A 139,943-nucleotide genomic window follows, 5' to 3' on the forward strand; every position below is an offset into this window, starting at 1 on the left:
GAGCAAGGTGGGAGTCTACAATGATTATATGGGTAAAAAAAACTGCTGCGATAAGTGTGAGGAGTTATACTTCTCGGAGGAAAAGTAATTTTATTCTGTTACGAGGAGGCCTCCTGTACCGATCACTTGCCAATTTTCCAAGTAAAAGGTCTTCTTGTATTTATCGTATGATGCTGCACCTTGACAAGTCTTCACCGAGGCATTAATGGCAAGAGCAATGAAATCGTGCTACGATGTTGCCACTGTTCACGATGCAGCTGTAGTTGTTGATGCTGCAAGCAATAACAACTGCAGAAGCAGCGGCACCACCGTCGCTGAACGTGCAGCTTGCAGGTCTGTGAGAATCCTCAAATAATTATATTTTGTCTCCATATTCAATACTCTCTTCCTGGGATTAGAGGAGACATTCTAAAGGTCATGTAACTAGTTGAAATATAATTTTGGGTATTGTCAACGAGATATAGTGTGGTCAAGGTTCAGCACGTTCAAATAAAATTATATTTGATCTCATAATATAGGTAATATGTTTATCCTTGAGTCAGGTCTAGAAGAAATTAGTTTTTGATAAAGTCCCATGTTTAACCTTATTATCAAGGTTCAAGTCATAGTTACACTAAAGAGACAACTGAGGCATCTTGTATCATATATCATATGTTAAACATTTGAATAGTCTCTACAAAACATTTTATAGAATCCTTTAGTAATTTTCAGAACTGATTTTGCGAAGGATTTTATAATATTTTGAACCATAGAATAATTTACAGATCCATAATTACTTCAAATAATATTTGTAAGACAAAGATATATTTTTTTCAATGGTTGCAAACATATATAATATATTTCTAGTACTTTTGAAAAACAAAGTATTCTATACAACAATAAAAAACCATACAAGCCACAATATATGTCAGAATCTCATGCATAATATGGAGACCTGACTCAAGGATAAACATATTACCTACATTATGAGATCAAATATAATTTTGGGTATTGTCAACGAGATATAGTGTGGTCATAATCGTCTTTGTAAAAATGACATTTTATATGATATGCAACCTTAGCTATTTATATATTATTTTTAAAAATATTCAAAAATATTGCTTTAAAAATATTTAAAAGTTATGAAGTTATAAGGATATGATATATGAATGCTAGTTTTGATAAGCTTATGTTATGATTTTTAATAAATAAAAATAATTATAAATGTTCTTATGCATTTGAAACACATACTGATTCAAAAGTGATTTATAAGTTTTTTATAAGAAGATTTATTTTCCTATATCAGCTTTGTTGGTATATGAGTTGTCGATAGTAATTATTTGCTCATATTATATTGCTTAAAATTTCATATGTTAGGAGCAAGTCACATATTGATATGCTTGAAAAAGCTATTGAAGTATTTTAATTTTTTTATTTAGATTTAATACCAATAATATTGTTATATGGATTTGGATATTGTGAACACTTAAGGATGTAATTAAATTTTATCTAATATGTTATGGATATATGAGATAAGTTTGTTAATTTTACTTTTCTCCTATGCCAATTGTGGTGTTGCACCGTTCTTCACTTTTAGCTATGTTAGGGTGTTACATTCTAACCCATATGTCGGTTTAGACAATTAAACTTTTTGAGCTCAAATCATTAATTAAAAGGGAAAAGAGATATACGGTAGTGAACGCGAGAGAGCAGCGTGTGAACGCGTGCAGCTAGCGGCAACGCAAAGAGAGAAGGAGAGAGAAAGATTAGGATGTTGAGTTTTTTGTTTGACGATCAGTGGCTAAACGTTGTCAGTTTTGATCTAAATTTTATACAGAAAATCCTTGCAACAAGCTTTACAATCCTAATAGTGTTGATATATAGTTCACCCTCTCTGAGGTAATTTTTTGTTATATCCACTTTGTGAGATCTAGAATTTTTTTTTTATGAGATCCATCTATATAATGATTATATATTATTCTTGAGCCAAGATTTATGTTCTTGATGTTATTATAATTCTCTGGTTATTCTAGAAAAGATTTACTATAAACCTGTTATCATTACTATTGATAATAGAAATTTGAGATGAACTGCAGTCCCATAGTTTTTTCCACATTGGGTTTTCCACGTTAAAAATTTAATCTTATTGTATGATTGATTTATTACTATATTATTTATGCTATGTTGGTTGATATTTGTATTTTGATATCGAATTGGTATTTGTATTTCCTGAACTACACCTAGCAATAATCTTACCATTGTCATGCTATAATATTTGATTTAAAGCTTCGACATACTTCTTCCATGCTTTAAGTGACTACAAAGTCCAAGCGATTCCGTGACTACGAAGTCTATGAAATAGAAGGTTCTTTTATGTAGCTTCGAGAGAGAAATTACTGATGATCTTTCAGCTTGGGTTAGGCTCTCCGAAAGTTTGCTAATGCTCCCAAAGGTATTCTTTTCATGAATCAAGAGACAAATTAATAGACAAATCAAGAAAGTTCATAGATCAATCATTATATACCTTTTTCTTCTTTCGAGGGAAGTCTTCCATGTATTGCTTTACTGTCTATGCTGCTACTACTAGTCTTCCTCTACCCTTTTGACAGTTCATGAAGTGGCCATTCTCGTGACTTCTACATGATCATGGTTGTGATGGTTACATCGCATGGGTGTTGTACCATGAAATTGTATCGCGCAGTGACTTAATTATGGTTGAGAGAACTCCATTTTGATCCTCTCCTCTCACCACCACTGTATACCAACACAGTCTTCTCTTTCAAACTCTTTTCGCAGTATATTTCTCAGTCATGCCTTAAAATATAGCTGACATGATTTATCTTATTTCAGCTTGTCGAATCACAGAATGATTGGAACCAACTGTTGTAGATGTGATCCCAACTTTAAGAGCAGAAAGCGACTTCCATGTCTATGAAGAAGCTGCTCCATGTGAGTTGTTTGCCCACAGGTTGCCACCAATTCCCAGTGTGAGTTGAGCATGTGGATATGCTCTGGTGTGGGCATCATGGTTGATGATGATGATGTGAAGCTTGCTGAAAACACGCTACTGTGAAAGAGATAAGCTACTGAGTTGGATGGCACTCTAAACCAGACAAACAAATTATGCAGTGAGAGTTAATACAGTTTGCCAAAAGGTTAACACTAGGGTCTTAATTCAGTCATGGTAACAGCAAACATCCCTGGACCATTGATCTTGAGCACTGACCCACAGGGTATGCTGAGGAATGCAGACGACAAATTGGATCATATAGATTTGCATTTGCATCCCCAGCTCTTTTCTTTGTGTTTAGGGTTTCATTAGTCTAGTGGTGAACTGCTGCAAGGTTTTGTTTCTTCCATTGTTTGAGGCAGACTGTCCAATAATAGGCTAATGGACTGCATATACAAGAGTACAGGATTCTCAGCGGTCCATTATCCACACCTAATTAAAGATTCAGGACACTGATACTTCCACTAGATATATCATCTCAAGATTGCAGCATTCCTCATGCATTTAGTCTGCTTGAACATACACCAGAGGAAATCTCTCCACCATGAGGCCTTGAGCATGCGAGTATTTAAGAGAGATCTAATAATTGCATGTGAGCTGTGCCCAACTCACCTATCTTCATCTCTTCCAAAGAAATATGCTGCTCTAAGCCTCTGTAGATCTGCTTTATCTTTTACTTTACTTTGTTCTCTTCCTTTTGGAAAACTGGGCTTGTCCACACCCCGAGCATCTCTCTTTACCTGTCTGCTTTAGGTGTGTTAACTACTACGTGCAACGTGTGTGAAGAGAGGGTGTTAAAAGAATCTCCATGGGTCGAACACTCGAACACAGTGCAAGGTGACAGGATCTGAAATCCACTGAGCATGCTTGAAAAGAATAACAGCTCTGGAGATGTCTGTGAACTCGGTAAAACTGCACCGACTTGATCTTGAGTTCCTTGATCATGAAATGAAGCTGATACCAATCAAGCAAACAAATGCTTGACTGTACATCAATTAATCTACACATTTCCATTGATTCCAAAAGGTAGAGCTTCCGTCTTCACATGGTGATGTATCTGAGAGAGGTGGAGGTGCGATTATTGCCGCATTTAAGCAGTGGGAAAGTTGGAGCTTTCTACGAACTGTGAAGCAGAAGAATGGAAGGTAATGAGCACTTGGATCTCGAAGAATGGTGTTACTTTTTTCCTTTGTGTAGAAGGTGGACCGAGTGAGTCGATCACCATGGCTGGCCTCCATGAAAAAGGGCCGAGATGGAATGATGGCAGATGAGATGGAAGGTCGGGGAATAGGGCGTGAAATGGCAACGCGTGGGGGAGTTCACGGGCGAGGGGGAAGGTGGATAAACATGAGTAGAGCGAACAGCGAAGGGACCACGCGGAAGACCAAATCACCAGATGTGGCGACATCCACTGCAGCAACAGTAGCTGCAGCAGAACAGGAAGAACAAGAACACCTTTCCTTCGTGATCCATCTCCTTTATCTCAGTCTTTGTGCCTTCATCTCCCACTTATCACACAAAGTGGATGTTTAGATCAACCGTTCCAGTCAACAAAACAAAACCGGCATATCTTTGCAAGATTGTGTTAGTCTTGACAATTATAATAAAGAAATCTAGTAGATCCAAACACACACGAGCAATCCAACCGTGAACTCAGAACTAAATTAATCCTAATCTATTATTGATTTCTGTCAATTTCCAGATCCTATTCCTCAATCGACGATGATCTGAGTATGCAATCTAACATTTTCTTCCTGTTTCTCCTCTTTTTGCTGATTAATTTATGTAACATCTCTCGGTAAACTACGAGACATCATTTGTATTCTTATTTGCAACTACATCGAATAACATTCCAATAAATGTTCATGTTGCTTGTGGTGACTGAAAGCTTATTGTATCCTTTTCCCTACACTGAAGGCAACATCACATGCAGATCAATCGATTTCCTATTTATTTCATCTGTATTTAAATTTAGCACGCGTCATTTAAAAATTCTAAATATTAAAAGCTATAAGAATTTTTAATTAAAACTAATAAATGTTACTTAGAATATGTTTTATGGGATGATATTAAAATTTTTGATTAGTTTTTGAATAATATTAACATTTTTGGGGAAGGACATATGTGTAATATTTAATTTTTTGAGTAATTATGATATTTCCCAAATGACTAAGGGCGAATATGTAATAATACATGAAATAAATAATAATAATAAATAAACGACAACAAATTTTTCTTAGATCATCAAAAAGATTAAAAAACAAAAAAACTCAACTTTATCACTGCCGGCATTATAAACAGACCTCTGACACACTTCACACTCATCTATATGCGTGCTGTCCTTCTTCCTCCCCTCCCTCCCTCGCTCTTCCTCTTCCTCTTCCTCTTACTCTTCCCTCCTCGCTCTCTTTTTTGTCGATATTGCTTCACAAACAACAGTAAGACACCTTAATAAAGATGGAGAGGAAACTCCTCCAGTTTGCGTGCCCACCATTCATCTTCTTCCTTCTCCTTCTCATCCCCTCGATCTCCGCCGTCGAACACCTTCAGACGTACATCGTGCGGGTGGACGCCGACGCTAAGCCCTCCATCTTCCCCACCCACGCCCACTGGTACGAGACCGCCGTCCTCGCCGCCGCTGCTTCCTCCGACGGCAGCGCCGCCTGGACTCCCGGTGGCCCGCTGATCCACACCTACTCGTCCCTCTTCCATGGCTTCTCCGCCCGCCTGTCCCCATCGGCTGCCGCCTCCCTCGCTTCCTCTCCTGGCGTCCTCGCTGTCCTCCCCGAGCTCATCCGCCACCCGGATACCACGCGGTCCCCCGAGTTCCTCGGCCTCCTCTCCTCCGACCGCACCGGGCTCCTGGCCGAGTCCGACTACGGTTCCGAGCTCGTAATCGCCGTCGTCGACACCGGCATCACCCCCGCCCACCGCAGCTTCTCCGACCGTGGCCTTGGCCCCGCCCCCGCTCGCTGGCGCGGCGAGTGCGTCTCCGGGCCGGGATTCCCGGCCTCTTCCTGCAATCGCAAGCTCATCGGCGCGCGTTACTTCTCCGGCGGATACGAGGCCACCTCAGGCCGCATGAACGAGTCCGCTGAGCTCCGGTCCCCGCGGGACACTGATGGCCACGGCACCCACACCGCCTCCATCGCCGCGGGGCGCTACGTCTTTCCCGCCTCCACCCTCGGCTATGCCCGCGGCGTCGCTGCCGGCATGGCACCCAAGGCCCGCCTCGCGGCATACAAGGTCTGCTGGGCCGCTGGCTGCTTCGACTCCGACATCCTTGCCGCCTTCGATGCCGCCGTCGCCGACGGCGTCGACGTTGTCTCCCTCAGCGTCGGGGGCGTAGTCGTTCCCTACTACCTCGACGCTATCGCCGTCGGGGCCTTCGCTGCCGCCGAGGCTGGCATCTTTGTCTCGGCCTCCGCTGGCAACGGCGGTCCCGGCGGACTTACCGTCACCAACGTCGCCCCATGGGTCGCCACCGTCGGGGCTGGGTCCATGGACCGCGACTTTCCTGCTGACGTCAAGCTCGGCAACGGCCGTGTCCTTCCAGGCGTCAGCGTCTACGGCGGCCCCGCCCTCACCACCGGCCGCCTCTACCCATTGGTGTACGCGGGCGCCGCCCAGGGCGCAGGTGACGGCTATTCCTCCTCGCTCTGCCTCGAGGGTTCCCTCAACCTGGACGCCGTGAAAGACAAGATCATCCTCTGCGATCGCGGCGTCAACTCCCGCGCCGCCAAAGGCGAGGTCGTTCGCAAGGCCGGCGCCGTCGGGATGATCTTAGCCAATGGAGTGTTCGACGGGGAGGGCCTCGTTGCCGACTGCCACGTCCTGCCCGCCACCGCCGTCGGCGCCGTCGCGGGCGACGAGATCCGCAAGTACATTGCCGCCGCGACACCCAAGTCTCCAGCCACCGCCACCATCCTCTTCCGCGGCACCCGTCTCGGGGTCCGCCCCGCGCCAGTGGTCGCGTCGTTCTCCGCCCGCGGGCCAAATCCCCAAGCGCCGGAGATCCTTAAGCCAGACATCATAGCCCCGGGGCTGAACATAATCGCGGCCTGGCCTGACAACGTCGGGCCCGCTAGTATTCCATCCGATCAACGGAGGACAGAGTTCAACATCCTCTCGGGAACGTCGATGGCATGCCCTCACGTGTCCGGCCTCGCTGCACTCCTCAAGGCGGCGCATCCGGACTGGTCTCCGGCGGCCATCAAGTCGGCGCTGATGACCACAGCCTACGTCAAGGACAACAGGGGAACAACAATGCTTGACGAGTCCACCGGCAATTCCTCAGACGTGTTCGACTTCGGGTCCGGCCATGTCAACCCGCAGCGGGCGATGGACCCTGGGCTCGTCTACGATCTCACGCCGACCGAGTACGTGAATTTCCTGTGCAACCTGAACTACACGCAGCAGAACATCAAGGCGATCACCCGGCGGGCGGCGGATTGCCGGGGAGCGAGGAAGGCTGGGCACGCCGGGAACTTGAACTACCCGTCGTTCTCGGCCGTGTTCGTGGAGGACGGGACGAAGCGGAGGATGTCGACGCACTTCATTCGGACGGTGAGGAACGTAGGCAACGGTGCGGCGGTGTACAGGGCGACGGTGCGGGCGCCAGAGGGGAGCACGGTGACGGTGGAGCCGACAGAGTTGGCGTTCCGGAGGGCAGGGCAGAAGCTGAGCTTTTTGGTGAGGGTGAAGGCGGCCACGGCGGAGAAGCTGGCGCCGGGGAGCTCCAGCGTGAGGAGTGGAGCATTGACATGGAGCGACGGGAGGCATTCTGCGAACAGCCCCATAGTGGTCACAGTTCAGGCGCCATTGTCATGATGGGAACTTGCAAGCTGCAATGCTTTTGCTTCGATGGAGTGGACAACCTGAGTCCTAGCGCTGCTGGGCTTTAGAAAGCTTCAATATATGCTAAGGTTTTTCTTCTCTTGCTTTCCTTGTCGTCGCTGTTCTACAGGACCCCTTTGTCGAGGGGCTTATATGATGTTCACAGGTATGTATATGTGTTGAAGATGAGGGTATGGTTTCAGTCATGTAAGAGAGGGAAAGTCGTCTCTGGTGCGTGGGAAAGTGTATCGACACCAAAAGCAGGAAGAGAAAAAGAAAGATCAACAAGGGATGGGAGGATTGATGAGCTCGGTGTCAAGTAACGTTCTGCTGTAGCAAAACAATGCACCGTCTTCCATCTGGCTCCTGTGCATCTGACCGAGGCATGGGACTAGTTTAGCTAGGTTGTCGCCGTGCAGTGGGGAGAGAGAACCAGTGGGGGTGAAAAGTGCTGTGGTTAATGAGCTCGGCTCCAATTTTCCAACCCTTAAAGAAGACTGCAGTGAGTGCAGATATGGATGAGCGTACCAGCTGGGCCTGCCACTGCCAGTGTCAGTGCCAGTGCAGATGACTGGAAACGGATCTGACGGTACTAACACCAGCTGGTGGGAGCAGGGATGCTTTGGAATTTGTGGTGCCACGCTAACACCTTCTCTCACAGGACGGTGCCAATGCAGTGCAGCCATTTAATTAGCTGGTCTCCGTGTGGGGATGAGATCCTCTCTGCAGTGAGGCATCTCGATGAGAAAAGATTTCAAGAGAAAAAGGTGACTATAAAATAAACACCACCTAGTTTTGGAGCTAAATTTGAGTGGCGTCAGCAGCTTTCTCACCAGTGATTTGGATCGTAACATGCCAAGACTTCCTGCTCGATCATTAGACAACCGAAGAACACAATTAAATCAATCTGCTGAATGAACGGACGCCCAGGTCGCAGGAAATCGAGCTTCCTTGATCGATGGAATTGTACCGCGACGTTATTTTCTAGGCCACATCTGCTTTCTCGGGCATATGGAACTCTTGCAAATGATTTACCATCACTACGAATCGATAAATTAATATGTGCTTTGATTGCAAGGTTTATCCTGCGATTTCTGCTGTCTGCCAAATGGACTGGCCTAAAGACCGATTGCTGGATGATTCCGACGACGAATGCATCCGGTTCTTGATCAGAGCAGAGGGTTCCAAGTGGAGTCAGCGAGGCGTAAACATCGTCTATCGGCATTGAATGGTTAGGACTGGTTACAAAGCTGGGAATCTGAAACCAGCAATGAGTTGCCACTATGTCCGGAACTACGAGTTCGTCGCGATATTTGATGCAGACTTCGAACCAAACCCGGATTTCCTTAAGCTCAGCGTCCCACATTTGAAGGTAAACACGTCCGGCAGTTCTCGATCGGTGTGAAGGGCGAGTTCGAGTGATGCTAGCTGTGCATTAATTTGTTGTACTTGTTTTGGATCCTTTGATTTTTCGGGTTTTGTTTTCCGTTTTGTGATCCATCTCAATCGATAATCTATACCTTGATCTTTGATTTACTAGATTTTCATTGTGAAGTTCCTATTTTACCTCTACCAAGTGTTGTTTAATGATGATTACGTTGCTCTTGATTTCTTCTTATGTTTTGTTATTTCTATTACATGCTAGATGTGATGATGGAGGCTACTAATGTAATATATCTTTCTTTCATGTCTTTCCCCATTAAAAATTTATTTTTTTAAATATATTTAAGGTTATTATGATCTCTTACAAGTAAACGCTTTTCAAATGTATCATTAATTTCTATCTTTGGTTACATTCTTGCAATTTTTACTTATGAAGTTATATCGTAATATTCAGTTATATTTTGTTCTATTTTTAAATTGTTTTTATACCGAAAAATAAGCATCTTTATTGTTTCTTTTTTTTTTTTTTTTTTTGGGCTAAGTTTAAAATTGAGCATATCAATCTCTTCCTTTTTCTCTTTGCTTACTTTTTCAGATTTTTCATAAATTTTATCCATATCACTTTATCATTAGTTTACTAAGGAGATTGTTTTTATTTTATATTATCTGTATTGCTTTATCATCAGATAGTTTTTATTTTGTATTATTTGTATTGCTTTACCAGTTTACTAAGTAGATGATTCTTATTCTATATTGATCTTTTTTTATTTTTTTTATTTTTCCCAACAAGTGATAGGTAAAAATAAGTTTTTGTTATAGTTTATTCTCTTTCACACTATTAATGTAGTGATTTTAAAGTAGTGTGATTTTGTTACCAAGAAATCTGTGTTGTGTCTTTGAGCAAGTCCTTTTATTTACTCATATAAGATAATTCTGGAGATATGTTAGACTACAAAACCACTTCTATCCATTCCCAGATTCTCAAGCTTACTATGGAACTCTCTCTCTCTCTCTCTCACTATGTTTTCTACAAAGTATTCCAAACCTTCAATTTTCCTAGTGAAAGAGCATCAATCTTCTTCATTTGGAGAGTACATTTCAAATAATTTTATGTTTTAGGATAATGCTTAATATAATTAGAGTAGGTAATGGCAACCACATCCCCATATGTAAGTATAAGGTTGTGCATATTTATCTTTCCAAGACCCTCCTACATCAGGAGGAAGCTATTTTTCTTATTAAAAATATTTAAATATTTATTATTCTCAATGAAATAAAAATCTTATTCAAAGTAAGAAAAATATATCCAGTATATGTGAAGGTATAAATTAGATATGTGATGGATCAGCTTAGAAGCTTGAGGACTTGCATAGACCCAAAACAAAAAGTCATGAGATGACCAACAAGAAAATGTTTCTTTTCATCCTCTCATTTCTTTGTGATTACTTTTGACTAGAAAAGTGACTTCTTATGTCTTAGATATGACACATTCATGCACCAAACTGTCCTAAGTTCATTTAACTTGGGCCAAAAAGGGGTGAAATGGTCAACACAGAATCAACATTCAACTGTGTTATTGATTATCTTACACCACCTTCTCTTCTTTGGTCATAAACCACTTTCTACTAAGATGTATCCTCATCTTGTCAACAAAATCTAATCACCATCTTGCCTGTTTCATGAATGAGATTGCATTAGAAAGAAGATAATTGCATGATTGAAAACTAGTCATGTCAATTTAATTTGTATTTTATGATTAGAATTAGACAACCTGAAAAGCTTCTCTATCTCTCTCTTCCTAAACAACTCTTGATAATGTAACATAGTGAGGAAAAAAATCCTTCTACTTCACTTATGTATAGAAAGATGATCTTCAAGAGATAAGAAATTTATTATCACTCATTCACATCCATTACATCTATCATGTCAAGTTGATCCAATATCATATCAATATATATATCTCAAATCTTGCTATAGAAACACAAACAACTTTTCCTTTATTTCTCTATAAAAATTGAAAGGTAAGCACTAGAAGCAACTACAGCATTCTTAGGTAGCAAATTGTGATGTGGTCTCCATGGTGGTGGTGTGAGGAGCCAACAAGAACCTTGACGAGGCAAGGCAATGCAGGCTCATCTAAAGAGACAAGTATCAGGCTGAGGCTGATGATAGAGATGCCATGACAGTGATGCAAAACTGATCTGTGGATGTCATCTATCATGAAATCAACCTTGATCAATTTGATCTTTGGTGGGTCTGTCTCCCCCATTTAAGTTGTTGGTGATCTTTCTAATGGAAGATAATCTCCATTAGGTCACATCTCTCTCTCACTTTTTCTTTTTCTTTTTTCTTTTTGTTAAGGTAAGTAATTTAAGATTGTAATCATGATTTATGATCATTTGCAAGCTTTTTAATGCACTCAAAGCAATAAAAATAAACTACATGCTTGCATGGCCAGTGGTGAGAAGTTTCCACGATGAACTATGCTAATTTATCTAATTTTCATCATCTAAGTGAAATAGAAAAATGAATAAAAATAAGCTATAGATTAAAGGTATAATTATGTCATGAAAGATTTGTTTATATCATGATTGAGGCTAAGTAATACCTTTAGATTATGCGACTCATCTTTGGCCCATGGTTTTGAAGAAATCATGATGGACATTAGATTTGTTCTCTAGAGAAGCATAATCCTTCACCCAATCAAACCTCCAACTCTTGTTTGTCTCTTCCTCTAGATGTGGATGTTCACAATGACAGAAAGACGCATGATGAGGTGCTCATGGCACCATCAAAGTGACTCAACAAGACAATTAGTGTGAGATTAACAATTAATTCCAAGATCCTATGTTGCGACTCATGATGTCATTTCCAATGTGATCCTTAGGTTTCCTTTTCCACCCACTCTATCACTCATCTCTCAACCCAATTCAAACAAACCACTAAAATGTCCCTCACTTCCAAGATTGATTGCAAGATTGCAAATATATATATATATATATATATATATATATATATATCTAAATTTTGATTGCAAGATTGCATATATATATATATATATATATATATATATATATATATATAATATTAATCCAAATTATTGAATATGATGATTGGTTTTTACTCTTAGCACATTAAAAGAATATTTCTAAGTATTTATAAGGGGTTATATGAAAGTTTTGTATTACGAAGGGCAAATACGACAATTCCACACTTTTGGGCGTATTAATGCATTTTATTCGCACTTACTCTCGCTATAAGCGCGTCTTTCCATTCATCTCCCCCCATCGATCTCTCCTCTCTCTCTCTATAAAGGAATAAGGTTTGTATTTGATCCATTTCTCCGCCAATTGGTGCTGTTGGAGTAGTCTTGAGAGAATCAGGAAGAGTTCGAGGAGGGATTTGAGGGTCGAGGATGTGTGGAGGGGCGATCATCTCCGACTACATTCCGGCCGGGGCGGGGCCGCTGCGGGTGACCACGGATTACCTGTGGCCAGATCCGAACAATGGCTGCGGAATGAAGGCGGGGGAGAAGAAGAAGAAGAGGAGGAGCGGTCGTGGCCGTCGCCTCCCGGCGGAGGAGACGGACGATGACTTCGAGGCAGATTTCCAGGAGTTCGAGGAGGACGGCGAGGTTGATCTCTTCCATATCGAGTCCTTCGCTTTAACTTCGGAAGGTACCATTACTAGAGAGAAAAAAAAATCGTCTTTTTAGGTCACTTCTTTGTGAAAGCACGGATTAAAATTCAATGTGCAGAAAATCTAATGAAAATTTTGGATGCGTTTACTTTATCTTTTTTAGGGTAATTATCTGTATATCATTTCGTGAATTGTGGGAACTGAGGTGATTGTCTGTTTTTCTTTTATTGTCAGAAATTTGCAGAAAAGGTACCATTGTTATTCTATTTCCTTTTCTTCCTGTCTTGTTTATGGAATGCAGATACTTTGATAAAGTGTTGATAGAAGTGTAGAATTAAAAGTTCTTTCTTTCTCACTTCCTATTAATTGACAAATCCGAATTGAAATAATTTTTGGCAAATTAACATTTTTATTGGACAGATTGAGCAGGCCGCATTTTTATTTATATTAAGATATTATGTTGTTGTTGATGGGATTAAACAATATTTTGAATTTGATTTAGTGTTTGTTTTCCTAGTCCTATCTCAACTCATATCGCAGTTCTTGGGGTTCCTCTTTTATGTGATAACCACTCCTTTTAAGCTTAATTACCATCACCTATCTCGATTTGATTTGTGTCCTCGTCCTTGCAAAACATTTCTTGAATTCCTTCCAAAGAATTCTGTGACACTCTTTCTTGTCTGCTTTACACTGATGCCCACATCACCTAAAAGTCTGGTTTACACTGCTGAAGTCCCTATTGATACCTATTACCATACGCTTATGGTTCACACCAAAGTTGCAAGTATATCCAAGTTTTGCAGATCAGGTCCATAGTTGGACTTGAATCAGTGGAATCAGAGTGGGGCTTTTTTTTTTTGTTTAGAACAATTATTAATTGAGTGGGATTTTTTGAAAAACCAACAGAAATTGATTGATCCTGTGGATTCGAGTTGTTTCTACTTGAATTTGTCAGTGCTAGATCCTCATGATATTGCCTTTGGCTGCAGATAAACCAGTCCCTACGAGACCTTCAGAGGTTGATGTACCTGCATCCAGGTCTGCTAAAAGGTACAGAAAGAATCAATATAGGGGTATCCGTTGGCGTCCTTGGGGGAAGTGGGCAGCTGAAATTAGAGATCCTCGTAAGGGAGTTCGTGTCTGGCTTGGAACCTTCAACACTGCTGAAGAAGCTGCAAGAGCATATGATGCAGAAGCTCGTAAGATTCGTGGCAAAAAAGCCAAGCTCAACTTCCCTGATGGGTCACTTCCTTGTGTCCAGAAGTCCCTTCCGAAACTAGCTGCATCAAGAACATCAAAAACAGAGATGCCCAACTATAATAAGTGCTTCAATCACCTCTATGACCCATTTCAAGATTTCTGCTCATCTTTTGACTTCATCGAAGTGGATCCCATCATACAATCTGAGAAACTGAGTTCGTTCCCAGGGATAAAACCAGCTCCACCTACTGTGGTGGCTGGGATGAATTTGCAATCTGACCTACATGAGATTAAGACTCCAGAAATCACATCAGTTATTTCTCCAACAATTTCTGAAGTTGAAGAGACAGCCTGCCTAGAAAAAGGTGTTGCTCCAAAGAAACTGAAGAACAATGTAGGACGAGCTGTGCCTACTAAGGAAAGTGCTGCTGGGAAACCCTCCAAAGAGTTGTCTGCTTATGAACCATACATGAAATTTCTGCAGATAACTTATTTGCAGTCGAGCACAGATGACTCAATCGACAACCTTCTCGGTGGTGATTTGACTCAAGACTTTAGCAGTGTGGACCTCTGGAGCTTCGACAACCTGCCACAGTTGGGGAGCAGCATCTTCTGAGGATCCTCGAGTTATGGCATCCATTATCATGTAGATAACATATAAGTGTAAGCATCACTGCTTTCATTTTGTAACTACTATCCTGTTTATGGCTTGTATTTGTCATTTGGTTTGAGCTGTCTTTCCTTTTTCGGTTGCAGGGAATGAAAGTGTTGGAGGATATAAAATTGTTGCATGGACTATCATCTATGTCACTGTACTATATCTCTGTTTGAGAGTGTTTCAAGTGTTTTGGTCCTTTTGGATTCCCCAAATGTTAGTCAAATTATCAGTATAGTAGGAAATGCTGAATATGGATTTGGCTGTATGTCTGATACTGCTAATGGAGATGCTTGTAGACATCATGGCATGCTTATTTTATGGTTCAATGGCTACCTTCCATATTTATGTTATGCTTTGATATTGCTAATTGCTGGTATGTGATGCATCTTGAGCCTTCCTTTCATCTTATAACTGGAACATAATGTTATATTAGAATGTAATTGTAGGCCACACAGGACATTAGGGTAACTAGATTGAATTATCAGTCTATTTTAAGCTAATATCCACCCTACTGATTGATCATCATATTGTCCAACTCATTACAGAGGATTGTTTAGCTATTGTGTCTGAAGCAACACAAACAAAGCACAAATTTTATTGCAGGAACTTTGTCCTTGAACCTTACAAGGTAGAATTACATCTAAAAATGGAAGAAAATGCCCCACAATTGGAATGACATGAACTCTTGTCTTGATGACATGAAAGAGAATGGCCTCACATCTTATTAATGCATCTCTAAACAAACACAGCAAATCACTCTGTCCGACATCAGTTGGGTCCATCTTCGAAGCTCTCTTCAGCAGCAGCAGCTTCAAACATTCTGTCCATCGACAGTGCTCTCCGCATCGACAGCCAGAGGAACAGAAGCAGCCTGAATCAGAGATCGCAGTGGAGAAGAAACATTTAGTATTAGCTGAGGAGGATCGACAACGAAGCACAAACCGGTTGAGATGAACTCACCAATTTACGATATTTGAGAGCATAAAACATCTCGAGGTAACGACGAGTCTCGCGTCTCTCGAGGTTGGAGACATGCTTCCAGAATCCATACACACCAGCCAATGTCATCAGCCTCTCGGAGTACAGCTTCCAAGTGTACCTACGAAATGTCCATGCAGACATGAGGGTTACAAGAACAAGAAGTCGATCGAGTCATGTTCTGGATGGAAGAAGAAACAAGCCGTACTTCTCGTAGATCCTCTGCAGTCCTCCCTGCGAGATCTTATCCCAGTGGGTGGGATCCTCCTTGCACTTCTCGAAGAAGCCAACCAGGATTTCGGCGGCTTTGTCCTTCTGATAAGGATCGATGTGGAAGCCAGAAACCCCGTGAACAATGATCTCTGCAGGACCTCCATAAGCAGTCGCAAATGTGGGCAAGCCACAGGTCATGGCTTCCACCACCGTGAGCCCGAAAGCTTCGTACAAAGCAGGCTTAGAAGACAGAACACAGACCATCAGTCGAGAATTCTCAGGTCGCGGGGTAGTAGAGTACAATGATCCATTACCTGCACAAAAGCTCCTTTAGTGTCAGCAATGTATCGGTAGAGCTCCCCGTTGCGGACTCTGTCCATCTGCGCAGAGATCCACCTGATCTGGCCATTCAAGTTGTACTCCTCGATGAGACCGAACATCTTCTTCCTCTCTGCTAGTTCCTCGATATCCTTCGATTCTTTGCCATGGTCGCCTGCCACCACAACAAGGTTTGCTAGTTCCCTCAACCTCGCATTCCTGCCATATAGCTCTACGAGACCCGTCAGGTTCTTAACACGGTCCAGCCTTGCCATCGAGAAAATGATGGGTTTGTTTCGGTCATTCAGCACAAACCTGCATGAATTCCGAGTTCTTTCGTTAGCTGAGAAAGATTAGAGAGCATGACAGAAAGAAGGAACAGAAGAAGTTGCTCGTCTTTCTCACTTGTGCTCATCATTCTCAACAGAGCTGAAAAGTAGCTCCTCGATTTCAGGATGGAAGTGGGTGAGTCTTTTGTCCACCTCAACGTGAGGGAAGTAGACTGACATATCGGCTCCAGGTGAAACAATGTTGAACTTGGGATCAAATACATTGATTCCATGTACCACGCGGTAGAGTCCAGGAAGTGTGAATGCAGTGTGAGACTCGTATTGTCCCACCGTGTCCTTGCTGCAACATCAGAGATGTGCAGAAGATTAGATTCATTGCATTTTAGTTGAAGTGATTGGAGACTTGTTGATTTCCAGGCAAACATACCTTCCAGCAATCTCTTGGAAGGTACTAGTGATGATGAAATCAGTATGATTCATGGCGAACAAATCAGCTGTGAATTGGCAAGAGAAGTGGTATTGATCATCGAACTTTTTCCAGTAGATATCGGAGTTTGGATACTTCGTCTTCTCCAAGGCATGGGCGATGGTGCACTTCAAAGAGACATTATGAGAAAACAATTAGTGATAATGCACTGCTTGGTAGAGAATGATAATAAAGCATCGTGTTTCGAGATGCAAACCTGAGTGACACCCAGTTTATGTGCAAGCAAAGATGCTACTAGATTTCCATCACTATAGTTTCCAATGATCAAATCCGGAGTTGCCTGCAGCTCCTCAGCAAGTTCTTTTGCGACATCCTGTCAAGCACAAGCAAGATGACATTGAATGAGGTGAAAGCTTCAACAGGCCATTAGTTTCAGATCTGCTCTGCTAGCGAGGGACACATTTACCTCAGTGTAAGTCTCTAGATAAGGCCATACATCAAAACGCGAGATCCATTTCCGAAGGATCCCCTTTTCGTTTCGAAAAGGAACCCGAAGAATGCTCGTGTGCTGTGTCCCATCAACCTGTTCCAGGCGCTCGCCGCAGGTAGTCCCGACTGCATCAGGAAGCAATCTAGTAACCTGGAACAGGGAGAAAGATGGATTCATGAGAAGGGCCTTTTGATTAGCATAACCAACATCCAAGTTTGTCACAGAGATGATAGATAGAAGCAGTTGAAGTTTCGTGATTACAATGAGAATGCGAGGAGTGATATCAAGGCCTTGCTGCTTTATCCTAAGAAGCATCTCATTCTCCAATGCGCGAACTTGATCAAGAATATAGACAACCTGCAGAAGAATTGGCAGAAAGATCAGGTCACACTAAGAGAAGTGCAACTTAAAGTTGAATCTCCTTTTTGTTTGAGCATCGCACCTGGCCGCCAGTATCAGGGTACCCCAAAACATTAGCTTGGGCAAAGTATCCATGTGGGGAGAGGATGACAACATTGAAGACCATTGGAATTGTTCCGAGGAACTTCTCCAGGGTGCAGGGATCAGGCGCCTCAAGAAGATCAAGGAGGAGATGCATTGTTTCGAGTACACGCTGAACTGTGTCACCCCAGCCCTTCTCAAATCCAAGCTCTTGAAACCTAAAAGAAAAGATAATAAAATGGTGCATATTATTGTCTCATAGAGACGAATTCATCTCAATCCTGCTATTGAATTTAATGATCACACAATAAGTGGAGATTAACATACCTATTGTTGAACTCTGAGTATGGAGTATCAGCAGGAATGCTCAGTAGATATTGCTCTGCCTTCCTCAGTGCAGATTGGAGGGCACGAGGACTTTGTAGTTTGTCATTGAGCATCATCACCTGCATTCCAAGCATGATACCATCATATAGAACCATCAATAGATTACAAATTATACTGGCAAACAGATTTTTGACTATTGTACTGTTGTATTACAGATTACAAATGTATGCAAGTTCATAATGTTAGTTTTAGTAATGTGAGAACGAAAAGGAGATGAGATTTACCGTTCCCTTATAACTGTGTGTTCGTAGAAATTCAAGCAGTGGATACATGCTTTCTTTGTCAACAAACAACTTCGAAGAGAGGTGACGGTTCAGAAACTGCACTCCGTTGCCAATGGATTTTGACAGTGAAGGACGCGGAAAAGAGGCATTGAAGGGCTCAAAATCCAATTCCAGCGCAAAGTTACTTTCGGATCTGGAGAAGAAGAAGAAGAAGCAAAGAAACAGATTCAATTGCTGAAGGTGAATTACAATGAAAACTACAGTGCAAGTAATTGTGTAAGTTACACAAAATATGACAGATGAACATACTCTCCATTCACTAGTTTTTCCTTGAATTGCAGGTACTCAGATGCACTTAACTCCCCCACAACGAGCTCATTCACATTCACTTGGACATATTCCCAGACACCAGGCCTTGGTCGAATAGCAAGAGCGACGAGTGGAGGTACAACTATAGCTTCCTGCATAATTCAGAATCGTCGATTGTAGAAATGCAAACAGTATGATCAACAAAGTGTAAATCTGTCTGTTTGTTGTTATCGGTGTGTCACCTGTGCAGCTCTCAGAACATCTTCAAAGACTCCACCTTTCAGCTTATCCTTCTCATCTTCAGAGAATGCTGCTTCAAACTCGGCAAGCAACTGATGCCTTTGCAGCATCCCCTTTCCCTGGTTAACATACCTGAAAATTCAACAGGTAACAGTCATATTCAGATCCACAATCTAGTAAAATCATGAATTTTATCAGCTTTTAATTGTTGCATCCATGTCTAACTCTGATAAAATGCTAATGAGATATAAAATGCTATCTATGGTCCTTCTACATCATTATCTTAAGGTTATGTGCAAATTTTTGGAGAAAATTTAGAGGCTTATATGCCGCGAAGCAATAGGAAGAAAATGAATGGTTACAAGTTGGATTTCAAGAGAAAAGTAAACCAGCATCCTTGCACTATACTATCGATGCTTGTGTAGAAGAGAAAGAGGCTAGATTGTAATCATACCTTGAGAAAACAGCAAGCAATTCATTAGGACTGGCGGAGAGGGTACCACTGAGACGCTCCTTAACACTAAGAACACGAGTCAGAGTGCGCCCAGCCATGGCTTATCTCTGCACCTTATCTAAGCCTTTAGAAGTCACCAAGCTGCAAGAACCTAAAAGAGAGAACCACTGGTATAAGAAGCCACCAATGCAAGACTCCTCACAAATAGGAGTTGGAAGAATTGACTGGATAGCTGGACCAGACCATAAAGTTGAAAATCTAGAAGGGTTGCAAGTATGAACTTTTGACTTGTAACATTAATCAAACAGCTATAAATCTATCGATAACAATTGAGAAGAAACCAAAAAACATCTCCTGCTCAATCCATTTACCAAAGGCATAAATTCCACATACAAATTAATGAACAAAAAGGAAAGCAGGGAAAAGGAAAGGGATAAACCAGGAAATAAGAAAACAAGGATAGATTAATGGCAAGGACAGGAGAAAACCAAGAAACAGGACAGTTCTCAAGAGAAACAAATCTTGGTTATGCATGTGGAAAATTTCTTTCTCATTGTTATCAATCCCACCAAAGTGGCGAACATCGATCCAAGAAAGGAAGGAAGATTCGAAGGAAAGATTTCCCATTTTCCTGTCAGAAACCGAGTGGTCTTCGACCTCATAACATATTCCACAAGAGAAAAACTTGTAAACAAGAAAAGCTGGAATCTTTCCAACCGTAGTTGAGTCCCAAAGGATCTAGTCCAAAGGATGTTCTTTGACCATAAGATTCTGGCTTATGATAAGGAAAAGAGCAAGTATAGGGTTTGCCTTGGCTCTGTTCTTGGATTAAGAGTAGGGTTGACAAAGATCAGACAAGAAAAGGAAGCAATGATCTGAGCTTCTCAAGACTAGATTTGGTAAGGAAAATAAATGGTGGAGAGATTTGGGGTAGGCGCAAAGAAAAAGATGTAGAAGCTATCGTTTTCCTACTTCCATTAGGCAAGGATCAATTATTTCTCCTCGGGAAAGCGACATGTACCCTCAGAAAGACTGAAGCAGAGATCGCAGAAGCAAAAGCCAAGCGGAACTAGGAGACACGAACACGCAATGGAAGCGATACGGGGACGAAGAACCGAGGACGAATGAGGGGAGGCAGCGCGCTTCCCCCGCTTTTATACAAAGAACAAGCACGAAACAAAGATGTCTTTTCAATGGAGAAGAAAGAAGGCACTTTTCGCCACGAACACTCTCCTTCGTGGACGCTTCTCTCTTTCTCTTTCTCTGCTCGTCATTCTTCGCATGAAGACCACTTCAAAATCCATCAATGGCTTCCTGTTTCGTTCACTGTGCAGCTGCTGCAAAACCACTGCGCCATTTCTTTATTAGCAGCATCAAGTTCTTGAGACGGGAAACACTTGCACTAATTCTCTTTCTTAATTTCCGATGATTTTTTTGGGTCGTTTTGATTGTTTTTTGACTTCGGAATAGTGCGTGACGAGTTATTAGATGCAAGAAGAAAAAAAATGTCTGCTTGTTTGACCAGGCTTCATCCTCATTGAACGAAGAATAGAGAAAGGCAACCACAAGTACCGCAAAATCTAGATTAATCACGACTAGTTATAGCTTTCATTAGCTTTTGATGTTCCATAGATCAAGGGAGTTGACTTTGGTTCAAGAATTTACATGAAATTTCCGTGGAAATCGGCGCCTCCCCGTTCGCAGCGACTCAAATCAAGAACAGTAAGATTGTGACGCCATGACGTTGAGAAGCTTCAACATCGGTCGGCTGCCCGCCCGCCCGCCGACCGCAAACCAGCGGCCGAGGAAGAGGATTCAACGTTCGCCGCGTGCAGGAGGCTGGCGGTCACGGCCGGGACCCGGCCGGCGGAGGGTCAGCGGCGTAGACCATCCGTGCCGGCGTTGACCGCATCTGGCGAAGCACTTCGGCGGGTATCTCTCCTCCACCCGGCTCGCCTACTCGCGTGGCGATTGCACACGAGGCAAGTGCCCCACCGTGGGGCCTACTCAATGTCTCTCCGCGAAAACAAGTGGGCCGAATTAGTTAGAATTGAAAGAGAAGTCGTTAATAACGTTATTGCCTTCTTCGAAAGGAAAATATCCTCTTAAAGACTTACTACTTGTGATATGAATGTGAAGATTGCACCAAATTGGCCACCAAATGGTTGCCCAACTTAATTGTGGTTGACAAATCAAGATTAATAACATTTGTGCTAGAGAGATTTGGCCCATGTCAACATGATTTCCATTACATGTATCTTAAATGCCAACTAATCAAGACATTGTCAACTCTTTTGTCAACGCAAAGGCATTCATTTTGCTTGCGTAAGCTCATTACATGTACTTGCCACATTAGCATGAGCCCATTGTAAGACACTTTGCATGCCAATTATAATTGTCATCTACTTTAATGATCCATAATTGTGTAATCTTAGGAGGCAAAATATGAAACGGAACTTCCATCATATTAAATTCTATGACATCAAAGACATGATGTTGATTATGATGAGGATAAATATCCCATTGACTTGAAACTTATGTACTAGTGGTGGGGCCTAAATCTGAGTCAGATTGGGGCCATTTCATCTAATCCTTATCCTTTTGAGGATTCAATGGCATGCATATAACCCCTACAATTATAAATGATATTGACGGTCTAATAATTTGATGCATAAGACAATCACCACATTTGATTAGACCCACTTGTGGTAGCTAAAAGTCAACATAGCTAATTAATTTGAAAGGACAAGGAAGGGGAAGACATTTTGATGAATCCAAGAGCATGGATTTTGATGTAAGAACATTGTTTAAAAGATGTCATCATCACATGGAGTGGAAGATAATAATACTTTGTGTTCATAGCTATTATTGTAAGCTAGTCAAAAGACTTATTTGTTCATGGGGAAATTAATTAATGATGCAAATAATAGTATATATTTCTTAATTTTCTAATATCATCCTTAATAGAGATTTTTATATTAATGATGATAAAATATCATAAGATATTTTATGTCGGGTGTTTGTGTAATTGATTCATTTTTTTATTGAAAATTTGATTCGTCTTACTCAAATTTATTATGAAGATATTGACTATACATTCAAATTTCACAATCACTATTTATCATTTAAAAAAAAGAAATTAAATTTGTAAAAGAATATTAATAGAAACAAAATGTATTAAATTTATGGAAGAATAGAAAGCATTCCATCTCAAACTCAATTTTTTAAATGCCAATCTTATATAAATTTATGATACCTTTTATTATTCAATTTTTATGAAATGAACAAAATCAATCAAAGTTGCTTGTAATCATAACTATAGATTGCAACTCATATAATCAAAGATTATATATTAAGTAAATCAAGTACTAATAGATAAATTTGCTTCACAAAAAGGATACATATTGGTTAGGTTAAGACTGTAAGGTGAATAACTATGGATCAAACTCTACACCAATCCAACATCCAATCAACTATTTTTCAGCAACATACAAACTCATATCGAATGCAATTAATACTTGATTATAGATTGACCAAACTTAATTTAGTTGAAATGAGAATAATGGACACTTTCAATTATCATGCCCAGCATAATTGATCCAAGAATGTCAAAGCAATTTAGCTAGCACAGATAAGACTGCTAAGTCTATTTCTGCAGTGATTTAGGGTTATTTTTTTAGAAAATACTCATATGAGTATTTCTCAAATGATATTTTTTATTTTTATTTTTTAAACAGTATTTTTAATTTAAAAAAATGCAAATTATTCTTCAGAAAATTTGTTTGTTATAATGTTTTGATGACCACCACAATAAAAATGCTGTAAATCATACTTGAAAATAAGTCAAATGAAATCAAAATAAACTAAAAATCATTTGATATATTAATTCAAATATATAGTTATAGTAGTTTAGGAGAAATAACACTCAAATACAAGATGAAAGTTGGATTGTTATAGTGTTTTACTGTCTTACTTAAAAAATACTATAAATAATTTAAATAGACTCCTAACCTCAACCAAACTAATTACAAGTCTAAAAATATGATATAAAAATGACATAATATGATGTCACTTATAGTATTTTTCATTAGCATTAATAATATTATTACTATATAAATAAAATATTATTAAAAATATTATAGATGAGCCAAATGAAAACATTGTAACAGTTAACAAAAAATAAGAAATAGATGAAAAAATTTAGCAGAAAATCTTTGAGGGATATTTTAGATGTTTTTAAATTAGAGCTATTATTTTGAAAAAGGATAAAGAGAGATATCTTATGACAAAAAACCTAAAATATAGATAATGTTTACAAAAATAAGACTTGGATCTATCAAGCAAGTTGATTGGTGCTAATTGGGTCATAACCATCACCAAGCTTCTTTTGCATAATCTAACAAGTCATCAGCTTGATTTCTCTTGTTCAGGTGTTCATATGATAAAGCTCGGAAGGAAGAACCTGGGAGAAGCTTCATCTGCCTCCTATGGCCATTGTTGCCATTGAGAAACCCAGAAAATGTCATTGCTCAATCTTCCTTTACCTTCTTGCCTTGAAATGATTTAAATTCTTTTTCTCACATGTTTTATATTAAATCATCCACAATCGACTGTTCTTCCCTTGCGAGATTGGCTGTGTGGCTGTTCATGGAGATGCCTTCATCTTAGCAACTTCCTGAACAATCTTTGATTCTATGGAATGTGGATGTGGAATTGTTCAGTTACCCTTTCAGGCACACATCTCCCATCTTACAAGAACACCTTTAGCTGAGTGATTACATAGAGTTACTCTCTGTAGAAGAACCAGACATCAATCACATCAATAAACAGTAGCTGACAGCAGATTTCATTGTAGACATTGAAAAGCTTCTGATGGATTTTGCAAGACAATTGTGATAGAGAGAAAGGAGGAGTGCCGATTCATGCCTTCATTCTCCAGCATTTCTCTGTGGGTGGTGGGTGTGACTCCCTAAGCCTCGTCCACATGACCCATGGCATTGCCTTGCTTAAGGCCTCCATGGATGAAGTCGCCTTCTCCTCCCTGCGGTATATGCCAAAGGAAACACAGCCGCAAGAATCGCAGTGGAGGGAGGAGCTCCGTCGATTCAATTGACCGTTAAAAAAGGAGCCGTTACGGATAGGGAAGCCATAGCGCAGAAAGAAAAGGGCAGTACTGTCATTTTATGCTGCCCTTCTCCTCCTCATCTCCTCCACGTGCCGCCATCTCCTACTCCCTTCCACTTCCCGCCCCTTTCCAGCCTCTTCTCGGCCGTCCTCGACCACCGTCCCTATCTCGACACCTACGGTTTTCTTGGAGCTCGCAAGAAACCCTAGCTGGGAATTACGCATCCGAATGATCCTCCGATCGGTGCCCTCCCAATTCGATCTCCAAGCCGCGTTGCTCCGTCCCGAGAATCCTCACCGGTCTCGCCGGAGCCCTCGGATCCGGGAGGCGGTCCTCCCCCATAACAAGCCGCGGGGGAGGCGGCGGCGGGTGGAGGTCCGCGTCCGGTCCTCGCTCGATGGCTTCTTACAGGACCTCGTCGTTGCCTTCCCCTCCCTGACCTCCCTCGACCTCCTCTTCGCCCCTGCGATCGGATTTGCCGCTGGTGCCGCTTTTTATTTCTCTTCTTTAAGGAGGGGAAAGCCGTCTGATGTGGATGCCGTGGTTGGAGACTGGGTTCTGTTCACGAGCCCGACGCCGTTCAACCGGAGCGTCCTCCTCCGGTGCCCTTCGGTGTCATTTGAGGATGGTGGCGAGCTTTTAGAGGGAGTGAACGAGAGTCTTCTCAGGGACGAGCGGCACTACGTGAATCTCAGCAGCGGAAAGATCCCCTTTGCAAGGGACGAGGGAGAAGAGGGGCCTGAGGAGGAGATATCCTACCAGAGGGCCTGCGTGGGGACGGATGATGGAGGGGTTATCTCATTGGATTGGCCCGAAAATTTGGACTTGGGGAAGGAGCATGGGTTGGACACGACAGTGCTCATCGTGCCAGGGACTGCTGAAGGGAGCATGGATAGATACGTTAGATCTTTCGTATCTGATGCCCTCCAGCATGGTTATTTCCCCATTGTCATGAATCCAAGAGGTTGTGCTGGTTCCCCATTGACTACACCAAGGTAAAAAGAAATCAACTTCATTCCTTTTTCTCAGAATTCGTAGGCTAGGTTTAGCTTTTTGATGCCAGAGAATGAGGCACTGAGCTCGTTGCAAGGAAATTTAGTTTTATGTATCTGATCCAAGTGTCAAAGGCACTGAGCATGGATAGATACCAGGTTGCTCCTTTGTGAATTGGGAGAGGAGTTCGAGTCGCAGAAACCATCTCTTTAAATATTTAATGGTAGGACTACATATATTGACCCTCCCTAAAACCCGCATTGACGAGGGCTGGTACACCTTTTTTTTTTTTAACTAATTGTTAAATTTAAGCTAAAGTCATTGCTACTGTGGTTCATAGCAAACTCAGCACCAAGTACTAATGCAACGTAAACTAATAGAATTGTGGAGAGTAGAGATAACTAAATTGCACCCTGCTCTTTTAATTAGACATTTGTAGCTTGATCTTGACAAACCTTAGTTTTCAGACTCCAGTATTAGAATGTATATTCAACAATACTAAGTGACTAAAAGCAACAAAAGGAAGGATGATGGATAGTATGGGTGTATCCATTGTTGAGAAATCAGTTCAAAGGACAACAAAGCTGCTGCAAGTAAAAAAAATAATCAATACAATAATTCTAAAAGGTGAATCTGGATGTCTTTTTGCTTCCCAGACTGTTGCCACTGCAGTTCAGTGACCAAAAGCCCTTTTTTTTTTCTTTTAGTACAAAAGCTGGAACTTTGAATTGTTACCTCTAGATGTCGATTGCTTACTGGAAATCAACTTGCCTGTTTTGACTGGAAAACAAAGAATGCTTTAGTATATCAAAACATATGCTCAATTGTTCCAAAAGATGCTCAAGAAATAGCAGCTTTTTAAACAGCATATTTCAGATAAGAATGTGTAACATGTTTCAATAGCTAGTAAGTCCTTGTGTCAAGAAAATCAGGTGCAAACTTGTCCTGTGAACAAAATTTTAATTGAGGAACTTGCATTGATCTGGAAAGTTGTGTGAGGCATAACATTTAATTTAGAAGGTTTCACTTGGGCTATCTCATATGTTTAACCCTAGCTGCTTGAAGAAAAAACGTGACCAACTCTCTTCTTTAGATTTGCAGGATTGGAATTCTATCGGTGTTTTTATTTGTTTTAGACAGGTTCTCTATTGGTAGATTGTGCAGTTCAGCAAAAATAGTGTAAGATACAGTTTACCAAGTTTGGTTTCACCCAATTTGACATTTTTTTTTGGTAAGTCACCCAATTTGACATTGCTTAATTGTCACTTAAAATTTGGGGTTAGGCTTGTCACACGCTAGTTTTTCTCTTAACCACCCAGTCATAGATCCAGCATGTGAATAACACGAGTCTGGGTTTAATCCTTAAGAGAGCAGCAAGAACCTAATAAGTTCTGAACAGCCATCTTTGTCGATTCAGAGCCTAGTTTGTTCAATTTAAGGGTTGTTGACTGTTGTAGGGCTTTTAAAACTGGATGCGTGCTACCCTTTTAGGTCTTACATGTGCCATTCTCATGCTAGACCGAGCAGCAGGTGGGAAATCGAACAACCATGGACCAATGGACTTAAACCTCTGGTGGGTTCTCACTTTTTGAATCACAGATAGGCAATGTGAAACCAGGCCAAACCAAATGTGGTAAATGTATTTTCTAATAATCAAAACAATATCATCTTTCTTGGCTGATTATTCTAATGTAACCTAATATTCTCTTGCATCTTTTTGGAACGCCTAGTTAACAAATTCTCTGCATGTGGCTTGGTAATGAAATGGTACTTTCTATGTACTTTCTTGGCTGATTGTGTCCCACTAAATGTTGGTCAAAGGGAATTTGTTTGGTAATTGATTGTTATATGAAATGTACATTCTTCATGAAGGAGTTCTGAAACAACTGCAGGTTATTCACAGCTGCTGACAGTGATGATGTCTTCACATCTCTCCAATTCATCAGCACAGTAAGACCCTGGACAACTGTGATGGGTGTTGGTTGGGGTTATGGTGCAAATATGCTGACAAAGTATCTTGCTGAAGTAGGAGAGTCAACTGTCCTAACTGCTGCTGTTTGTGTAGATAATCCATTTGACTTGGCTGAAGCCACCAGGTCATTCCCTCATCATATTGCTTTGGACCAAAAGCTCGTGAGTGGGTTGATAGATATTCTGCAAGATAACAAGGTTACTGATTGTTCCAAACTATAATGTTCCTGGATGCATTTATTTTATTACATACCATAGTTAATGTTTGGAAACTTCTGCACATTGAGCAGAATAGCAAAAGAAACGAAACCAGTATTTAAAATTTCTGTTTTCACTAGTCCAATGTGATTACTTAGCAACGATAATCAGTACCTCCAATTTTTCAGGAACTCTTTCAAGGTAAAGCTAAAAGTTTTGATGTTGGAAAAGCTTTGTCAACAAAATCTGTTCGTGATTTTGATGGAGCTATATCAATTATTTCTCATGGGCATGATACAATTGAGGACTTCTATTCCAAGACCAGTACAAGACAGTCAATACAGAGTCTTAAGATTCCTGTTCTTTTTATACAGGCATGTGGAATACTCATGTTTAATAGCAAAGTCTAGCACTTTTGTGAAGACAATCTTTGCAACATTTAAATTGAATACTTTTCATCATGGTGAAATTAACAATAACTGAACTACATGAACTTTTATTGTATTTCCGTCATTGTTAATCTTGCATGAAGAAGAACAAGTAGTGAACAATGAGTTCTGTGTTCAAAATACCGATGGATCTCTCAGCATAATTTTCTTGTAAGCTTCTATTTTTAGTGCGGTTGATTTTGATTTCTTACATACTGTTGGATATTTATACATGCCAGCTTGTTGCAATAAGAAAGAATCATTATGTGACATTATGAACATTACCCAACCATTGACCACAATGGTAATCTCCATGAAATATTTTTGCCTGTTATTCTTTCCAACAAGCAGAAGTTTCTCTTTGCTGAGGGCAAACTAATGATTACACTCTGTGGTTGGTATTCCAGTCTGCAGTTGCATTATTTACAGCATAAACATGCCTAGTGACCTGAGATGGAAAAGTCAGGATTTCACAACACATAGGAAACATAACAGCCTCACTATATATGAATTCAGATCAGATTCAGTCAGAATATATTGGTGGGTTCTGTAAATTTCGTACTTCCATAAACTAATGATAAAGATGAACCTATTGGGTTCAACTTAGCAATCTAATTCTGTAAACCTCATATATATGAATTCAGATCAATTTATCAGTCAGAATATATTGGTGTGCTCTGAAAATTGCATACTTCCACAAACTAACTATAGAGATGAACTTTGCTGGGTTCAACTTACTACTGCTCTCATACCATCCTACAATCTACTAAGTAATACTATATTACTATGTACTAACTGCTTAATGAGTCTGGTTCTTTACTCACCACATTATAACTGTTGCTTTGAACTTCAGTTCTGTAAGGAATTCTTTTGTGTGGGAATTGACTCTGCTTAAGGAACTTTACACCTGATGAGAGGGCCAATAGCTTTTTTGAGCTAAAAAGATCAATAGTAGGTTTGAAGCACATTTTTCTATTATTTTTGTGTTTTTATGAATATATTTAATAGAATAATCAGGTCCTTATCATATGGTTTATAGAGTCTTGTTTACTTCTTCTGGTACTCACGTGTCTTCACTTTAGAATTGGTGCCTCTTTCTGATACTTTTTCATTTTGTTACATGCCAATATGTGATGTAAATTATTATTTCCTTGATTCAGAACATTATTGAGACTTTTTTTTTGTCATATTTATTGATACTTTACAGAGTGATGATGGGACTGTGCCAACTTACTCTATTCCACGCAGTTCAATAGCAGAAAATCCATTTACAAGCCTGCTTCTTTGTTCTTACTTGCCTTCATCTTTTATGGCAACAAGGCATTCTGCCATTTTTTGGTGCCAACATCTTGCTATTGAGGTAATTTTTGGCTGTAAATTTTTTTATTTCTGAATCTAAGCTCATGCTTGTTGCGAAAGGCATGCCCACAGAATGATACTTGACATAATCTGCACATTGACATTTTGGCTTCTATTAACCTACCTTTTTCTGGCTTCTATTAAACCTACTGCTAGTAAGTTGCATTTGAGCAATTTTTGCCATCATATTATTATGAGCAATTGGGCTTGTAGGTTACTCGGATCATGAAAAATATGATTTTAGATAACTAATATGCTTGTGGTGTGTGGGCCATGTTCAGACCTACAGGGGATTCTAGCAAACCTTCAGTTCGGCAAAGTGACAACGATGGACAATAGCATTTAGCATAGCAACTTTGACTTGAAATCCCATGCTGTCTTTGGGGTTTTGATGATTCGATGAGCTTGATGAATATGCCAAGAAATGAAGAATTGGGAAGATTATGATTTCCCAAATATCCCTCGAAGGATATTGATTAGAATTTGGACAATATAGTCATGCTCAACCCGAGACTTCTTCAGTACTCCTTTCTGGGAGCAGATCCCATGAAATCTGCGCCTTGGGTTATTAATTATTCTTAGTATGGAGAAAAACTGCCAATATATTAAAGAATATAGTTTCATAAAGCAAAAAATTTGATGGATCAATTGTTGCTTAGCATAATCTGTCTGGCTTAGTAGTTGGTAGTGGCTCTCTTGATTATGCAATATGTGCTTTAGCAACTAAAATAGTATCTTTTGACATGATTTTTCAATTATCCTGTGCAGTGGATATCAGCAGTGGAGTTTACACTTCTGAAGGGTCGTCCTCTTTTAAAAGATGCTGATGTTACCATCAATCCTTCAAAAGGTTTGGCATTTATTGATGAGAGAGCACCAGAGCAGAATATTTCCAATGGTGTTGAAGGGAGATACAATTCTTCCCCTTTGCATTTAAGCCATAAGATTGTAGATGGGTATATAAATAGGAAGCTTACCCAGCCAAACTCTGTAAATGGATTGCTTGATGATCCAGCTAATAGTGTGCTTAAGCAAACTGATGCTGCAGCTCAAGGTAAAGTTAATGGTAATGTGGATTCAAGAAGTGAGGTACAGCAGATAGAGAGTGAAGATGATGATAGAACAAAGCATATCAATGCCATTGATTTCCAGAATAGTAGTGCAGATACTGAGATGGATGAAGAAGAAAACAAAGTTTTACAAACTGCAGCTGTTGTCATGAATATGCTTGATGTTACAATGCCTGGCGCTCTTGATGATGAACAGAAGGAAAAGGTACATTTTTGAAGAAAAAAATCTTATTCTGATTTCATCTCCTAACTATTCAAAATATTGTCGTGTCCTCTTAATAAACCATTAGCTTGTGCCCTTATTCCAGCCTTAAGATTACCAGATGTAGAATGAATTTGTTATTTGTGTGTATCTGTTTGCACTGTAAAGAGGGATGTGCTTGAATTGACTAAGTTGTTTGCAGTAAATTTTTTTGTTGCATTATCTTGTTAAGGGTTGAACTGATTTGAAGGTTTTGCATTCATGTATTATACGTTTGAATAGGAATAATGTTGTTCTGTCATGCAGTAGTTGTAGTTCCATTTTGCGTAGATATCATATAGTTGAAGTTCATTTATATATACTTTATTACAATGAACATTGCTAATATGAGGCAAATTTATTTTACACTAAGATATTAAACCATTAGATCTTTACTTTTCACTTAGCATTCCTATAATAATATATGAAGTTATCAGCTTGGTGACCCTTCTGACATACAAACATAGATTGCTTAATTTTCTATGACACATCAGATTGGTGATGCATGGATGTAGCACCACATAGAACGTGGCTTGTTTACATAAGAGTACTGTTTACTGAAGTTCTCTTTTACCTTGGGCAAACTGCAAATCAACAAGACTGTCTTTACTGTCACAAAGTACATTGAATTTAGCATCACACACTGAGAGCCAATATTGTAAGAGTTTCAACACTCAGTCTCAATGCTTGGCTTCTTTTCATTATTTGTATTTTCTGACCTCAGTGCGTTATTCTTTTTCATCATTCAAACTTGATGATTATTAGGTATTTGACAAATGACATTACTTAAAAAGGTTTATACATTATAGTGTGGTGCATTTCTTGGCTTCTTTTCATTGTGGAGTTCAACTCTAAATCTCAATGCTTCACTTCTTTCCATTATTTGAATTCTCTGACCTCAATGCTTAATTATTTTTCATCATTCGAACTTAATGATTATGAGGTATTTGACAAATTACATTACTTAAAAATGGTTTATACATAATAGTATGATGCATTTCTTGTCCTGTTACATTCTCTATCATGCAAGAAATTTCAATATATGAGCATGACGATTTTTTGACAGATGTAGCAAGGATATATTATGTTTACAAAGCAATGTATTATATCTATTTCATTCTCTCATTTAACCAGGATCTACATGTTCTTGCTACTTGTTCCCATTATTTCTGATGGCTAACTACACATGAAAAATGATTGTCTAGAAGCTTTTGCCGTTACTAATATGGAAATATTTTCCAGTCATCTAAGTCTTTGTTCAAGTTCTGATTATACGAGACAGTTCTATCTTTGTTGTGTGTAATGTTACTAATGTGAAAACATTTTTCTCTATTGCTTTAGGTTCTTTCTGCTGTTGGGCAAGGAGAAAACCTGGTGAGAGCTCTTCAAGGAGCTGTGCCAGAAGATGTACGTGGAAAGCTCACAACTGCTGTTACTGAAATTATGCAAACTCAAGGGAAAAACTTGAATCTTGAAGGACTCAATAGGATTGGTTGGATTCCTAATGTTACGTCAAAGGTAAATTCAAGGATCCAAGATACAGTGAAGATCTCAGTGAATGAGAATGGCAATGATGAGAACAATTCAGGTGTGGGTCATGAGGGGAGGGTGCAAGGTGATCTAGAACAGTTAAATTCGGTCAATATCAGCATTTCAGAAAATGTTGAACCCTCTGAACAGAGAACTTCTCAGTCTCCTGGACTTACTGATGATGGATGTGAACCAAGCCAGGGTAATAGTATGGAGAGGGTTGATCATGTGATAGATGAAACTGGTGGTGAGAAGCACAAGTTCAGTCAAAGACTTGGAATTGCTGATAAGCACACTGAAGATGATAATTTTCTTAATGATGCAAGTTATATCCATTACAGTGAAGAAAAGAGTACAGACCATAACAAAGAACAAAATATGCCAATTTCTATATCTAATTCTGAGGAGTCACTTTCATCAAGTGTGTCAGTATCAGATCACCAGGTTGTGCAGAAAGAATGCTATGAATTTCAGAAGAACGAAGACAAAGTTAATCAGGAATTGCATCAAAATTCACATAGTTCCACAACATCAAATGAAGCTTTACAATGCTCTTCTAAGCCCCCTTCACTCAGTGTCACTCAAGCATTAGATGCCTTGACCGGATTTGATGATTCTACACAGATGGCAGTTAACAGTGTGTTTGGGGTTTTAGAAAACATGATTGACCAGTTAGAGAAAAGTAACAATGAAGGGGATGATGATGAAGTGAAGAAAAGTAAGGATGAGATATCTCAAATTCTATCGCCTGACCTTCCCACCGTCAATGGAGACGATTATAAAAGGACAGAGCAGAGAAGCAATCGATCAAGTAAAGTATCAAATATAAATCTGTCACCTAGGCATCCTGATAATTATGTAAATAAGGAAGACATTCAACCTGATAACACTGTGGAAGATAAATTGGGTTCGAATTGTATTGCTAATAGCCTTGAATCATCCACAGAAACTAGGACTGGAGGGTCCGAATTAAATACTTTAGGACTTAATCCCTCAAACAAAATTGGTAAAGTTGGCCCTTTACAAAATTATTCTCTAGACAAAGCTATTGACCCTTATTATTGGGGCTCACCATATGAAGCATATCTCCAGAGGTATATTTCTTCTTGGTTCCCAAGATCAAAATCATCTGATTTGGATTCAACTACTGATTTATTCCTTGACCCAGAAAAGGGTCAGTGGAAAATGCTAGATCAAGCAGGAAGTTTCAGTGGTAACATAGAAGAAGGCTGGCAAAATCAGATTATCAATGGAGACACCGAAAATCAGCATCAGTCATCAACGCAAAGTGACACAGATAGTATTATCGAGACATCATATGCGATTTTAGATTCAGAACTTCCAGAAATTGAACAACAATTAACTGAAACTTTTGATACTAAGGGTGGTTGGGATACAAAAGAAGAGGAAATGCTGTGCTTAATTAGGAACAATTTACTTGATTCTCTGAAGGTTGAAGTTGATCGTAGATTGAGCACTTCCAATTTGAAGGAATTGGAAGGGGATCTTGTAGATGATATGAAACAAGTTGCTGATGCAGTAACTAAAGCAATCGTTCTAGACAATCATTTAGACTTGAAGTCGCTTTCAGAGGATAGCCACCTAGAAATGGTAAATGGTACACTAGATGGAGAACACACTGTCAAAATAATATCTTCTGCAATTGAGGAAACCAGATATTTGAAGAAGGTCCTTCCACTTGGTTTAATTGTTGGTTCACTCTTGGCATCTTTGAGAAAGTACTTCAAGATTGCTGCTTTACATTATGTAGACCAAAACAAAGATATTGAGAAACCTGGAAATATTCAGGAGAAACATTCTGAGGAGGAGGTTTACACCAGGAATGAACATCTTGATGATGAGAAAATTCAAGTTTACAATGATTTAACTGGTGTGGATAAAAACTCTGCCACTACTAATTACAGTAAAGATGTAGTCATGGTTAGAGCAGTTACCGCCACCTTAGGTGCAACTGCATTATTAGCACACCATCAGGTAATGTGAAAAATGAACTTGGGACCTTAGTACTCCATTGTTGCATTCTGTGAAAAATCTTTCTTTATCACCTGTTTCTGTATGAGATTGACAGCTTGTGTCGAAGAAATTTATGTAGTTATGATACTTTTGACATAATTAAATAAATTGATCGTTGAACATAATATTTACCATCATCTGATCTCTAAGTAGGAACTGGAGAATCAAACTGGACCATACTTGCTATTTTTCATTGCCATGTCCTTTCTTTGGCCCATCTCAGGTAATCCATCTTAGCTAGGATGTTTGATCATTACAGTAGTCATTGACCTTAGTACTCCATTGTTGCATTCTGTGAAAAATCTTTCTTTATCACCTGTTTCTGTATGAGATTGACAGCTTGTGTCGAAGAAATTTATGTAGTTATGATACTTTTGACATAATTAAATAAATTGATCGTTGAACATAATATTTACCATCATCTGATCTCTAAGTAGGAACTGGAGAATCAAACTGGACCATACTTGCTATTTTTCATTGCCATGTCCTTTCTTTGGCCCATCTCAGGAAATCCATCTTAGCTAGGATGTTTGATCATTACAGTAGTCATTGATTTTTTTACAAAAATTTAGCAGAATTTTACAAGTGAAATATTGGATTTGAATTACTTCTTATTAGTTGACATCATATTCTGTTCTGTTCTTTCTGGCACATAGTTTCCCATCAGTCAGTTAACAAAATATAGTTTGCATCTTTTCTCTAACTAGATTGTTACTCAGATATTTCATCATGCAGTTCATGTATAAGAATTGCTTGTTGATTATTGTTTTTACATAGTTTGTCATCATCATGATTTCAATTCTTTTTTCATTAGAATTTATTTCAATTCTTACTACATAAATGACAATTTTGCCAAACCATTTGTTGGCTGCTTTCTTGTTTTCTTGGTTAGTTGGCTTATGCAAAGAATTAGAGGTGTTAAGGTAAAAGGTGCAAACAATAACCCATGAACACAGAATTTATATGTTTCCCTTTCCAGCCAATTTATGGAAACTGTAACTCTCCTTTTTCTTCCATTGTTATCTTTTATTTCTTATACGTGTGTTACAAAACATTCAGTGGCCAAGAATTTGGACACTTATGAGCATAAGAGCATTATAAAGAGGTTCATGTTCATTCACCACGGTTATCTTGACTAAAAACATGTGACTCTCTAGCTTGCTTCTCCACCAAACTCTTTCATATAGGCAAGGTTTTAAATATCGGTCAGATTGTAATGTACCAGTTGGTATTCGCCCATCTGACTAAGTTTTTTCTTCAATTTATACAACGATGTCATGCATTACAAGATGATATGCTGCCTGGTGTACCGGTAACCATGTCAGTCCAATTATTCTCGAAACCCATGTCAAACCTGTATCTAAAACCTCTTCTTTCCTACTCAACTCCTCAATAATCATTAATTTAGTATGGAAGTGTGGAGGGCCTCTAAGTACTCTATCTATACAGTTTTTAGGGTACTTGGCACTTTGCAACATAACCACATTTTATGAGGCACATATTTTTGACCCGTACCCACGTTTGTGGTTTGGCATTTTGAGCTACTTTATCTATGCTTTTTAAGATAGGCACGTACCCACATTTGTGGTTTGACATTTTGACCCATACCCGTACCGACGTTTGTGGTTTGGCATTTAAGATAGGCACATAACCACATTTGTTAGATTCATATGAGTATATTCTTTTTTATCTATGCTTTATTGTTGAAGATTCTTTAGAAAATGTTCTTAGATTCATGAGAATACTTAATACTTAACTGCTCATCATCAACTGGCTCTATCTTAAATCTTCAGCAAAAGGACACTTACAAAAGCAGTCAAGTAATGGAAGTTCCTTCAAGTGTAACTAACATAGAAGGGTCTCAAAATGAGGAGCAGACTAAGTCTGAAGAGGCAACCCAAGAGAAGAATCCAATTACTATTGTGAGCAGTCTAGCTGAGAAAGCAATGTCTGTTGCTGGACCTGTAGTACCGACCAAGGATGATGGGGAAGTGGATCAGGAGAGGTGGAAATCATTTAAATTCTTCTCCAGTTTTTTAATTTGTTTTTTCATGAATCCTTCACTTATGCTTGTCTTTGTAAAACATGTAAAGACTGGTCGCTGTTCTAGCAGAATTAGGACAGAAGGGTGGATTGTTGAGATTAGTTGGTAAAGTTGCTTTGCTCTGGGGTGGTTTACGTGGTGCTATGAGCTTGACTGACAGGCTCATCTCATTTTTGCATATTGCTGAGCGTCCACTGTTTCAGAGGTTAGTTTTGTTATTTTTCCTAACCAGTTTTGTCAATTCTCAATGGATATTCAACGTGAAAGACTAGTTTTTTTTTTTTGTTATTAAATTCAACATGCAATGCATCTCAGTGGAAAATGTAATTCGCTTGTTCGCTTCAGTTGTCCTGGAACAGAATACAAGCAAGCTTGTGGTTGTTGTACGTTGTAATGTTAACACACTAAGCAAGTTCTCAGTTGTCTTTTGTCATTTGTAGTATTTCATATGGACTTAATGTGTGATGAGGAAGTCCAATGTGGAATCAGATACAAAAGCAATAGGAATAAGTTTATCTACCAATTTTCTATATACTTCATAGTCACTAGTTAGATATTTTGGTTCAGAATATCTAGTGAGAGAAAACACATTTTAAACAGCTTAATTATTGTGGACACCTGTAATTTGCAAGGATGATAAGCAGAAGGAATCTGAGTAATCGAGTGTTATATATAAACAACTAATCAGAGACATTATGCAGTAGACAGATCCATAGAAAATTCTGTCACAAATAATTTTATTTTTTTCGTTTTCAATGTTCTACAGCTCAATTTGTCATGCAGAACTGCAACATCAGCAACTTAACAGATAACATATTCACAACTAAAATGATTGTGAAGTATACTTTTGTCAGTTGGAGAGTTATTCACAACTAAATCAGATCTTCAAATTGAACCATTTTTGTACCTGTTTTGGAGAATGCTTACATAACTGACAAAAATATGGTGCTCTTATCATATATATCTCTTTCTAATATTATCACCATATTTAAGATATCTCATTACCATATTGCATTGAAGCAATTGCATATCTTTGATGGATGATCTTTAACCTTGCTGCAATAGAGGGATCTGAGTATCAATGTTATCAATGTTCTGTTATCTGCATCATTGGTGAAGACCTATATATTTTCATGATTCTCATCATTTTACTTTCAAATTCTGCAAAGAAAGATGCATTTGATGAGGGATATCAATGATAACCCTTCAACTAGGTTTAGTTCATTTACATAAGGTCAGTAATCATGTTTGTTGATCACAAAGAATCCATCAACAAACTGGAAAGTGACAGAGGCATTTTCTTATAATGACCTAAACAGATAATCATATTCTTGTGATGGCAGTTGCTCAGTTTAATGCTAATGCAGGCTTGCTCATTTGTTTTTCTGGTAGCTGGATATATATATATATATATATATATATATATATATATATATATATATATATATATATATATATATATATATATATATATAACTTATGCTTCATTTTTAAGGAGCAACCTTTTGTTTGTTTGGTTTGTCGTTGATAACATTAAGAAACAATTGTTTCACTGTGCCTTGTTGAGTTTTATCTCAGCAAATACTGCTTTTTCATTACAACGACTTGGTCAAAGATATATGCGGTCTAACTCCTCATGTATCTTCTTTATGAAATTTGATGCTAAGATGAGCATATTTGTTATGTACTTTTAGCTTGTTGCTCCAGTTCTGTTCTGATTATTAGCATATTTTCAGAGCATAATATTGGTGATATCTCTTCCTGTAGGGTTATTTGGTTCGGCTGCATGGTTCTTGTCTTATGGTCTCCAGTGGTGATTCCCCTACTCCCAACACTAGTACAAAGTTGGACAACGAGGACATCAAATAAAATTGCTGAATATGCATGTGTTTTGGGACTCCATGTTTCTAGTATGATCCTTGTTGTACTTTGGGGTAAAAGAATACGAGGCTATGACAATCCCCTTGAACAATATGGACTGGATCTCACAGAACCCAGGGTATGAGCTCTTTAATCCATTCTGCAATACAGTTCAGAACAGCATCATGATTTTTTTTGACAGCAGGACAATTTGGCCTGATATCATCCTTCCCATTCCATTTTTTGGTCCCTGTATCTGCATAATAGCATATCTTAGCAAGTTTTGGCTTCATTTGGTAATGCAAATACAAATGGGATGGTAGGAAGTCTTTTCATACTTTTTTGGCTTTATATTAGTTCTATTGTGGTTTCTGATAGGCCTTAAGGGTGTTGTTATGTGGTCATGTATTAGTTAATCAGTGTCCATTTTCTTCTTTAATGACTTGAATAATTTTGTTTGAGAGCACATTCACTATGGCTGCAGAAATCCCTAAATCAGCTGCTTTTCTGCAGGTCCTTGGTTTTGTTAAAGGTTTGATTGGAGGAATGGCAATCGTCATGTCTGTACATTCTATCAATGGATTACTAGGATATGCAAGCCTCTCCTGGCCATCAGGTTCCACTTCGTTGTCTCTGAAATCATTCATCAACATGCTACTACTAGGTGTTCGAGGGATTATTACAGCAACAGGTGCTGCTCTAGCTGAGGAGTTGTTGTTTAGGTCATGGCTTCTTGAGGAAGTTGCAGTAGAACTCGGATACTACCGTGCCATTATGATATCTGGAGTTGCATTTTCTCTAATTCACAGGTATGTTTTGATTGTCTGCATTTTCTGTGCATATTAATTGGCTTTCTGTTTTCAGACACTTTGTGGAAGCTTAATGCCTTGCCATTCCTTGCAACTCGTTTTATGATCTGACTTAGTTCTTCCTTTAGATTAATGTTTACCTCACAATAAATACTTGGTTTGTTCAATTTCATGTTTGATAGTAATGTATCATGCAAGAATGGAAAAGAACTACGTGAAATTTTTTGGTGAAAAATCCTGATGGGATGATATTATTTCTTAAAACTAATATTAAATGGGACAAAAAAGGTGTACTAATTACATGTTTAGAAGTGGGAACATATAGTTTTGTTGCCACCTATCTTATAACCAACTTATGATCGAGCAAAAGATATATAAATCTTCATTACCATTTTCAGCTAATAAATATCTCAAGCATTTTTTACTTGCTATAAAGTGTGGCTGAAATGTCATTGGAAGATGTAAATTTGTTTCATGTTTAAAGAGTAGTGCAGTCCTTATTAGACATGTTTTCTTAATTTATTTTTTGTAAGTATTTATATGTTGATTACTAACTGTTGTTAGTATATTTTTTGTAAGTATTTATAATATGTAATTTGAAAAATAATTCTAGTATTTTTCCAAATTACAGGTCCCTACCTTCAATACCTGGATTTTTGCTATTATCTTTGGCACTTTTTGGAATTAAGCAGAGATCAAATGATAAAATCTATGTCCCAATTGGAGTACGTTCTGGGATAATGATCACCAATTTTACCTTGCAAACTGGTGGCTTCATCAGATATGAGTGTGGCACTCCTTCCTGGTTAATTAATACTCATCCTCTGCATCCATTTGACGGTGTTGTTGGACTAAGTGTATGTGTTCTGTTAGCCATTCTTTTCTTTCCAAGGCAACCTCAGCAAGCGAAATGTTCAAAGGATATTCAAGAACAGAATGGATGAACATGGTAGACATTTAGAGAGATTTGCTGTTGGTCACTAGTTGCATAAATGCACAAAGCATGGAAGAATACAGTAAGGGTGAAAATCTTGCTACTTTTATAGAAATGGAATATAAACAATTGTACAGCAACAAAAGGATGTTGGTAATGCTGTAAAGATGTTAAAAATGTTGCAACCTCTTCAGAAATTATTAGGGCAACAGAAGGGGAATCAAAATGATGAATGTTTTTACCTCCATTACTAACAAATAAGGTCGTGATGCACCATATTTTTTTCAGCTTAACAGTACAGTTTTGTGGAAAGCAGTTCTGTAAGAGATTGATGTTAGATCATAGACATACACGATTGGGAAAGAATTGCGAAGGTGGTAAGCCTCAGTAAATCTTGTTCTGTTCTGTCTTCATCGTTACTTTTTACATACAATAACTGCACAAACGTGCTGTACTTTTTTGAATAGTGAGTCCCTTTACTCTAGAGAAAGATATGATTCATCAGATTTGGGAAGACAAAGATATATTAAAATGGTTTTCCTTTGTGTTTTAAGCTACTAATATAAAACAATTATTGTAAAGTTGTGAAGTATATGTACAGATTTGATTACTTGATATGTTACAATAAAAGGTGGCAGAAGTTTCTTTGTGCGCTACTACTATGGAAAAAAAAGAAAAAATAGAAGTAATAGCATCCAGAAAGTTTTGTTGGTTGATATGGTACAATGATTTTTGAATAATTGATTCGCCATGTTGAGATTGCTTGGAAACAGTAGTCTAATGAGCTTAGAGATGTTTACCAGTATCTCATCATTAATATGGCATTCATACGCACACCGCCATCAAGGGAGTTAGCTGAAGCTAGAAGAAGCAGCCAATAGAGAAAGTTCATTAAGGGTGAGAACTTGCAGTCACACTATATGACTTTGTAACTTTCTGCCTTGCCATCAGTGTAGCATGGGAGATTGATAAGATGTCTTTCCTTGAATCTGAGTTGGAACTTAGACTTGTTGATGCAGGACACAGGAGATAGGTCTGCAAAACCCTATATGGCAGAGGTAAGTTCTCAAAACAAGGGAATTTTCTTTTTGTTATATTTCTAATAAGAATAGAACATTGAATTATCTGATCATGGTTTCATAAATAATCAAATTACTGTTTGTCTGGTAACAACAGGTGGAATTTCTTATTTAAATCGGTGTACAGAAAGTGCATATGCCATGAAGCAGCAGCTATTACAGGCTGAAGGAGAATAATGCATCAATCATCAGTCAGTGAAGCAGAGACGACGCTCGCTTGTAGATGCACAAGTGGGATTTATTAGTGGAAGTCAGTATATCTTACTGAAGTTTCTTAAACACTACAAGGCCGCCATTGTTGCACAATCTTTTTGAAACTGTTAACTAAAAGCTTAGTTTTAGTTTGAGCTGGATTTAATGAATCAATGAGCTTTGATGATTACAAAGATCTTGTATGGGTGTGTCAATGTCTTTAGAGACTTGGGAGGTATTGCTGAAGTTGGACATGTCATCCTTTCCGGTGTCTCAGGGAGTAGAAGAGGTGGTGAAATGGTGCACCACCAATTTGGTCCAATGAACTGTCTTCACATGCTGGCCATTTGATCCAATCAGAAGCTGGATTAGAACTCTCCTTCCTTAGTCATTGAATATGAAAAATGTTACTCAGTTCGAAATGGGCTTAAATCTATCTCATTACTCTCACCTATCTAAATTCAGAAGTTGATAGATTGAGATCTCCATTTATTTTTTTTGTATGACTGATGATATCGATGTCTCCTCATGGAGTTATCATTCATGTGAACAATGTGATATCTGCTAATTCATAGAAATAAAGCCTGTAGTTGACAAGGAAGTCTACAATGCAATGATCTTGAGGAAGCTTCTCATGCTGTAGAAGCAAAATCTTAGCAGCGGTACGGAATTCCTCGTTGCCTGTGAGAGTAATCATATCCCAGTTGCAGTTCTCGAGTTGCTTCTCACTTTGCCTTTTCTTCTTCTTCTTCTTCTTCTTCTTCCATTTGAGGTTGTGTGAAGATCACTACTGCCCATCAAGTTGTGATCTGTTGCCTCTCTTGATCTAAATCTTCATCTTGGGACACTGTATCTTCTGTCACATGGCACGCCTCCATTATGGTCCTTCCTGCACGATGGCTTGAATCCCAAATTGCCATCTCCTGAAAGCAAAGGCAAAAGCAACCAAAAGGGAGAAGGCAACTCCACCAACACAAGCAAGCAAGCAAACAAAAAGCAGCACCATCTGTTTCTATCATGTGTACCTCAAGGAAGCAATGGTGTGTCTCCCAATCAAACAACAACTTCTCTCAAGTCATATGATGCATTGAACTGTCTCTCTTCTCCAATGGATCAACCTTTTCTGAGGCTACATGATGCACTTGAGCTGTCTAAGGTCATGGAAGCAAGACTACATGCCCATCTATTATTGTTCATGCATGACTCCCTTGTTCTTCTTGCTCCTCTTCTGCAGGTATATCTTTAGACTGTATCAGAGGCCAACCTATATAATGGCCTGTCCCAATTGTGGTCCTAAAATCCCTATAGATATATAGTTCAGCACAGGGGGAAAGATTGGAGGAACACAGACATGATCTTAGTCTAATTACTAGAAGCTATATTGGTGGAGCCACTGGGGCTGATGCACCTTGATGAATTTAATATCCTAAAGATCAAGGACATTGGCAAGCTTTATGATCCATGTCCAACATTTTTGATGAATCAAATGCATGAAGCTTGCAGTTCTCTACTTACTACTGTAACCATAACCAATAGTTACTACTCACCAGTTCTTTTTTCTGCTAAGTACTACTGGTGATGAGAATGCAAGATAGGTCATGGCTAGAGGCTATAGTAGCTTATGTCCTCTGGCACATGCTTTTCATCCTACATATCTAACATATAGACTTCAATTTCTTTGTACAAGATGATAGTTAGGGGGAATAACTCTCTGTTTTACCAGCATTGGCTCCATGACAAAATGGATCTCTTCTTCAATGGCAACATGCTACTATTAGTGCAAACATGTTGGAGTTGGTGGCCTCTTCAGAGATTTAAGAGCCTGCACTGCAGGAGAACATGAATCCCAGAATATTCTGTCATTCGGCATATGACAATTCCATTTTCATTGACTAAGATGATACCAACCAGACTTCCACACAGCATATCCTTCGAGGATCCACACAAAATATTACAAGTTAGTCTTTAGACTGACTTCAGTACACTGACATGAAGACGACAGTAGAAATCACATGAACAAATGTGCAGAGTGAAATCTGAATGGCATTCGGTAAAGCAGTCAAAAGAGGAACTCATTGGACAGGAGAGAGTAAACTTGAGAACATGAGGAGTACACGCATCACTCTGAAGAGCTCAACGCAATTTCCACTGAATCCTGCCAGCTCTGCTAAATCAGACTGCTATAGAAATGAGGACCAGTAAATTATTTATGGTGTAGGTTTGTAGCTTCTCATCAATCCCAGCAGATACTTTCTGTCACACACACTGCGCTCATCCGACTCCAGAGGCTTAGACAATTGCTGTTCTCCACCAGAGGAATTCCCCACAGACAACTCAGCAAAGCTTGGCTTCTTCATGTCTTCTGGGCTACACAGAACCTTTACAACTGTAACATAGCCACAGGAAGGAGCTGCATGAAAATATATTGATCATCATACTGTATCTATTGCTCCCATTACATGCAGTCATATAATTGTGTACTAAATTATATTTTAGTAACAGCTACTGTTCTTTGGGATTTCATACCATCCTCTTCATAGTCCCCTTAAGAAGGTTATGATCCTGTTTTTTTTCCTTGTTTTCTCGAAAATCAAGTGTTGAACTAGTCATGTTATTGAGAAAAGAAAAAAGATTGTAAAAACAGATAATTATTGTGTTGTTTTGTCATGTTATTAAAACATGATATAGATTGCTATATGATCCAGTTATCTCTCATAAATTCATATGATACAGTATTGAAACAATACATTACCAAGTATGTTCATACCCCCTTCAAAATAACCATTACATCCCTCAGTAATTGTCTGTTGTAAGTTCAAATTCACCACCAAGATACCAAATTTTTTCCTTTATGAGCAGCTGTCAATCATGATGACAATAAACCTGGGAAAACCATTCTAAATAACATAACCCAGCTTCATGATTCATGCCAACAGCTCTCCACTCTAGTTTATTGTAGCCAGTTGCCTCTTGAGCTGTAAGAAATCAAGTGTCAGATATAAACCAGCTATCAACCAATGCCTCTTTATGGTTTCTTTTGCTAAAGCTATCACCTAATCACCCTTATATATACATTGAGGTCCTGAAGAAAGTTCCCCAACCACTTCCACTTTTTTACTAGAGCAAAAATTCTAACCATAGAAAAGTCTTTCATTGTCCTCAACTCTTGTTTGATTAACAGTTAGTAAGTCCTACACCTCAAGTTATTCTATTCTAATTCATAATTACTTTGAACTTAACCTATTACATGCCATTCTTTAAGGAACATATAGCCTGCCTTTCAATATCTTCATGCTTAATCAAGCATTTTGTATTCCCCAACAATTTGATACACTGGTGCATGTCCTCAAGAGAATCAAATCCAACTACCTGACAAAGAGCAACATATTTTTAATGTTGACAAACTCAGCTCCAACTCCTGTTTACCAATAGAGTAATTTGGGAGTATTCAAAAGGCAATGTTAGCTTGGAAGGTTGATGGGAATCTCAGGACTCAATCTGTGCAATAATTCAATAAGCCTAAAGCTATATAATCATTGGCATCTTTTTCTTTGTTTAAGCATACCTGTAGGCAGGACACCTTGATTCTTGCAAGGGCCTGCTAAAATTTGGAGGAAATGGTCAGATGTCAGCCACAAAACAAAGCATATGGTGGGTTTCATTTTGGACAATCAACTACATCCATTTGACATAAGAGGCCCTTCAAATGATTGTTCATGGTACCTCTTGGACAATTCTCTATCCTAAGCATACCAACCATAAGAGAAATTTGACCTCCAATACTGATATCACCGACACAATATGAGCTATCGTTTGCTTCTTGAATGGGGTCTTCGAGCTGTCTGTGATGAAGTCATCAGAACAATTCTTTGTGGAAACATACAAAGCTGAAGCAAATAACAACTGCTTCATTTGCATTAGGCAACTTTAATTGCCAGCTTTTTTTGATTATTTTTGTCCTTTAAGATCAATGTCTAATCTTTTATTTCATTAGGAATGTCCCATGAATCACAGTTGTCTTATGGATACATTTTGAGGATATAACATTTGTAATTTAGTGAATCCTTTTTATGTTGGAAATTGTTTCAAGAATTTTGCTGCAAATAGAAATATTCACCAGAATATAGTGGTAAATATTTTTTATTTTTCTCCTCACTCTTAGCATGGTTAGACATGATTTGTGAAAATTCCTTTTCCTAGGGACTACTAACATATCCTAAATATGAGAGAAGAGAACTAAACAATCACTACCACACATCCACTTTTCCTTTGAAAATTTGGTATGCTAATTATCTAACATATTGTCATTTTCTTAATTTTGTTGGCAAGAAAGAACAACTAAAATGAATCTAAGGCTGTTTAAGAGTTATGGTCATATTTATAATGATATTTCACTTCATATGTGAAGGAATTAGCACAGTTTTAAACTTAAATTAAATGTACATTTAACACAATTTTAACTGCATATATGAAGGGTTTTATATGAATGAAAAATTTTGATAGACAAGTTTGTTCCTACATCCAAACATATCAAATCCATAGAAAATCTAGTCTAAGATTTTTCTTCTTTTCTTGAATGAGGAGAACATGTAGGTTGGGACATTCTAACTTCCATGCACATGAACATCACTTTCACTTATAGGAAGGCAAAAAAAAAAAAAAAGGATAACTCTATAATATGCAATCTCTTGACTTGTTTGGTTGATAGCATCTAATATCATAAAATAATACTTGTTGGTCATGCAGTTTCATACTTTGACCAAAGTCCAACTAACACAGTTTCCAAGAAAAATTAATAAGAAAATTATTTTGGAATGCTGATTACTTAGATTAGATTAAGTTCAGTCACATCCTCAGTATTGTATGAACATCTTATCAGCTTAACAATTTGTTTCATCTAGCTAGATATAGATTAGCAGAGATTATGTGAAGAATAATAAGCTCAGTGCCTCACTCCTCTCTCTCTCTCTCTCTCTCTCTCTCTCTCTCTCTCTCTCTCTCTCTCTTTCTTCTTTGCTTGTTATCTTATCAGCTATTACTGTCTACTTCTTGGAGTTCTACATCATGATGACTGTGCATGTAGCTGCTAAGGTGCATGAATGACATATGGTTACAATTCACATCTCAGGCCAAGTTGCTGTTATTGTGTACTGTAGCAAGGTAATATATATATATATATATATATATATATATAGAGAGAGAGAGAGAGAGAGAGAGAGTAGTGAGATGGTCAAAAGAGAGATCAGTTAAAGAAGACAAGTCTGTGGTCCTTTAGTACATAACATGTATGGATCCATGCACCCATCTATGTTCCACCCACATCTATACCATCCATGCATGCATGCATTCATTCATTCATGCGTGCCTCTTTATCTTTCGTACTGTTCTGGTCCCACTTTGGTGGACCCCTGTTCCCCCATCCCTTTAAATTCCACCACCCTCCTTCCTTCCTCCCCCCAAACCTCTCTCTCTCTCTCTCTCTCTCTCTCTGGGGGTAGCGGACAGAAGCTATTGATGGCGAAGAGCGGGAACGGACTGAGCAAGCTCAAGTGCATGATAAAGAGGTGGCACTCATCGAGCCGGCTGACGCGCACGGCCCCGTCAGCCGGCGGGGCCGCATCGTCGAGGTCGCAGGACAGGGAGGCGTGGCACTCGGCGTCGTTCCACGGGGACGAGGTCCCGCCGGGGTTCCAACCGGTCTACGTCGGCAAGTCGCGCCGACGGTACCTCGTCAGCGCCGAACTCGTCGGGCACCCGCTGTTCCGCGTGCTCGTCGAGAGGTCCGGCGGGCACGACGGCGCCGCTTGCGGGACCGTGGTGGACTGCGAGGTGGTGCTCTTCGAGCACCTGCTGTGGATGCTGGAGAACGCCGACCCGCAGCCCGAGTCGCTGGACGAGTTGGTGGAGTTCTACGCCTGCTGAGGCGGAGGAGAAGAGCTACCGCGGAGGACCTGACTCTCATGCCGCAGATCACAGTAGGGACTATTAGCCATAATTATAAAGGTAAAAGCTGCAACACTATCTTTCTTAGATGGTGCTCGAAAAATAAGAACAATGTGATGATTAACCAGCTCTAATTATCTTCCAGGGCATGGCTATGTGTGCTACAATTTTCTAATATGTTGTATAATCTTGCTTTTTTCTCTCCGAGCAATCTCAAGGGAATGTATATTTCATGTACATTTCAATGGAAAAACGAAGGTGGTGTTCATCTTTCTCATGGTCTTGCTGTCTTCTTCTTTGGGTGTTTTGACTGTGACATTGGAGGGAGAGGAAGGTCACAGGTCAAGTTGGACATGCACATGCAGAAACCTAATGTCCAATCAGAACTCCATATGTTGCAATCTGCAACCCACTTGTGTTGATATCATCCTTGTCAACCAGCTAAGAGAAAGCATGGTGTCTCACATTCACAAGACCTTGTCTTCTTCTTAGTTTATTTATCCCAGTTGTTCAACAAAGACAGCCATATCCATCATGTCTGGCTTCCAGATTATTACAAGAACATTAACATAAATGAAATGGTTCTTTCTTCCAAGTCCGAAGAAGATGACATCTCTCCTGAATCAGTAGAAGATTGCATGCATGCATGCATGCAAGTGAAAACACACTGTGTAGGTGGGTGCAACCACCTGCACAAATTAAATGCCCAGCCATTCTTAAGCTACTAATGTGGTTGAACCTTCTAAGAATGAAAGCTAAACTCTCTCTCTCTCTCTCTCTCTCTCTCTATGTAATGAGGAGGAGGGATTAGTTGAACCATGTAGGGCTGCCCATGTGCTGTGAAGCGAAGAAACCGAGGGGGTGGGGGTGGATTGGCTTCATCGAGTTCTTAACTCCAATTTACTTAAGCATCGATCTTAACATAATCCACATGTAATCCATATGACGTAGTAGGAATAGAGTGAGTTTTTGGAGGATTTCTTCCCTTCAACCTACAGCCAAACGACATCATTGAATCATTACCCGGAGCTTGGAGTAAATTCTATATTGTTCCTCACAACACACAGTTGATGAACTTGGAGGTCAACATGTCTAGGTCAGATAAGTCAATCGACTTGACCCAACAGTACAAATATCACTGATAGTGTATGGTGATCAACTTAATAAGTTTCTCTTTTTGTTTTTAAGGCCATATTGAATTATCAATCCTCCTGACATTCATTACATCGATAAATTCGATTTATGTACTAAAGGAAATTTTTATGAGTCCCATTGGGTTACTTTACCACCACTTGGTCTCCTTACACTAATATAATCTTCTATGTTTTAATATGACTGTTTTTGTAAGTTTAATTGTTTGATGCATTACTTGATCACATCTCTATGATCCCTTTTTAAGCAACTTGAGGTAATGATGTAAATGTAGGATTTTGTGCAAACATATCTGAATGCAGCATCTAAAAATGGCATTGCATGATATTATAGTTGACAAGTCTACAATTGATATATATATATATAATTTGTGTTGATCAAGGAAGAAAGATTTTAGAAGTTAAATATAGTTGAATATATGCATATGGGGATTGGACACCATCACAAATTAAAAGTTTATGCCCATTGAATCTGACTATCTTTTAGTTTACTGGTCATATAATATTATTATTCTTAATATTTATCTTACACATGAAAGCTTAATTAAATTAGAAATGGGAGGATGTACTCCCAATCTTCTTGTGGTTTGCCACAGTTAAATTTGTCTTGGATCTGGGAAGAACTTGTGTTCATCTTGAAAAAGATTTTGGGTTTGATTTTTAATGAAGATGATTGTTTTTTTAATAAATTAATAAATCCATCTTTTATTCTAAAAAAAAAAAATTTTCATCAGTTCCAAATTTTTGATGGGTTTCAAATATGCATTGAGCCTTTATTTTTACCATATATTTATCCTAATATTAGATTCAACCCCTTGTGTTGTGCATGAAACATCAGATAATAATTCTATTTCCAAAAATAAAACAACTCTCTATGAATCAAAATTCCAATGGAACTGTCTTATGCAAAAGATAAATAGCAGATAAAGCCCCACAGAAATCTGAAAGGAAAAGAAAACAGAATACATGGATGAATGCCTTGGATAGCAACAAGATATGAATATGAAAACAGAAAAGAAAACACAGCCAGAGGATCTTTGTTTTATTATCAGGACATCTGTATTTCTATGAATAATGTATATATAATTTGTGATGTGTGCCTTTAATATAATCTAATAACACGTAAAAAAAACTTTGTGATGTGATGCTACAACAAGCATGTCTAGCCATCATAATCGAATTCTATGTTCTGTTTCCTTGAAATGGTAAACATGGAGATCACATGCATGGCCTATTCAAAACAGTTCTTAGCTACAGCAGCTCTCCATCTCCACAGTCCACAGAGAGAGAGAGAGAGAGAGAGAGAGAGAGAGAGAGGGAGAGACAGATCACATGGTTGGATGGTAGCAGTGGGTCAAAAAAAGAAGCACATGGCATGTTTGATGCTTCTTTATTTATTGTGTTCACCAAATGCAAGTAGACAAAATCCACTCGTGGGGGCAAAAGGATCCCTTCATCTGATATTTCTGTTCTTTTGCTTTCCTTGTTGATAAATAAGAGAGAGAGCGAAAGAGAAGCGTCATGCATGCCATCCATTTGATCTCTACAGCAGTAGAGAAGAATTCAGGGAGGAGATGGTGGTGGGCTCATGGACCGGAACTTGGTTGTAGTATGAGATGGCTGGAAGGGAAACATCTGGGACCTGTAGCTGTAGTTGGACAGAGAGAGAGAGAGAGAGAGATGTATCACTTTGTCATGCACTGGTAGTAGGTCTTTTGCAGAGGGAGAGCTCCCATCTCGGTGCAAAACTATATCATATGTCAGTAGTTTTCTGTGCATATACATTTAAAATATTGATTTGATGATATATGAGATTTATGATTTTATTTGATAAATTATTTTATCTAAAATATTTCTAAACTTTCTCATCCATTTAAGGGTTCAAAACTTTATTCGACAAAAATTATGATTGGTACATCTTCTTATATTCACTTGCTAAGGTTGATGATTCTAAACTTTATACCATACATTTTTACACCTAAAACATTAGTGATGTATTGACTTGTTAAACATTGCGAGGCGATTTACTAAAATTTTGATTACTAATAGTAAAATCTTAAGATCAAATCTCATCGAATGTTTTAGAACAAGAAGTGAGCAATCAAACAACCTTAATTTGGTGCCATCTTTACTATGAGTTAGTGCAAGTCTTTTCCTAAACTCAATATAATACCTGTTAATTCTTCTACATCTATATTCTACTAGTCCGGCATAAGTGGATCGGATAGTAGAACAGGAAAAAAATTGGAATACGTTATTGATGATGCTTCGATCCACCAACTATATCGATCTTTGCTTGATTGACAAGCCAATATGAGTGCATCGTTCGGTATGTAGTCTTTGTTTTCAATGATGGCATCGATCCCACTCTTTAAGAGATGATAATGATGGATCGATGAAATAGCTACGTGATCCAAAAAAATACAACTCAAAAGCTGAATTCATTTAACACAACTATGCGTTGATAGCCATGAAGGACAACATCATGAGAAGCAGAAAGAGCATCGAAAGTGTACTACGATTAATTGTGATTATTCCATGACATAAACAGAGGTATAAGTGACTTAAAACCATCCACAAGTTGATAATCATCGGAAGCAATCATTCTGTATAGCTAACATTCACGATGAACGACCTAATTGTCATGTCAAGGTTTTCTCTCATGGAATAACGTCGGATAGGTATATAGTAATGATAGCTTAGTGGGAAATTATCGGTTAATCTTGGAGATTAATTAATCCAAACAGGTTTTTATTGGATTGGAACGAATCAGGTCAAATCAAATTCGGGTCAACTTTATCATCATAGTCATATCAGAGAAAATATATTATTTATTCAACCAGTCAGGCTTTGAAACATGCAATTAGGGCACTAAGTAGCTAATTTTTTGTATATATATATATATATATATATATATATATATATATATATATATATATATATATATATATATATATATATATATATATATATATATATATATATATATATACAAACAGATAAGTTTGTTTCACAAAGTGATAATATTATTTGTAATCTCATTTTTAAATATTTTAATATTTCTAAATTATGTATTTATAAATAAATGAAAATATCCTGTATTTATAAATAAAGGATGGCATCAACGATAATAACGAGCGACATTAGCGACGATGACAAAGAGCACGAAAGAGAATCGATAAGAAATATCACCCGATCGATGACGATATCAACAAGAGACGTGTTGTGAGGGAAGAAAAAAAAGAATAAGATAAAATCGATAAAATGCAAGCTATCGATAGTAAAATAATATTTTATTATTTTTTCAAGAGGTGGTGTAATAAATGAGCTGCCAACAGGAAACTTATTCCCCAAGAGATTACTTTTTAACCTGCAAACTAAATCACTCCAAACATGCTTTACAAACTTCAAACTGTTCCATTAACCACAAGAACATGAATTCTTACGAAAGTTGGTGGAAGAAACAGGCAAAGACCGGTACAAACAGCTTGGCTGTTCATGATCCACAAAGAGGAACACAGAGATCAAGTGGCGTATGCCTTTCTGATCCATGGAGTTTGATGCGTGTTCTTCCGCAGCATCCATTCCTTGAACCTCTTGGCGTTGCATGGAATCTCAAGGATGCCTGTTTTGCGGAATCCCAACTCCTGAGCTGATACGTAGAGGAGCTCCACCATCTCTGCGTCTCGCTGCATGGCAGTGTGGATCATGAAGCGCTTGGACTCGTCCGACGTCCATGGCCTGGAATGCTGCAGATTCTACCTGTCTTGCTCAGCCTCGTTTCCATGATCGGCTCTGGGTTCTCTTGCTTAATCCTATCGACCGATGTCCCTTTGATGCAGATTAGTTTGGATTTATGTTGATGAGTCTATCTTGATTGTTTGCGATGTTGATTGGGGAGCATTTGATTGCTTTAAGATTAAAAAAACAAAGGCAATTTGCAGTCAGGAAGAAATCTATCGAGAAGCTCAGATCACGCCAAATGGTCCCTCGAGTGGATTCTGAAGTTGATATGCTGCCTAGTCCAGAGTATGTAAGGTAGAACAAATAATTCACATATGTAATCCACTAAGTTCTTGCAGTCAAAAGAGAATTTAGTTTACTAAGAATCAAAAGGAGTAATCTATCCATGAAGATAAGCAAGTCAGACTACAAATATATGGCATTAGATATGGCTTTAGCATTTCCTAGTTATAGCACATCAAGAGGACACAGTAAACTTGCTACCCAATATTGCTCAGCTTCTTATCTAATTTACCAGCATGCTTTCAGTTCATAGACACAATGACATAAAAGTTCTCCAATTAAGTCCCCTTTGTAAGCTACAAAGAACGATTGGCTTTTGTAAATGAAGAACATCAAATGCCCCACCACATTATCATTCAACCAATGCGATATCGATCTCTCAAGTTTTAGTGGTTGTTGTGTTCTGGTTTTTGACAGTCGGCGATGACGATTTAAGGTTTCATTAAAACGGAATAGAGTACCCACCTACTGTGACATACTCTAATGATATAAACAAGCAGACATTAGACATGTAATAACCAACAAAAGTGGATTATAGCAATGCATCGAAACCAAGGATCACAATAGTCACATGTTAACAGAATCATTTCTCAAGACTGTAAAGAACCAGTACAGCAAACCCATTGATTCATAAGGAAAAGAAGGGAAGAAGAAGGAAAACAGAAAAGGTTGAACCTCAAATCCTTACACGCAATACACTGAGTACATCGGATTCCAACAAATTTGTCTTAGCAAAAAAGAAATCACTAACTTTGATCAGACGGCAACCACTTAACTGTAAATGAATCAGGCCTTCGACACTGCAGAATGCAAACAAGTCCAAGTAGTACTATTCCTCTAAGCCTGTTGGATTTCCTTCTGCAGAAGCAAAACAGAAGAATGAATAAGTGGGATATGATGGCATCTCACTCTACCTTTTGTTTCTCTTTTCCCTTGTAATTGAGTCAGAAGTGAGTTTTCTATTTCTTCTATTATGTTTTGGACGACCATTCCTAGGTTCCATAGAATTTAACTATCATGAAAACTTGGAATATAGATTGCTAGAGCAAGTGGTATGAAAATCTGTGCAAACTATGCAGCAAAAAGGACAAGCTTGAGTTTGGATAGACAATAAAGGGAATGAAATAGGAACTCACCATCATCAATGAGGCCCCTTTTATATCTTTCCATGCAGAGGAGAATATACTTGAAAGTTTCCACCTCACAAGGGATCGTGAGCGCGCCCTGATGATCAAATCCAAACTCCTCCTCAGCCTTGTCTAGGAGCAGTTTAAACACTGGAAGGCTCAGGTAACTTGTCGGTATGACGAACCTCCGCTGCTCTGGTCCTATGTAGACCGGGCAGTGACCCTTGGGGACATCAGGTGGGGGTTGCGGGCTTTGGCAGCTCTCTTCATCTGAGTCACATTGGGACAACACATTCTTTAGGCGCTTGTCGACAGAAGGGGGAATACCAGATGAACATGGTTGCTCCTCCTTTTTACTGAGGGCAACCGATTGCCATTTATGCAGCATCTCTCTGAGTCTTACTATCTGCCAGATCCCTGTCATCTTCACACTTTCGTCGCTCATGGTGGGAGGACTTAACAAGCAATGGACACACACAGTACCAACAGTGATGAATCAGGCACACCAAGTATCAGTGATCACAAGAATTCATAATTCTTCTGACTGTACAAGACAAAACTTTGGTTAATTATTGGGAAGCAAAATAAATAACACCAAGATGGAGTCCAATGCCTGAATGCTAATAAAATCAAATGGAAAGTTTTAACAAGCACAGATTTGATCAAATTTCACCTGGCACAATGTTTAATTAAGTTTCAGCTTCTAAAAATATTATCATACTCAAATCAAAGAAATAAGGCCTTTATGTAGAACCAATGTATTCTTAACCTAATAAAACTTCGTTTTAGACTGGTGATGAATCTCTATCAATTGGTACAATGACGATGCAGATCAAGGAAATATTGAACTGCTTAATCCATGGCTTGATGGGAAGGAGCACAACATTGTAACACAATGCCTGCTGCCACAAATATACAATTCAAATTTAAACTAAAGAAGAATGTCTTTGTTGAGGCATCCAAGTTGGTTAGTATATTACTGCACAAGTGATAGGTCTCAAATTCAAGTCCACATGTGAGTATCATATATCATTTAATTGAATGAAAATGCTTTTCAAATTTAAAGAAAAAAAAAGAAGAATACTATTGTGAAGCTTCTTCTGAATCTATCAAAATGATTAGGCTTCAAATGATGGTATCCCTCAGCTTGGGACACCCATCAAACGATTAAAACAATGACACATGGTATGGCGATTGGACAAACATGAAGGCATGTGGTGATTAGCATCACTGTATCACTAATCATATTCCAAAATGGCCCAAAACATGGAATTTATGGGCCCTATAGACAGAGTACACATTGCACGAGCATAATGCAGTTGGAATTTTCTTCCTTGATTTCTTTAAATAGAAGAACGCATCAAATACAGACAATCCAGGATTATGTCTTGTAGTTTCTTGCTTCCAATTACAAAAAGGGCTTAAATATAAATAATCGAATCAGATTATGTGTATCTTGGTATGCATCAACAGCCTAACCTTTTCTCAAAATAATATAAAACATACTCAAATAAACACCCTAATATTTTCTTCAAATTGCAGCCGGAATGTTCTATCATCCACACAGGTTCCTTATTACATTGCCACATTACAAGAACGTCATGATTGCATCAAAGAAACATAAGAACAATTAATTTAAAGGGAAATGTATGTAGTGCCTGTACCAACTTGGCATTTTCGATCAATGTCATGTTGGCTCATAAGGTAAACCAAAACAAGCAGATGTTACGCCAGAAAGTCATGAAATACGACCATCAACATATCAATTTCCAACAGGAAATAAGAATCTCTATTGCGTAAAGAATTGGATTGGAATAGCACCGAATCAATGTGGAAACAAAGAGACCAAAAACATCTTTTTTAAGATCAGAGCCAGAAATTGTTTAATCATGGGATCATAAAGAGGAAAAAGATTCAAGATAGGATTGCGTGCTTGGGACGGCGATCACCTTCCGAGGCATCGCAGATGGAGAGGCGATCACGAACAGGGAGGAGATGCTGCCATTGCGGAAGGAAACGAAGGGCTGTCGAGAGAAACAGAGAAGAGCGAGGAGAGGAAAGGGAGGAGAAAAGGAAGGGCCTGTTTATAGTCGAAACTAGAATGACAGTTTTACCCCCAACAATGATGCTTACGCCCCCCTCTCTCCCCAACAGGGAATGGTCCGTCCACGTGTCAATTCATACGTGAGCGAGGCATCTTGTGCGGGATCGCCTTGCGGCGCCTTACGATTCGGGCTCCTTTTCGATTCTCTCCATCGGATGGTCAGGATCGGTTCGATTGGTAGGGGGTCACAAAAGCCTTCCTTCGTCAAGCAGAGAGAAGAAGACGATGTACCAAAAGAAGGTCTTAACATATAGCAGCATCGAAAGAAACAATGGGAGGACTACTTGCACATCCCCAGGCATGTCTTCGTCTCAACCAAGCAGGATGCAGGGGAACAGTGCCTACAAATCAACGTCTTGATCTCAAGCTATCTGCTACTCTGAGAACTGCTTTCTGGTTTAGGACCCAAGCTGAGCCATGGCTGGTTCTCCGCTGGCTTTGCCGCCGCCGGCCCTGCTGATCCACCAGGGACTTGATATGGTGCTTGGCCCATCCTAAAAGTTCAGAGCTCAGGATCAACACACAATCATGGGGAAGGAAAGGAAAATTACGAGGGAGAAGTACCGACCGGTCCTTCCTCTTCCCAAGGAATCGGTTGAGGGAGTTCCTCCTCGCTATGGGCATGTCTGTCACCAATGGAGGATCCATGAGCATGATGTGAAGAAGCATCAAGAATGTTAACGAAGGGTGATTACCGGAAGAATTAGCCTGGCCGGGCTCTGGCAGACTACTCTGCAGCGCCACCGCCGGTTCATTCGAGGTGCAGTCAGCTGCAGGATCTGCAATGCTCTCTTTGCTCGCCATGAGCAGCAGATCTTTGGCCTTGTCTGCGGGGAAATTGTCGAACACCAGAATCTGTCCGCCGTAGAAGATCGTCAACTGGTCCTTCCCAATCTCCCTGAGGTATCCATCTTAGAATTATATTCTTTAGCTGGAAACATGAAAGAAACAGATAGTTTTGGAGCTAAATCTTACTTAGCATCCGAAGGTTTGGTAGATTCCTCTGTTCTCGGAATGGCAGAAGAGTTAAGGCTAATGGAGTGCTGGGAAACCATCAGCTCCAGAGAATTTGAAGCATTTTTATCTGTACTTTTGTCAGCATGGTGATGATCCATTCCTGAGACTTCATTTCCTGGTTTGAAGCAGATGGTGTTGGGTACCCAAAAATTCCCTGAAAGATGAAGAAAAAGGCAGAACATTAAGAAATAAGAATTGGTGAACGAAAACTTGGTTGTATTATTTCTCTGACTAAGATCAAAGTACAAACACTGCAAATCTGGGAGACTCAGAAAAAGATTCAGTGTCGAGATCAAACTAGGACACCATAGATCATTAGAATCTGACCTTTAGCTTGGTGGTCAATTGGTCTTGGAGCCAGCAGAAGACCAAGGTCACCAAAGCTGCCATTCTTCTTCAAGTACTGGCTCAAGAGTCTGCATGTGAGTGAGAAGTGGGATCTTCCCACTAACCTCTCTCCTCCTTTCTCCATTGCTTCTCTTCTCTCCTCCCTCTTACCTGTCTGCCTTCTTTTAAACCCTCCTCCTGTTTCTTCTGGTAACAGAGAAGAAACTTAGAGAAGAAGGTGAGACACAGACTGATGATATGCCTCTTTGCTTCCTGCTTTTTCGAGTGGTGGAAACAAGTGGAGGAACAGCAAACCGAATAAGAATAGCCGAAGAGAAAACACATGGCCCATGAAGCAGTAGAATAATGGATGGTGTGACTGTCTCACTTTAGAGAGCACAGGAAAAAGGTACGGACCGATTCATTTCTTGCTCTTCTTCTGCTGCTGCTGCTGTTCTTTGCATGGTGTACATGCAAAAGGATCGGATACTTCACAGTAAAAGCAAGTGCTTCATCTGTTGTTGGACAAGGTGACGTAAAAGGAAGAAGAAGTGGCTCGTGAAGACAATGATAGAGGAAGACAATGGCATGATCGAGTGGAGTGAGGTGAAAGGAAGCGAGGGAGATTGCAGGTGGGTGCGTGGTGGCTTCGCCGAAGTGGTTTCGGCCGCCCATAGAGTGGCACATTTGCAACGCGTTGGATGGGGACATTTGATGTGAGATGTCACTTTAGAGTGTGGACATCTTTTGTCTATTTATTCTTTATAATTAATTTTAACATGTGTATATATTCCTTCAAAATATAAAATTTTATATTATATTATATTATATATATAGTTATATTTAATTTTTATTATACTAATACTCTTTAAAAGCTCTATTATATCAAAAATATAAGAGTATTTGTAACACTACTTATACTTCTATCCATACCGTATGTATATGATTAAAGTAAGATATTATATTTTAATTTTTATTATTGTTATTGATAAAAGTATAATATAAATTAGACAATCTTACGATTAAAACATTCTAATTTACTAGACAAAATGATGAAGTTTCGCATATGCATAATATTTTTTATATTTATTGATAATTATAATTTTTAACAAAAAAATATAAATAAAATATATCTAAAATTTACACATACAAAATGTCTATAAACTTGCACGTGCTTTCTTCCCAAACCTAATCACTTGAGGTATTAGTATTCTTGTAAAAGAGAATCCGTAGTGAATCATCACTTACTAAGAATAAACTTTTATAGTTTTATTCAAATGAACATGGCATTCAATATTTCAAAATCGTTGACATAAGATATTTAATAGTAAACTTCTCATCCTATAATTTTTTTTTTTAATAAATATAATCTTATAATATAGCATATGCAAAATAAAAAGATAAAATTCTACAACGAAATATTTTGAAATGATTATATGCATGTAGGAAGTATAATAAATTTATTAACTTCTATATCTCATATCATAACATATATATACATATTCATATCGTATGTCATCGTAATATATATGTGCACTTCCACACCGGATGTTATAATATATATATGCACTTCCACACCGCACGTTATAATATATGTGTACACTTTTACACTGCACAACATGATATACACATACACTTTCACATCACACGCCATAATATATACGTATACTCTCACACTGAATGTCATAACATGTATACAATAACATATTTATACATTCCTACACTACATGTCATCATTTATACATGCATATAAGATTTTTTATTATTCATATATTTTTATACTTATAAAATATATATATTCAGCTCATGAGAATCATATAATTCAAAAAATATTTTATAAAATATATTATAAATATGATAATTTATACGATCACTATTTTACAGTAAATTAAACTTATACTTAACTAGTCGAACTTAAAAAATGAAGATACTAATAAAATATCATATCCCTTAGTGATGTGCTAGGGAGTGATACAACTATCAAATTAGGAGTACAAGGTCATAAGATATCTTAGTTAAGAACTCTACCTCTTGAATTATTAATTTTATAATAACTTATTATAATAATTTATAGAAAATTTGATAAAATCTATCATAAAATAAACTATACTTAACCTAAAAGTTCATCTGGATTTTATTATTATTATTTTAATAATTTACTTTATAATCAAATGAACTAAGTATCAACCAAACCATCATATCATCTGCGAAGAAATTTTTCTTTACTATTTTAACTGATTAAACGATCTTGAATTATCATGAAATTTTATAGAAAATTAGGAAGCATATAAAACTAAATACGTAATAAATTTTAACTTAAAACATAATTATTCGGAGGCTAAAATAGCCTCCTAATTCAACTACCAATCCATATTCTATTGTGTTGAAACTAGGTTAGGACTATCTAAATTTATAAATCTATTTTGGTACACAAAGATAGTATTCACTCAATTCCAAATTTTAGAAGTCCATAAAGAAATCTTTTAAAATATATAAAAGGATAGAATCAAATCAAATATCTAAAAAGGTCAATTTAGCTCAAATAAAATTTTTCTAAAAGAATAAGAGATTTTGAATATCTCAAATTAGGATAATTATGAACCAATTTCAAATTAAGATGAGGCAAAACATATCCAAAATTAATAATAAATTTAAAATCTAGATTACTCAAAAGCAGTTAAAATGATTAGTTTATAATATATAAAACTAAGATCATAAGGAAAGAATTAAAATTTTTTTATCTCCATATTCCTCACAGTTGGGGTTTCTGTCCTCCATGATAAAAGTTACGAAAATAACTAAAAAAAAGAAGAGAAAGAATCATGAGTTATTAGATTAATAAACAAGATGATGTCAAAATAAGGTAGAAGTACTTAAAAGATTACCTTGAGGTCTAGGATTTAATCTCATTATACCTTATTTCAAGTTTTTTTTTTTTCGTTTACTAAAACAAAGGTCGCAGTAATATTGATTAAGTTTAATTTGGTTTGACAAAGATGATTTTTTTTTTGTCTAAACTCATCGTTCAATCTACTTATATGTATCAACATTTGTAGTATAACACTCTCTGACTTATATTTCTATTTAATTTATTTATTACTCTATTCTTATCAAAGTAGTCTATTATCCTTCAAATACATTAAATTTAAAACTTCAATTTTTATTTTAATTATATTCAAACTCATTCAAACCCTAAGATTTATTGAATGTTGATTAAAATTCAACCGGCACTTTTAATCACTATATACGTACTTATTATCATAATTTAACATCATACTCAAATCCGTTAGTACATTTTGACTTATTGTATTGTGTTTAAAGTAAATATTAATACTTATGCATGCTTAATTAATATTTAGTATAATACTAAAATTAATATTTAAAAAAATATTTTAATCTTTAAAATAAAAAAAAACATTAATATATCATTTATCGAATGATACATATCACAAATCATATCATTAAGTGATGATATAATATATATATATAGATATATATATATATATAGATATATATATATATATATATATATATATATATATATATATATATATATAATTTATGTTTTTATTGACATACTAGTTATAGATGAAAGTATGTGAAACTAGGACACTAACTATAGTATTGTACTTTTAAAATAAATGTCGAAGATATATTATTGGACATTATTCTTAATCGATCAACATTTAATATAAGAAGAAGCCTAGTCAATATGATAAAAGGTGAATTAGATACGCCATGTTTACATAATATTTAAAGGAAATATGAACTCATTAATGGTGATTATAGAATCAATAATATATAAAATAATCTTTTAAAGTATATTGTTACTCTACACTCACTAAATTAATTAGGATTTGAAAAACGAGTCAATCCAATACTTTGATCAATCCTTCTTCTTCTTTTTATTTTATTTTATTTTATTTTGCAAAAGTGATATATGTGTTAGTAGGTTCATACATGTAAAATAATATTCTAGTGACGACGTACAAAACTCACAAACGATCGAGCAAGAAGAATTTTGCAGGTTTTGAGGCAATCTCGGACTTGCCGCACTCTGTATTATGGCTTTCTTTTTGACTTTTGAGTCCTTCGCACAAAGTGTCTCTCATCTGCAAAGTTCATTTGACGTTATTGACTAACAAAACATTGTCTCAAAACATGAATTAGGTGTGTAGAATCACAAGTAGTTTTGTTTGCATTATCTACATAATAATGCTTCGATCAATGGCAGCTGAAACAATAACAGATTATAATCAGGACATGAACAAGCACAGTATAATACATCAGCCCATAAATTCGCCAAATTGTAGAAATGAAGACCTGAATTCTTGTAATACTTTCATCAAGCAACAGCAAAAGTTAGAAGAAGAGATTGCAAGTGCAGAATCCAAAGCACACTTTTGAATAATCCGGCAGTAATTCACCTCTTGAAAACCCATTTGGTACAAAAAAGAATGAATGGGGGACTAAGAAATGAAAAGATAAAAGAAGAGATTGCTATTTGCCGGTCTCTAAAACAACAGGACAACAGAACGAGTACTATTTTTCGTCAACCGATATAAAGTAAATTACTGCTAAGTCGTACAAGCTAATCAAATCCTTCGATAACAAACTAGCCACTACAAGCAGGTAGATGCTGATCGTGTTGCTACTCCCTTTTATCTTCTTCGATGTCGCCATTGTGTGAGGTGGTAGTGTCATTGCTCACAGCTGCTCTAGCATCCATCAAACCAGCAGAACCACGGGCATCCTTTGAAGAAACTGGTCCTGGCTTTATTAGAGAAAGTGAGTCCTCTCGATCAAAATCTTCAGATCCATCATCCGAGTAAGCATATCTGAAAGAAAAGATTAAATTAGTCCATCCAGCATTGCATGGATACAAATACCAGAATTTGACATGAAGATGCCTCCAAGTATATGAACTCCAATCTGGTGAGGACACAGCATGCAGATATGGGGAGACATCACGGAAGAATCATTAAAAAGAAAGCACACTTATTTTATGATTTTGTAAGAACACCAAAACCCTAGAGTTAAAATTGATGAGAAGACTTGGAATTGAAAAAATCTGCTTCTTATGCTGTTATATATTGTTCGATATTGTACTAGTCTAACTAGAGTTAATAAGTGCAGTAATTTAAACATCGTGTTCCTTAGATATTGAGAAACATATTCTCTACAGTGAATCAAACTTAGTACTCCGTAGAGAATTAGAAACAGGTTATGCCACCCTGATTTTCATTTAACTACTGATTGAATCGGTGAAACATCCTGAAGTACACATAAAAGGCCATAAAAAACAAGTTACACGATCTGCGGGATCTAGGGATTTCACCTCATTGAGTTTTGAGAGGGCGCCCAAAGAGCAGCAATTACGCAGAGAAGAGAGAACGACAGGACCTGCCAAAACGCAGGAATGATCCAGGCATTCTGCCAGTGCCCATTGTATACATCATTTGACTTGAAATAAAGCTGCAGGGAAATAACACCACCTAATTATGCATGCATCACAAAATGACTCATCAAAGAGGCTGTAAAGGTAAGGATGAGTACTTGATAAGGTACTGGGAAAATCAATTATGAAATATTATGCTAACAAGAGTGGTCCCAGAATAATCATATAGGAAGTAATATATACCAAAGAGCTAGAGTTAGTGTGATTCTAATTTTAGAGTGCTAACTTTAGGCACCATCAATAACAGGTTTAAATCTCAGGAGCATAAAACGTTAATACTGCCACTTACTATTGTATATGCACAGGACATGGTTTGTTCAACATGATGCAAAAGAGATTATTGTTACCTCATAGCAAATCCATCCAACAGATACAAGAACAGTGATGGCCAATGCATTTGTGAATTTCCTGTAAATGTCTAGCTTAGCTATCAATCGCCTTGCCTGTCAGGAATCATAATACACTTCTTAGGCTTCATTTTTAGTAAAAGTTTATTTTCATAAATAATGTTGACATCGATAACTTTAAAGAGAAACAAACATATCCCAGCAAATGCAAAGTAAGAAAGGAATAGTGTAAAAAAATTTCCTAAAATCGACAGCCATTATCAGAAATCAGAAAATTGCAATTACCTGGAGCTTGTCCAGAGTTTTGGAAAGAGAAGTAAAGATCCATATAATGAAAAATGTATCCAAAAGCGCCACGGGAAGAACCAAAAAGAGTCTTGCTTTTCCGGCAAAATCACTTACAGCACCAGCATTCTCCACCAACTCAAGTATCTCAGAAGCAAGGAAAAATGTTGCTCCAAGCATAATCACCTTCGATGTGAGACCACCCAAGGTAGGCCTGACAACACCATACCCCATAGAAACAACTAGAATAATAACCCACGACACTGTTCGTTTAACTGAACCAAACGTTACTGCCCAAAAGGTGATCCCCATTGGTCTAAGTCCAGTTTCATTGAATTCAGCATACTCGAAGTACCACAATGCCATTTCCAGCATGCCTAATGCGATGACAAGTGTTATGCAGTTCTGGAGTGGAAGAACCTCTCTCCAAAATCTCACATACTGTGAAAACCAAAATATCCCAAGTATCACAAATGCAAGAGACATGAATCCATAAAAGTTCATGAGAGGAGCCATCCTTCCTGGCAGGTAGCCAGTGGGATTTTTCCACACGGTCTTCCCGTCTATGACCAGCCCATTAAGAGCTGGGTCACAATATATAAAATACAGGTTGTACATCCCAGTTCTTGTGATGGGTATACTCTGGGATGGCAATGTTGCAACAAGATCCTTTCCATTAAAAGTGGCTGCAAGCACCTGAGGCCACTTAGGATTCTGAGCAGAGGGCCGATAGATGACTGTGCCTTGGGTGCAAGCACCCAATTTTGCCAGATCTGGTGTGCAGCAAACAGCTCGTTGACCACCATAGGCTGACCCACCAATTGTCTCCCGATCTTCTACTTCAAATATGATAGCTTGCACCAAAACAGAATCACCATCTTTACTGTTCTCAACAGATTTCTCAGGCCGTGTGAAAGTGATCTTCTCAAAGCTGAAAAAACAAACGAGATAAACTCTGAGATTTCTTGATGCGGGGTTTACTTGATATGGAACCAAGTTGGAAGCATCATATTCAGTATTTTTAGTAAATTATGGTTTTTAAGAACCATATTCTGCAAACTAATTATCTTTTCAGAGTAATAGCTTTCAGATGTAAAATTCTCAAGCTTTCTGTCAAGGCACTTCATTTCTGTGTATACATTTTCTTTCATAACTAGATATATCAGGATTTCTAATAAAAAGAACTAAATGAGCAGGATATTGTACCAAAAATCAACAGGTTAAGCAGAGAGAATCTTCTGAATTTATCACTCAATAACTACTGAAAATGCATCAGATTTTAATCAAGAGATGCAATTTTAGCACATTTTACAAACAATTTACCATTAATTTACGGTGCTGCATATAAAATAAGTAGTGCATTCCAACAAAAGAAAGAGAAGTAAAAGTCGGGGATGAGCGAAAAACATAATCCTAGGTGAAATTCAACACGATATTCATCATCACTTCTCCTTAGTACATGGAACCCTAAGCATCCATTTATCGGCCACTAAGCAACTCCAGCATAATGTTATATTTTTCTCATTCATGTCCTGCAATTACTATTTGTTTGACTTATTAGTGCATTAGCAGACAACTGGAAATACCTTAAAAAGTTAACAAGCTCCCCGTTAAGGATCGCAAACACATGTCAAATATTGAAATTTCTAAAATCAGATGAAAATTCGGACTAAATTATGATAAACCAAACCAGAGACTTCGTACCCACACGTAGCACTTGAAAACTATTTTATATAACGATAGAGCTGGAACAGATCTTTCCAGATAATGCAAATGACTGAAATTCTGAAATCTATGCAAAAAATCTACATCAATATGGAAACTTGATGGTGTATATCTATCAGATTGCATCAGAACAATCATATGGTTTGATTAATATTTAAGTTCATGTTACATCAGTTGTACATACCAGCATCACGCTAGAATTGGTGCCAAGCCTCAAACAAATTCGATGGATACCAATCAAGAAAGCATATTTACAGCACAAAAGTAAATCATTGATTGACCGAAGTAGCGCCAGATCTCCAACCTATCAACTCAATGCTCCTCCAAGAACCCAAATTACTGAGCTTGCAGGACACCGAAATCCCCACAAAAGCATAAAACCCGCAAGTCCGTATCAAGAGCGCCCCGGATCTAGCAAAAGAAATGAGGACACGGGGGATTACCGGATGAACGAGTCGCCGCGGCCGGCGGTGGCGTTGGCGTGGGGAAGCGAACCGTAAAGGCCCTCGCTGCCGCCGTGGAGGACGAACGCGTTGCCCTTTGGCGTGAACTTCTCGCCAATGTAGCTGTGGACGGAGGCATCGACGGAGGAGAAAAGGAGGAGGAGGAGGAGGAAGAAGAAGAGAAAGCCACCATGGTTGCGGAGACGAAGAGGTGGTGCAGCGGTGGCGGGATCGACGCGCGCCATTGGCCCACCGTACAGGAGATCGAGATCTAAGTCGCTCTCTCTCTCTCTCTCTCTCTCTCTCTCTCTCCTCGAAGAGGAGTGCGTGCGAGAAACGGAGTGGCTCTGGATCTGGGCGACGACTTCTCGCTGCTAATAGCAAGCTGATGTGGGAGGTTAGGACAGTAGATTAAGAAAGAAGGGCTATCCCTCTACGGACTAGGTTACTACCCTACTCCTTACACCGACATGTAGTTGGATGCAAAGATGGGGTCATCTTGTGGGACCGCGTGTTCACCTAGACATCACGAAGGCTGAAGGCGGAGTGCGATCTCACCAAGTAGAGAAAGCAGCGCTTGTTTATTTTAGTCGGTGGTGAGGTTCAGAAAGGGGTTAAAATGGCGAGGATACAAACTTTCCTACTCGGTTTGCCTAGTGCCCGCGCCCGACCTGCCTCGTGATTGAGGGCGGCAGCGATGGCCCCGCAGGAGGAGACGGGTAAACGAGGTAATTTTGAGAAACCCCGGAATTTGAGTTTTTATTGGTCTATTATTTCTTTGAAAGTTACCCAATGATAAGTTTTTATTGGCCTATTATTCCTTTGTGATGGTTAATCACAGATCCAATTAGAGGATGAATCTAATGATTAAGTCTTTATTTTGGAACGGACCGCTATACGTCTATACTTGTTAGACATAGCAACAGTCCATTAGAGGATGATGTTGCAGCAACCCATTGGGTAGGTACTCTCTTGCTACACCAGAAAAGCTCCATGAAGTCCCTTTTCCATTGATTGAAAAGTCGAACCTGAAGTCGCCAAGACCTCCCAATAAATAAAAAAGCATACCTTATGAAAGATACCTCCCAATGATTGTAAGATGAAAGATAAAAAAATATGATTCAGTTCATTTTTATGAAAGCTAAACATGTATTGACACTCTTCAGGGAAAATCTTGCTCACACTTCATCAACTTATAAATCACAACTTCTCATGCTAGTGCGAAGGGCTTCCATCCAAAGCTAGAGCTATTACTCCCTCCTCCTATTGTGGTCGCTAACACAGCTTCACGCCGCTGCTCGGCAGACCGAATATACTCCTCGATAGGAGGAAGTTTCCCACTCCCTTCAGCATCTTTTGGTGCTTGGCCTCTTATCCGCTGCCACAAACATTAATTTACACCAAGTATTGAACGACAGCAAAGACAAGTATCCTGATTAGAGATGTACCTTTGATGCCCAATGCCGTTCTGCTTGTTGACAGACATCCCTGATATCTCTTCCAGACATCCTACCCATTAAAAGGGAAACATAAAGCTTAGCTGAATAAGATTAACATTATATTGGAGGTTATAAGCAAAAGGAACACCCAGAAGAGGACAAATGTTGATCTTATTAAGAACAATTGAAGAGTGCATTTCATAAGCATGTTTGAGAATCAAAGACTTCTTGAGTTCTCACTCAGATCAAGGTTTTCACTCCTCTTCTTGTACAATTTGCAGGAGGGGGAGAGCTGTAAACTTCAAAACAATTCATCAACTCTGATAGGCTTGACCAAACCAATTCTCTCAATCTAGCTAGATCTAAGCTCGATTCAAGTGGAATGAGCCAGTGAACAGATGAGTTGGACCAAGTGAGAACCTGAGCTGCCCAAATCCTGACTTTGGGCACCTGCCCAGACGACACCTGGTCTAGGTTCATTGAGAGGTGCTCAGTGCTTGCCTTGCCTCACTCGAATGCCTAGGAAAGCCCGACACCTCTTGACAACACTGCATAAATCCAGTGATCCTACTACAAGAGTGTGTAGGTATGGGACTAGATCTATCACAAAGAGATGTCCACCTGTATTGACCTAGTTCACCAGATTTATGCCACAGTTCTCTTTAGTCCAAGGTGTCGTACTCTTTATAAGATGTTTGCATACAGTTATCCATCAGAAAAATAAGTACCACCTATACAATGTACAAATTAGTACAACAATACATGTATTAATAAAAAGAGAAAGTAGTAGTAAGAATACATTTAAAATTTCATATAGAGAATAAAATATAGGTATATATCCATGATCCATAATGAATGATGTTGATCCTTAATGGTGGGGTTATCAATCATCACAAGATCCTGATAGATGATCATAGTAAAGCAGAGGTCAAAATTCATTTTGACAATCCTAATAGATGATCATAGTAAGATATTGAGTTTAAAAAATTTTTTAAAAAAAGTTATTTTTTCACATTACCCTTCGGTAGCCGAGGCTAACAAAACTAGCTCAGTCTTCAGTAGATGCTTTGCATACTGAGCACCTATCTCTTCACGAGTTTTTTGATCGGGTAGGGAAAACGAAATCAATGAATCAAAGCGGCTGAAAGAAAAGATGGCAAATTAAGAATCAGAACTCATCATACTGTTAATTACTATTTTAATCAAACTTCTACCAAGAAAAAAATTCAGAAAGATTAAAAATATAACTTAACTAAAAATACAAAAATTTCCAAATTCTATTACCTAATGAGAGCAGGATCAAGGTCTTGTTTTCTATTTGTTGCAGCTATAACTACTACTTGCTTTTCCTGCTCAAAACCATCAATCTGAAAAATAATAATAATAATATGCATCAACTGCTTTAATAACATGGACATACAGCTGCAGAATAGTAGTATGATAACTAAATAATTTTTAAATAAAGTTTAAAAACCAAATTTCCAAATTGGCCACTGGGACCAAAAGACATTTAAACAGTGATAATCTTTAACCAGAATTATCATGACCATTGTTGCTTGTTTGGAACAAAAAACTGACAAGATTTCTTACATGAGTATTGTAATGGCACTACTGACCAAGATTTCTTTCATAACTTTTACACCATTGCATTGATACTTCATTTTCTATATTTTTTCCCATCAGTCACTAAGTAATTATGTCTTAAAGAGAATTCAACAGTGGTAGAAATTGTCCAAACATACAATACCACATCCAACTAATAGTATCAAATGGCATTAACAGAATTAACAGATGTAGACACACCAGTGAAAATTTTCAACCAGGGATCTACGCTCAAGGACAACAAGAAATCAAGGTATCTGTATTTTCAATCAACCATAAGTAATCCAAGACCTCACAGAACTGATTGTTAGATAATTACTTCTACCGAGGAGAAGCAGTCCAGTATCTAAGATCACATCCATATCCCCTACAATCAAAGAGTTTGTTTCCATGAAAGTTGTGGAAAAAAGGTACAAAAACCAAGCCAGGATAAGCAGAAATCAGAATTTGAACACTCCACCACCATTAAACAAGTGTATGCACATGACCATCTATGTAAATATACATATTTGAGTTTCTAATTCAGCAAGGAGACAAATGAAGACGGGCAAGTACACATACATATTAATCAAGCAGTCTCTAGATCACTATACAGACATATTTATTGAATTCATGCTAATCTGTTTAGTAAACTTGTTTTAACCCAAAAAAGAGAGACTAAAGATAAAAAGTAAGAAATTATAGTAAAAGAGATAACAACAAGTGAAGATCTTCCATAAATCAAGAATGAAAAGAACAGTAGAATCTCCATGAGAGTCAAAAGTAATATTTAGGTATCTTTACAAAGAAACTTGAATTCAAGCAACTTCATAAAAAGACATGTCACTCACAAAATCTTTCGCCAGCATAAGATGGAAGGGAAACCAAAATTACTAATCGACATAGCTAGATGCTTAGGTATACTCTTCAAGAAAAACCACATGGCCAAACAAAGCTGTAACAAGAAAAGTTAGTACATGAACTAATAGCAACAAAGGTACACCAATCATCTGCAAATTCCTAGAGGGTCCCACTGACTAAAGTCATGGGCCCTATCATAGTATTACTTCTCCATTGTATCTCATAGACAAGAAACAGTAGGTGAAGAAGAGGGCAGAAGCTGGTGCTGCAAAGGTTTCATTTCAATCTTACATTGCTTGGGAACAAGCCTTACAAATTGTTGCTTAATAGGCTGCTTTTTGTTTGGTGAAAAGGTCAATTAAAACTGTTCACAGCAAGCAGGAGCACACTTTGCCAGACGTACATTGAAAAGGTACAGGTATGCATAATGGCAAGAGACTAAAATACTTAAAGAAAATGTTTATGAAAAAATATAAAATGAAATATCTGAAATCATGCTGATATGCAAAATGAAATAAATTCTTATTTTATATTTTAATGAAAAGAATTAAGTGCCTCTGATCTAGCATACAGTGTCAACTGGTATGGTAGGAAGGCAACCAATTAACATGCTAGAGTTGAGATCAACACAAAAAAAATAAATATAATAATCCTGTGACAATCGATCTATCAACATTGGGACGCAAACCAAAGTTGTTGATGATGCATGATTTTCATGATTAAAAATCTGGTGTGCATGGTATCTCATCTACCACTGTACGATTTTGCCACACAGCAAGTACAATGTACCATTGAGAGACAGAAAAAGAACTTGCACTACATAACTATGAAGATGAAATTTCTCACTAATGTCCCCTTGTATAACTACGTCATATGAACTATGAATCATCATAACTAGATCAACACAATCTAATCCAAGGTCCAGCAGTTTTCCAACTTAATCAGCTAGACATCATTACTGATCACCAGCATGGCATGCACTTGTTTAACTGATGTCACTTATTGGTGGGCATAATAATGGTTCATTTGGAAAAAAAAAAAAATTTTTCTGACCAAGCATCAAATTTAGCTGATGAAGCTTGTTAACCATTACAGAAAACAAAAGAAATTAATTATTTTTCAGGACATATACGAGCATCAAATTTTTAAGGACACCTAATACTACATTTCTCATATTTTTATATACTTCAACCATGTGTCTATTTACACAAATTATTCTACTAGAATAGCATTTTTGATTTATTCATCCTAGTCAGAACTACAATTAAACATGGATAATGATTATCAATGCTGGTTAATAGAAAGCAATCAACACAAAGACAACGAAAAGGGGCTAAAAAAGAAGCTCCTGCCTGGCTCTTCTGAATGACAAAGCAAATGGTAAATCAATACACAAAAACCAACCTGACGCAATATCACTGACAAAATCCTACGGGTAGCTTCGTGCATCTCACTATCTCGAGCAACAGCAAAAGAATCAACCTACATGAACAGGAGTATACTGTTAAATTAAGATGTCCAACAACATACACTGCAACCCTGCATGTCTAATCACCTGCATGCTATTTCATAACTGAATGGCCTTTTTCCTCAATGCAATTTTATAATAAGTTGTGCACCCAGCATGTCTAATCCCAGTGGAATTATTAATTGCAATGCTATATTCATTTGTATCCTATATCCATTGAATTTTAATTTTAGCCACAGAAAATTAAAGATACACAAACATCCCACTAGAATTTGATAAATGTCATAGACACTCTTTCAAGAAGTACTTGAAAATTCTTTTGTGCATCAACGAAAAAAATCTATGTAAGAAATCTTAACATACATATATAGCCAAAAATAAATCATACTTTTTAATTTTTGAATGGGTAATTGGGTATCATATGCAATGCTTACTTCTAATGGGGTAAATCTGAAAATATAACTACTTGTAGGTGTAACTACGAGATTCTCTTTTTGCTATCTGAAGTTAGACACTATGACTATACAATTTACTACGAAGAAGTATTTTCTACTTTCTGAAAAGTATCCAGTAACATCATACTCATTTGAAGGATGAAGACAAAATGCTGGCATTTTAAGTAACTTATAAACTAGGATTCAATGTGAAAGAAATGAAGATATGTACCTCATCAAGAAAGATTATTGCTCCACTTGGAAGTTCATTAGCAAGAGAAAACACATTCCCTAATAAACGCTCACTTTCACCATAGTATTTTGACATTATAACTTCTAGCGGCACATATAGCAAGGGAACGCCCTGCAAAAGCAACAAAAAACAATCAGAAATCAAAAGAGTAGGAATCACAAATAGATGGCTTGAATAATGCAGATTTATAGCTCTTCAACATATATTTAACAATTTTGTCTAAATTACAGAAATATTACACAGAAACCAATTTGGTTATACTCAGCAATTTCTCTCGGTTACATAACTATGAAGTAGACTGTGTTTTGCTTGTTTGCAACCGAGATGAAAATAACACCCCAATCTGGATTACATATTGTTAGTCTTCATTCAGATCCTTTTCAAGTACATAATCCCAGAAATTTGTTCTTTTGCTGAAAGGCAACATCCATCGATAAAGTAACCAGAATGTTTTAGATGATTGAAGGTCTATAACTAATCATAAAAATCCTAAGATATCTCCAGATTAACATTTCCAATGTTGGCTACGACAAAAAGGGTCAACAGAGATCATTGTACTAATATGGATTTTTTATGATTCAAACTTCAAGATTAAGGTATGTGCACTTACCTACATGAAGAATAATCATTTTCCCTCCATATATATTACTTCTGAGCTTACATACATATTATACTTGAATAAAACCAATGAGAGAGATCTTTCTACTATTAACTAAGCTACTAAATTATTATACTTTCTGTGCACCCTCTTGCCTCAAATCACTAACTAAAATCAGGGTACATTTCTTGGAGAATCATAGGGTTATAGCCAACCATATAATTCTGAGAACGAACATCTCAATGACTAGAAACTTCTAATGGAGGCGGTTTAAAGTACAAATTAGACATCCTAGACATAGAGGTCTTTGAGTTGTCACCAAAAAAAAACCCAAAAAAGCTCTAAAATAGCCATCTTGGAATTGTCAAAAAAAGAAGACAAAGGTCATGTCCTCATTGTTTGATTGACTGATCTATTTCTGCTAGCTGGACCATTCAAGGAAGTTATCATCTTAATAGGATAAACCTACAGGGCCAGAAAATCATAAAATTCAAGCAGTAAACTGAAATGGAACAAAGGGAATAACTATAAACAAAACAGAGGCACCATAGAAAAGGACATTTATAGAAGAAATTGTAGCATATGGTCGGCGTAAGCAAGTCATTATTTCAACTTCAAATATTCACATAACATCAGTTTTTTAAAATCGAATGCTTTTTAACTCGGGATTTGATGCTTTTATCAATCACCATTCTTTGAGGGAAGAAAACCTCCAAGAGAGAATAGAACAGAGAAATACAGAAGTGAAGAATGATAAAGAGTAAATTAAAAAAAAGAATGATGAAGAGTAAAACTATGAACTCATAAAGAATCTTTATCCCATAACTGGATTTTCTTTTTCTCAAATAAGACTTCAAAATTTTCAGAATACAAGACACTAGTCTACAACCATATTCAGCTTTTGTATACTAGCTTGACTAAAAATCAACATAAAGAGGGCTTCCAAACTCATCTCTCAAAACAATAAAAATACAAATATATTCCTAACTCGAATAGGACCAGTACTCTCCTTAGGCAGGAGTGAGTTGGGAGCTAATACATCTTGACTAAGATCAATTATCTCCTGGCTTAGTTTAGATGTTGGGGCCATGCTGTGAGCCAAATTAAGACCAAGGCCCTAAACTTTTGAAACATTCTATTCTAGGATAATGAAGAAGTCTCTTCGTTGCTAATTAAATTAGAAAGTCAAAACACAACACTAGGTAAGGAATTAAACATCTTATGTTATAAACTTTGGGGGTCAGTTAAAACTCATTCGAAATCCTTTTAATGCCGACAGAATCCAATTTAGGGTTTTTACATTAAAAAAATGTTTATGCAGAAACCAATATGTTAAGAAGTCAAAAAGATCACCATTAACAAGAAATACAAAATGAATATTGAATGGGCAATACTCTGGAAAAAGAGCAGATGGCTAAAACAGAAATAGATGGCATACTGCTTGTTGAGCGATTACTCGAGCAGAAGAAGTTTTCCCAGTTCCTGGTATTCAAAATAATATACCAAACATATTGTTAGAATAGTGATAAATGGACAACTCACCAAGTGTTAGAAACAATAATCAGAGGTATATTTGAAATATCCTTTTTTGAGTGCGAAAGAATGTGTTCATGATGGATCTACACCAGTTACAATATATTACATATATTGCATGTCACCAATAGTCATCAGATAAAATAAAAGGATGAAAAGACCAAAGTGTACGTGGTTTTCCAATAAATAGTTAAATACCATAAAGAAATGAATAATGTAACATAAAGCTATGGGCAATAAGAAGAATATAAAATTTAAATCATAAGATAACTTCTCCATGAAATAAACAAATCGATCTCAAACATATAAATTGTCATCAACCCTTATACATAGTCTTCTCTTAGCATGAGTGTAGTGGCTATTTGAGCTTCACACATCCTCCGCATTACACATAAGAAAGAAGCAAATGAAGCAAGAAGACAGTAAAGATGCAGAGGAGTACCTAAAAGGAGGCAAGCATCACACAGCAAGTGATAGGCAGCAAACGACAATGGTCAGACAAACGCATACAGGGATAGTTAGGTGAGACCTAAAACATTTAGGGGTTTGTAAAGTTCAAACTAAATATTTCTTTAATCAAATCAGAACGAACCACCCAAAACGGATCAGGTCTGTGTAACGATACAAATCTGGCCCGATAAACACCGATCAGCATAGACCAATCAATACGAAATTGTGTTCCCTACTCATGACACATCTATGTTGGTTGATATAATCAATACGCACACGAAATCGTGTACAGAATAAGTAACACAAACTTTTCATTACACATTAAAACCAATTCCTGATAGGCTGATACTTCCATGTTCTTGATACAATCAATATGCAATACATATAATTAAGCATACTCAAATTCCACAACAGCAAAGACTTTGATCCTTTACATGATTAACACTTATGCAGAACTTGCTCCCAACTCAAAAAAGATCAATGCTTTAAAAAAAATTGCAGGATCATTATGATGGAAATTGAGAGTCAAATACAATATACTTACATGTATCCATAAATATGAAGCCAATCAATTCAAAAAGAATTCAACCAGATATCGACTCATGGTCACCATTAACATGAATTATGTAAGTGGATTGTGTAACACACATATACGATGGATCTAGCAATTAACCTGGTGGGCCTTCAAAAAGCACAGCTCTTGGGCGATTTGTTTCAAATTTACAACGGGTTCCACGAGCAATTTCATCATATATTTCAGGGCTTTGCAATGCCAACAGTATAGTATCCTCTATTTCCCTACAAAGTCCAATCATATTCATATTGAGATACATCTAACATGTCTGTTAAGAACATTGCCAAGATAATGAGAAACCTATATCACAATTATTCACATACTTACTATAAATTACTTTTGCCTCTAAATTGCAGGTGATAGAAAACTGCTCTAAAATGATACTTAATAGCAACTAGTAACAGTTTTATGGATTTATATAATAAATCACTAAACTGCCAAACAAGGTAAGATAAACAAGGCTTTTAATTTCAAATGTTTCACTAAAAGTTCTTATTGTACTGCCCAGATTAGGAAATGTGATAATAGTAGAGGCATCAAAACTAGGGACAAGAGGAACAAACTAGGGACAAGAGGGGGCAAAGTGCAACCTGAAGGTAGGGGAAGGATGCCTAAGAGTCACCAATGAAGCAACCGATCACTAAAGATTGCCATGAGAGATGGACAGAAGAGCCTAGACCAGGCCCACATCACAGAGAAAATGTTATTCTATTTTCCTTTTTTTGGTAAAGTTGTCATGTGTATGTTATTGACTGATATTTGTCGATATGAGAGTTCTGTTTGTCAGATATTATTGGCTGTGGATCTATGATATTATTGACAGATATTTGCCAGACAGAAACAACTCAGTTTTTAAAACTTTCATGGATGAGAAGGCGCCACATAAATCACCTGAGTTAACAGCCTTACATCTTTCAAATTTTTAAAGGCCTCTGACTGTGAACCAACAAATCTTAAAGAACACAAAAGCCACCAAAATACTAGCTCGTCTTTGTATGTTGGGTCAAGAAGGCCTGGCCTAAAGCCAGTTACCAGATTATTCAACAAGAAGGACACTGGGTCAAGATGAACAAAGATCTATGTCCAACAAAAACATCATCTATAAGACAATTGTAAATTAGAGTATACAAACAATAATTTTCAAATTTGAATCAGATAAACACTGAGGCAATACCAAGAGGAATATTTACATTCATGATAACTTCACAATGCAAATGCACAGCTTTAAAACATCCTGAGAACAAAAGAGATGGAATCTCCTAAGGGTAGTTGATAAAAATATCCAAAATAGGTTTAAAACAAGTGAACTCAAGATGAATAGTATGTATGTTGGAACTAACAATCAAAACTACTTGCTACGGACCAAAATAAAACAGCAAATATTATGTTTAGACTATAGCCAGGTAAAAATTCAGAAAAATGGAATAGGAACTCATTATTTCTAATCAGGCCAGGATCACCAATAAGATCACATAACTTCAACCATCTGAATTATTTTAAATCACATAATTTGTTATAGCTCATAGTTGATTATTTTAAATCCCTGCCCTGGGACAGCCAGGGAAAGTACCATAGCAAGAGAAGTTGGATTATGTATCTTGCAAGATAAGTAACATTGGCAAATGAATTCCTAGTTAAAGATTAAACTGCCATTTGAGATAAACCCCTATATGTAATTCATAGTACACTTACCGTTTTTGCTCATCATATCCTGCAATGTTTTCCCAGGATATTGTACCATCCCAGGGAAAGCTAGAAGTCTCATCAAGTCCATATACTCTCACACCCATGCCCTCTAGAGCAGACACTGATTTTTCAACGGAAGCCAGCTGTTTGGCATCATAATTATCATTTCTCTTGAATACCTTTGGGTTCCTCCCTGATGATTTTTTAATATTACTCCTCTCGCCAGCTAACTTTAATGCACTAACCACAGCTTCAAGCTCTTTGAAACTGTAGCTGCCTTGTTTAATAAACTCGATCTCCTAATAAGCAAAAGTTAAACAGGAACTTCAGAGACAGAGTAATAATTATTACAGGCATGCAAACACATAAATAGAGGCCAAGATCAAAAGCTACTGACACAATATTCAGAATCTAGTAGAGTCTCGAATAACATGATGCAGAGATCACCCTCCTTTTCTGAAGAACTAAGAGTTATTTGCCACGCAGCTGCACTGCAATAGTAATTCTATAAAGAAAGCACTTGAGGTAACAAATGAGATTTAACAAAAGTTGTAGGCAACATGGTTCACCAGATGACCAAGCCACTATTCATATGATTATAAGAAAACAAAGAGTAGAAAGTATGAGAAGACCACCAATACTTGAATAATTTGGAAGTTAATAATAGGCTATAATATTTCCATGTATGCTAGAGAATAAATATAATAGAACAACAACAACAAAACCTTAAGTCTCAATTGTTTGAGATCGACTACATGGATCTTTTGTTATTATTGAGATCTTAAAAAATCATATGTTTAGTTAAATTTAGTGTATTTAAATCTTTATTTATAGTTCCTATTAAGGTCTTTTTAAGTCTTCCTCTATCTCTCCTCTTACCACTAAGATTAATTATTTTGATTCTTCTAACTACCGTATTCATAGATCTCCTAAGCACATGTTCATACCATCTTAAATCATTCTCTCTCATCTTATTCTCTATTAAAGTAAAACCTAGTTGTTCACGAATAAAAATATTCTTTTTTCTATCTTTCTTAGTAACTCCATGCATCCATTTCACATTCTCATCTTAGTAACGCAAACTTTTTATATATGTTGTTTTTTAACTATCCAACACTCAAACTATAAAACATTGTTGGCCTCGCAACTACCTTATAAAATTTTCTTTTAATCTCAAAAGTATCCGGTGATCAAACAAGACTTTTATCGCCCATCGTCATTTTAACTATCTTGTTTTTACTCGATAAACAATATCTTCATCAATCTTTTCATTTTGTTGAATCATTGATCCAAAATACCTGAAGTTTTTATTTAAAGGAATATCTTATCCATCCAATTTAACTGTAGTCTCCTATTCATTCTTAGTATTACTAAGATTGCATCTCATATATTCAATTTTAGTCCTACTTAATCTAAAACCTTTAGTTTTTAAAAATTGCTTTCATAACTCAATTTTATAATTAATTCCATTTAGACTCTCATCAACTAAGATAATATTATCAGCAAATAGCATACACCAGATACGTCTATCTTGTAAATGACCAATAAGCTCATCCATTATCAATGAGGAAAGGTAGAGACTTAAAGTGGATTCTTGATATAAGCCTAACACTAGTAGTTACTTTATTATACATATCCTTAATAACATTAATAAAATTAGTATATGTACCTTTCTTTTTTAAAATCTAACATAATAAATCTCTAAGAACTTTATCATAGGATTTCTCTAGTCAATAAAAACCATATGCAAATGCAAATCTTTATTTTTCTCTTTATACCTTTTCATTAATTATCTTAATAAATAAATAGCTTCCATGGTTGATCTTCTAGGCATAAAACTAAATTGATTTTTAGATATATTTGTTTCAATTCATATCCAACTCTCAATTACCCTTTTCCAAAGTTTCATAGTATGGCTCATGATTTTCATTCATTTATAATTAGAACAATTTTGAATGACACCCTTATTCTTGTAAATTGGCACAAAAAAAATTTTCCGTTCATCAGGCATCTTTCTAAGTCTCATAATTTTGTTAAATAAGCCAATTAACCAATCTATTCTAATGCCTCTTAAACTTTTTCAAGCTTCAATAAGTATACCATCAAGTCCCACGCTCTTAACTATTTTCATCTTTTTAAAGACTTTTTTACTTCACTAGCTCTAATTGTACAAACAAAACTATAATTATTAAATCTACAATTATTATTTATCATTAAAGTTAAGTCCTACATGGAACGTTCATCAAATAATTTATAAAAATATATTGCTATCTTTTCTTAATTTCATTATCATTAATAAGTATTCTTTGATTTTCACCTTTAATGCATCTAATATTACCTAAATCCTTATATTTTTTTCCTAGCTTTAGCAATTCAATATGTATCATTTTAACCATCTTTAGTACCTAATTTATTATGAAAATCATCATAAGCTTTATTATTTTGTCATACTAACTGCTTTTTAGTCTCTTTTTAGGCTATATATATCTTTTAAATTTCTCCTCAATTTTACAATTTTGTTAATCTTTAAAACATGATCTTTTAGTAACAAATTCTTTTTAAACTTCCTTCCACCATCACAACTCTCTCTTAAAGCAACACCTCTACCTTTAGTCTCATTAAGGTTCTTTGTCAAGCTTCTAATCTTATTAATCATCATAGTCTAAGACTCTAAATACTATTAATATTATCCCCATACAAGTTCAAAGTCACCTCCCTTTTCATCCTATTCTTAAAAATCTTAACTATATCATTTTTAAAATTTCACCATCTAGTCCTAATAAATTTTTTTAGTATCTTTTTATTCTTTCACTTTCTATAACAAATATCTAATACGATCAACCTATATTGATTCATCAAACTTTCATTAGGTATAATTTTACATTTCTTACATATAATTTTATTTACCTTTCTAATGAGAAAAAAAAAGATTAACTACAGTTGAGACCACTCTTATAAGTACCCAAACGTTTATCCCTCTTCTTAAAGTGAGTAGTACAATTATAAGATCATACGAAATTGCAAAATCCAAAATCATACCATTATCTTCATTTCTCTCCCCATAATAAAAACCCCCATGCGGTTGTTTATATTCACCATATGTTTTCCCTATATGAACATGCAAAACTCCTTCAATTAAAGTTTTTCGATTATAGGTTATTCCTTGAATGATATCATCTAAGCTTTTCAAATATTCTCTTTTGGTAACCCATTTTGAGGAGCATAAACACTAATGACATTCAAAACATATTGTCCTTTGACCAATTTTAAAACTATAATTTTATCTCCAAATCATTGTACATATATAACATTGTTCTTAGGATCCTTATCAACAATAATTCTATATCATTTCTGTGTTTAACTTTTCAATTTTAAATTAAGTACTATCAATCTCTTTGGTTTTTTTTTTCCCTACCCACTTAGTTTTTTTATAAAAAAATAATATTTATTTTTTTAAATATAATTAATTACTAAAATATAATATTTACCAAAGTTATGGCCCTTGAACGCTGTTAGGGATGTGTTAGGATATTTAACAATTAAGATAAGGAACATAACAAAATAAAGCATGATGATTCAATAGAACTAACTAAAATGTTATTTTTTTATCACTAGTAAGCATTATAATGAAACTAAAAAACTGAGGAAGCATTTTTAAGAGTGAGAATCAACCAAATATTGGAAAACTATTTCTGCAACCAACAGATGATGTAAATTCAGATATGACTATAAAGTGGATACTAAATTCATAAGCTATATTTGTTTGAAATATATATGGACATGTATTAGATTCAGACACACATAAGTTCAAATTTAAATCAACTTCAAGTTCAAATTTAAATATTACAAGCATCAAATTCATTACCGATCATATTTCACAGAAACTGCTAGTTCCAATATGATGGTGCCAATTTAGAACATAACATATAGAATATATTATGGTTTATGTAGTTATATATTTGAATAATATACAAGTAAACTTAAAGGCTGTTAGGGAGTCACTAGAGTGCTAAACTTATGGCCCACATCTAAACGCATATGGCTTGTAATTTACCCAAATTTGGGCGCTTGTAGTCAGTTTCATCTTTGACTATTTAATCATTGATAGAAAACCAAAGTTCAAGCAGTTTTAAAATTCAAGTCCACGATGACGCCTTTACGTCATTAACAACATACTCCAAAATTGGCCCTTTGGGAATCCAATTGGATATCTTTTATAGAGGTTTATACCATGGACCGTCATATCACCCAACACATTAGGAAAGAGGCAATACATACCAGTTCAAGAGTTAGCCTAGACGCGAACCAACCCAAAATGGAAGAAACATAACGTGTATTCCTCATATATCAACCGATACTGTTGAAATTTAACAATCAGATTAACACGACCCTCCAATGGTCAGATTGACCAATGGGATTGTTTGTCTTATGAAAGCACCTACATCCCCACCCCCATCCCCACCCCTCTTCCATGCACTCCAACTCACTCTCATCCTTGCTTTCTTTCTCATTCTTATTAAACTTGTTTAATCTCTAATTGACAATTAGTGAACATAAACCTCTTGATTTGGATAAAAGAGGGACTTGAACCCAAAGTCTGCAATTTGTCTCCTAATGAAATTTAGCTTTATCATGTCATGTTATTAGCATAAAGAATATTGGTAACTCAAGATTGATTACTGACTAATGATTAACTAAGACTCGATTACGAAGAAATAGCTTTAGATTGACCATGTATTTACATGATATACAAGCTTATTGGATAAAGTCTTATTAATGCATGTTTAAGTACCAAATTTAATTTCAAGACCAATAAATTGAATTAGCATAAAAAACCTAAACTATGGTTTTTTTTTCCAAATTTTGATGTATTTTTCAGCCCTTTTTGGATTTATCCATATAAAAGTATATGGACATACGGTACATCGATACTGATACCAACCGATAAATATCAATTTGACACAAGCCAACATGCCTGGTCATCACAGCACCACAAACCATGATTTGTACTTTGTATAAGCTCTAAGGTGTCCAACTCTTGATGCTTTACTTGGTTAACAACCTTAAGAACTCGCTATCTAATCCAGTGTTCTTCCTTTACTCATTCAATTAGAAATATTATATGCCTAACTGGTAATGACTGATAAAAGATTTAGATAGCTTGTATCTAAGAGTAGATTTGTCCAATTAGATATATATCATGGTACCAAGTACCAACTACCAAGAACCATAAGAGGCGGAGGAGGTGGTGGTGGGGAGGAAGAAAAGAAGAAGAGAAGAGAAGCTTAAGAGGTGCAGCATAAGGACATTACTTAACAACCCAGGTTAAATGGTGTTCCTCGCTTTTCAGTTCAGCCTAGCCTTATATATTATATAATATATATATAGTACTTTAAGTAGACAATACATACATGATCACTTGTATGAAACAATGTGAAAGTGTTTCTTAGTTGCTGGAGTCAATAATGCAGAGGTATGTGGTCCAAGATTCCGGGTCAAGACATACATTGATACAGAAGTTGCTGGGGTAATTAATTCATACATGAAGATCCCGTTCCTCTAATGCTTTTACTTGGTGAAATAGTATTTGGGCCAAGCAGGTGCATAAGCATGGTGACTAGGCAAGCATGTGTATCTAACATATGATCAACATGGACAAAAAAGCAGACCAAAAATACCAAGCTATGATAGGTCACGGCAAAAGAAACAAGATGCAAGTCCAATCAGTCTCCGGCCACCATTATAATAGTCTACTTAAAAGAGGTTAGCCTATGGATTTTTTAAAAAGGCATTGCTCGTATAGTTCTATCCAAGGTTCGCAATACCATACCGTACCGGTGTTTCGACCTGGGCTCGGTACCGGTACGGTACGGTATATCGAGCGGTACACCCAAGTGTACCGAGCGGTATACTCAGGTGTGCCGAGTATTGTAGCTCTGCTACATTGCTATAGTGCACTCGGACCGGTAACAGGCGGTCCGCGTACCGACAACCTGTCGGACCGATACATACCGCCCGTACCGGATGGTACAGTTCGGTACTGCAGACCATGGTTCTATCTCTCAAGCCCACAAACTATTCACTGAGGGTTTAACCTTAGGCAATCAAACTTTGCCCTCAAGTAGGTGAATTAGTGGATAATTGGTGGCCTCAAAAGAACTATCTGAAGAGAAGATGTAAGATGTGTTTTGGCCAAAATACATCATTTGTGCATCTTATTCTATTTCTACTCCTCTCCCTCATTACTAATACTCCACTCATTGTCTTCAAATTTGTGTACTATTAACTTAATTGTTCATTTACTGCACACATGAAGGCCAACCTTGTGTGTTGTTGTTTGTTATAATATCTTTGAGTTTTAATTAAACAGGCATTCATTGATTAGTTTAAAATTTTTAATACAACAAAATTCATATCCCTTCTTGAGTAACATAGATCCTAAGACTTCATGATCATAGCGTCATGTCACCTTCTGTCTATGACATAAATGTTGTTAAATGACTGCCATTATGGACTTTGCAATTAAATACGTTTTTCATGTCTAGGACATTTCTGAACCTAAATTCAATTAAAATGCTTAAAAAATTTATCCTTTTTCTGCTAAGAAACTAAGTGTTCAGATTTCTGAACTAACATGTACAAGTATATAATGTACATAGGAAACCCTTTCTTGCATGTAGATTATATACAACTTTTGAAAATATATTCTTCAAAACCAACAGGGAAGAACTGGAATATTAAAATGAAGCTCACAATATAAGAAACTCTGATTATTGCTTCAGCAAACCTGTCCCAAGCTCGTAATAACATTTCTGAGCCACCACCATAGTGCTCAGCCGTTTCACCAAGGTGCTTTACAATATTTACAATTAGGTGTGATATCTCACATGCAGGAGGAACTATGAACTTGATTGTAACCTACAATATTTGGTGTGAACATTTTTTAGATTTTTGAGAGTGATGTCAAAAACAGCAAAATTGTAATTCAAATTTACTTACAAAAATACATTCTATGAAATTACAAAATTATGAAGGTGATTGACATGAAACAAATGGATAATCAAGAGCAAGTATATAATTATAAACAACACAACAGAGATGGAGAAGACAAATACAAGTTGCCAAAGATACAATAGCATCCAAAGAAGGTGGTGACCAACCATGATGATCATTAGCACAAGTGCGAGAGAAAAGAGAGTAGAAACAACTATTTTATAGCTGAAGCATAGAGTTTGTTTATCAAGTAAGATGGAACTCAAAGTGCACATTTAGATCAGCTATTCCAATCATGTCTAGAGTTTAGTTTTCCCCTTCTTATAGGCTTGACGAGGCAGGGTATAGCGAGCAAGTGGGATCAGTTTTATGCTAGATAGCACTGTTTAGAGGTTCATCTCCTTTTTAAGTTCTTAAGATCAACTTATTATGCTCCACTTGGCTGGCAGGCAGAGCTCTTATTGAGAAGTCTAAAGAACAATGTCGACCAACTGGATCAGTTAGCTGATATCTACTCTAAAAACAAATTTTACTTAGCAGTTGAAAAATTCTTAAAAAGGATATAATAGGCCCATGACTTCCTCAAATGAGTGACCCATGAAAGGCCGTACATCATCAATCATATGAATGACATATTTCTTTCTTAAGTTGAAGGTGTAAGAGTCTACGTGTGACTTGTCTTTACAATTCGTGAAAAGAACATTATGGCTGAGTTTATGCTGTATGATGATTGACTAAATGGTAGTATGTTTCTTATTTTTCTTTATGCAACAGCATGGAACTCTGTTGTTACTCTCTCACACTTGTTCTATCTCCGTTCTCTTCTGTAACAACTTGACAAAAATGACTTCTGCTGTTTCTCTCTGATGCAGTGAATTAGTTGATGATTATCTTAAGGACATGAGGCAAGCCCAACAAATATTTTTTTTTTCTTTGCAGCAAAATCATATTGTTTTTCAATTTAAACCCTTTTATTTTATTCCTAATAGCCAATTGGTCTATAGCAAAGCTGCATGAACTCAACTTGGCTATATATTGAATAAAAATTTACCTCACTGGTAACATTAGCCCATACATTTTTTAGATCAGTTATGCATTTATAATTCTAGACACAAAAGAGAGATTCCAGTGCTGGCTTCAGCCAAACAATTAAAGGTCTTTTATGACCCAGCATTGATAGGTTGACTCTTATTTAAGCTTTATGATCCATTTAAAATTAGAATGACAATTTTTCTAATGACAAGAAGCTTTAATGCATGTTTTTGAGATTTTACATGACAAAATTTAAAGTAACTTAAGTTCTTGAAGCTTATAGAAAAGATGATAATGCAATTGAACCCAGAAAATTCAGATAATTAGGATAATTGGAGACAAAATAAATACATTTTACTAGAACAATAAAGCAACAAAAAAAGGAAAAATTAATAATGTGCAATTTATTCAGTCCCTATAGTCATTCTCAACAATCTACTTGTCCTTCTCTATTTCCTATTTACTTAGCCCCATATAAGTATAAACTTTAATAGTAAAGTCAATCTTCAGTAGGTGGTATAAATTTGAATGGTGAAGTCAATGTTCAGTAGGTCCATAATAAATGACATCCAGCAAATACTGGTTCTTGATTAGTGGCATGACAGGATAATACAATTCATCATTTCCAGCCAATCTGTGCGATCAGAACTCCTTTTAGTGGCATTCGGAACAACGAGCATAGCAAAAGTACAGATTTTCAGGAAAGAATCGCATAGGTCAAAGAAGACAATAAAAGAAGCAACAACAACAATGCAAAAATCAAATTAACAAATGAGAAGTCTCGTGGCTACAAACGCCAAAGCTAAGCATAGAAAGGGCAAACCCAGTGAACGAGAATGTACAGGGTGTGGGGGAGAGTCAGATTTGCAGCAACTCCTCCAACCAAAGCAAAGGATAAAAGCATCAAATACGAACCTTATTGCCCTTTGCAGAAACGGTAAAGGCCGGGTATGATCCACGCTGCATTCCTTTGGTTCGCAGCAACTCCTCCAACCGCTGCTTTACTTGACGAACGATTTTATCCGCCCCACCAGAACCGGACCAGGAATCCTCCACGGCGTGGGTATTGTAATCCTCCTAACACCGAACCATGGCATCAAGAAACACGCTCGAAACCAAGAAGAGGACCTCGCAAATGTCAAGAAAGACGCACAGACCTCACTGGCGTCCGCGTAAGATATTTGCACCGCCCCGGCACCGAACGCGCCCATCAAGAACATGGCCGGCAGAAAAGAAGACTGGTAGAGCGGCCGTTCGGACGACGACTGGAATCGAATTCTTGAAAGGGTTCGGTGATCGAACCGCGGCCCTGCGTTGCCAGATAAAAGCAAACAAAAACAAAATCAAGAAACGACCACAGGGCAGGTTGATGAACCCTAGGGAAAGGGAGTGAGCGAGAGGGAGAGGTGCGCACTCGAAGGATCAACGGCGGCAGCATCGAAGAAGCGGGAGGAGGAGGAAGAAGAGGAGGTGCCTGGTGGCTTCGCGAGCCGTGAAATCCTCGTCGCCGCTCTTGAGATCATGGCGGCCGCCGCTCTCACTCCCCCCCGCATGGTTTCTTGGCGAGCGCGAGAGAGGTGTCTTCGCCGCGCTGCTTTCGGTTGGAAAATGGCGTGACCGACTCCGACTGACCCCCTCGACCAAGAAACGCATAAATAAATAGCAGACCGACATATTCGTCGCCGAATCGTTATAATATTATAACGGACGTTGTAAACTACGCCGTATTTTGCGGGTTAATAAAGGAATTTTGAAGCGATAATAGATACGAAATTTAATCTGTACTGATTTCATATCCATTAACTATTCAAATTAGCATATTTGTGATGAAACGAAATAATCTTATCGTTTGTCGACGGTGATGCCGGTGGTCTAGACGGAAGAGGAATCGACGGAGTGGATATAGGTCATGACGATCGAACTATTATAAAATTGATCTCGACGAAGAAGAATCGATGAAGTAGACGTAGATCACGAACATCGAACCATTATAAAATTGAACAAATTAATATTCAAATTATCAAATTTTCTTTTTTACTTTACAAACATAATTAAAGAGTATAGAAATTATACTATGGATTTGGGATGATATGAGCTAACTAAAATCAAGCAATAATAATAATTATAGATATTCTCAATATCTATATTTATTGAGAATATCTATAATTACTACCTCAAAATATACAAATATTTTGAAAAGAATAAATGTAAATATAGCAAATATTTACTATATTTAGATAAATAATTTGCAATCAATCAAATAAATCGATCGTGCGGTATAAGATAATTAAGATTTGATTTTTTATAAATATTTTATATTTTTAAGTTTTAGTGAGAAGAGTGTAAAATGTGAAAAATTATAAATTTTTAAGTTTTATAAGATAATTAATTTTTAATATTCTTCGAGATTTTTAGAGAGGGTAAGAGAAAATTATAAATTATCGGAGGTTTATGTGATAAGATATATAAGGAAATTATACTTTAAAATTAATTAAATTATATTAATTTATTTTTTTAATTAAAAATATGAATATTAAAATATTAATCAAAATTTCCATGAAATCTCACACAAAGAATTTGATTTAAAAAATCAAATCATATTAATCTTATAATAGCTTTATAGTATATTATTGAAGGTTCAATCGTATGTAATTTCGAATGATACTGTCCGATACGAACGATATGTATCAGTCTGACGGTATATCAGTACGTGGACCGTCCACTACCGGACGGACCGTGCTACAATGCTATAGTGGTATAATATAGCAGTTCTACAATACTATGGTAAGAGAAAATAGTTCGGTAAACCTTGATGTATCGTTCGATACATCTCGATGTATCGCTCAATACGTTGGTAACGTATCGAGTCAACCTCGAAACACCGATACAGTACAGTATTACATAACTTTCAATATATAATATTTCTTTTGGTTTTAGCCGAGTAAACATTGATGTACCGCTCAATACGTTAGTACCGTATCGAGCCACCTCGAAACACCAGTATCAATCTATAATATTTCTTTTGGTTTTAGAGGTCTTGTTTCTTCCCCAGCAACTACTGACCCAAGAACACAGCAGAAGGTAAGTAGACCAACTGATAGAGATTCCTCGCTGTACTCGCCATCGATCCACCGCAAGCTACGAACAGTAGCCTTCTTCAAGCTGCTGCTGCTGCTGCTGTTCTGCGAGACCGCGAGCAAGAGAGGGTCGACGAATAAGGAGCAGACAGAGCACTCTTTTGAGTTCAGCTTGGACAGGTCAACTGATGGCTACACGGAGATCGACAACTGTAGAAACTTCTAATCTTTGTTCGAGAGCTGTAGTAAATCTTCACCGATCGATGGAACATAAAACTGAGGTCATTCCTTCCTTCCGCCACACAACTCAAAAGGGCGATGTAGAAGCCGACACGGAATCAGCTACGTTTCAACGGGGTTTTGAGGTGTCGCCGGTCTTCACCTCTAGATTGCATGACTTGTTGTCCTTTGCTTGTTCTGACCGATCTCCTTCTGCATTCGGAACATAGACTACGAAAGCCATCGTTTTCTCTGTAAATAACTTGTCGACGAAGCTAATCTTTGACCACGGCATTCATCACAATTATTATTATTATTTCTTTTTCTTCCGGATTTTTGCTCTGAACCCTATCGATTTGTTGCATGTCGATAAATGTGTTCATTGTATAAGCACAAGCGGAGGAAATCTGTGTGTGTCAATGACGATAATGTATGACTATACAAGACAAACAAAACAATACAGTATCAATGACAATGAATCAGTGGCTAAGAAAACAAAAACAGAAAACAAAAAACAGCTGACTAAAACACCAAGAAGGCAACTGCTACAACGGCCAACGCGGATCCGAGTTCCCGCCGCCACGCGGACCGCGCCATCGAGCCCAAGCCGCCGCCGTTGATCTCGGGACTGCTGCTCCCCGTCGACGACGGCGCCACGCCGGTGAAGTTCGGATTGCTCCCGTACAGATTCTGTATGCCCTCGACGTCGTCGCTGGCCAGGTCGACTTTTTTGGTGCGCGTCTTGATCGTGGGGTACATGATCGCCTCCGCCACCGAGGAGTGGCCGAGCCCCAGGAGGTGGCCGATCTCGTGCACCGCTACCGACTCCAGGTCCACGGCGACGTCCGAGTCCGCCTGCGTCACGTCCCCGTCGGCCACCCACGTCTCCGCCGCGTCCAGGTGGAACCGCCCGTCCGTGGGCGAGAACGCGTGCGCCAGCGTTCCCAGCACCCCGTCGAACGGCTCGCCGTCGCCGTGAGAGCCGTTGTAGAACCCGATGGTTATGTCCGCGTCCGACGAGGAGTCGGTCTCGGTGAACGTCAGCGTCGTGGCGGCGGACCACCGGCCGAAGGCGCGGGCGAAGACCGTCTTCAGCACCGATAGGTCGATGGAGACGGCGGAGGTGGCGGTGATGGCGTACTTGAGCTCGGTTTTGTCGCTGGGCCAGGTGGGGGTGCCGGGGAAGTAAGCGTAGAGGTTGCGGCCGCGAACAAAGGAAGAGTTCATGGTGGAGGTGCCGTTGATGATGTCGGGCATGCCGCACCGCGGCACGATGAGCTGTTCGACCGTGGCGTCGTCAAGCTCGCCGGTGACGTTGAGGCCGAAGTTCCGCTGGTACGTCTTGATCGCCGCCTCCAGGTTGTCGTCGAAGGAGTTGGTGAAGTTGGGGGCGGCCGGGAGGTAGCCGAATTGGTTGAGGTACTCCTTGAGGTCGGCGAGGCCGGGCCTGTGCTCCCCGAAACGGCAGCCGGAGAGGTTCCTGAAGGGGATCCATGGGTTCTCAGTGGGCACCGGAGGGAAGTCAAAGGGAAAGGCAGACACCGAAGACGAGAAGAAGGCAGCCGCGGCCGCGACAAGGAAGAGGAGGGAGATGTGGGACTTGCTCATGGTTCTGTGACTTGGAAGGAGGAAGAGGGAATGGTCGAAGGGGGTAGCGATTGGTTCCTCTAATATATGTCAGAATTACCAGGCCATGAAGTTGGTAGGTGTTGAAAGGAAGAGATCATGTCAAAGATGGACCGCAGACTTGGCCAGGAGCTTGTCGTCTCCAGAGATCCTGTGCTCATTTGGATGCATGATATGGAAAACTTGGGAAGACTACGGTCAAGAAAATTGTATTATTCATTAATCATACATATATATATATAGTATATAAATCACTGTTTCTTAGAAGATGCATGAGAAGTCTGACGATGGATGACAATCCTGCTGATGAAATCAACCTTGTAGCTATCTCTCCAGAGTTTTCAGATATGAAGCTCTCAACCTGCACAAGTAAACTTCTAATTACATCATCAGATTACTTAGTTAGCATTTTTGCTTACCTGCTCTGTGATTTGAGCTGATGAAACAAGTCATTTATTCTAAAAGAACAACATTTTGCAGGGTTTGACCACCCTGCAGGATGTGAACAACATTTATTCTAATTAATGTGTATGTTGAGTGTCCAAGTTTGATTATTCTGGAAGAAGGGTTCATCCTAAAAGCTTATAATCATGTAGCGTGTGGGACTCCTCTGGCTTTGCAAAGCCACAATTAGCACATTGTTATTCTTTAATTCTGTCCAAAGTGGAAGTTGACGGTCTCTTTTACCAGAAGCATGTCGCAAGAACTCATGTCACTCCCATGGCATTAGGCATGTGGGCAAATATGCCTATAAAGATTAGGAGGAGATATTACTATATGTAAAGCTTCCAGTTTACATAATATTAAGTTCAATTTCCATGCAGCATCTATGTAGCAAGAGAACAAACATCGATCTTCCTGTGTGTGATCTTGAAATGGTGTTATTCTTGTGGCCACAGCTTGTCTTCTTCCTGATGTGATATGATCTGATACATTGGAGTGATACCTTCTTCCTAATCACTTTTTCTTGGGAACCTAATTCCTAGCAGATCAATATATGTGCATATATATTGTATATTTGTAATCAATGCAACAACTATATTTGAATAGCCCAAAAGCAGAGGAACCAAAATTGACTGCATCATTCCTGAATCTCCCAGTTCAGTCTGATTCAATCTATCATACATAAATTAGCAGCAGGATGTTGTAGATCATCAAAAGGAAAAACAAACCCATGGTTGACTGGTTGGGCCTTGATGATGTAGGTGATGTGTGATAGATAGATCATACTGAGTCGATCACCTCTACCGAGTTCCTGGTCAACTTAGGATTCTTCAGCAGTTTGAAGTGAACATGGCAATCAAGCTTTTGCATACTGCCTTAAAAAAGGGGCTTAAAGGTTCCACTTGGAATGAAACATCTCCTGTGTGTGCCTGATAGCAAGTAATGCCCTCATCTTACAAGTAATGCCCTTCCAATTCCAAGAATTATTCATTTCGTGGGAGAAATGGGTTTTCCATGTCCCACTTCAACTGTAAGAAGTTTCCATTCTTATCTGTCTACTTGTATGATTAGACCAGATAACCACCAGGGGAGAAGATTGGATTGTTTGAGCTGATGTTGACTTGGTTGGCCACAAAAGAAACAGAGAAAAAGTGGTGAAATGGTCTGCACTCTTCTCAGGATAGAATAGAACAGAAGTCAATTTAGCATATGGAGGCAGGCAGGTATCTCAATCTTCTTGAAGGTTGAATGCCAGCCTTTTATTCCTTAACTCTAAAGAAGTTGACTCCTTGAACCTTCTCAGGGAACTAAGAACAAGTATTCTAATGCATAAAGTTCAATTCTTCTAGATTTTATCTAACATATTATAACATGAACTCTCTTAAATCTTGTCTGCAAAAAGATGAGATCCTTCTTAACAGCCACTGGAGGATGGAAAGTGGCTTGGCATTGAGATCTGAGTATGTAATGGATTCTGGTTAGAACTTGGAAGAAAACATCCTTAATATGTAACTATGGTGATTTGTGCTGTTGGTTCATATAGAAGAACAATCATTTGCCAAAAATGGCTTCCAATCCTCTTCCAACACATCCAAGTTGAGCCATGAACAGATAGATTACTGGAATCCAGCCCAACACATCCAAGTAGCAGCAGCCCAACACATCCAAGAGCCATGAACAGATTAGCTCAATGTTATTTGTTTGCTGTTAAACAAGCAAAATCCATTCTTTGCTGCCACTTAAATCAAGCTTACACTGTAACTAAAACCATTAACAGTGCTGTGACACTGTATGCTTAGTGAAATATACTTGTGTTCTTGTTTGGAGCAATTCAATGTAGTATCAAAGAAGGACATCTCAAGCCTTTGTTCGATAAACTACCTCTATCTCAACCATAAAGTAGATCATTTGCATCGAATCTAAAAGTAGATAGAATTGAGGATGATCAATGGTGAATGATTCATGTGAATGTTTTACAGATGGTAAATTGCTGTCTCAGGGTCTGTGGAACACCTGCATCCATGATCTGCATGAAGTGCTCCTATATCCTGATTGATCAAGAAATATTTATACCGAATGATCATAATGAAGATGGAGGGAAATCAGAACAGTGAATTGTTGAGAAGTAACGGGAAGCACAGTCAGCCAAAAATGCCATCAAGATCCGGATGAGAACCAAAGGGAGACAGATTATGTTGTGGATCAAAGAGTGAAAACAAAAACTGCACAAAAGTCTGGCACAAAACTGTAATCATAGGTCTTGAATGGAGACAACATGTCAAATGCACCGAAAGGCATCGGCAATTATTGGGATGATAGAAGCAGTGAGATCAACCTTTTCACAGTTTTGTTTTCATCAATCGATAGGTTCTTGAATTTGATGGAACTACCATTTGCAGTGATATGGGCCATACTCTTCACTGGAGCTTATCAGTTTCATGCTGCTTTGGATTTGTGTTGCTGTTTGGTGCCATTGGAAGACCTACTCTACTCGAGTAGATAGCATTGTTGCTATGAAACTAGTAGATTTAAATATCTAGAGAGAGAGAGAGAGAGAGAGATGAAAACTTGTTATATAAATCCTTCAACAAAATTAAGGAATTAGGTTGAAAATTTGTCAGAGGACAATTATTGAATCCACCTTCTTAAGGTCAATATTGGATTCTTTCCTTTGTCCTTTCCTATTACATAAAGAAAGTGTCATGCTCATAGCCTTAATCTTTTCCTCACGCTTTTCCAACATTTCCAGTGAAAGAGTGGCCTTCGGATGCTTTCTATGGAAAAAGCTAATCCTTAGATCGACCCAATCCAGAGCTGTAAGCCATGTCAATTGAGGCCAATCCATGGGAATCCTGCAACTTGTCTTGCACTGCTCTTGTGTCGCTGTAACAGGGTTGGGAAAGCAGGGCTTGAAGGACGTGCTTGGTTTCAACAGGGCGGCTGCTTTTGATCGAGTAGTTTTCATGAGTGTAGACTTTGTCATGCTTGAGGGCTTCATGTCAACACTGCTCCAACGTTCGGGTCCCTCCAAATTGGCCTCTTTGCTTGTATGTTTCCACAGGCAAGATGCTATCCGAGCTGGTTTTGATCTGCTCAACTAAAGTCTCCTGGTTGACTTTGTGATCTCTCAGGAATCAGAGTGCCCAAAGTTTCTGATACATGTGTACTCACAAAGCTTGGAGCTTCTTAAATCATGGTTGAAGTCACTAAGAAACAGAGAAGAAGATAGCCAGGAAACAACATCCACTTGCATCTGCACATCTATTTCTAGTTTGGAATAGATGTATCCTTGTTCGGAGAGTCCTTTTCCCTGGTGCAGGAAATGTTATCCTTGTTATCCAAATTCTAGACCATGGTACATGTTATCCACAGAACTTTCTTTATCAGATGCAACGTGATGGGAGGTAAGAATGGATTCATGGCATCATGATTTAATGCTTGAAACACAAGTGACTGGTGTTGGCAGCAGGGATTAGCAGTTCAGTCATGGTGTTTAGTCTCTTGAAGTGTCAGTCTGAGAAGATGGATCTGCAGTTGTTACTTGGTTTATAGGGAAGATCCTGGTTGATAGGGATTGAAAGGAGTGGGTAGTAACAAAGCATTCTAAGATTGACAAGTTGAAGAAGAAGATGTTAGGAAGAAGACAATGGAGGCATTCATTAATCCCATGTTTAATGTTCATCTTTCAGTGGTTGGTCAACAAGTCTGCTGCACGCCACACACACTCGGGTCCGCAGAGTACAACGCCAAAGCTGACCTTCCATTTCCAACTCTCGTTTGCTTCATGCACTAACTTTCTACAGTATAAAGGGAAGAAGAAGAGTTAAAGAGGTTATATATACTGCAATCATCTCGTTGGGGGTGCTCTCCTTCCATGTCATCTCCGTTTCTCTCTCTTACAGATGAGCTTAGCACCTCATTGCGCCATTCCTTGTCATGTTGACGATGATGACTCCACTCATCTGCTACCTAAATCCATCTCCCTCTCCACCCAACTAAGCCTTCCTTCTCTCCGCTCCCTTGACTCCTGCGCTGAAACCTTGCCTTACTCTCTTCACCGGTGCACCGCCACACTCAGAGCTCATTCCTCCTACGTCTCTGCCATCGCCGTTCATGGGGAGTCGGTTTACAGCGGCAGCCCCGACCAAGAGATCAGGCTTTGGCCTTGCGTCCACTTGGACTCAGCATCGTCATCGTCATCGTCATCATCCGCTCCGAGAACGGATCGTCTGACGAGCTTTACGGTCGCTGCTGCTAAAAGCCCGGTGAAGTCGCTTGTTGTTGCAGGGGACAACCTCTTCAGCTCTCACCAAGATGGGAAGATCTGTGTGTGGCAGATAAACCGAAGGGAGCGCCAGCACTGCAAGCTGAAAGCCGTCCTGCCCACCCAGAAGGACCGCTTCCTCAGCCTTTTGGTGCCCGAGAACTATGTGCAGGTCCGCAGACACAAGAAGTGCACCTGGGTGCACCACGTCGACGCCGTCTCCGGCCTCGCGGTCTCGCACGACGGAGCCCTCCTCTACTCCGTCTCCTGGGACCGTGCGCTCAAGGTCTGGCGCACCTCCGACTTCAAGTGCATGGAGTCGGTGGCTGGCGCCCACCAGGACGCCATCAACGCCGTGGCCGTGTCGTTGGACGGGCACGTATACACGGGCTCCGCCGACGCACGGATCAACGTGTGGCGGCGGGGGGGCGAGGGAGGGACCAAGCACTCGCTGGTGCAGACGCTGGAGCGGCACCGGTCGGCGGTGAACGCGCTGGCGCTGAGCGCCGACGGGTCGGTGCTGTACTCGGGCGCGTGCGACCGGTCGGTCGTGGTGTGGGAAGGGGGCGGAGGGCGAATGGAGGCGGCGGGGGCGCTGAGGGGACACCGGAGGGCCATCCTGTGCTTGGCGGCTGTTGGGGGTGTGGTGTGCAGCGGGTCGGCGGACAGGACGGTGAGGGTGTGGAAGAGGGGGGTGTTAGAGAAGGGACGCTACTGGTGCTTGGCCGTGTTGGAAGGGCATGGGGGTCCGATTAAGAGCTTGACAGCGGCGCCGGTGGTGGATGAAGGCAGCAGAACTGAAAGCTCTTGTGGCTTGGGGGGAAGCAGCAGCAGCTCCTCATGCCTGGTCCTAAGTGGGGATTTGGCGGGTGAGATAAAGGTGTGGAGGGTTTCGATTCGTCCTCCTCCTCCGGAGGGAATCTTCTGTTAATTAACGGCTTCTTCTTCTCCTTCTTCTTCTTGGATGGGTGGGAGAACAGCTTTTTGCCTCCGCCCGACAAAGAAGAGCTAGCGTTGGGGTGAGGATCCCCTGTTCTCCTAAGCCCGAAAACAGGATTTTCCACATACAAAAGATCGGTGGGGGCCATCATTAAAGACTTGTCAGACCAGCTGAGAGACAGCCGGAGGCGCCACGAAGGGCTCTCCTGTTTGGTACAGACGGGAGATCCTCACCCGCTTTTGCCCGCTGTAACCATGCCAAGTTAGCCTTTTGATGTATAATCCAACGTGGCTAATAACATATAAAAAAACGCCGTTTATACTCTAATGCTATTCGTATATTAATATTTGTACACACACACATATATATATAATTTATTTATGGGGCTCTAAAAATACATAATTTTCATTATTTTTATTGAACAAGGAGGAGTGAGACAGGGACAGATTATTAATGAATTTTGACACACATCACAAGCTTTAATGAACATAAATACTTAATATCTCAGGAAAGTGTGATCCATGTGTTTATTATGATCTTGATTTTAATTCTTTTCTTATTTATATTCTTTTTTTTTTTGCAATATTAATTAGATGTTTGTTACTGGGCCAACAATCTACTTGTTTTGGGCTTTCAATCCGATAAATGGGCCGATCCTATTTGATGCATCAGTGGTAAGCATCCTTATTCTTTGGATATTTTGATAATAATACAAACAATTCATATTTATACTCTCATTCATACCATAGTAACAGGTATTAGTATAAAAGCATGAGATCTATACGTATATGGATGTGTGTATACGTACACTGACAATGAAAAGAAAGAGTGACAAGACCTACGAAGGGTTTATTTCCGAGGAGGAAAACAAAAGGAATCACACACCCAAGCAAGTCGACACCCTACAAATAAAGACAATGCGATGGAACAAAATAGATTGATAGCCTCGTTGAATTGACGTGTCTTTTTGTTGTCGTATGGCTCCCCTCCTCCTCGGGTCATCATCAACCTCAATCCGTAGGGAGGGCGTCCTCTGCGGTAGCACATACCAAGGCTTGCTTCCTCTTTTATTTTACAGCCTTCGTTCGATGTATCATGTTCAAGGAGGAGCAATGAGTCGTATCGAGCATCGTCTTCACAGGTGTGCATGGATCGATACGACTCATTGCTCCTTTAAGAAGGGGCTGTTGTTTGTCACCGAGATTGCTCATAGTCACCACCGACGTGGGACTGTCTCACGTATTTGTAGCAGTGGACTCCTGGTGTTGGAATCTGGAAGGCTTGCCTTGTGGCTGGGAAGGAGAGAGAGGCTCTTGCAATGATGATGCTCGATAGCTGAAGATTCATCATATACATGTGAAAATAAAGGCGATGCATGCGTCGCCTTTCCCCTCCGTAGAAAGAATGAGTAAATTAATTTCAAAGCTGGAGAGGAAACAGCGCTGGTTGGGTGCATGCGAGCTTTTGCTGGTTTTACTTTTGGTAGGTCAACTTATAGAAAGATGTATTCAGCTGCGTCGCCCGACTCACTTTGAGCGACTCACCTGTCGTTGTTAGCAGTGAATTCCAATGCTTTGTACCAAACAAAGCTGAAATGTTCGTAGCGAAGCTGTAAGCGTTTTGAGGTATGTGGTGTGACTTCAAACTTCATTTCAAGAGCTGCTTCAGACAGCATCCATGAGTACTAAGAACATGCATCATTTTCCAGCTTCGATACAAACGTCTGTACCTTTGGCACTGAGATTTTGGCCAATATGTGCTCCCAATAGTACACACATTTACTCTTTTCCTACTCCCAACGTCGAAGCAAAAGGACAGGGATGAGACTGCACAGTTACCGTTCTCCACTTCACCAAAGCGATAATGGTGTCCTGCCACATGGCCCCTTCTTTAGCTGCTTCCGATCGGCACACAATTAGGGCGACCCACACCTGTGACCCGCCCTTGTCTTTGTGAACCTGTAATGCTCCCTCTTGCCCTTGGAAAGGGAAGAGAAGGCAGTGTAACTTTGATGCAGCTTGTTGTTAACTGAAGCTGGCACGGAAACATGTGTACCCTCTGTCATGGGGATTGGTCAGAAGCAGCATGGCAGTAACTCGGCCGGTAACATCAGCATCCCTTTTGAAGACGGAGGGAGGAGAGGGTTCTTATGGGCTTTATGATCGTTCTCCCATGTGATCATGGGAAGCATGCGCGGTACTACCACCATCACGAGCTGCTTGGCGTCTATCCCTCTTCCTCTCCCTTCCTCTCGCCACCAATCATGGCCTTCCCACCACTATCATCGGTACCCCTCTCTTCTTCTCACTTGGACTCTCGTCACCACGCCCCTACCAGCACAGAACAAGCGGTGGGAGGAGGGAGCGAAGCTTAGTGAAACAGCAGCAGCAGCAGCAGGAGGAGGAGGAGGAGGAGGAGAAGAGAGGATACCATGGCTACGACATGGGAGCTGATCACGCAGAGCACTTGCCCTTTCCAGTGAAAGGAGATCATCCGTTCCTTCTCTCCTGGACTTCCTTTGGGGGAATCAAGCGTCTTGGTCCGATCTCTTCATTTGTAGCTCATCCTGTGGTCATGTTGTGTTTCCTTTCAACTTTGCTTGAACCCTAGCCATGGTGTGACAAGGAGTTTGTGTTTGGGATTGTGTGGTTTGTTTGTCTGTATGAGCAAATTTCGGATCTTTTCCTATATCACAGTCTCTAATCATGTTTGTTTCAGGAAGAGGGTTTCCTTTCACAGATAGATATGTGTGTCGATCACATCCTTCTGAAGAAGGAGAAAGATGTATCCTACTGCTTTTGTTTACTCCATTTTCTTACAGCTCATGATGATGATATGATCTTCTTCTGTTCTAGATTCAGATTACAACATAAACTTCTATTTAGTTGCCATCAGTAGATATGCAAAGATCACTGTTGAAGGATGATTTCTGGCAACAAAAAATGTCATTATATTCTATGTTTAGAGACTCAGAGATTAATTAGAATCAGGCTCACCAATTCCCAGGAAGTATAAATACTGGCTAATATAGATTTGTGTTTCTCTTCCTTTTTCTGTGAGTTACTACTGCACTAGTGTAGTTAGTTTTTGGCTGTATGCAAGAACTTAATTCTATGCATGAAATGGTGAAAGATCTGCCATGGTCATGATTACAAGAACTATTTTTTGTTGTGCATCAACATATATTTATTTAATTTTCTTCCAGTTAGATGCAAGAGAAATATAAGATATTTGGCCATGTCTTCTATCTTTTTCCAGCTAAAAATTACCTTGAAATCTATCTTATGCAATGTTATACATTCTTTTTTTAAAGTACATGCAGCACAAATTTGTTTTCTATTATGATGGATTAAGCAAAAAAAAAAATTAGTCTGCTAAATTTTCTTTAATGGTTCAAATGCTAGATTTCTTTAAGTTCATCCTCATCATCCTCATCATTATTATTAAGATACAAAAGTCTGATGCCTAGTTGCAAATTTTGGGAGGTTAAAACATTGTTGGGATATGTGATGTAAATATTTCTCCAATAGAAGAATAATTTTCCCCTTTTTTTCTTTGCTAAAGAATTATTTTACATGCACACACCTAAGAAATTGAATGAGTGTTCAAGTAACAAAAACACAATTGGTTCAACAAATGTATACAAGGATGAGACACCTGATAAGCTTACTGGGTATGATGAAATTGACTTAGCTTCATTCTGTGGATGAATGTTAGATGCACAACATACCTTCAGAAAATCTAATCAGTTTATCTATACATCCATTCATCCATCTATAAGATAGGTAGATAGATGCTTTGTGTGTGTGTGGAGAGATGGGGTTTGAATTAGTGGCCTTTTTTCTACATGGTGGAGATTTGAGTTGGACATTATAGTTCAGATATCAAGGAAATATTTGCTTGCTCTACAATGGTCATTATGAACATCATAATATCATGGTTTAGTAGATTTATGTGTGCTTGCCACCCTACATGTAAATGATTAATCTATATATTTGGCTTGATTTATAGCTTCCATGATATTTGAATATATTGGCCACCCTAAATGTACTTGGCCATGCAATAATTTTTAATATCACTTTAAATTATGACTTAGCTAGTTCAACACATCTCACATCTTTGTCTCAAGATCAAGTAGTTGGGAAGATGATCAATAGAAAGACAAGATGCATCCATTGCATAATTGATCTTCCAATAATATAATGCATCACATGTCACACAGAAGCCACCTCTTGGACCACCTAATAAGTCTAAACTAATAATTGACTCATAATTGTGTCTACTATGTCTCAAATTTCAAATTAGGGATGTTAAGTTATTGTACATATTTTGATTTTGGCACAACTTTTCTCAACAACACAAATGTGTTTATCTAACAAAAATTAGTATGCTAATTATAAATTATCCCCTATAATTAGTAATCTTTACTGTCTTGATCTATACATTTTTAAAAATTATATTATGATCCATATATTTATAAAAATAAAATATTTAATCTCATTTCTCCTTATATCGTAGATTTTACTAGCGAAAATACTACCGTGCTAAGAGGTAAATGGAATGAGATAGAGTTAGCACATTTTTTATAGTAAAACCTATGATATTTCTATTAGTAGAATCTCAATATTGTGAGAAGAAATATGATTAAATATTTTATTTTCATAAATATAAGATTCTCAATATAATTTTTAAAAATATAAATATCAAAATAATAAGGATAACTAATTATAATATATAATTAGTCTAAAGTTAATAGTAGACTTGACTCATTAGGATGAGCTATTTAATCATAAAATATTGTTTCTCTCTTAATAATAATAATAATAGTAATAATAATAATAATAATAATAATGTCAATCAAATTTGTGGTTAATAATATAATAAAATACTGATTTTAGCCCAAACAAAATGGTTATAACGATAACATACGGTATCGCTTTCATGTAACGTGTCGGGCCGAAACCGTTACGATATTCGTTATTTGGACGATGTCGTCGCGGTTGTCTCCCGAAGAGTCGGCGCGGTTCGAAGGGCTCGGAGGCGGAAACCCCTCCAGAATAAGGCGAGAGCTGTCGATTCGGCCGCCGCGAGGATCCGAGCTAGTAGAAGCGATGGCGATGAGCCCCCGGACCGCCGCCCTCCATGGCGTCGCGCCGCTTCCTCGCTTAAGGCTCCCCTCGTTGACTTCCTGCGGCTCCCGTCGCGTGAATGTCCGCGCGAAAGGTTAGGATCCTCGATCCCGTCTACGTGTTATTGTTCCTTGGATTTCCTGACCAACTGGCTGTCGATGAGGGTCTCGGTAAGTCGATTTGGGATTATGATGCGGTTGGGTAGCGTAATCGATTGATCGATAGGGCTCCGCAGATTCTGATGTGGGACTACTGAATCGAAGTGATCAGGAGAGAAAATACGTAATTCTTGATTAAAGATTCCTTTTCAGTTGATGAATTGGTGATTCTTGATGATATTCCGTCTCCAAAATGGGACAACGACGGGCGATCGTATGTTGTCCTATTTCCAAATCTGAGACTGCTTGTGCTTTGACAATGTATGATTGTCTTTTCAGGTTTGGTTACAGAAGTTGTGGGTATAGTTCGGTAATCGATCAAAGATAGGGAGGGAAGATAATTCCACAAGAAACCATCTCACCTTTTGTCTTCGTCTTACTTTGACCTTGTTTGCGCTTCTATTGAACAGTTACTTAGGTTGAAGGAAGAAACATGTTAGGAGCCCGATGAATAGGGAGTCCACGCCCTTCTTTTATTTCTATTTGTTGGGAGAGTTTTCGGTTGGGTGTTTTGGATCATATAAGGCTACTATTTATACCAAAAGAACTCTTATGTGATAGTCAATCGTCATTTTCTCATAGTTTGGTCCCAGATTTTATGCATTGCCGTTCTGCAGTATGCACAAATGACAAACGGAAAAAAGGGTACATTCATAACAGGTCTATTTTATTTTATGTAAAAAGAAAAGGGGGGCCCTCTCCAAGATCATTGAGAAGGCTCAGAGATTTGTGTAAATATTTTACTGTAAAAAATATTATAGCTTGGAAAAGCATTTACCATGCAATAGGCGGGATATTTTGGACATTATCTGTACATTCTATTGCTTTAATTTTAGTTATGAATTCTTGAATATCATAATATGTCCCTCGCTGAAAGAAATGTGTTAGTCTTCTAACATTTGCATTTATGCAGTAGAACCCTCTGAAAAGTCTGTTGAAATTATGAGAAAATTCTCAGAGCAATATGCCCGTAAGTCTGAGACATACTTCTGCATCGATAAAGGAGTCACCTCTGTTGTTATCAAGGTAGTTTTAAAGAATTAATGTTGTGTCACTTGTATTTTGTGACTGCTACTTATTTACTGTATTATTTCGATGGATTTGAACGATACTTAAGCAGCTATCATGTATAACTTTTATTTGATTAAGATCTTGCAGCTATAACAAAGCTATGCTTTTCCTGGACAAAAGCTACTATTATTTGGTAGATTGCCAAATATCTGTCAGCTAACTTAACATATTGATTATAACTACCTAATACAAAATTGCTAAAATTGCAACTTTGTGTCACCAACGGTGGATATGGGGAATCTAAGGATGTTCTTTATCTTTTTGTAGGCTACTTTTCTGCATCACATTTACTTGATTAAGGACTTAGAGCTGTTATAAAGTTATCTCTATCCTGGAATTCCTAGAATGTTTAGTAACAATGTTGTAAACTGCCACAGGGTCTTGCTGATCATAAAGATATGCTGGGAGCACCATTGTGTCCATGTAGGTAAATAATCTCATGAAATCTTCTATTCTTTTTTATTAGAAATATGTTTGCAATAGATCTTTAACACCCCAACATGATAATTCTGTATCAGGCATTATGATGACAAAGCAGCTGAAGTAGCACAGGGATTTTGGAATTGCCCATGTGTGCCTATGCGAGAGAGGTAAAGTATTATTCTTTCAAGAAGAGAAGAAGATTATAAATCTTGATATGCGTAAATATGAATTTTTTCCCTGAATTATATATAATTTTATGTGAGGTTTAAAATCTCACCAGTGCTAGTATTGGCTGGCGGCTGAATTTGTACGGTACCGGTTTGCCTGCTGTATCAATACTTAGCACAGAGCTACTGCTTGGACCAGAGAGAAAGAGAGAGAAGGAAGACAGTGGCAGAAATGATGACTGTCATTGCATGAGAGAAAGAAAGAGAATGCATGAGGAGAGAATGAAAGAGAAAAAACAATAAAAGACAGCTATCATCCTGGCAAAATTAATGAAGTGTCTGGGTGGTAGGCTTACTGTCTGATACACCCAGTTCCAGCTGTAAAATTTGGGCGATACACCCGATATGGTGAACCTTCCTGTATGAACTGGTATCGGGCAAACCCATGGTCCACATACTGGTTTTTGATCACCGATAAATATCCGCCTGTACCATTCAATATAAATAGGTACCGAGCAAACCTGTAGTCCATGTATGATTCATGATCTAATTGATAAATACCAGATTGTATCGACTGGTGTGTCCAGTTTTTAATACCTGTGGTATACAAAGAGACCTACATATATGTATATGTAGTTGTACACTGAATATCCCAGATAAATTGCATTTTTTATTTTTATTTAATGTCATCGCTACCGTTTGTCATTATTTTCCGAAGAAGCTGATTAACTTCTTACTGGTTATGTTCCATTCTTTATGGGGATCAACGTAAAGTAATATTTTTTTGTCAGATTCAAATGTTCTGAATACATTCGGTTTCATGATTTGATTTCTTTGTTGTTCACTAGACGTACTTTCATGACTGAACTTTTAGAATGCTTAGAAATTCAGTAACAGTTCTTAACTGTAACTTAGAGCATTTTGTTACACAAGAGATGTTTAGTTTTGCATGTCTGAGTATCGACTAATTTCAGTGGTGTCACATGTTGTTTTCTTATATCTTTTAGCAGTTTATTTAATTGATTCAATGTTTCCTTGGTCTACGAGATTAATGTGTCATACTAATTCTTTTTACATCTTATAATCATTTGATTGCAGGTGTTTTCGGATTATGTATTATATGCTGAAAAATGGATGATATTAAATTTATCCAATTAGATAATTTTCTGATGTATGGATGCTATGGTGTATTATTTTTTACATGCAATATCTTGGCAGGAAGGAGTGCCACTGTATGCTTTTTCTCAACCCTGACAATGATTTTGCTGGAAAGGAGCAGGTTGGTGACCAATGAAATTGTTAATCTGTCTTTTTTCTAAACTATGGTTCTAACAATCTGCTTCTAAGATTATCATATCTAAGACTCTGTTATGATTATTGAGGTGTGTTTTTACTTTGAGCATATTAACTCATTGGTTGAGTACATTGATCATCTTTTTGACATACCAACATTCTAGAACATATCATGCACTTGCTTGGAACTAGATCCAAGTTATGCTATTATATCGTATTGAGTTCTATTATCTTTTCAAAGGATTTTCTGCTGCTAGTACTAGGTTTCCTATTGGGGCCCAAAAATCCACAATGTGGGTATAGATCTTTATTTTTTCTCCCATTATCCTTATCAGTCAGTCATCAAAAGTACTATACTTAATGATATGGATAAATCTGATACCGAACTCAAATACTACCCAGAAATCAAGCATGGATCTTAATTTTGGATTCAGAATCTTATCTGATACCGAATCTTATCCAAGACGATAACATCCCTAGCAGTTCTATATAAATTTATAGCAGTGGAGTAAAAATTATGGTAATTCAAGTTTCATCTTAACCTGGAAACGGAAGTTACAAAATTGAACTAAATAATTGGAAGTTGATGAAGCAATATAAAGCTGATGAAATATTGCCCATTCTGAAATGTGCATGCTCATATGTAATGTGAGAAACATTAATTGTGAATCAAACGAGTCAAGGTCAAGACAAGTAGTGGGGAAAAATATGATGGATATTGGACTATTTGGTAGTAGGATGATGAATTCTAGAAGGATGTGTGGTTCCCGCACATATGATTCTTACTTTCTGTAGTATGGTTTGCTTATGCATTCAGAGCTACCAAGTACTTTTGTAGGATGGGTTAAACCAAAGCCAATTTATCTCATCAGCATCTTTTACTTTTCTGTTTGATCATCATCTTTTCTTGCTTTATGCAGTTTGTTTGTTGAACATTTTGAGTAAGAAACTTCTGATAAAAGTTCACAATCCATATATGTTTGCAATTTGTTTTGTTGAACATTTATTTGCAACATTTTTAGTTGTTACAGTAGTTTCTGAGTAAGGTCATAACTGGCAAATTGGGTCCCAACATGTTTAAGGTGCCAGTCAATATATCTGCCGTGGGTGTGGTAGGAATTTGGATGTTTGAATAGCATGACAGTGTCCTTACCGATTCATGTTTGGCTCTGAGTCTTCAAATTATACTGTGCGCACTTATAAAAGTGTACTCTGATACTCGTGCATTTGTTAGCACACATGCTTCATAATTATAAGAAATTCCTACAACTTTCCTACCATTCATTCTACTCACATTGTGTTTCTTGTCTTGCAGTCCATCACCTTGGAAGAGATCAAAGAAGCAATATCACAAATCTAACCACCAGTAATCAGTTTTGTATTGTTTGTACCTGGTTGTTATATTTTTAGTCCTTGTATTTCGATCGTATACTAAGTTCTTGCCGTGTTTCAATTGTAGCAGTATAGGCCTACAAAATGTTCTCAAGGATCTGTTGTTTGGATTTGATTATGGTTGAAGCTTAGGCTTGATTACCGACAGAATCCCTCTTGTATCATACGAAATCTTTCAGGCCAATCACCTGTGGCTCTGGTGATAAGAAATATTTTTTTGTATTTTAGACTGCCCACCTTTTTTATCAAATATTTTGTGGGCCGATGGAATAGTTCAATGCATATGGGGCAAAAAGAAGAATTTTACTTTCTTATTGCATGATTAATATGGGCAATCTCCTTTCTTTGATGCACTTGTGTGCTGCAATATATATAAATATAAATATAAATATAAATATATATATATATATTAAAATGATTTATTTCTCCCGTTTAATACCAAAAAAACATGTTTTAACAACAGCAGTTGAACTTCCTGATCTCTGCCTACGGTATGGTTTATAAGAGGTCGTTAATGGTCTGTTATTTTATGGCACCGTGGATTTATGCTAATTAGTGGGAAATTAGCCAACGCTGATTTGGTACTAATACTTTAAATTAAAATGTTTCGTTAAAGAAAATTGGAATTTTCTCTTTCAATTTTCTCGTGCTGTTAATAATTAATTATTAGTATAATTAGGTCATTAGTTGTCTCGTTTTTAGTATATAACATTTTTCTAGTATGTAACATTTTTTTACCTTGTGCTGGGCTAATAGGAATTTTAATCAGGAAGAATAAGAGAAAGAAAAAGAGGTCTTGGTTGATAAATGGCCTCAAGCGCTTGATTACAAAAAAGATAATGAAAACAACGGTAATAATAATAGTAGCTATATTTCTTATTTTCTTGAACCGCCTCGTCCTTTCATTCTCCGGGCCGGGCTTTCGTCTGTTGCTTCTCATACCATCTCTCGATTGGTTGTTCCGGTTCTGACTGCGAAGCTTGGAGGTAAATAAACGATTATTTTCTGTTCTTTTACTCATCTTCCTTGTTTCGTGTGTTCTGTAACCCTCGTCGATCTCTAGGGTTCCCGGGCGAGAGCAAGATCCTGATCCTTTTACCGTCTTGGTTTATTAGGGTTCCGGATCTGTTCTGTTGGTGCCGCTTGATTCGCTTGACGAGAGAGAGAGAGAGAGAGAGAGAGAGAGAGAGAGAGAGAGAGAAGGAATTACCAATAAAGGAGAAAAAGAAGGGAGGGGAGAGTAAGAACGGACAGATGTCTGCTCGGCCCCAGTTCACGATCACCCTGGGCCGAAGCGGTCAGGTAGAACTTCCTACCTCCATTTTTCTCTGAAATTACATCGTCACATTCGCGCATCTGTTATTTATTGTCAAATAATATCCGTTATATGAATACACGGCTCCTCCTCCACAATGGGTGCTTGATTTGAGCCTTCTGCTTTTAGGGTTGGAAATGGTGTTTCTTGTGGACATTGGCTTCTCTTGCTAGTACGGTGAATATTCAAGCTTAAGAGAATTTTATATGCTTGCCTTTTGATTTCTGCCTGAAAGAGTTTTTTTTTTTTATAATTATTGTGTTTGAGTCATTTTTGCAGATGTTCAGGGAGAGTTTCAGATTTGTTTTTCAGTTGTTAAATAAGATTCTGCCTCAGTTTCGATTCTCATTGGTTCTTTTCAGTACCTAGAAGAATTTGTTAGCCTTTTCTTCAAGAGAGTTGTGGCGTGCTTATATTTTTGTATGATTGCGTTACATGTTATGCTTGGTTGGTTGACATGTGTATGTAACACTTGACAGATTTACAAAACGCAAATTCATAGATACGTTGACCTCTTTCCTTTCTGATGTTTGCAGGTTGTTAAGAGAGCAAGACCTATATCTGATGGCAGTCATTGTGATGATGACATGCCCTCCTTAGCATCCAAGCTATCAGTGAGAGAAAGGTTGGAGAACAACATGGCCAATAGCAGTTGTTATGGGAGCCAGTATGAAAACAAACGGTGTGCTTTTTTCTTTCTAGCGTAATGTAGTGATAAAATTTACTCTGTCGTCAATTAGCTTATGTGGCAAAAAAGAAATATTTAGAACCATTTTATAGATATATGCCCTTTCTAATGGATGATCTTCATTCTGAATCTGTTCTTGTCCTCGTATTCTTTGTTGCTAAAGAAATTTTAGTCTGCTTACTGCAGCTTAGCTTTATGTACTCTTGCTGTGCTATCTACGAGCATCAAGGTTTAAACATTATTTTGAGATTAGCTTTGTCCAACTTTTTAAGGTTTCTTTAATAAGTATGCTCTAGTTCCTTGTATACCAAAATGACTTTTGACCATACACCATTTTTCGTTGCTAGAGAAATTAAATAGATGTATATAATTGCCAATTGTTTTTCTGCTTACTGGCTATACTCTTGTACTTGTGCTGTCTATTAGCACCATGTTGTAACAATAAGCTAGCTTCGTCCAACTTTACACCCTCTTCAAGTGTTTGCCTATCATGATGTTTGTCTTATACCAATTTGGCCATATGCATGTAAATCATCTCCACTTTTGCAGAAAGCTACATTGAAAGGGATCCTAATTCCTAATCCACCGTCCTTAATATTTTTATTCATTAACACTAGTTGTAACAGTTCTCTTTGCTGGCAATAGCAATGGAAACAATATTGTTTCTGTGACATGCTGGACATTTTAGCTTTCCTGCCCTTGGCTTCACGTAAAGGGTTATGTGTGTGTGTGTGTGTGTGTGTGCGTGTGTGTATTCATTTTCTTTTGTTTTAGTGTTTGACTTCAGGATTCAATTGTAAGACTTTACTTGTGTATATTGGTTTTTCGTTTTTAGAATTTTGGAACAATGTGTGGTCAATTTTAAAAGATCTACATAATGAGTACAACATTTACTTTAATTGAGCAGTTTTATGTTTCTGAAGACTTTAGCACTTAAGATATATTTTGCTGTGGAATTGGCCTTTTGCGGCTCTGACTTAAACCTCATTTGCTTGACGAAGCAATGTGTTGGGTCACAACCCTGAGAACACAAGAGAATAATTTTCTGACCTGTTATCCTGATTTGTTGTTTTATATTAGTTAACCAAATTCTATATTATGTTTCATGATGCTGGTAATTTGTTACTATGTTGCAGTCAGAGAACAGATGATCATGATTCAAGATTCATGAATAAAAATCCGAGAGACAAGCATATCAAATCTAGTATCCATTTGAAATTATACAGAATTAATTGTTTCCACTTGAACTTTCTTTCCTCTGCTTTGTTGGCGCCTTAATGCATAAAGATCATCAGGTTCGTAGAGATGATCTGAGATGGAAACTTATTAATAAAAGCTTATCTCGGAGAAGACATCCTGTTGCTGAAGGACAATATGATGTTGACCTACGTGAAAAGCTTTCTCAGAATACACGTGCTTCTCGCGTATCTGATCCTCGGCAACATGCAATAGAATCAAGAACCTCTGGCTTTGGAAGGAGAATACCTTCTACAAGAAGTGCAGACGATTTACTTGAATTGGATTCACATAGGAAGTCATATTCTTGGACTTTGGATCAGCAGAGGCGTAGTTCTCCAGATAGGCTTATTAGCGCTCCAAGGCGTATCTCTCCTTCAAGAAGATACGAGGAACTGAAGCACACATCTGTGATAAGATCTGTTGATGCTTCCAGAACTAGTTTTCTAACAAACAGTGGAGTAGGTGATTCTTCTAGATCTTTTGCTTTTATGACTAAAAACACTTCTGCCGATGCAGTCAAGCCAGTTGTCCGAGCTCCTGCACCAGGGGATATTGGGCAAAGAATTGTACTTAAGGTATATCTGACTCTTCCAAATTGTTTCTCATTATTGTGAATGTCTTTTAACTTGAGCATTTGCAGATGAAGAATCGTAGATATCTGATCCAATGGACTGCTTTATGATACTTGTAAAACTCAGTAGCTTTTTACTGATTAATAGTTGTGTGGGGAATGCCTATCCTTCTTTATTGTACACACTATATAGTGATATATTATTCTAAATGGCTATTTTGACACCATTTCATTGCTAGTGAAGGTGAACATGCATGAAATCCAAAATTTCTTTTCTAAAATGAATCATCTGTTGATTATGGTCAGTTAAAAATAAGGATCTTAGCAACTATGATGTTCACAAACTTTCGTAATTAAGTTTCACTAGATTTAACTCATATGCTGCAAAAATGTGACTTCAGACTGTGAGGCAATTTTCACTGTTGTCACATGCCTAACTCTGTAAAGTTATGGTGTCTGGAATTCTTAAATTGTTATACAATTAAATAGTAATTTATTTTACATAGTGCTATTTGTCTTGGAAGCAAAGAGTTAGATGTGTAATATATATGACCTCTTTTTGAAGCATAGTTAAGTGACTTTTTTTTTGGAAGAGTGTGATATCCTAAATTGATGGTTTTGATACCTTAAATATTCCTATTTTGAATGGATTTGTTCTTTCAATCATTCTGCCTGATATGGATAAAATTTACAATGCTGATACGGAATTAATACCTAGACTTATAAACAGGTTGCGTAGCAAAGCTATGGCTCAGCATGAACCCTACATGACTCATGTGGTTGGAGTTTAACCATTTTAACCCATTTACTTGCACTAATGTCTTTACCACTGTTTCTTATAGAGGCTTAATATATTTCCACCATTAAGCAATTCATCTTTCTACTGTTAAATTTTAATTCTACATTAATCATAAATATTAAAAGAAATATATGAGAAAATAAGATTTCTTTTTCTATATTTATTGTATGTACTTTGGTAGTTGGATATATGCATGAGTTGCCATTCTCAAGTCTATGCATGGTAGAGGGGTGAGGAACTTGCTCAAAAATTCTTTGCATGGCTGTGGACAAGATGGATAGATCGGGAGAAAATTCTACTTTTTAGCATTGGTATTGAAGCAACAGATAAGATTTCATATATTGACCCTCTCCTTTGAACCCCCATTTTGCGAGAGCCTTGTGCACTGGGTTCGTCCTTTCTTTTATTCAAATAATAAATAGCAAAGGGGTAAGGTTTGTTGTAGATGTTGCAATGGATCCAAATGATGTATTTTTTTCTGTTTTGGTAAAGGGTAAGTGGTGAAGAAAGGTTTTGATTTCAGGACATTGTGGTGATCTCACAAAATCTTAACCAAAATGGTACATTGATAAGAGGGATGTCAATTCATGGTGATCATGCTATTAATTAGTCTCCTTTGTCAAAGATTTTGTCTGATCAACATGATGTGCTCTTCATGCAATTTGGATGGCTTGGTTTTGAGAAAGATAATTTAGTTTGTCAAAACTTTGTTTTAGGTTTGGTTTTAAAGAGAATAATTTCCAATAAGATCTAAAAGGAAATTAACAGGCTTCTTGGTGCGAGCTTGTGATTGTGGGTTTATGAATACAGCTTACATGGTTGAGACCAACATTTTTATAGGATTGTGGGCATTACCATGATTTGATGGTACAAGGCCTTATGGCCTGAAACCCACTCAATTAGCTAGAGGTTTGGTAAGCTTCGATCCTGTCCCAACCTAACCGATTAGTCATCTTGAACGGGTTTGATCCATGTGAAGTCGATTTTACCCAATGGATTTGAATTGGGATCTTTGAAGTGCCAGATGTTCTGACATATGGATAGTCTAGTTGGCACGTCTATATCCCATGGTATGGCAAACGTTAATGTATTAGATTTTTGTCTAATGTTGTTGGTTGGTCATATATCCTGAGATGCACCTTTGTTCAATAGCGACAAAAGATCCATGTAGCCGTTATGACAATATGTCGTTGTTATTATTGTTGTATCATAAGATGCAGTTTCTGTGCATTGGGTTTTTATTCTGTGTGCACCTCAGTCACCTCTTGCTAAAGCCACTTAGCTTTGGTTAATTGGTGAGGACCTTGGCGCGCTATGTGCCTTAGCCTTCAACAAAACTGTCTCTAACTTTATTCAATTAGGACTTATAGAAATGCTTATGACTGATTCAAGAGCTTATTATGCTACAACTTGCAAGATGAGTGATGATAACTTCCACTAACTTATGAGCTTATAAATTTTTGCAATATTGTACATCATGTGTATTTCCTAATATTATAATTATAGCCAAGCTTTCCTTAATGGACACAATGTATCGAACTTTTTTTCCTTTATGCAGCCTGAGGAACCTCTAACAGTTTCTGGCTTACTACACTCATTAGGTCTTGGAAAATATGCCGTACTATTTCAGGCAGAAGAGGTATTATTTTCTGTCAATTTTATTTTTTAGAATACTTCTTGGTGCTTAAATTTCTGGTGTACTTTAAGAGTCTTCTACAACTATTGAGAACTTGAAATATTTGTTCATATTATTCTATCGGGTGTTGAGAATTTTACTAGTCAAGTGATCTAGACTATAGTCAAATATGCCATAGGTTTTAACTATATTGTGTTAGAAATCTATCTTATCGTTTTGCATGAGGTAACATGCTCAATGGTATGTGTTAGGAACTTTAGAAATAAATTTATCTGGTATATTATGATTATGTAAAACTTTTTCTTTATGTCACATCTTCACTACATGAATGCATGTAAAATTTATGTGAACTTGCAAATCCATGTTTGGATGTTTATGCATGCTTACATGTAGATCCATTCAAATTTTTTATAAGATTAGTTGTCATGATATGGGCTTGATAGGCTAACTAATCTATCAACTTCGTTTGACCTAAACCACTGTTCAAAATGCTTAAGGTAGAAGTTGATAGAAGTACACTTATCAGACCTGTATAAGTCAATCTTAATCTTTTCCACTTTCAATATACGACTAATCAGGGTGTTATAATTTTCCCCCTCAAGGACTTTAACGTCTTCGTTAAGGCCCAGCATAGCCCAGATTAAACTCAAGCATGATACATGTGAGGCGTAGCCTAATGGTGGTTCCACATCATGACGAGTCGTCCTTTGACTCCATCCACGGGTAGCCCTTTCCTACTCGAGCCTTCTTACCATGCTCAATTACTAGGTCAGCTCTGATACCAAATGTCACGACCCGAGCTTGATAGGGTAATTGACCCATTAACTTTGTTTGACTTAATCTATGGATTAAAATGTTTAACTTTAAAGTTGATAGTAATATACTCATCAAATATTTATAAGTCGATCTTAATCTTACCCACTTTCGATGTGGGACTAAACGGGTGTTACACAGATACTTCTGATATTTAGAAAGAAATTTATTTGAATTAGCCAATATTATTTATAGAAATTTATTCCTCACATGTACTCTTGGGCAATCGCATCCAATTTTAATGCTAAAAAGGACATAAAAGTTGGCTATAATACTTACAAAACTAGATTTGACACTATTTGATTTAAAATAGAATATCTAATCTACTTTAGACTCTACAGTACTTGGAACTAATAAAGTTTCCTGAATGGACATCACTAAAGTTTGCCTGAACCAGTTGGTACTTATGCTTCTTGTTCCTGTGAGACCATCGATTATAGATAATGCTTAAGATTGACATTATGGAGTTTTGTGCTCATAATCACTGTATTGCATCTGGTTGCAGGTGGATATGACTGCGCTGAGGCAGATGGGAGACAATGACCTCAAAGAATTGGGAATTCCCATGGTGACTTTACATTGCTTTCAATGTCTTCTTTTGCTTGTATATTATCCACAATTAGGCTTTTCCTGAAGTAAATTTCCCAACATATTATTCCTTAAGTACCTGTTTATAAGATTAATTCAGATGTTTGATATATTTTACCTTGTCCAAATAAAGAACTTTGACAAACTACTTGCCATATTTGAACAATAGTTCATTTGAATATTTTTAGTTTGTCGTTTTAATTTGATAGTTTCTGTTATTAGTACATGTATGTAGTTCTTGTTTTGTCTTTTATTAAAGCTTGAAACTAACATTTCTTCTATGTAGGGCCCTAGGAAGAAAATCCTTCTTGCAGTGGTATCTCAAGCAAGACATCCACAACGGCAACGGTGAGAAAACCAAATGCCAGTTGATTTTGGGTTTGTTTTTGTTATGGCAATTGAGACACCAAATTGTAGGATCTTATCCTCAATTAACGCTTATTTTCATACCCATCTTTGGAATCTAATGTTCTCAGATGATTAAACCTTTCATTCATCAGTGGCAATTGAAAGCTTTTTCAAATTGGTGTTGCACAATTTTATCCTTGCACTTACTAAATAATGCGGGACACAAAGCTTGAAAAAGCACAGTATTTAGAGATGAAAGTAGTTGGTGTTACGGCTAGCTAGACAACTTATTTAATCATTTCATTGACTGAAACGAAGAACTCTGCAACAAGACAACTTATTTATACACATGCACCGATTATTTGTTTTTCCTTACCTTGAAGGTTGCTGGGTTCGCTCAATGTAAGTAGATTGAAGGTTTCTGTAATTTTTCTCGAGGCATTTTCTAGCTGTCTGTGTCAAGTATGTCATTTAAAAAATATCATCTGTTCTGTACAAACCTGTCCTTGGGTTTTTGTCTCTCTCGGAACAGTTTGAGGCAAGTTGCCATAAATAATGATTATTTATTTGTCATGTAGAGAAATTCTTTAGATTTGGTCAGTGGGAGGGAGAATTGACGTGATGCCTTCTTTGAAGAGCATCCTCGGTTAATCTTATGGATTCAAGGGAAGAGTTCCTTTGTGTTGACTATGGAGCTTATACTTAATTGTATTGATAGATCACTTATGACCAGTGTTGATATTATGTTTAGTTATTGATGAAAGATCATATTGGTTTGTTGGGTCAATCTTCGCAAGGGCGGAATTGATCTAAAGACCCGGTCAATCTACCGGCCAACAACACCATGATGGCTTGTTGGACCAACCTACACCATCTACTGTATTCAACTGTTATAATAGTTCTTCCCAAATGTTACCTCATCCTACCTGCTTTTGAAAGGTACGGAAACAAGTCACACATCGGAAGCTCCAACTAGGATTAAAAAAAAAGGGAGAAGAAATTAAGATAAAAGGAACAAATTTACACACATTCGAATCCACCAAGCCTTTGTCCACATGGCCGTTCCCAAATAGTTACGGAAGAGCTTACAAACAAAGACGTACAAGCTTCCATTCTTCCACAGACTCCCTACTCAACGAGCTCACACCATCCCTCGCTCGGTAAGAGAGAGATGAAAGGCGAGCCAAACTCTTAACGCACTCGGCCGAGTTGACTCAGAACTTGGCTGAGTTGATCCCGGCCGGCCTGTTATCGAAAACGTTGCGTCGCGGCCGAAGCGACATCAGCCCGTCCGAGAGGGCGCTACTGACGTCGTCCCCCGGATCGAACCCCAGGGAGGCCGCGGCCTCATTGTCGCCTTCCTCCCCTTGAATCGCCCTCAGTGCCCTCCTTGCCATCTCCCCCCGGGGCCCTCTTCCGCCGCCCTCCGTCGCCACCCTCGTCAGCTCCTGCTCCGCTCCCGCCGCCTTCGCCAGGCCCCGGAACCGTAGGCTCCCTTGGCTCATCCAGTATAGCACCGCCACGCAGTGCTCCTCCTCCGCTGCCTCCAGCGGCGGCCCCCTCATGAGCGCCACCAGTGCCGCCACTGCGCCGGCGTCCATCAGCGCTGCGCGCCCCTCGTTGCAGCTGGCCAGGTTATGGATCACCATCAACGCTATCCTCGCTGGCTTAGTGCCCTGCCCCAGAGTGGCCGCCTCTTCCTCCCTCTCCCTCGCGACCGCGAGCAGCGCGTGGACTGCTCCCGGGGCGCGCGCGATCTTGGTCCGGTTGGCGGCGGCGAGGGAGAGGTGGTAGAGCGCCATCCCTGCGTCGCGACGGGCGCGGGGGCCGTCGGCGGAGGGTCGGGCGAATAGGTTAAGGAGCGGCGGGATGGCGCCCAAGACGCCCATCGTGGTGCGATTCTCGTCCTGGAGGGCGAGGCCGAACAAAGCGCCGGCTGCGTGGTCGCGGGCCTCCGAATGGCCCCTCCGGAGCACCTCCACGATCGCCGGCACTATCCCCGACCTCAAGATCCTAACTTTATTCACCGGCTCCAGCGAAAGGTTCGCCAACGCCGCGGCAGTGTTGATTTGGACGGCAGCGCAGGACGAGAGGAGCATAGGCCGGAGAGCGCCGAGGAGTTGCGGGGTGCAGAGGGCGACGCGCCGGTCGCAGCTCTCCCTCGTGGCCTGTCGGAGGGCTGCCGCGGCGGATTCTTGGTCCCCCTCATCCAAATCCATCAACTTGGTCAACACCTCTTCCATCGCATCGGTCGTCCTCCGCGAGGGCGAATTGGTGAATCTTGGAGCTTGCTCTCGACCTAATCTTTCGTCGACGACCACGATCTCAGAAGAAGAATAGGAAGATGACGAGTGATAAGAGGATGATGACGGAGTAGACGCCGACGAAAAGCTTGAGGATTTGTTCTTCCCTCGTTGTCGCTCGGAGAGAGGGGGAGAAGTGGTGGGGTTCATCGTCTGCTTCGACTCCTCCAACACCGATGGCAAGATGCCATCTTTCGCATCCTTTCCGCCATCAACGAACTCGGAAGCTCGCAATTCCATACCTTTTTCTTTACCTCCATTGCAGACTTCATCTTTTCCGTCTTTTCCATCACCAGAGAGCACCGCTGCCGAGCCGGTGGCGACAGAGGCAGCAGCAGAGGGAGGGAGAGGTTGATCTTGGGGCATGAGGCGGCGGACAATGGCCACGGCGGCTTCCGGGGGGATGGGAAGGGGAGGGGGGAGGCCGCAGCGGGAGCACCAGGCGACGATGGCGGCCTTGAGGGCGGCGTTGGAGATGAGGAGGAGGGGCGGCGCAGCCTCCGGCGAGGAGAAGGGGAGGTGGAGATCAAGGGGAAGGCCTGGTGGAGGAAAGGCGAGGTCGAGGCAGGCCTGGATGCAGCTGCGCTCGAAGGTGTGGCCGGAGGGGATGATGACGGGATCAGCCATGATGGAGCGGGAGATGGGGCAGAGGAACTCCACCGGCATCTCCGCCGTGAAGGAGGGCGCGGGCGAAGTCGATGCGGAGGTCGACGGCGAGGTGGCCACCGACCGGCGGAAGGACAGCTTCCATCGCTGCTTACTACTTCCCATGTGGGCTCGATTCCTAGTCCAAGCCAGCCATTCTTGGTATCCTTCGATCCCTTTCTTTTCTTGGCTCTCTGTCTCTCTGGTGGAAGGAGAAGAAGAAGAAGAAGAAGCAAAGGGAAGACTTTAGTGGAAGGAGCGAGGCGAGGTCGAAGACATGAGGTTGTCGTCTATTTATGTTTCTTTATCCCCCTCATGTCATCAACACAATTATTTTATATTATTTTTATACACCATCTGAAATTCTATACTTGAAATTTCTTAAAACTCAGCTCATAATTGATTGCATCCTTAAAAATTTGTATCTTTTCTAAGTAGTAATTATTTTTTCAATCTTTTCAAATAACTTTACATGTTCATCTTAAAATTCCTAATTCAATCTCATAATTTTTTAATATTATTTTTTAAATTATTGAACATGGGAATTTATAAGCCGTTCAGTATACTATTATTATAATTTTTGAAGCTCTTCTTTATCTTAATCATTTTATTTTTATTATATTAATAACATCTTTATTATTTTTATTTTATAAAGATGATCATGAAAAAATATAAATTGTTTAATAGAGTCCTAATTGAATTGGGAGAAGAGATTCGATGAAGAATCATGTAAAAAATCTAATGTATATTCAATAAAAACTCATTGATGCCTAGGTTAGTAATAGAGTCCCGATTGAATTAGATTTGCTTTTGTGCTCGTCACAAATTGATGTGTCGGAGAGAACAGTGATTCGATAATAATCATATAAAAGAAATAGTAGAAATCCAATGTCTTTCCTTATTCGTCGAGGATATATATAAAGACTTTTTATGATAGAGTGATTGTTGAGGCGCAAGCCGAGGTTAATGGAGGAAACAATTATATGAATCATCCAACTATCATTTAAGTTGTGCAATCATACGTCGAATCATCGGGTGTTATAATTATAAAGTAATAATTTACCTTAACACGAGGGATCATAAATTATCATCCTATCAAGATGTTTTTGTCAGCAACGATGGAATTTCCCTAACATGTTTATCGGGTGAGTATGATATGCTATCATAAATGATAGTTGTTAAAAAAAAGAAGATAATACTTAGATAACAAGAACTAGAATTAGAATAATAATTAAAAAAAGATCAATCATCCATAAATAACAAGAACTAGAATACTTGATAGACCTTACTCATCATAAAAAGATACTAACTCAGTGGCTCAATTGATGGTTTTAATGGTCACAACCCTCTTAAAACATGGTACCAGTCCTGTGGACTCAATCATACCAGTGTAGTGTGGCTATCAGCAATCCACATAATTGTAATTGCTGGCTAAATGAAACATGCAATTCTCTATTCTATGTACAAATGATATGTACAAAACGAGAGCTGTGTGATTTTGGAGACAATAATGGCTTTATGTAATGATCTTGATGAGATTTTGCACATAAAGTAACCAATGATCTTTATGAACATCTGAAGAAATGGAGTGGCTGACAAATGATTGAAGCATGTCCTGCATCTCTCTGTCAACATATCCTGAGAATGATTATACCTACCCCCAAGAAAACTAGATAATTATTATTAGCAGTCAATTTAGATGTGTGCTCTTTCAGCAGCAATCTAACATCAATAGAAGTGCACTATTTGTTGTTCATGGTCTTCTTTATTGAAACTGTTGTGGATAAACATATAGCCCAGCCAAAAGTTTCAAGAGGTGAGGAGCTGCCTGCAACTCAGGTATTCCAGAATGCAATGTGGAGTTTGAGTATAAACTTCTATTTCCAATGATGCCTGACATATATGCCAACCTCAATAATTTCATCAGCAAAGTTTCTTAGAATTGAGTCTTATCTCAGAACTCACCTCTTTCTATTTCTTGTTGTCATAACCTTCTGCAGATCAGGCTGGCAAAGAGCTGATTAAGAATAGATAGATAGACCTTCTCTGACCTTGGGGCATTCAACCAGTTGGCTTCTCCAAGAACAACCAGTCAATGATGTCCTGTGGAAGGTCCTATCAAAGACCAGTTGTGTGACAACTTGGAAGTTTCACTTGGAAATCTAAGTCACTGTTGAGTTCTATATCTTTGTCTGCTCTGATGAACTGTGTTTTAATTACATCCTTTGCACCCAAAAACCTTATCTCTTGTCCTGTCTTTGCTCTTAAATATCAATCACTTCATTGAGACTACCAAAAAAGCATTTCAAATTTCAAAGGGGGGTGTCCACAAGATCTGCTAGCCTTTCATCATTGCAGGAACATCACTTGCTTTCTGGGTTCCCAACAAAATGCATTAGTTTTGTGAGTGATCTCTAACACCTGCCCTGCATTCATTCTTTTGTTCCATCAACTGATTTATGTGAAGGATATTCCATTTCCTGTGCCATTTGTTTGGATGAATCGCACGCTGCACATCTTGGTCTTGTAATCCTAATTGCTTGAAGCCTTCTTCTTGTTCTTCTTATAAATGATTTGATGAGACAAAATACAAATAATGCCTTGAATGTGTCAGCAGGGAATGTTTCCATGCTGCAAATGATAAAAAGTGCACATTTTCTTTCCTTCCCACATGACTGTTAAACCCAATCAAGGCAGAGAAGAAAACTTTGGACTCTGTCAATGGTTTTCATTGCAGTAACTCTTGACTGCCCACTTGGAAATGGTTGCAACATGCAAGCATCATAGCTTTTGTACATGGCAGGAATCTGATGAAACATGTTGTGCAGAATATGCTTGGCAATAATATCAGCTGAACTGATCATATGATATGCCTCAATACAGTAAACCAGTTTGCTCACCTGATCCATTCTTAGAGATTTGCCAACTTTGTCCATGGGGATGATTGTGGCCATGTATACAGCACTCCATTTTTAATGTTACATTGTTAATAAATGGAAATCTCTCAAGAAAAACAAATAGAACCATTTTTCTTTCTGATGTTTTGTTCTTGTCATGTTAGATGGCTCCTACTGATAAGCTTTCTTGTCAAAATCTCATTTATGGAAGCTAAAAACTTTGATCCCTCACTAGTTTATGCCATGAAGTAATGATTTAGGTACAATAGACTGTGGGGTCAGACAGATAAAGGTGAATCACTTAGTTAGTTCATTATGAACTTTGAAACATCTGGTGACTATAATTGTATCCACCACAAACAAAAAGTTGCTACAGAGCTGTAGCTTTACAGATAGAACATGTACTTGATTTATTCTTCTCAGTTAAGCTTTCCTGAGCCTTCCAATGCAGAAGAAAGCATGTCAATAATTCACCACTGAAATTGGCACAACACTCCAATCTAGAAGAAAGTATGGCAACAGTTTCTTACATCAGCCCATACAAGAATGCTTTTTATTTGTTGTGTGAGAGCATCCAAAGACATAATTTCTTATTATTTGTTGTGTGAAAGCATCCAAGTAGTTTGTGTTGAGATGAGTGAAAGCATTTTCTTGCCCATATTAGGCCTTAGGGTGTCAGTGCCAAGTAGCAAGCTTCTGTGATTCTATTGGGTCAGCCAAAGTTCCCAATGGCATGGAGAAGATGACCAGCCACCCAAGGAAAGATACATGTCTCATGGAGGAGGAAAAGGTTAGCTTCACATTCCTATCCAGAATAACCTCCTTTTCTGTGACCATGATCAAAAGGTGCAACTTGTCTAACTTTTTACCACTGCTTACCTACTTCATCCTCTCTTCTCCATCCTTTTACTGACTTGTTTGATCAAAGGACTCAAAAGAGGAAAAGGCTTCATAGTTTTCTTTTAATTATTATCAGAAAAGCTTCATAGTTATCATTACAGGATGTCCAAGTCAAGTGGGAACACATGAGGGGTATACTTTTTTGTGCCTCTGGTGAAGCCAGAGGTAAAGGACAAGCTAGCTGTCTGTCCTGACCACAGAGAGAGAGAGAGAGAGAGAGAGAGAGAAAGAGATGATGACAATTATAATGTGCCTTAGTCTAGATGAAAACATTGAAGTTGGATTAACTTTAAAGCAATCAAGGTTGCTTTAGCATAAAGATAATATAATCTACCAAACCAGATGAACAATCCTCTCTTGTTTCTCTTGTAACCCAAAAGAAGAAGAAGAAGAGGAAGACAAATTATGATTAGTGTACCAGTAATTGTTCCAGAACAAATGGAGATGCAGCACATTTCCAAAAGAAGCATTATTTTAGTTTCAGAATCCTACCAAGATCACATATGCAATGTGTTCATTGCCAATAGAACAATTCAAAAGAGAAGACTTTGATTTGTGGAGGAGAAGAAGCTCCAAGTTTGTCTTATTCTGCACTATATGATAGTGCCTGTTGCTTTCTCTTGATCTTTAATTTGCTTCTAGCATTGTCTTCTTAATGTATTATTGGAGTGATAATTAGAAAGCTTTCCAGTGTTGCCTCAATAATTAAAGATAGCATGACCAGATTAACTAAAATTTTCAAGGCACTTTTCTTTTGTGTTTGTGATGATCAAATACTGTTTACAGTTTGTGATTGTGATATACTATCTATAGTTCTTCAACCAAGATTAGCCAGTATTATTTGCAGATTATGTTTCACTCTTGATAGGAAAGATAAATATAATGATCTGAGATGGAGTTTCTCAAGATCATCCAAGAATTATGGACAAGGTATGGCTTCATTTTTCACTGGATATGCTAAAATCTCTTTCTGCTAATTGTCTTTGATGATGTCTCTTACCAACCTCTCCAAACCATCATATTTATTGAGATGAAATAGACAGCAAAAGATCTACCTGATGCCTATGGTTTCTACCAACTGCAGCCTGCTTTGGATTCTCTGCCAAATTGTGTAGGTTGACTGGAAATAGTTCCTGCACTGCTGTTCTTGGTGTGGGCCTTTTCAGAGTGCTCAGGAGCTTAATGAATGCAGGATTGGAGTAGTAATCATAACAAATGCAAACAGAAGCAGGTATTTGGCATAAGGTTTCAGGATTGAGACACAAACATTGGCCAAGTTCCAAGAAAAAAAAACAACAAGATCTGAAATGCATATTGCTGACTCTTATCAATTCTCTTTCTTCTGATTACAGATTTTTCCTCCAAACATAGAGTACAGTTGATCTTCTCCAAAATTTACAGTTTCTGAAAGCTTTTACAAAGAGTTATATCTGATCTCTTGATTTTGCTTACATAATTTTCTCCTCCAGTATCATTTTCAGAATCATAGTCATGATAATAAAAAGCAAGCTAAATAGATTTGGTTATCCTCTTTAGGAAACACAGAGCTTTCATGAACTCTGAATCCAACTTTGGAGGCAAGCAGAAGAGTTAATTATTCATGAAGCAAGTGTAGTTGGAGTCAATCTCAAGTTCAACAAAGAAACATAAACAATAATTTTACAGTGCTTTTGAGCACATCTTTATGTCTCTGAAGTTCTTGAATGCCCTGCTGCAGTTCACAGTGAAATGCCACCATAAAACCCAATCATCATTTCAATCAACCAGAGAGCCATAAGTGATGAGCTGATGGTTGATCTTAATTAAAAAAGAAAGAAAGAAAGAAAGAAAGAAATTTGAATGAATGTAATCCGAGAGTAACGATAAGCCGAGACTATTTTTAGTCTCGTATCTTGAAAGAAAGAAAGAAAAAAAAGAAAGAATTTCTTTTAATGATAAAAAAAATATCATATTTCATATCTCATATCATATTTTAATCTATTTCTATCGGAGACTATATCGAAGGTACATCCGACAACTCTAACGATTAAGTCAATTTTAATTTATTATGAAAAAAAAATTATAAAATTAATTTAAATGAAATTATATATCATCTTATATAATGTTTGTTATATGATTATCATCGTCGATTTGTTGACATAACATATTCAATGGATGTGTTATCATCTCCATATTGACTTATCTCAATATGTTTGAGTTTTGATTGATCGAAAATAATAATATTATCAAATTTTTAAGAGAAGACAAAATATTTTTTGTAGACGAGTCAAATTTCTTTCTGTCTGTTGGTCACAAGAGTTGGGTAAACCAAAACCTGTCGAATCCTTTTACATTCCAAGAAAGAACACAAAACTGAATCAACGCATGAATTACTCCACGCTTTGGGTAGAGTTCTTTGATGGAAGGATGGGAGTAAACATCACAAAAGCTGTGAGGTGACTGATGAAGATCCACATGATTCATGCACCTCCATGACATGAATCTTGGTGGGTTCCACGAGAGAATCCAGATGTAACATGATCTAGCTGGAGCATTGTGTTCATGTACCTCCCCCCACCCCCTCCCCCTTTTGATCTGCTCTTTCATGCTGCCCTGAACTCTGGCAAAGCTCTGTGGTGATTCATGGAGTCTGGAGGTGTGCCAGCTATTTTGGGTCTCCCCAGCTGGTCTGATGATTATTAATGGAGGCCCCAGCACTGCATCTCTCTCTCTCTCTCAGTACTTACTGCTTGCAGTAAATGGAATCCAGGCTTCTTGTTGCATTGCTGGTTCTAATAGACAAGATAACATCATTGGAACACTGGCACTCTCTCTCTCTCTCTCTCATTACTTACTGCTTGCAGTAAATAGAATCCAGGCTTCTTGTTGCATTGCTGGTTCTAATAGACAAGATAACATCATTGGAACACTGGCACTCTCTCTCTCTCTCTCTCTCATTACTTACTGCTTGCAGTAAATAGAATCCAGGCTTCTTGTTGCATTGCTGGTTCTAATAGACAAGATAACATCATTGGAACACTGGCACTCTCTCTCTCTCTCTCTCTCCGGGGTTTTACTGGTGCATGCAGTGAATGGAGTTCAGGCTCATTGTTGTGTTGGCTTGTTGCTCCACTCTAGACAGGATAATGTTGATAACAGTAAAGTCACTGCTCTTTTGTTGGAGTAAATTGAACTATAAGATCTCTCGATGCATGAGTGTGCTGAGATGCGAGTTAAATGTGCAAAATGCCAGCTAGAAAGAACTCTGATCATTGATCTGCTGTACAATGAGTCCTACCAGGTGGGAAATAATTTGATGGGATCCAATAATTTTAATGTTTCATCAATCGTAACATTTGATCTTAATCAAATCCTGTGTTGGCCTGGAAATGTCTCCATACTTCGAATAGAACGAGAGACGACTCTTATGGTGGGTTTTAGAGGTAGAAGACGACCTTAACGCAGGCGAATCCAGTAGGTTCGCACGCAAATCCTTGTACCGATAATAGAGCCACCACCAGTTCTTAGTTCTTAATCCATTAGAGGACGACGACACGTTTCGAGGTCTGCGATTGAACTTTGACCAGCTGTGTCGCATGCACCTGATGACAATGGAGTTCTTTGACTGACCTCAAAGAAGTGTTCGATGGAATGCAGCAGCCCAGAGGAAGACGACGAACGAGCACGAAGATCATGTATGCACAGACACAGTAGAGCATGAACACAACACGATTTATTCTCCTCCAGGCCAACGAAAACATGAGACGAACACTCGTGTCTCGATCAAAACAGAGCCAAAAGAACAGAGTGATCTTCTAGCTTCTTGGTCGCGGAAAGAAAGGCGGAGCTGCAGCAGACGGTGCCGGCGTTCAGGGGCACTTGGTCCGGTTCCCGTGCGTCTTCCAGTCGGTATAGCACTTGCCGCACAGCTCCGTGTGGCCATAGGTCCCCGGCGGCACGCACTTGCAGAAGCTGCAGCAGGTGATGCAGGCTCGAGAGCACACGTTCTGCCGCGAGTGCAGCTTGCACCGCTCCTTGCAAGCGTCGCCGCACTCTGCACCACCAGCAAAGCACGTCGATGACGCTTGCCAATGACCTACGCAGAACCAAACGACAAGAGCTCCTCACCTTTGGTGTCCTTGATGATGCGAGGTGCGGGAGGAGCCGGAACAGGAGCGACCACAGGAGCCTTGGCATAGCCCGCCTCCATGAACGCGTCCTTTGCGTCGGACGAGACCTGCAACATCGAACACGTGTTCATCAGACGCGCTACGCGCGGTTCCCTTCGTCCGAAGAGTAGAACTCAGATGGCTGGCTTACTCTGGTGGTGATGACGAGTAGAGATGCAAAGACAAACATGGCCAGCTTAAGAGCCATGGTGTAGCAGTACCGTGCCGGTTAGGTGGTGAGCAAGATGAGAAGAGCTGCCGCTGCTTATATAGGGGTAAGGGAACGGTGGAAGCGAAGCGGAGGGAGGAGTCCAGGGGAGCATGGACTGGCGTCCATTGCCGTCAAAGCACAGGCTGGCACACGAGGACATGTGGGCATGGGGAGTTGCCCCTCTCAGCTCATCAGAGCAGCAGCTGCTGCTGTCGCTGTCTGCCTGCGTTCCCCTCAAGAAGTAAATGGGGGTGATGAGACTTGGATTTGGCCTCGGGTGGCGTGGGATTGGTGCCATGGGGAGCACATGATGCTTGTCCTTGTAGCGGACAGAAGCTTGCGAGGTTGGGTGAGAGGTGGGCTGTGGGAGTGGTTGTAGTCTGATGGTGCAGTCTCGGACTGCAGTACTTACTTCCTGAGATGTAGAAGACATACTACATCAGCTGAAATGTATGTATAACATAGATACTGTTGTGTATGTTTGTCCGTATTCTTGTAGATGGAAACTAAGATCTCTTTTGTTGGGACTCATAGCCTCCATGTCAGTGATGCTCCGGTAAAACGAATGCTAAGCTCACAATACTACACTGCAGAAGAGTAGGGAGAGGAGAAGAGATCAAAATACTAATGGTGGTGGTGATTATATATTTAACCCCTTGGATTGAATGCTTCAAATCTTATTCCTTTAGTCTTGTATTACCTACTAAAACTCTTATGATTGGATTAAGGAGTTTCTTTAGTTTGGAAATTAAGTTTTTTTTTTAATATCGAATTTTGATGATGAAATCAATTGATGAGTTTGTGATCTAATATGTGTTTTGAGTGATGCAGGACTAGCATCGATCAAGGAGAGACAAATTGATTAAAGCAGAAGGAATAAGACGTTGAGTCGGAGTGAATATGTCAGAAAATTTAGACGTCGGGCCGGATGATCGATTGACATGTCAATAGAAAGCTTTGTGTCGTGAATTCGAGCATCGGGTCGAAGGATCAGACATTGCGCCAAGAAAATCGGAAGTTGCGGGAGTCAACATACCAATTAAGCAATACGTCGAAGGAGAGGACGATGCGCCAAAGGATCGGACGAAGCGTCGGAAGAACCAATGACATGCTAGATAATATATGATTCGTGCTTTGTAAAAATTTGTATAAATCGAGTTAGTTTAGGTCTAATTGAGTCAGTATTTGGGTGAAACAATGTCAACTCAATTAGGGGCAAATTGAGCCTGAATCAAGGTTGAAATGAGCTTGCTGTTTGGCTTGTTCAGTATCATGTAGCAGGGTCTAGCGGTGGTATTGTCCAGATTAGGCGATGGTACCATTAGACTGAGCGATGGTACCACCGAGTATTAGTGTTGTAGGCGGTGGTATCGCCTAGCACAAGCGGTGATACCGTCAAGACCCGAGAAACCCGGGATGAGATTTTTTTTGCTCTATTTTTTAAGACATTTGAGGTCTATAAATACCCTAGCTATTCCTGCTTGGTAGCATGAATTTGAGCAAAAAATGAGAAAAAATATTATGAAAAAAATTATAAATCTCTATTAGTATAGACTCACATCTTCCTAGTATTTAGAAAATCTTCTAAAGAAAGAAGTGAGGTCTAAGTGTAAAAGAGAGATGTGTAAAGATTTTCTCCTGAACATGTGAAAAGGAAAAAGAATTGTAAGGGTAGTTAATCTTTGCCTGTTGAAAGAAGATCGGTAATAAAAGCCAATGGCCTCGAGTGAAGAGGAATCAAGAATAAATATAGGTCACAACGACTAAACCACTATAAAATTGGTGTGCCTCCCTTTCTCTATTTGTTTATTTATTTTACAACTGCTTTACTTGTTCATTACTGCTCTTACAAATTTTTTAAATTTAAATATCTTTTGGATATCAGTTTTTATTAAATTAGATTTTTTAAACCGATGTGATTTTATGTAAGCAATTTTGATCCTAATATTTTTGTTATGATATAACAAATAATATTAGTCTTGATCGGAATTAAATCTGACTCACCGATCTATCGATTTCAAATCATCAGCCGTAGGTAGTTTGATTTTGGCTTTTGATTTTGAAAAATCAAAAATAGTAATTTGTATTTTAAATTAACTAAATATTATAAAAAATAAAAATAAAATTACATATGGAACTTTATGAGACACGGGTCAAATTGTGAAGTTTAAATTTAGGTAACTTGGGTTGGAATCTTAATAGAAGTATTTAGTTTGATTAAAAAATTTATAATTTTTTATCTTTATATTTATTATATATATTAATTAAAATTAATAAAAAAAATAATTATTTTTATTCAGTTCTAGATTTAAAAAAAAATCGAGTATGTCTAAATCGAAATCAGAATTGACAATTTAGATTCAGTTCTAGATTTAAACATAAAACCTTGTAAATTTAGAAAAAATAAGATGTTATCATCTTTGCACTCTGTCTCCCGTAAGTCGCTCTCATATGCATAGACTAATTATAGATTATTATATATAATTAGTTATTATTAATTTAATTATATTTAATAGTTTAATTTTTATATTTTAAAATATTATATTATATTTATAAAAATAAAAATATTTAATATTATTTTTATTTACGATTCTATTAACAAAAATATCGTATACACTCGGTGATAAATCGAACTGAGACAAAATCAACACATGCTCAATAATAAATTTTACTATATTTTTCTCAATAAAACCGATATCGTGAAAAGAAGTAAAATTAAATATTTTATTTAAAAAAAATAAATATCTCAATATAATTAAAAAAAAATAAGGATCGAAATATTAAACATAATTAATCATAGATAATTAACCCTTCACGTGTCCCATCAAACTGCTGTGAGGTGGACGGCAGCACGATCGAGAGAGACCAGCAAGTCGAACAGTCGCGATTCGGCGTTCGGCACACGAAGCCTGTGTGACACGAGGCCGTCCCTCCTCCGGCCTTCTTCCGACGAGGTTTACCTCCACGAACGCAGTGCACGCGCGGACAGCGGAAACAGCCTCGGGAACCAGAAGGTTCCACCCTCGTCGTCGTCTTCAACGATCGTCTCACCGTTTGGGATATGATATGGTTTTGTTTGGTTCTCCTTCTTGATCTCGGTACAACTCCAGTGGTTCCTCGGGAAGGAGTTCTCTTTGTTGGAATCAAGAATGAAGTCAATGTTGGGGTTTGGGATTGGCCTTTTGGTTTGAGTCCAATTGAGAAAGGATTACTGCATCCTTAGGTGCTGCTAAGATTGTTGAACAGTTGTTCAACCAAATTAATGTTCGAGTCCAAGCCTAACTTAGTATCTGATATTATAATTATCCCAATGAAATAATTATCCTCAACAAGTTCTAAAAAAAGAATCCAGAATCAAAACCCTGCCACTGTTTGCCATCTCTCAACTCTGAGAACCATTAATTTCTTAGGCAAGTCCTTGATGAACATATGTGATGTCCTTAGTTATATTAGTAGGGATTAATTATAGATTATTTTCTGTGATTAATTATCTTTAATATTTTGATTCTTATGTTTTTAAAAAATTATATTATGATTCTTATATTTACAAAAGTGAAACATTAAGATCCCTATATAAGATTAAAAATCAAGAAAGATTTTATTGAAAAAATTAATTAAATGTTTTATATAGAGATCTTTATGTAATCTTTAAAATTATAAGGCCGAGAATACTAAAAGTAACTAATTATAAAGGTAAAATTAAGCCCTAATAATTCCTACTATTTGGGAGTTTTTATTAGGAGGATGTCACAATCTGTGAAATATTTTGGTGGTGGAAACTTGTGTAATCATGTGTTGCAAATACATCATTGCTGGTGGTGCACTCCAATACTTCAGAAGCCACTAGCAGAGGTGGATTGCCTACACAATCCTTCACTCATTGCTTGTATAGCTTTCAGGCAAGCATTTCCATAGTGGCCTTATGCAATCATTGTATCTACATTAACAGGGTCCATCCAAATCCTTTACTTGATGGGGTTTCATCATGTTACCTGAATGCACTCAGTGATTGACTCATCTAACTTTCAAGCATTTGTTGTTCGACTATTTGCTACCTTGGTAACTTCATCAGACAGACACAGATTGCAAAGTCAAAATGCCCAAGGTAAGAGAAGTGATTTAATGTTTATACTCACTTTTACAGATAAATGGTGTCATAGTGATGATGGCTTGAGTTGATGACAATGTAAAAAACCACTGAATACTGCATGACAATGTCAACCTGGAAGATGATGGCTCTTTTTGCAGAGTTTCAGATGTAACACTTTTGAAGTAGTATGATCTTGAAGACAATGGATAGCTTACTTTCAGTTTTCTTAAATCCATTGTGCTGCCTACTTTTTCTTTTATGAAAGAAGACATTAGTAATGTTGGAAGCATAGGGTAAGTTTTAATGCAAGCCTATCCTGAAACCCCCACATAGTTAGGAGTCTCACATCTTACTCTAAATTTAGCACATAACAATGTGAGATAAAAAGAGTTTGCAAACTACAGAAAAACAAAAAAGAATGTTAATTTCCTTTGCTAACACTTGCAGTTTAAATCACAGTCTGCCATTCATCTCAGATATCAGAAACTTGTAAACATAAACATCAGCTGTTAATATATCTTATTGTTGTCCCACCAGAAAAAGAACAAAAAGAGAACTGATGCTGAGTTCCACAAAATCATTGTATGCACTATCGGGAACATGACAGAAAAAGATGAATTAGTGAATGCGCATGCAACAAGATGCAGATAAGTAGTGTACATGTGGTCCAACAATGTAAATACTAATTCTCTTCAGATTCTGCAAATTTCTTCATGCATGCTTTTCATCAGTGAACTCAGAGATCAACACACTTCATCATCCATGACATAACATAATAAAACTTCTAAAAGTTGAAAGCAGATATAATTGTCATTCAGCACTACATCAGTGCTTTGTCTCAGTCTAGTTTGTTTCGACACTATAAGATGCTCGGCGCATATACATGTACCGAATTTATATAACAAAAAAGCAGCGTAAGTTGGCAACACTAACACAAACTCGATGGCCATATCCAATTTTTTCGTGCAATGTAGTATGCATTTTATCTCATGTTTCAACAATGAGTTCTCCATGGAAGTGCTGTTACAACTACAAAATGCATTGACCGGCACATCCTTGAACATCACAATAGTTGCATTCACCTGTTGTGTCTTCACATAGATGCTCGATAGCTTGAAGATAACACCACAACAATACAACAGGCACACCCATCTTTGACAACTCAAACTGCGATTGCATAGAAATGCCTACCACATTACACAGCTTACTCAACAGAAATATCCAGTAATTGCCGTCTAATTCAGTTAGAAAATTTGTACTAAGCAGATCAAGGTTTGAAGTTAAACTAAAATAAATAAAACCAGGGATAAATAAACTCAAATAAATAACACCATAATGCGTATCCGAACTAGGTGCCGACATACCGTTAAGATGTCTCAAATTGATCTGTTGCAAAGATATAAACTCATTTCAGACTGAACTAATAACTAAACAGAAGTAAACTATTCCTCCTCAAGCTTAATGCGCCGGTATACAGCTCGAAATGTTTGACCGCCATTCCTGGCAACCTTCTGACCTTCTTCAGTCGCAGAAGACAACAACTTAACAACAGGATCGAGTACGAGTTCTTCCTCAGGAACAGCTCCAAATAGAGGATGATCCTCCAAGCAAGATCTCATCCAATCACCAAGTTCCTCCACATCCGTGATTGTGTATATGATACCCCCGACTTCAAGTGCATAAGCATACTCATCGAGCAGTTGAGGGCTGATCACTCTTCGTCGGTGGTTCTTCTCTTTAAAGTGGGGATCAGGAAAAAGAAAGAACATCTTCGATAGCTGCCCCTTCTCGAAGTAGTTAGGTAAGTATTTCATCGAATTGGTTCGAACCACAGAGATGTTCTCATAATGCCCTGGGTTCGAGGCTCTTAATGCCAAGATTCGCTCTTTCACGTACTCAGTTACCTGCACAGAATTTCCAAACCTTTTTGATTTGTTCTATATCGTAGTTCTCGAATTAAGTTTGCGTATACAAAGGAGTAACATTTCTTACCTTATCTCTGAGCTCCATCCCTAGCATTAGAGTATCTGGAAACAGAGGCGAGAGGCCAACGAGCAATCCACCAAACCCACAGCCAATATCAGCAAACCTGACTTTGCGGGGAGGTGCATCCCCGTCGCTACGACCCCCACTCCCGGGAGGGAAAAAGTAAGGGTAGTGATGGGAGCAATCAAAATCCGCAGGACTTATGGGGATTGGAAAGTGCGAGTCGCTGAGAGGATTGCTGTGTGCCCGTGCTCGATAGAACCGCTTTCTGGGAAGGCGGCCCGATCGGCTTTTTGCTTGTGCAGTGTCAGCATTACTCGACATTGCCACAGTGGATCTAGGACGATTTTGCGATGCAGTTGTCAAAGCAAAGCTCAGACTGTGGTTCCCAGGGTGCCTATCAACATTTCAACAAACACGTCACAGGCATCGACTCTTCTATCTAATGAGCAACTCATCAATGTCACGTCGAAGCCACAAGATGCTAGATTGAATTCGTAGCCACATCAACCATCATCGTCAACTGTATGAATCGCACAAAAGATATACCACAAGACCATGGAACGAAGATACCACAGAAGATTTTTACAACCAAAGAGAAATCAAGATCAGAAACAAAACCTGCAAACTCAAAGACAAATGTATTCGTGAATCATCAGAAGAAAACACTCTCTTGGAATACCTCTGGCGACTCTGCCTCGATCGGGAACGGAGAGGAAGGAAACCCTAACACGGGAGGGGGGGGGGAGGGGCTTCGACGCCGAGCTGGAGCGGTTTGGTTCGTATCGAATACTATAAAAAAAGGCCAAATCGCGGCCGAACCGAGCCGGTTCAGCATTGGACCGGTCACTTGGGTTCCGCAAACACGAGCGTTGCTTCCATTGGCATCCTCTCGCGGAGTCTGCCGTTTGTTCCTTTTCAGATGAAGCTTTGGGAGAGCTTCTTTTACTTTTACTGCAAGCTGACAACAAAACAGAGGCCTTTCTTCTTCCCCATGCCCAACTCCCGAGCCTCTCCCATCCAGGCACAAGCTCCTAACGCTCAAGCCAGTTTGACCGGCGGTCAACACGGCATCCCAAGCGCCATCTCATTTGAGCTGCTGGTGGAGTCTCCCCACTGGCCACCACGGGGCTGTGGTGAATGGCTACAGCGGAAAGTTACCACCTAACTCTGCAACTTAAAAGCTTCAGAAGGGGAGGGTGGCGACGGAGTAAAGAGACCTCACATGGTTGAGAGGAGAGCCACCAAAGTCCTCCTGCGCATGTCTTCCTTCCCGCTGGCCACTTCATTTGTTCTACTGCCATTACTGATGCTAATTGGAAGGTGCCAGAGGATCGCATTGATTGCAAACCACTCAATAAATCTTTCTGTTCTTTTTGACGATCTACTCACCTCAAACTTAGAAACAAAAGTGCTGTAGCAATGGGATTGATAGACATCAAGTTATGATTGCAAACTAGTTTTGTACACAGCTATAGTTGTGTTTGGTTTTGCATCACCACAAATTTAATATTTGCAGTCCTAAATGCCAATGTAGTTGTTTCCAGGAAGAACATAACTGGTTCAAATACCATATACTAAGCAAATAGATACCTGAAATGATATATATAAGAAATGGAAGGGGAAATATGATATTCTTTAAGCTCTGAGGGGATAGATATGTAAAACCACTGAAAGAATCAAATCCATGTTAGGATTTCAAACCTCTTCTGACAACATTGAATACCTACTACAAATAAAATTAAGCTCCAATGTGAGGAACTCAAAAAGTCCACAAGAAGCCAAAGGCATGGAGTTCAATCTATGATGTCAGGCCCATGTAAGAAGTTCACCATTAGCCAACTTTACTCCCTTCCTATCAATAATACACTGTATATTAATATTATATATATTTACATTGTACTTCTCATTACTGAGAAAAATACATGAACTGAAGCATTTTTAAATCATTGATTTAAGTTCAACATATTTGTAAATCAGTATCATATTAAATTGAATCATGATATTAGAGTTGACAAATTATTGTATAGAGAAATATGATATCAAGTGTAAAGCTAAAAGGCAAATACACTGCTAATACTTCTACTACTGCTCACTCTTCTCCCTTCCCCACCCCATCTTACCATATTATATAGCAACAAACAAACCTCATGGACACCACTCCATTCCTTCTCTCCTCCCCAACTCCCATTCTCACCTCTCTCTCCACCACCACACTCTCTTCCTCCCTTCCTCATCTCCTTTTCCACCTCTCACTCTATCCCTGTCTCTGTGTGTGTCTCCGCCAGTAGCTCTATGTCTCTCTCGGTGGGTTGGTGCTGCGCGGTGATGGGAAGGCAATGAAGAGGCCATGCCGCTCACGCTGTCAGACCACGGCTCGTGCTGGGACCTCCTGTGCGGCGAGGACGTCAGCGAGCTGGCCGATGACTCGCCGGGCGGCGTCGGGGAGCCGGCCGAGTTCCCCGACGACTCGGACGAGTCCATCGCCGGGTTCATAGAGGAGGAGGCCGATTCCTCGCCCCAGTTCGACTACCCGGACCGGTTCCAGTCCAAGTTGCTCGACCCGGCCGCGCGCCAAGAAGCCGTCACCTGGATCCTCAAGGTGAGTTCCCCCCCCCCGCCGGCGCACGTTACGCCGCGATCTGCTACCGTGAGCCGGATCCCCTCACCGTCCCCCCCTCGACGGACGTCAACTGTCTTGACCGTCTTCTCGTTTTCCGTTTTCAGGTGCACGAGTGCTATTGTTTTCGCCCGCTGACGGCGTGTCTTGCCGTGAACTACTTGGATCGCTTCCTCTCTCGTCACTGTTTACCGGTGAGTTTAATCCTAACGTTACCGACTCGCATACAATGGTCCTGCCCTTAGCATAATTTACATTAAAGTATCATTTAAAGGAAGGAATTTGTTCTTGATATACCTTCAATAGTCATTCAATAAACCAAAAATATATGTGCTATTGCAAGAGAAACCTACTATTTCAATTTTGATTAAAATAATTAGATGAAAAAAAAGGACTGGATTCAATGCATGAGATTCCTACCAATATAGTGCATTTGTGGTGAATCAAAGTACAAAAATCTTACATGTCATTTCTATATTCTCCTATGTCGTAAATGAGCAATCTTATCATTTATACTGGAAAATAATGAGATTGCGATTATTTAAGATATGGAAAGACCATTTTTTGCATGAAATATATTGATAAGGAAAGTATGGAGTACTTGAGATGTATATATAAAAATAAGGATGATGGAGAATACTATTAGTCTTCTCCTCAATAAAAGTTGCACATTCACATGTAAATCTTTTGTTGTTTATTTGAGGATGACAACAGTACTAGTCATAGAACAGTAAGGTATTTCAATAGTAGCAGAAAACTGTTCTATCATTTGTTTTGCTTAGAGGCATGGGTAAATCTCAAACATGCTGGGTCTACTACTTGCAGCAAAATGAATGGGCATTGCAGCTTCTGTCAGTGGCATGCCTCTCCCTAGCTGCAAAGATGGAGGAGACACTGCTGCCATCCCTATTAGATTTGCAGGTGAAAGAACTTGAACCACAATATATTGTCATAAGAAGCATCCGCTAAGCTTAATCGGAATGTGCTTAGGTTGAGGGTGCAAAGATCATTTTCGAACCTCGCACGGTCCTCAGAATGGAGCTCGTCGTGCTCAATGCATTGAATTGGAGGCTTCGATCCGTGACGCCTTTCACTTTCATCGATTTCTTTGTTCACAAGATCGACCCTGTAGGAAAATATGCGCAAACTTTGGTTTCATTGGCCACTGAAATTACATTAGCGACAACGAAAGGTCATGTAGTTTTGGTTGTTATTGCAACATGTAAATTAAGGAAATGCATTCTTGATTCGAGCTGATACGTTTGGATTTACAGATGTAAGGTTCCTGAGTCACTGCCCATCGTCACTTGCTGCAGCTGCCATAATCTGTGCCACTGATGAGATTAAGGATCTAGCTTTTGTTGATCCTAGAATTGCAGCCTCATGGTGCATTGGATTGACAGAGGTAAGGAAGAAACTTAATTGTCTTGTAGGATCTGCAACATGACAGAGTCTAGCTCAGAAAATTGCATTGCATTGCACTGCATGTTGTGCATTTTGCAGGAAGGGATTGCAGGTTGCTATCGATCAATGAAGCAAGTTATCGTCAATAGAACGAGGAAAGTGAGCACCTCGATGGACTTGGAGCCAAGTGTGTCATCATCTTATTCTTCTCCACCTAGCAAAAGAAGGAAGCTGAACAACAATTGCTTATGGGTGGACAATGACCAGGAGAGCTCATAGGAAACCTAATAAGTTCCTTTTTCTTTCTCTCTTCCTTTATTTGTTTTCTTCTCTGATTGTGGGTTTAGAGTCTCTCCGGTGAGTAGGCAATATCTTTTTGGGATATGCAGATTCCTCATTATTTTTCAGAGGAGTTGGGGAATAGGATGCTGGTTTATGACTGTGTCTGACCAGGACATAGGCTGGGAGTCTCATTGATTTCTTTTGTTCTTTTCTTCTTGAAGTTCTTTAATTTGTGGGGCTTTGCTATCATAGCAAAGTGTTGCAGATTCTCAAGGGAGGGGAATCTGCCATTGTTTTTGGGTGTGATGATAAGTGTGTGAAGGACATGGTCTTTGCTTGTGGAGGGTGTGGGGGCTCTTACAATCACAGGCAGCACTTATTGCTGAATGAATGAAGCATATCATCAGAGTGGGTCTTTTTACAGCCATGGTAGAAAGGAGATGTCACTCAACTTTGCTGGTAAACTGGTAGCTGAGCAACCTTCATTCACCAAATGGCAGTTTGGTTGGCCAGTCAATCCTCCTCCTCACCCTCACCAGCATTTATTGTATTTCCTCTCTCTCTCTCTCTCTCTCTCTCTATATATATATATATATATATTTATATATATTGGTGAAACTTTGTGTGGTTGTGAGGTTGATGCATGTCAACCTGGAGAGGATGTATGTTCATCCTCCTTCAGGCTGTGCTGTGCAGCCTGTGGTCATGGCTGCTAATTCTCTACATCAATAAAAATAATGATACATCTATTTTATTGGCACAGATACATGATTCTGATTTCTTTTGCTGCTGGATATCACACAGTTGCTTTTTAGACAGTGAGATGACTTGTTGTAGAAAAGTGCAGATCTCCACTGAAGGAAGGCTTACATGGGAGACAGCTCTCATCCAACTCCAAATGTCTTATGAGACAAGAAGGAATCCAAACAATGCACATTCAAATGTGCTCATTATCCAAGAGTCAACAGTTGCAGTATGAGCAGTGCCCACTCTTTTTGGCCACCATGGTGACATGACATGACTGAATAATTTGCTGCACTAGTCATGCTGGGTCAAGTGACAGCAACCTCTCAATCCATCCATGCAAACATGGATTCCTGTTGTCCTCATTGTTTGAACGCAAACTGAGTTTAATGATCTGAGACAGTATTTAGCACGGCATCGGGCAGTAGATTCTGCGCTCGCGCACGCGCACACACAAGCGCCGCTCACGTGCCAAACAAACGGACATTTCCACGAGCACTTTAATGGCAGAGACACAGCAGCTTTAGTCTCTTTTGTGCTGTTACCTGCTTTGGCCTTGACCGAAGTGACTCGTCTTCCGTGAGTAGGATACATCACAGTAAAGAGAGAGAGAGAGAGAGAGAGAGAGAGAGAGAGAGAGGTGGGGGGAGAGTAATGGAATGATGGAACGGACGTGGACATGGCACCAGATCGGGTTGGAACACATCCGGCCAACGCAGCTCAATGAGTGAGAGGTACGGAGCAACAGCAACTCATCTTGTTTCCCGCCCTGCTGCTTCTGCTGCTGCTAACGAACTCATGACCATGGCCAAAAGGAGATCACAAGCTTCTTCTCTTAACATCCTCTCTGGATCAAGCAATATCAGACTCCTGTTCTTCGTATGCAGAGAGAAGGAAGAAAGAAGCTTGGTGATGTTGCTTCTGCTCATGGAAGACTACTGTGCATGTCTCAACCAACTGCAGAAATCATAGAACAGCAGCAGTTAATCCTTGAAATGCTAAAATAAACCGAAAAGTTTCGCTCAATCCAGCATAAAAAATGCACAAAACAAAAATTAATTCTGTCTCTTGAAGATTTCTTCTGAAATCAGATTCATGTGCAGAGGCACACTTGTCATCTACTTTTATATTAACTCTTAGCTAAACTTCATTCCTCTCAATCCAGACTTCATTGATACAACACTCAGACACATGAGCTGAACTTTTAAGAGTATTAGTGTCATCTTATTCTTAACATTCTCTTAACTTCATGGAGCAAGAAAGTTTGATGTCTTGCCAATCAAATGCCATAAGCAACAACCAATTACAGACAAGGAAATAACACATTCAAGATCAAAGCTTAAGCTTTCAACTTCCTCTCTCATCTTCAAATATTCTACATTAACTGCTGAACTAGCATTTTCAGAGAAATTTTGTTAAGTAACAAATAAGTATAAGCTGCAATTAAGTTGCTAAAGTCGATGATAAAACCGATATCGAAAAATAAATATATTTTATTTTTCAATGAGAAAAACTGTAAATTACTTAAATAAGTCTGATACAAATAATCATTCCAACAAGAATGGTTCATGTCGGATGTGGCAAGGTTTGCCTGCCGATCCGCATCCGTATTTCCTTCACGATAAACATGTTTGAAAGTATACGATGCGAAAGAATGATTGAAACAGACACAAAATGTTTGAAAAAGAAATGTTTTTTGATTTCAGGGTGTTGTATATGCATTTGCAATGATGTGAGCTGTTCAATGGTGATCTTCTCATGTTGTCAAAGGAAATAAAAAGGAAGTTTCTGTGGTACTAAGTGCTGCATGCATGTGCTGCAGTCTTAAACTTGCACACATACACACACATAGAACTGTGCCAACAGAAAGAAGCATCCAATATAAGTGCTTTTCTATTCTCCTCTTTATCTGGCTCAAGTGCAGAAGCAGAGGCTGCTTTCTTATCATCCACTATTCCCAGCACTCACTCTCCTTTTCCTCTCCAAGTGAGGAATCCTATGAATAAGCCCAAAAGCCTATTACTCTTTACCTCCCACACAAAGGAAAAAAGAGTGCTGGGAGCTAAGTCTTATGTCTTTACCACATTTTCTTTCTTAAAAGGATGCTTAGCAAAGGTGGCCATGGGCTGATAAAGAGAGAGTTCCAGCTTTTGGCCCTGGCTCTTTTGGTTTCAAGAGCTATGTAGCTCATGGTGTCCCTGTAGGACACTGGATGCATGATGATGGAGTCAAAAGTTAGCATCATCACAGAATATTTGGGCATGCTGGTGTTCTTTTTAGCATATTGGAAGCAGGACCACTTGCATGCCTGGGAGAGGCTTGGTGTCTCTGCCTTGGGGCACTGTTCACCATATAGGAATGTGCCCCATCATTCACTGACCACCCAATCTTCCTTCCCCTACTAACAAACTCAAAAGAGCCTGTCCAATATCCATCTCCTATATCAGGAAGAAGCTGGTTGTCTTAAATGGAAAACAAATTCTGACTAACTAAAGTATTTCTTTTCTTTTCTTTTTTTTTTTTGCAAGAGAAGAAGGATCTAATGGCACATTGATCCATTTTTGTTAACATCTAAAAAATTGGCACACATCTACATGTACTATGAATGCTTATGGGGACCGAAATGAGCTGTAAAGACATCTTGTTATCCAGAAATCTTTGCTCTAAAATTCTTCTACCTACTTGTCCATTAAATGGATTGAGCTAAAGGTCCTCTGTTCAATCATCAGAAGCCACCATCTAGTTGTGAAACCCATGATCTCCCCTTTTATTCTGCTTTTCCTCCTTTGGGTTCCTGCCATCATGATATGCAAATGCAAAAGAGACTTTGATGGCTGTGGGGAAGAGAAAGGCCAGTAAAAGTGGTCATGATACCTATAACCCCATGGTTGGAGAGGAAAAGCACCTCAAACCAATTCCTCTGGAATTGAGAGTTCCATCAGAGGATGAACCTTTAGGCTATCTTTTTATTAGCTAAAGAATATATTCTAGAACTAAATATTAATTGGTCCATGAGCAACTTTGTTGACAAGGAGAGAACTAACTCATAGTAACATAACACACATAACTGTATGTTAAAAGTCAACAACTAGCTGAAACAGAGATTGGAATTCATAACAATGCACTTTGTCAATGACAGAGAACATGATATAACTATTTCATCAAGAAACACATAATTTGGCCTAAACTTGGGCTGATATTTTGCCAAATCTAAGAACAAAACCCACATGGCAGATTTAGCAGGCATAAATAGAGATTTAATGCATTTACACCAACAAATATCCAATCAAATATTGCCTTCAATTCAGAGACTTGTTATGGTTCAGCTAGATCAATAATTTAAACTGAACTCCATATGATAACATAGTATGTTAACACAGCCTATTACTGGTTTCTTTGAACACAATAAATATAACAGCATGCAAGAACCAAACATAATGATATCTTATTGACTGGTATACATGCTAATTACCAGAATTATATAGTACTGTACCACTCAAATAACAAAGAGGGAAGTATTTCTCTGATTCTTATGTGTCATGAGAGTTTAGTTCGATAGAGTTTACTGGAGAAATAAAAAAGAAAAGTCAGATATCTGACAGGTCTAAACTAAGTTAGATCTGCCGTACAGCTTGTAAGCGCGGAAAAATATTTTCCATAGAAAAATATTTTCTTCCTGCCTGTTTAAAGTATGTTTCTAATATCTTTTATACACTGAGGAACAAGAATTCTGCTTCTACTCGGGTATCGGGTTTCTAATATCTGGTACTAGAAAATATCAATCAAACTATTTCCAATGCCCCAAAATTCCATTTCATGTATGTATCAAATATTTTCACCATTGCAAGTGAAACTGAGACTTGTATCAGAATACCTTAATCCACAAAAGACTTTTTATTTATACTTTTCTTTGTTTTAGCAAACTCATAACAGCTAAAGAAAAAAGTTCTAATTTTAAGCACATCACCCAAAAGGAAGAGAACAGGAATATGAATTGTAGGGCATGCAACAAATACCGATAGAAGAGGAATTACTTTTCTAATTCACTCATAAAGTCAATCTTGTATATGAATGAAACATCTTAGTCTGTAAAACTGGATTTTTCTCTGATACTAAAAGATTATGAGAAATTCTGAATAATTGGCAAGAATTTATTAAGATAAGCGATAAGGAGGAGATTTCCTCACATTGGCATTGATCTTGAATGACTGAAAGTTGTCTTATAGATGATCCCTCATATCTTATAGTATTTTGTCATAGCACAGGTACACCCAAGAATAATTTCCTGAAGCCTGCAACATATGACTGCACATTGATTACATCATTACACCTAAAAAGGAGGAAAACAGTTGTAGATGTCCAGAACCAAAATCTGTGCTTGTTGCAGCTACCAACACACCAATCTTGTTCAACATTATGAAGTGAACCAGATAAACCCCCGCATAGAGAATCCTGCAATGAACTTAGAGCACAAAAGCTCTTAGGATTGCATAATGGAGAACAGAAGGCACCAGCAGCATATTTTCACAAACAAAAACACAACTTAATTAGCTGAGAAACCAGATTAACTGGAGCATCAAGAAGCATTACTAGTGGTTTATGTGCCTCAACACATACAAGGAAAATGAATCTGATGCAAGAGTGGATGCAAAAACAGCCCCAAATTTTCCTAGATTGGCACAAGCGAAAATTATCAGTCCACTCAACTTGGTTAATTGAGCCATATGAAGGTGTAAATGAATTTTCATTTTGTCTAATTCTTTGTGTAACTTGTCTCATAATCAAATTGGTGCCTATGATTCATGAACACAGACAAAAAAACAAAGAAATACCAAGATGTGGTAGACCATACAGATCAGTAATTTTGTTTTAGTCCAACCTATTGTTATGAAGTGCACACCCCATGGACCTCCTCTCACAAACTATCAAACAGAGAGTCTGACTCCAGGAAGGAATCACTACTCTGGAAGAGGAAGGAACCCATGACTCCTTGTTGCTGTGGGATGGGTTCGGTGACCCTATTTCCAAACAGTAGGGATGGGTTCGGTGACCCTATTTCCAAACAGTAACAGGCTAATTAGCCTGCTTATTTGTTTGACAACCCTTCTGTTTTGTTCTTTTTATATTCTTTTGACAGAGTTATATTTGAGCACTATTAGCCTACATAAGCATAAAGTTATACACTTAAGGTATAAGATGTGTCCTCTATTCAATATAATGGACTAGCTTCTCATCATCTTTCTTCTTCTCTTTCTCTCTTCCTCACAGTTACATCTAATTTATAGTGTAGAGTGCTGAGAGTGATCTGAATTGTG

The 139,943-nt window shown here is 38.4% G+C and overlaps 17 protein-coding genes across 30 annotated transcripts; 8 read left to right on the top strand and 9 right to left on the bottom strand.

Annotated features, from left to right (window-relative positions):
- The first annotated feature begins 5,313 nt into the window (after nt 1-5,313).
- Nucleotides 5,314-8,014, top strand: LOC135617607 (subtilisin-like protease SBT1.5). Its single transcript, XM_065118008.1, has one exon. The coding sequence runs from the start codon at nt 5,447-5,449 to the stop codon at nt 7,817-7,819; it is 2,373 nt and encodes a 790-aa protein (XP_064974080.1). The 5' UTR covers nt 5,314-5,446; the 3' UTR covers nt 7,820-8,014.
- Nucleotides 8,015-12,470: 4,456 nt separating this feature from the next.
- Nucleotides 12,471-15,055, top strand: LOC103992333 (ethylene-responsive transcription factor 1). Its single transcript, XM_009411978.3, has 3 exons — nt 12,471-12,885; nt 13,837-14,710; nt 14,804-15,055. Exons 1-2 carry the CDS (start codon nt 12,624-12,626, stop codon nt 14,661-14,663), a joined length of 1,089 nt encoding a protein of 362 aa, XP_009410253.2. The 5' UTR covers nt 12,471-12,623; the 3' UTR covers nt 14,664-14,710; nt 14,804-15,055.
- A 217-nt stretch (nt 15,056-15,272) lies between these two features.
- On the bottom strand, nt 15,273-20,653 carry LOC135586029 (sucrose synthase 1-like). Its single transcript, XM_065118009.1, has 16 exons — nt 20,498-20,653; nt 19,477-19,627; nt 19,025-19,154; nt 18,783-18,934; nt 18,474-18,666; nt 18,190-18,308; nt 17,864-18,080; nt 17,683-17,778; nt 17,398-17,571; nt 17,188-17,304; nt 16,932-17,098; nt 16,620-16,844; nt 16,211-16,529; nt 15,892-16,136; nt 15,666-15,804; nt 15,273-15,576 (listed from the first exon to the last, which is right to left on the bottom strand). The coding sequence occupies exons 2-16, from the start codon at nt 19,572-19,574 to the stop codon at nt 15,517-15,519; spliced, it is 2,451 nt and encodes an 816-aa protein (XP_064974081.1). The 5' UTR covers nt 19,575-19,627; nt 20,498-20,653; the 3' UTR covers nt 15,273-15,516.
- A 3,851-nt stretch (nt 20,654-24,504) lies between these two features.
- LOC135617608 (uncharacterized) lies at nt 24,505-41,940 on the top strand. Of its 3 annotated transcripts, XM_065118011.1 has the most exons (13): nt 24,505-25,596; nt 27,487-27,763; nt 27,952-28,137; nt 29,399-29,551; nt 30,319-30,825; nt 32,203-34,386; nt 36,219-36,430; nt 36,519-36,674; nt 38,237-38,468; nt 38,843-39,138; nt 39,770-40,449; nt 40,876-41,130; nt 41,249-41,940. In XM_065118011.1, the coding sequence occupies exons 1-11, from the start codon at nt 24,830-24,832 to the stop codon at nt 40,080-40,082; spliced, it is 5,283 nt and encodes a 1,760-aa protein (XP_064974083.1). In that variant the 5' UTR covers nt 24,505-24,829; the 3' UTR covers nt 40,083-40,449; nt 40,876-41,130; nt 41,249-41,940. The 3 variants fall into 3 exon arrangements, with proteins under 3 accessions (XP_064974083.1, XP_064974082.1, XP_064974084.1); XM_065118010.1 differs by having other exon boundaries at nt 39,770-41,130; XM_065118012.1 differs by having other exon boundaries at nt 25,511-25,596; nt 27,498-27,763; nt 39,770-41,130.
- A 4,872-nt stretch (nt 41,941-46,812) lies between these two features.
- Nucleotides 46,813-47,563, top strand: LOC135616214 (auxin-responsive protein SAUR76-like). The gene is made up of 2 exons (XM_065115406.1): nt 46,813-47,346; nt 47,432-47,563. The coding sequence occupies exon 1, from the start codon at nt 46,858-46,860 to the stop codon at nt 47,263-47,265; it is 408 nt and encodes a 135-aa protein (XP_064971478.1). The 5' UTR covers nt 46,813-46,857; the 3' UTR covers nt 47,266-47,346; nt 47,432-47,563.
- A 5,415-nt stretch (nt 47,564-52,978) lies between these two features.
- LOC135617610 (protein SMALL AUXIN UP-REGULATED RNA 12-like) lies at nt 52,979-54,035 on the bottom strand. The gene is made up of 2 exons (XM_065118014.1): nt 53,600-54,035; nt 52,979-53,321 (listed from the first exon to the last, which is right to left on the bottom strand). Exons 1-2 carry the CDS (start codon nt 54,033-54,035, stop codon nt 53,293-53,295), a joined length of 465 nt encoding a protein of 154 aa, XP_064974086.1. The 3' UTR covers nt 52,979-53,292.
- Nucleotides 54,036-56,048: 2,013 nt separating this feature from the next.
- LOC135617609 (protein TIFY 10a-like) lies at nt 56,049-57,404 on the bottom strand. Its single transcript, XM_065118013.1, has 5 exons — nt 57,039-57,404; nt 56,670-56,865; nt 56,390-56,592; nt 56,263-56,320; nt 56,049-56,188 (listed from the first exon to the last, which is right to left on the bottom strand). Exons 1-5 carry the CDS (start codon nt 57,181-57,183, stop codon nt 56,062-56,064), a joined length of 729 nt encoding a protein of 242 aa, XP_064974085.1. The 5' UTR covers nt 57,184-57,404; the 3' UTR covers nt 56,049-56,061.
- Nucleotides 57,405-61,515: 4,111 nt separating this feature from the next.
- On the bottom strand, nt 61,516-65,668 carry LOC135617612 (uncharacterized). Its single transcript, XM_065118015.1, has 5 exons — nt 65,297-65,668; nt 63,129-64,059; nt 62,844-62,939; nt 62,377-62,513; nt 61,516-61,876 (listed from the first exon to the last, which is right to left on the bottom strand). The coding sequence occupies exons 1-5, from the start codon at nt 65,539-65,541 to the stop codon at nt 61,690-61,692; spliced, it is 1,596 nt and encodes a 531-aa protein (XP_064974087.1). The 5' UTR covers nt 65,542-65,668; the 3' UTR covers nt 61,516-61,689.
- A 679-nt stretch (nt 65,669-66,347) lies between these two features.
- LOC103992340 (uncharacterized) lies at nt 66,348-85,817 on the bottom strand. Of its 2 annotated transcripts, XM_009411984.3 has the most exons (14): nt 85,613-85,817; nt 85,356-85,507; nt 85,114-85,275; nt 82,961-83,091; nt 76,571-76,664; nt 76,180-76,472; nt 74,587-74,711; nt 73,369-73,412; nt 71,312-71,443; nt 70,582-70,659; nt 68,020-68,102; nt 67,754-67,876; nt 66,745-66,805; nt 66,348-66,674 (listed from the first exon to the last, which is right to left on the bottom strand). In XM_009411984.3, exons 1-14 carry the CDS (start codon nt 85,749-85,751, stop codon nt 66,507-66,509), a joined length of 1,785 nt encoding a protein of 594 aa, XP_009410259.2. In that variant the 5' UTR covers nt 85,752-85,817; the 3' UTR covers nt 66,348-66,506. The 2 variants fall into 2 exon arrangements, with proteins under 2 accessions (XP_009410259.2, XP_009410260.2); XM_009411985.3 differs by lacking the exon at nt 76,571-76,664 and having other exon boundaries at nt 82,927-83,091.
- A 2,076-nt stretch (nt 85,818-87,893) lies between these two features.
- On the bottom strand, nt 87,894-89,253 carry LOC135617614 (metalloendoproteinase 2-MMP-like). The gene has a single exon (XM_065118019.1). It carries the CDS (start codon nt 89,100-89,102, stop codon nt 88,017-88,019), a length of 1,086 nt encoding a protein of 361 aa, XP_064974091.1. The 5' UTR covers nt 89,103-89,253; the 3' UTR covers nt 87,894-88,016.
- A 4,155-nt stretch (nt 89,254-93,408) lies between these two features.
- Nucleotides 93,409-95,176, top strand: LOC135617613 (protein JINGUBANG-like). The gene has a single exon (XM_065118018.1). It carries the CDS (start codon nt 93,467-93,469, stop codon nt 94,757-94,759), a length of 1,293 nt encoding a protein of 430 aa, XP_064974090.1. The 5' UTR covers nt 93,409-93,466; the 3' UTR covers nt 94,760-95,176.
- A 4,606-nt stretch (nt 95,177-99,782) lies between these two features.
- Nucleotides 99,783-104,720, top strand: LOC103992343 (ferredoxin-thioredoxin reductase catalytic chain, chloroplastic). 5 transcript variants are annotated; one of them, XM_065118020.1, is made up of 7 exons: nt 99,783-99,991; nt 100,969-101,081; nt 101,504-101,553; nt 101,645-101,716; nt 102,935-102,995; nt 104,325-104,375; nt 104,469-104,720. In XM_065118020.1, exons 1-6 carry the CDS (start codon nt 99,880-99,882, stop codon nt 104,367-104,369), a joined length of 453 nt encoding a protein of 150 aa, XP_064974092.1. In that variant the 5' UTR covers nt 99,783-99,879; the 3' UTR covers nt 104,370-104,375; nt 104,469-104,720. The 5 variants fall into 5 exon arrangements, with proteins under 5 accessions (XP_064974092.1, XP_009410265.2, XP_009410264.2 ...); XM_009411990.3 differs by having other exon boundaries at nt 104,472-104,720; XM_009411989.3 differs by having other exon boundaries at nt 104,325-104,720.
- A 525-nt stretch (nt 104,721-105,245) lies between these two features.
- LOC103992344 (uncharacterized) lies at nt 105,246-112,573 on the top strand. 4 transcript variants are annotated; one of them, XM_009411995.3, is made up of 8 exons: nt 105,246-105,387; nt 105,465-105,703; nt 106,253-106,398; nt 107,541-107,608; nt 107,692-108,218; nt 110,572-110,652; nt 111,968-112,030; nt 112,337-112,573. In XM_009411995.3, exons 2-8 carry the CDS (start codon nt 105,656-105,658, stop codon nt 112,400-112,402), a joined length of 999 nt encoding a protein of 332 aa, XP_009410270.2. In that variant the 5' UTR covers nt 105,246-105,387; nt 105,465-105,655; the 3' UTR covers nt 112,403-112,573. The 4 variants fall into 4 exon arrangements, with proteins under 4 accessions (XP_009410270.2, XP_009410271.2, XP_064974094.1 ...); XM_009411996.3 differs by having other exon boundaries at nt 105,256-105,387; nt 105,517-105,703; XM_065118022.1 differs by lacking the exon at nt 105,465-105,703 and having other exon boundaries at nt 105,298-105,387.
- An 803-nt stretch (nt 112,574-113,376) lies between these two features.
- LOC135617615 (U-box domain-containing protein 41-like) lies at nt 113,377-115,616 on the bottom strand. Its single transcript, XM_065118021.1, has one exon. The coding sequence runs from the start codon at nt 115,470-115,472 to the stop codon at nt 113,613-113,615; it is 1,860 nt and encodes a 619-aa protein (XP_064974093.1). The 5' UTR covers nt 115,473-115,616; the 3' UTR covers nt 113,377-113,612.
- Nucleotides 115,617-122,833: 7,217 nt separating this feature from the next.
- LOC135616215 (snakin-2-like) lies at nt 122,834-123,588 on the bottom strand. The gene is made up of 3 exons (XM_065115407.1): nt 123,443-123,588; nt 123,251-123,359; nt 122,834-123,176 (listed from the first exon to the last, which is right to left on the bottom strand). The coding sequence occupies exons 1-3, from the start codon at nt 123,497-123,499 to the stop codon at nt 122,992-122,994; spliced, it is 351 nt and encodes a 116-aa protein (XP_064971479.1). The 5' UTR covers nt 123,500-123,588; the 3' UTR covers nt 122,834-122,991.
- Nucleotides 123,589-128,899: 5,311 nt separating this feature from the next.
- LOC103992347 (tRNA (guanine-N(7)-)-methyltransferase) lies at nt 128,900-130,519 on the bottom strand. Of its 4 annotated transcripts, none has more exons than XM_009412001.3 (3): nt 130,261-130,519; nt 129,585-129,975; nt 128,900-129,496 (listed from the first exon to the last, which is right to left on the bottom strand). In XM_009412001.3, the coding sequence occupies exons 2-3, from the start codon at nt 129,900-129,902 to the stop codon at nt 129,035-129,037; spliced, it is 780 nt and encodes a 259-aa protein (XP_009410276.2). In that variant the 5' UTR covers nt 129,903-129,975; nt 130,261-130,519; the 3' UTR covers nt 128,900-129,034. The 4 variants fall into 4 exon arrangements, with proteins under 4 accessions (XP_009410276.2, XP_009410278.1, XP_009410279.1 ...); XM_009412003.3 differs by having other exon boundaries at nt 129,585-130,101; nt 130,261-130,379; XM_009412004.3 differs by having other exon boundaries at nt 130,200-130,329.
- Nucleotides 130,520-131,743: 1,224 nt separating this feature from the next.
- Nucleotides 131,744-134,970, top strand: LOC135617617 (cyclin-D2-1-like). Its single transcript, XM_065118025.1, has 6 exons — nt 131,744-132,180; nt 132,306-132,392; nt 133,024-133,119; nt 133,189-133,390; nt 133,473-133,603; nt 133,702-134,970. Exons 1-6 carry the CDS (start codon nt 131,929-131,931, stop codon nt 133,879-133,881), a joined length of 948 nt encoding a protein of 315 aa, XP_064974097.1. The 5' UTR covers nt 131,744-131,928; the 3' UTR covers nt 133,882-134,970.
- The last annotated feature ends 4,973 nt before the right edge of the window (nt 134,971-139,943 follow it).

This window comes from Musa acuminata, chromosome BXJ2-7, assembly GCF_036884655.1.
Source record: "Musa acuminata AAA Group cultivar baxijiao chromosome BXJ2-7, Cavendish_Baxijiao_AAA, whole genome shotgun sequence".
NCBI lineage: Eukaryota > Viridiplantae > Streptophyta > Magnoliopsida > Zingiberales > Musaceae > Musa > Musa acuminata.

Coding starts and splice junctions, on each gene's coding strand:
- LOC135617607 (XM_065118008.1), top strand. CDS start 5,447: ATGGAGAGGAAACTCCTCCAGTTTGCGTGCCCACCATTCATCTTCTTC.
- LOC103992333 (XM_009411978.3), top strand. CDS start 12,624: ATGTGTGGAGGGGCGATCATCTCCGACTACATTCCGGCCGGGGCGGGG. Junction 12,886..13,836: donor CTTCGCTTTAACTTCGGAAG/GTACCATTACTA, acceptor CTTTGGCTGCAG/ATAAACCAGTCCCTACGAGA.
- LOC135586029 (XM_065118009.1), bottom strand. CDS start 19,574: ATGGCTGGGCGCACTCTGACTCGTGTTCTTAGTGTTAAGGAGCGTCTC. Junction 17,099..17,187: donor ATAAACTGGGTGTCACTCAG/GTTTGCATCTCG, acceptor GTCTCTTTGAAG/TGCACCATCGCCCATGCCTT. Junction 15,805..15,891: donor CTGCAGAGGATCTACGAGAA/GTACGGCTTGTT, acceptor GACATTTCGTAG/GTACACTTGGAAGCTGTACT.
- LOC135617608 (XM_065118010.1), top strand. CDS start 24,830: ATGATCCTCCGATCGGTGCCCTCCCAATTCGATCTCCAAGCCGCGTTG. Junction 36,431..36,518: donor GGGGAAGTGGATCAGGAGAG/GTGGAAATCATT, acceptor AAACATGTAAAG/ACTGGTCGCTGTTCTAGCAG. Junction 39,139..39,769: donor GCATTTTCTCTAATTCACAG/GTATGTTTTGAT, acceptor TCCAAATTACAG/GTCCCTACCTTCAATACCTG.
- LOC135616214 (XM_065115406.1), top strand. CDS start 46,858: ATGGCGAAGAGCGGGAACGGACTGAGCAAGCTCAAGTGCATGATAAAG.
- LOC135617610 (XM_065118014.1), bottom strand. CDS start 54,035: ATGAGCGACGAAAGTGTGAAGATGACAGGGATCTGGCAGATAGTAAGA. Junction 53,322..53,599: donor AAGGGGCCTCATTGATGATG/GTGAGTTCCTAT, acceptor TTGCTTCTGCAG/AAGGAAATCCAACAGGCTTA.
- LOC135617609 (XM_065118013.1), bottom strand. CDS start 57,183: ATGGAGAAAGGAGGAGAGAGGTTAGTGGGAAGATCCCACTTCTCACTC. Junction 56,866..57,038: donor AATTGACCACCAAGCTAAAG/GTCAGATTCTAA, acceptor TTCATCTTTCAG/GGAATTTTTGGGTACCCAAC. Junction 56,593..56,669: donor ACCAAACCTTCGGATGCTAA/GTAAGATTTAGC, acceptor TGGATACCTCAG/GGAGATTGGGAAGGACCAGT.
- LOC135617612 (XM_065118015.1), bottom strand. CDS start 65,541: ATGGCGCGCGTCGATCCCGCCACCGCTGCACCACCTCTTCGTCTCCGC. Junction 62,514..62,843: donor TTGGATGGATTTGCTATGAG/GTAACAATAATC, acceptor ATTTCCCTGCAG/CTTTATTTCAAGTCAAATGA. Junction 61,877..62,376: donor CCCTCTCAAAACTCAATGAG/GTGAAATCCCTA, acceptor CTTTTCTTTCAG/ATATGCTTACTCGGATGATG.
- LOC103992340 (XM_009411984.3), bottom strand. CDS start 85,751: ATGCGGGGGGGAGTGAGAGCGGCGGCCGCCATGATCTCAAGAGCGGCG. Junction 76,665..82,960: donor TTATTACGAGCTTGGGACAG/GTTTGCTGAAGC, acceptor TTACTATTGCAG/TGCAGCTGCGTGGCAAATAA. Junction 70,660..71,311: donor CAATAATCTTTCTTGATGAG/GTACATATCTTC, acceptor CTGTTCATGTAG/GTTGATTCTTTTGCTGTTGC.
- LOC135617614 (XM_065118019.1), bottom strand. CDS start 89,102: ATGAGCAAGTCCCACATCTCCCTCCTCTTCCTTGTCGCGGCCGCGGCT.
- LOC135617613 (XM_065118018.1), top strand. CDS start 93,467: ATGAGCTTAGCACCTCATTGCGCCATTCCTTGTCATGTTGACGATGAT.
- LOC103992343 (XM_018828527.2), top strand. CDS start 99,880: ATGGCGATGAGCCCCCGGACCGCCGCCCTCCATGGCGTCGCGCCGCTT. Junction 99,992..100,968: donor CGTGAATGTCCGCGCGAAAG/GTTAGGATCCTC, acceptor GCATTTATGCAG/TAGAACCCTCTGAAAAGTCT. Junction 101,717..101,829: donor TGTGTGCCTATGCGAGAGAG/GTAAAGTATTAT, acceptor AAATCTCACCAG/TGCTAGTATTGGCTGGCGGC.
- LOC103992344 (XM_009411995.3), top strand. CDS start 105,656: ATGTCTGCTCGGCCCCAGTTCACGATCACCCTGGGCCGAAGCGGTCAG. Junction 106,399..107,540: donor AGCCAGTATGAAAACAAACG/GTGTGCTTTTTT, acceptor ACTATGTTGCAG/TCAGAGAACAGATGATCATG. Junction 107,609..107,691: donor AGACAAGCATATCAAATCTA/GTATCCATTTGA, acceptor TAATGCATAAAG/ATCATCAGGTTCGTAGAGAT.
- LOC135617615 (XM_065118021.1), bottom strand. CDS start 115,472: ATGGGAAGTAGTAAGCAGCGATGGAAGCTGTCCTTCCGCCGGTCGGTG.
- LOC135616215 (XM_065115407.1), bottom strand. CDS start 123,499: ATGGCTCTTAAGCTGGCCATGTTTGTCTTTGCATCTCTACTCGTCATC. Junction 123,360..123,442: donor TACTCGTCATCACCACCAGA/GTAAGCCAGCCA, acceptor TCGATGTTGCAG/GTCTCGTCCGACGCAAAGGA. Junction 123,177..123,250: donor CATCATCAAGGACACCAAAG/GTGAGGAGCTCT, acceptor CTGGTGGTGCAG/AGTGCGGCGACGCTTGCAAG.
- LOC103992347 (XM_009412001.3), bottom strand. CDS start 129,902: ATGTCGAGTAATGCTGACACTGCACAAGCAAAAAGCCGATCGGGCCGC. Junction 129,497..129,584: donor GGATGGAGCTCAGAGATAAG/GTAAGAAATGTT, acceptor AATTCTGTGCAG/GTAACTGAGTACGTGAAAGA.
- LOC135617617 (XM_065118025.1), top strand. CDS start 131,929: ATGCCGCTCACGCTGTCAGACCACGGCTCGTGCTGGGACCTCCTGTGC. Junction 133,120..133,188: donor CATCCCTATTAGATTTGCAG/GTGAAAGAACTT, acceptor GAATGTGCTTAG/GTTGAGGGTGCAAAGATCAT. Junction 133,604..133,701: donor GGTGCATTGGATTGACAGAG/GTAAGGAAGAAA, acceptor TGCATTTTGCAG/GAAGGGATTGCAGGTTGCTA.